Source organism: Haliotis rubra, unplaced genomic scaffold, assembly GCF_003918875.1.
Source record: "Haliotis rubra isolate DU_JTF1 unplaced genomic scaffold, ASM391887v1 Scf912, whole genome shotgun sequence".
Classification (NCBI taxonomy): domain Eukaryota; kingdom Metazoa; phylum Mollusca; class Gastropoda; order Lepetellida; family Haliotidae; genus Haliotis; species Haliotis rubra.
Window position 1 is genome coordinate 208,711 of NW_025767649.1, and position 144,179 is coordinate 352,889.

The 144,179-nt window shown below is 39.2% G+C and overlaps 5 protein-coding genes across 7 annotated transcripts; 3 read left to right on the forward strand and 2 right to left on the reverse strand.

Annotated features, from left to right (window-relative positions):
• Positions 1 to 14,888: 14,888 nt before the first annotated feature.
• On the reverse strand, positions 14,889 to 33,284 carry LOC124264203 (sodium-coupled monocarboxylate transporter 1-like). 2 transcript variants are annotated; one of them, XM_046698941.1, is made up of 15 exons: positions 32,485 to 33,284; positions 29,922 to 29,987; positions 28,964 to 29,015; positions 28,231 to 28,298; positions 27,688 to 27,842; positions 26,788 to 26,928; positions 26,064 to 26,193; positions 24,990 to 25,078; positions 24,622 to 24,746; positions 22,586 to 22,656; positions 21,643 to 21,729; positions 20,150 to 20,352; positions 17,837 to 17,937; positions 17,570 to 17,697; positions 14,889 to 15,991 (listed from the first exon to the last, which is right to left on the reverse strand). In XM_046698941.1, exons 1-15 carry the CDS (start codon positions 32,827 to 32,829, stop codon positions 15,833 to 15,835), a joined length of 1,920 nt encoding a protein of 639 aa, XP_046554897.1. In that variant the 5' UTR covers positions 32,830 to 33,284; the 3' UTR covers positions 14,889 to 15,832. The 2 variants fall into 2 exon arrangements, with proteins under 2 accessions (XP_046554897.1, XP_046554898.1); XM_046698942.1 differs by having other exon boundaries at positions 15,038 to 15,991; positions 17,582 to 17,697.
• Positions 33,285 to 39,137: 5,853 nt separating this feature from the next.
• LOC124264193 (neutrophil cytosol factor 2-like) lies at positions 39,138 to 53,295 on the forward strand. Of its 2 annotated transcripts, XM_046698933.1 has the most exons (8): positions 39,138 to 39,420; positions 44,605 to 44,687; positions 45,944 to 46,052; positions 47,213 to 47,350; positions 50,214 to 50,321; positions 50,873 to 50,929; positions 52,255 to 52,509; positions 52,696 to 53,295. In XM_046698933.1, exons 1-8 carry the CDS (start codon positions 39,241 to 39,243, stop codon positions 52,948 to 52,950), a joined length of 1,185 nt encoding a protein of 394 aa, XP_046554889.1. In that variant the 5' UTR covers positions 39,138 to 39,240; the 3' UTR covers positions 52,951 to 53,295. The 2 variants fall into 2 exon arrangements, with proteins under 2 accessions (XP_046554889.1, XP_046554888.1); XM_046698932.1 differs by having other exon boundaries at positions 52,255 to 53,295.
• A 9,332-nt stretch (positions 53,296 to 62,627) lies between these two features.
• On the forward strand, positions 62,628 to 68,753 carry LOC124264187. The gene is made up of 6 exons (XM_046698928.1): positions 62,628 to 62,756; positions 63,868 to 63,897; positions 64,173 to 64,316; positions 65,569 to 65,739; positions 67,335 to 67,561; positions 68,721 to 68,753. The coding sequence occupies exons 1-6, from the start codon at positions 62,708 to 62,710 to the stop codon at positions 68,751 to 68,753; spliced, it is 654 nt and encodes a 217-aa protein (XP_046554884.1). The 5' UTR covers positions 62,628 to 62,707.
• A 1,577-nt stretch (positions 68,754 to 70,330) lies between these two features.
• Positions 70,331 to 72,275, forward strand: LOC124264202. The gene is made up of 2 exons (XM_046698940.1): positions 70,331 to 71,333; positions 71,758 to 72,275. The coding sequence occupies exons 1-2, from the start codon at positions 70,340 to 70,342 to the stop codon at positions 71,781 to 71,783; spliced, it is 1,020 nt and encodes a 339-aa protein (XP_046554896.1). The 5' UTR covers positions 70,331 to 70,339; the 3' UTR covers positions 71,784 to 72,275.
• Positions 72,276 to 92,741: 20,466 nt separating this feature from the next.
• LOC124264189 (LIM/homeobox protein Awh-like) lies at positions 92,742 to 98,241 on the reverse strand. Its single transcript, XM_046698929.1, is given in 6 exon segments — positions 92,742 to 92,803; positions 93,522 to 93,749; positions 93,752 to 93,805; positions 95,137 to 95,348; positions 97,432 to 97,635; positions 98,225 to 98,241. Coding segments are annotated over 6 exon segments (777 nt in total).
• Positions 98,242 to 144,179: the final 45,938 nt, after the last annotated feature.

Here is a 144,179-nt window from a genome sequence, read left to right on the forward strand (position 1 = left end):
CCCGTGCACTTAATTCCGTTGGTATATGACCAGATGGTGGCCACATGAATACGTGCAAACACCTAGTTGCGGGTACAGCAACGTGCAGTGAACTTGGACAAAGTACTGTAACTATGTGTCCCAGTCCACCCAGCTGTGAATGGGTACCTCGTTAGGATGAGAAAGCCACAATAACTCGGTGCGCCTAGTGGCTGCAAGAGTTGCATACTCCCCAGGGAGTTGAGATTGATAATACGATGTGCCGTTGAGATTGACATCCAATGATCGAGTGAAAAAATACCAGCGCCTTGAGCAAGCACTATTTGCCTGAATATGTGCGCTATATAAATATCGTTTAATAATAATAATATAATAATATCTTCTAAGTCATATGACTTAAGTAACCTCTGTGGGAAGAGAAAGCTTCGGTCAATGAGTTGAGTTAAGTTGGGTTTTACGTGGCATCGGCATTATTTCAGCCATACAGCGACGAGACCAAGCCTTTATTCATACACTTTTATCGCCATATAGCAGGAACATTGCTGAGCACGGCGTCAAATTATACTCACTCACTCACTCACTCACTTATACACATTTAAGTACAAAGTTTAAATGAGATTTTTTTTGCTTTCAGTTTTTTGCTTTTTATTTTTATTTATTTACGTTTTTAATATATACATATTTTTTTAATCCGTCAAGATTGATATTCAAGACAATCACTGGTAACAGTAACCAGGTGGATTCATATATACCATTCTCGGACAGTGTTGTGACCGGTAGCACAGACATACAACATTACATATGTTTGACCATCACAGAAAATGTGAAGGATGGGAACTACGGGATATTAGTAAACTATGATATTTACAGGATTTGTTTTTATTTACACCACGTTAAAAATCTGAAGGAATTTTAGTGATTGAATATGGTTTTATGCCGTTTTAGCAACACTCCAGCAATAGCACGGCGGAGGACACGAATTTTAAAACTTAAAACCGTCTCCAATGATTCCTATGACGTCAGCTATGGGGTCGGACATGTTTTCGGTGTGCTCCCAAGAAGTCATGTAAAAGGATGTAAAAACCACCCTTAAACTGATTCCGGAGTAGTGATATCATGGAATACATATTAGAAAGTGACTTTTGATTCACAGGTGCTGGGTTTTGTGGGATTATGTATTCAAACTTTCTTGGATGGAGTTGGATTGTGTTTGGAACATTTTCAACGAGGTAAGGATAGTTGTCGCCATTGTGGATGTTCACCCAATCCCCGCTCGCATTCACTGAACTATGTGCTTTACACTATTGAAAAAGCACTTTTAAACTAACCGAGCGATATAAATGGTCCAAAAAATTGGTGAAAACTTCTACTCATGAAATTGCCTGCTTTATAACATTTTCTCGTCAGGCCTGTCCATATGTCTAAAACGGCTCAACAGAAAAGATCGAGATATTCATCCAATACATCTGGGTCGTCTATCAACAGTCACAGTGACAATTTACCCAAAAGGTTACGCAACGTCTCTGACGGCTCGGTGTTTTCGTGCGACACGACCTCTGATATTGACTTCCCTGGTTTACCTAGCCCAGGTGTGATCCGTGAGAACCTATCAAGAATGTCGCTGTCGGGAGACTGTGATATAGTTTCCAGTGTAATAACTGCAATGCTTTCACCTAATGTACTTATGAAAATTGCAAACGCTGTCTCTGAAGTTTTGCTACCGCAAATCAATGAAACGGTGAAAGAAAAACTGTTAACACATGACCAGAAAATTATTCAGCTGGAAAGTGAAATTCTGCATCAAAATGACAAAATTGACGAATTAGAGCAATACTCTAGGAAGAACAATATCCGGATATTTGGGTGGAAGGAAGAGCGCGACGAGACAACTTTTGATATCGTCCGTACTATTGGGGAGACGATCGGGGTTGATGTATCAAACAATGATATTGAAATTAGCCATAGGATCGGCAATCCAGCCAGTTATTCAGGCACTAAACCAAGACCTATTGTGGTGAAATTTCTACATTACCAGAAAAAAACAGGAATTCATAAACAACCGCCCAAAACTGAAGGGATCAAAGTTTTCAAATAAGATCTTCCTCAATGATGATCTGACCAAAGCTCGATCTAAAATTTCTGCCCGATGTAGGTCTCTCCTTAAAGATGGCAAGATCAATGGCACCTGGACTAAAGGTGGTGTGATCTTCGTCAAGAAGGACAACCAACTACTTCGAATATCCAAACTCAGCAGTTTTCCTCAACTTGAAGAATCTTTGAGGTTAAAAGTGGTGGTCAAATTGTCTCAAATTTCCGAGGATGTGGGTGACATGGGTGAAGATGATAAGATGTAACTGTGCGAACATCTGGAGAACTTGCAGCCAAATTATATGTTGTTATTTGATTCTCTTGTAACAACCGCGTTAGCACACGATTTGACGGTGCTGTGTTTCCATGTGACCTTTCGAGTACGATAATTGTAACACGCCTGATGCATAGTAAACTCTCATTGGATGACCTTTTGTTGTCACGTGGGGAAGTCGCGTGTTGAATTTTCATTCATGTCTACAGATCCAATCAAAATGTGTTTCTTCTTCGGGCTCCTCCCACTTCTCGATTTCATTTCACCGTGCTAGTGCACGAGCGTAGATGATTGTGTCAGATTTCTCCAGGCGTGAGAAACCAGCACTATGTTCATGGAATTGTTCTTATGCTTGGTTGACACAATCCTCAACATTATTATGTACCATACTCTTTTGTAGCAATAGTGCCAGCGTACAATATTGACGAAGTTATGTTTTGATGTGATCCATCGTGGACGATATTGTAACACGCATGGTGTGTAGTTGACTTTCCTTGGATGACCTTTTGTTGTCACGTGAGGAAGTCGCGTGTTGTCTTTTCATTCATGGCCACATATCCAAACATAACGTGGCTTATTTGCTTGTTTGTTTTGGGGGGCCTTTTTCTTGTTTTGTTTTTTGTTGTTGTTTTTATTGGGTCGCTCCCACCTACTGAGTTCATTCTTGGCCGCGCTCATGCACGAGTTTACCAGATTTCTCCATAGACCCAGGTACTACGTTTATGTGTGGATTGGATGATACAATTCGTAATAATATTTTGCATCATTCCCTCTTTTACTTAATACTATTCTCAAGATATATTCAAGGACTACTCGCTGAAACCCAGCGCCATTTATTTGTTTTTGGTGTAATGCAATTTATGTTATTTGACTTTTACACTGATACATTACACACTCAGAGTGACACTATATGACTTCTACATTGACACATTACACACTCAGAGTGACATTATATGACTTTTACACTGACACACTACACACTTAGATTAACAGTTTATTTGTTGTAATGTAATTTGTGTTATATGACTTTTACACTGACACATCACACACTCAGAGTGACATTTTATTTGCAACTTTGACTTTACTATTAATATTATATGATAGTTATGAATAATTCAATATACCGGAACCAGTTGTGTCTGTCTGTCCCAGGAGCATGCTAAACATGCCATTTGTTGTTTACTTTTACGTTTTATGTATTTGTCTACTGCAAGATACCATTTGCTTTAGAACATATGCTCTACAATCTATACAGTTTGAACATGGTTTTCTATCTTTTTGCTTACACATATATGAGATGAATATTGCACTGCCCACTGTCCCCCCACTTTGTATTGTTTGTACTGTTTATAAGTCAAGATAATGGGGGTTGATATATGCCAGTATCGAATGGCAGTTGGGCTATTTGCATCTACTCTTTACGTTAGAAACCGACGCCGTTTTGACAAGTTCTTGTGCTTTTGTATAGTTCTATACTTATGTCTAGGGGTTCGTTACTTTTTAACAATATCAATCCTCCTGCTATGCTCTGGGAATATCCACCCACACCCGGGACCTTTGTTCACTATCGTGCATTTGAACGTGAGGAGTTTAAAGGATAAGGTTGACTTAATAGTTGCAGAATATGGTAATAATGATATCATTTGTTTATGCGAAACTTGGTTACACCCTGACATCTCAAACGACGAAATTATGATACCGGGTTTCCACCCACCGATTCGTAAAGATAGGCCTACAAGGGGAGGAGGGGTAGCAGTATACGTAAAAGATAATCTGTTTTTCACTTATGTTGCCGATCTTGATCTTCCAAACTTAGAGGCGGTATGGATTGAAGTGATTGCAAACAATAATAAACTGCTGATTGGTACATTCTATAGAGCGGACCTCAGGAACTATTACTGGGATTTAATTGATGAATCATTCGCGAAAGCTGCGGATAAAAACACTAAAATGATTGTTGTAGGTGACTTTAACGCTAACATACTCAACAGACGCAATGACAAAATTGAATACTTACAATTGTTCTACAACCTAACACAACTTGTTGTTGAACCTACACGCGTAACAGATACCACAACTTCTTTGCTTGATCTTATCTTTACTTCTGCTTATAGCATTGTACATGAATCAGGTGTTCTCCCTCCAATATGCAGTGATCATAGTCCAGTATTTGTCTCCCTCAAGTTTGGAAAGCCACGTAAGGAATCTTATAAGCGAATTATATACGATTATATCCACGCAGATTATGATGGCTTGAGTGATTGCATTGCTGCTACTGATTGGGGAAATATTACTGACCACAGTGATATTGATACATCTGTTTCACTATTTACTTCAAAATTATTACATTTGATAGATCAGTACATACCCCATAAAGAGATTGTTGTTAGACCGGGGGATTGCTCTTGGATGAATGGCCACTTGCGTAAGCTAATGAGGAAAAGAAATCGTATGCATAAAAACGCTAAAAAGAGAAATTTACCGGTAGATTGGGAGCGCTTCAGAGTAGCACGAAACAAAGTCAACTCCGAAGTTAGGAAAGCTAAACGCGCGTATGATATGAAACTAGATGATAGTATTAATTCTGAATGTGGTTCTAAATCATGGTGGCGCCTAGTGAAAAAATATATACAGCACAATACAAATCCAAATAAACAGTCTCCTCCTATCTTGACTAACGGGAAGGTTCTTGATCACCCCAGTGATATTGCTGATGCATTTAATGATTACTTTACTCAACAAGCCCAAGTTGAAGAACCTGAGAAGGAAACTTGCAGTTTACATGAGCCTGCAAATAAACTTAATGAGTTGCTCTTGTCCAAAAAAGAGGTGCACGACATTTTATTAAACTTAAATACTACTAAAGCTAAAGGTCCAGATAATATTGGCAACATGCTTTTAAAAAAATTAGCTGTATCTCTGTGCGCTCCCATTACTACGTTGTTCAATTTATCCCTACGTCTTTCCTGTTTTCCTTGTCAATGGAAACAATCTATTGTTGTTCCAATTTATAAAAAGGGTAGCGTTCATGATTGCAATAATTATAGACCAGTTGCCTTGACATGTTCTCTTTCTAAGGTATTTGAAAAAATGTGTATTTAAGCATGTTTATAATTTTTTTCTTGGATAATGATATTATAACCACCTCACAATCGGGATTCAAACCTGGAGATTCAACTGTTTATCAGTTAACTGAATTATACCATGTGATTTCCAAAGCCTTGGATGATGGAAAGGAAGTTCGTGCTATATTCTGCGATATTAGCAAAGCATTTGATCGTGTTTGGCACGAGGGTTTACTAGCAAAATTAAAGTCAACAGGGATAAGCGGTTATCTTTTGGATTGGTTTGGGAGCTACCTTAGTAATAGGAAACAAGCCGTAGTAATTAATGGCTACATGTCAAATTATAGACCTGTTCTAGCTGGAGTTCCTCAGGGTTCAGTTTTAGGACCTCTGTTATTCCTCGTTTATATCAATGACTTGACTCACGGGATAACAAGTAATATTAAACTTTTTGCTGATGATACTTCCTTATATGTAATTATTGAAGACCCTGAATTCTCAACCGCTATACTGAATAGTGACTTAGAACGTATAACAGACTGGGCTGATAAATGGCAAGTGAAATTTAGTCCTACCAAAACTGAAGCCATGCTATTTTCGACTAAAATTAATTCTAGTCCTAAATTACCTCTTCGAATGAATGATGTTCTTATACCTGAAGTAAGTGATCATAAACACCTAGGGCTGGTTCTTCAGGAAGATGGAAAGTGGCACAAACATATTGATTATCTTGTCCGTAAAGTGAGCCCACTAATTAATTGCTTGCGTAGTCTAAAATACAGGTTAAATCGAAGAACGCTTGAAATTATGTACAAATCTTTTATCTTACCCATATTTGACTACTGCGATAACATTTGGGATAATTGTAACAAAGAACAAGTAAAAATGCTAGAAAACCTACACTTGGATGCTCTTCGAACAATATGTGGAGCAGTACGAGGAACTAGTCACGAAAAGCTTTACAGGGAAACGGGTTATTGCTCATTGTCTGACAGGCGACATTATCATAAATTATGTATATATTACAAAATGGTCAATGGGCTGACTCCTAAATACCTATCATTATGGGTCCCACCTAGTATCTCCAGCATAACAGGATATAACCTTCGTAACTCCAACGACTTCCAGACAAATGCTGGGCGCTTATCCCAGTATAACCGATCTTTCCTGCCTTCTGTTGTTAAAGCATGGAATGCACTTGATATCAATATCAGAAATGTAGATTCCCTATCTAGGTTCAAACAATTGATTTCCACAGATATTCAGATTTCTTCAAATTTTATATACATTGCTAGTTATGGCCAGCGACAATACCAAGTGATCCTATCCAGAATTAGGCTAGGTTGTAGTGATTTAAAAGCACACTTATTTGACAGATTCCTGATTGATGATCCCACTTGTTCATGTGGCCACAACAGAGAAGATGCTATCCATTTTTTTCTGTCATGTCCCCGCTATGCCCAGTTTAGACCCGACAAATACTTTGTCCTTAACCACCTCAGCATATATACCATACTTCACGGCAATGACGACTTATCTCCTCTAGACAATGAAAACCTAATAAAATCCGTACAGAATTATATAACTGAAACTAACCGCTTTACGGAATTCAAGTAACAACCTATAAACATAAAATGCACTTGGTATCTTGTTCTTTATTTTCTTTTCTTTATTTTTATTTTGTTTTGATTCATTCATTAATGTCCTAATGTCTGCTCCATAGAATTAAGTCAAGGTAATAATGAATTATATGCGGAGAAGCATTGACATAGGCCATATGGCCTGTTTGCTGATCCTATTTCCATTTTCTTATGTTGTGTACTATGAAAAATGTAAACATTATTGGAAATAAAATACTGTTTAAATCAAAGTTTAAATGAGACTTTTTTTGCTTTCAGTTTTTTGCTTTTTATTTTTATTTATTTACGTTTTTAATATATACATATTTTTTTTTAATCCGTCAAGATTGATATTCAAGACAATCACTGGTAAAAGTAACCAGGTGGATTCATATATACCATTCTCGGACAGTGTTGTGACCGGTAGCACAGACATACAACATTACATATGTTTGACCATCACAGAAAAAGTGAAGGATGGGAACTACGGGATATTAGTAAACTATGATATTTACAGGATTTGTTTTTATTTACACCACGTTAAAAATCTGAAGGAATTTTAGTGATTGAATATGGTTTTATGCCGTTTTAGCAACACTCCAGCAATAGCACGGCGGAGGACACGAATTTTAAAACTTAAAAACGTCTCCAATGATTTTGTTAGGAAAGAGGAGGGGGGATGATGTGTGTGTGTGTGGGGGGGGGGGGTGATTGGGCTCTCGCTGCATCATGTTTACTGTTCATACTTCCCTCTTGTTGATCTTGCCTCACTAATCACATTAAGTTCCATCCGTTTTTCAACAAGTACTTGACCACAGCTCGTTCACCTCCCATTTTTCACAGGTCACTGAGGGTGGGTGGAGTAGCCTAGCGGTTAACGTCACGCCACAGACCCGGGTTCGATTTCTCACATGTGTACAAAGTCCATTTCCGATATCCCCAGTTGTGATATTGCCGGAATATCGCTAAGGGCGTCTTAACAACATACTCACTCACTCTAGAGGTTACAGATCGCTGCATACGTTTTTTGTCAAAGCAAAACGATATACCTCTATTCAAATTGTATGATGTAATGTTCTCAACAAACAAATTCAGCCTTCTGTATGAGGCTCAGCCACAAGCCGCTTAGGTGTAATTGTGACCCGGATGATTTCCGTGTCGCCCCAGTATATCCGCAGGAGATTTGGTTTTGAATAGGTCCATACCAATTACACACAGACGTATAATGAAAGGGTGGTTTTATGATCTCTCACCTGGTTGACTTATCTGGTATCACGTGTGTCGGACGTGAGAATTATCCTCAACACCAATCATCAGATGAATTGTCTTCATCTATCAAGATCAATAATCAGTAGGTGAGGTGATACATATCCTGCAACACCCACGACACGTACAACACCTTCCCGCGACATCATGTGAAAAACAATTGTCACACCTCATGAAGGTGCATTTCAGTATTCTCAGAACATGCTCCACATGAATGCGCACGGTTTGTTAGACGGGTAGGCCCCTGACGAGGTCAGTGGTTTCATCACCAGGGTTGTGCAAACTGTAGAACTGGTTCAAATATCCCACGTTTGGATTGAACCAAATAACTCACGTTGACGTTATTTCGGAAATGTGGAATTTGTGAAGTAAGTAAAACTCCTTTTTATCCTAGAATATGCTGTGTAAGTCGTATGTCATTATATATGTCGATGTTCGTGATACTGCTACAGCGAAATTATCTTAACGCTAATTTAAATCTGAAGAATGACAGGAAATTGAATATTAATTAATATGGGTGCACATGGCGGTACATCGAAGGTTCATTCTCCTAACACCTAGTTTCATTATACCACTCAACCTGGAAGAGAGAGAGAGAGAGAGAGAGAGAGAGAGAGAGAGAGAGAGAGAGAGAGAGAGAGAGCGAGTAAAACATATAATCGCCAAGATACTGCAACAGCTAATATTTTTTAACGCTAATTTCAATCTGAAGAATGACAAGAAATTGAAAATTAATTAATATGGGTGGATTTCCAAATTGGTGCACATAGGGGTACATCGAAGGTACCATTCTCCTAACAACTACGTTTCTAAACAGTTTTGATAAATAACAGCTGGTTATACGTGTCTATCTAATAAAAAAAACCAATTATCGTCACACGTATTTCATTACTTCCTCGTCTATAAGGCCATGGCTTTGTCTCAGATGAATGGACGTCACATGACGCTTAGTACCTGGCAATATGACTCTAAGTAAAGGCGGGTGCTGCCTTTTTGCACCAGAAATTGACCACGTCTCGAGCGGACCAGGGGTCAGGGGAGAGTGTAATGACATTGTTCTGAGATATAAGGGGTTGTAGAGGTGCTTCATTATTCCTTGACAGGGTCGTGACTTTATATGATGGCTTCTGTTTTGTGTTAGATTGGACGGGCACGTTCAACTACTGTTCAGGGGAATGGGTGAGTGAGTGAGTTTAGTTTTACGTCACACTCAGCAATATTCCAGCTATATGGTGGCGGTCTGTAAATAATCGAGTCTGGACCAGACAGTCCAGGGATCAACAGCATGAACATCGATCTACGCAATTGGGATACGATGACATGTGTCAACGAAGTCAGCGAGCCTGACCACCTGATCCCGTTAGTCGCCTCTTACACAAGCATGGGTTACGAGAGGAAAGAGGTAACTAGATATGTATTTGTGTTGGTACAATTAGCCGTTGCGTTTGACCACCTGGTGTCAATTCGCTGTGATTGTGATACATTATAGTCGGGTATGTACACTGAATTGTGGAATCCATTATGGAAAAAGTTGGGTTACTTTTAATTATTGATGTTGGAGGGGGACATTAATTTGGATTTTGTCCATTTAAATGGGAGGATTCAATAGTCGGTCTGTTAGTCATGATGGTGTGAATTTAGCTGTTGTGGCACGTGATGCTGTATAGTGATTGAGTATGGTTTTACGCCGCTTTTAGCAATATTCCAGCAATATCACGGCGAGGGACACCAGATATGGGCTTCACACATTGTACCCATGTGGGGAATCGAACCCGGGTCTTCGGTGTGACGAGCGGACGCTTTAACCACTAGGCTACCCCACCGCCCCAGATCCTATATACACAACACACAAATCCCGCAAGGATAAGCAGCGTGTACTGTTTCCAGAGTGTTTCTGGTCTTCGGCCCTGCGCAGAATAAAGGGCATTTTACATGTGGTGTCTCCTTACGAAAATGATAGTTGGGAGATGCCAAAGTGACTGGGCCCTTATTCTCGAAACGTTCGTAGCCCTAAGAATTCTTAACTTTGATCGTAGCCAATGTGTTAAGAATGGGCTTAAGAAGTTCGTTGGGTTACGAACGTTTCGAGAATAGCTAGCCTTGTTGCGTTCGTGTCTCTTATAAGTAGGAGAATATTGTATTTCGAAATTTGGATGGGAACCGCATGCGTAGTAGTTATAGGATACCAATCATGGAAGCCAACCACTGTTGTGTCGAACTTGTATCTCTGTAATGCCTGTAATGCCTGTAATGTCCCTGCGTGTTTAGTTATTATTTTGCGACGTAGGTCCCTTGAACTTCGACACAAGGGTGTCTTCACTGTACATATGTGACGTTGATGTGTTTATCTTCATAGGCGGATCACCCCCTCACCCCCTTCTTCAAAAAGCTCTACCCGCTGAAGTCGCGGGTTCAATTCCCTACATGTTCAATTCCCTACTTCTGGTGTCCCCTGCCTTGCGTTTGCTGGGATATTGCTAAAAGCGGCGTAAAACCATACTCACTCACTCATCATAAGAAGGAGGAACAACGTCTGGAGGTTTAGGGACATGTAATAGTTTACATTATGTATCGTGACATTGCCTTGAATTTTGTTTCCAAACCCGAGGCCATTCATTAGTCAGTACATGTACTTTGGCAATGTGTTTTCGAATGCCGGATAGCCCTCTACCTAACCAAAGTACATGTACTAGATGGTGACCTACCTTCGGTGGCTGGCGATCTATAGCCCATGTTTATGTTGTAATGTCCTACATAGTATCTAATTTTAAGTTACATGCTAGTTTTAAATCTCTTACTGTGATATACTAGTTGTTTTACTGTCCTTTGGCGCCGGATTTTTATAAAATAAAATTCTAAAGTATTAACTGTTCTAGTCACGATATGGCTGAAATATTGCCAAAGTGACTTTAAATTTTAACTCACTCACTCACTCACGTGTACTAAAATCTGTACTTTGCTGACGAAACGTAATTCCCACTATAACATCTGTTACATTTGACCGCTTTCTAAATGCGTATTCATAAGCTGTTAAATGTTTGTCAAACAAGTCGTACCTTTTTGGATTTCATTAAATGTGCTGTCAACGTCTGTCTATTAACAATTTACTGACGCAAGCATGCAATTTATTAGTGCCAGAGGGGCGGTGGGGTAGCCTAATGGTTAAAGCGTTGGCTCGTCACGCCGAAGACCCGGGTTCGATTCCCCACATGGGTACAATGTGTGAAGCCCATTTCTGGTGTCCCCCGTCGTGATATTGCTGGAATATTGCTAAAAGCGGCGTAAAAACCCAACTCACTCACTCACTATTAGTGCCAGAACTTTCACATGACTCATATGTTTCTTGAAACATACATCCGTATCTTATAGCTAATGTACATTACAGAGCGCTGGAATAGCCAAGAGGGTGAAGTGTTCTGTCGAGACTCCGAAGACCTGGGTTCGATTCCCACGTTGGTAACACGTGTGAAGCTCATTTCTGGTGACCCCGAAGTGATATAGCTGGAATATTCCTAAAAGCGGTCTAATAACCATACTCAATCTGCACAATACCTTCCACAGTGTTCTTGAAAGGATTTTGCAAGGATTTCTTGTGGACATGGCACCGAAAATGAATGATCTACCAAACAAAGGTACACACATATGAATACTGAAGTGGCATATTGTCAGACTAGAAGAGCCGTACTTGCACAAGAGGCAACCATAGACGAGTGATGATTTGAGCCTGAAGTCTTGTTCTGCAAGTTAATTACCCACGTGACAAAAATCTGTTGAAATGATTGCACAAAATTAAGAAACGTCATTTTAAGAATTGAAAGTACGTATCCATGGTCACGGCCACCAGGAGGCGCACCCAAAGAGGCCAACAGCACTACAAGACCAAATGTGAAAGCTCAAGCAATTGTACTTTGGATAAACTTTGTGTTGAAGTGGATGCTCGTCAATCATGCTTTATTACTTGTATGGGCCGGTCGGGTAGCCTAGTGGTTAAAGCGTTCGCTCGTCACGCCGAAGAGCCGGGTTCGATTCCCCACATGGGTATAATGTGTGAAGCCCATTTCTAGTGTCCCAGATATTGCTGGAATATTGCTAAAAGCGGTGTAAAACAATAATCACTCACTTCTACATGCATGCATCAATGTGATTGAATTTGTTTGTTCTTATGATTGTTTGTACTTAATAATTATTCATACTTGACAATTATTCATACTTGACAATTATTTATACTTGATCGCTCAAAGGGCAAAAGAGCATAGCTAACTTGTTAAGGATTACGTTGCTGGTATTTGTCGCTTTGTACAATATTTGAAATGTTGAATTCGTTTCGTGCTTTAAGACAATAATAGACTCTTCAAACAGCTGATGGTCACAACTATGTCCAACTCAACTGAAGGTTGCGTCATCCCTGATCGTATATCCGGGGTTTGGCTTAACGTCGTCGTCAGTATTGGCGGCGTTGTGAGTCTCATCAGCGTGGTCGGTAACGGCATCATCCTGCTCGCCTTCATGAAAACAAAGTCGTTACATAAACCTTGCAACGTCTTTCTAACCAATCTTGCCTTGGGTGACTGTCTGTACGCCATGATAGGCTTTCCGATGTACTTCATCACAGACTTCGTACACGAGTGGTGGTGTAATTCTGTGTTTTCATACCTCAGAATATTCATCCTTGCTCTTTTGATAATGGTGTCTATTAACAACATTGCACTGATAGCCCTGGAGAGATTACTTGGGATTCGGTTTCCATTCTATTACACCGCAAATATCACAGTGAACAGGTGTTTTTTCCTAGTGGTCTGCAGTTGGGCGTTTGCGGTAGCCAGGGCGATGTTCTTTGCCGGGACCTATTTCGTTAATTTAACACCGGCGGTGTCCATGGAGGTGGTCATCATTGCCATTTTGCTCACTTTTACTGTCGTTATATACTCATATGTCTATGTAGTCAGTAGACGCCATTTGAAGAGAGATATACTTTACGGGATAACACAGGAAAGTAAATCTCAAACTGTTGTCTACATTGCTATAGTGAATGCCCTGTCCTGGATGCCAGTCATGGGGGTGAGGTTTATAGATACCGTTTTCATTGACACCCATTACTGGCGACAGGCAACATTTTTGTCACCCTTCGTGGGCACCTGTTTTAATTTGTTGATCTATACCTGGAGGCTGGGAGACTTTAGGCGGGCAGTCAGGAAATTGTTAATGTGCCCGGTACAGGTTCAAGTTGAAGATATGTATTAGTGTAACCCTACTCTCTCTCTCTCTCTCCCTGTCTCTCTCTCTCCCTCCCCCTCTCTCTGTCTCTCTCTCCCTGTCTCTCTCCTCCGTCTCTCTCTCTCTCCTCTCTCTCCCTCTCTCTCTCTCTCGTTTCTGTTTCTCTGTCTCTGTCTCTGTCTCTCTCTCTCGCTCTCTCTCTCTCTCTCTCTGTCTCTCTCTCCTCTCTCCCTGTCTCTCTCTCCCTCCCCCCTCTCTCTCTCTCTCTGTCTGTCTCTCTCTCTCTCTCTCTCTCTCTCTCTCTCTCTCTGTGTCTCTCTGTCTGTTTTGTGCGTAACAGCGTGGTTGTTACTTGTCGATTTCCAACTTAAAAGACCAAGTTAATGTAAAAGTAAATGGTTTGGTGGTGAGAGGCCTAGAAACAATTAAAAACTTACATACAAAGAACCATTGTACTGTACAATTAACCAAGCCTGCAAAGCAATGCAAATTACTACAAAGGAGGTTTCAACTTTAAAATAGATACAATACAAATCAAATGGTAGTACACTGACAATGGCAATATCATATACAAGAGTAGTAATACAATACATAATACAGTCACTAGGTAGGGCACTGGAGACAGTGATAACGTTATTCCCCAAGCAGTAATTGTAGTCAAGTTTACAAAACAGTTCCTGGCTCTATGTTCAGATTGAAAACGATTTTCACTCATTGCCAGTTTTGGTTAAAGTAATGTCTTGATATAGACATAACCTCCAGAAACTTCTATGCGAAGTTTGATTATTCCTGCTTTTCAAGAAGCTTGTGAAGTGCCATCTGTTTTTATATATTTCATTATTTTCTGAAACCCTTCAGGTGTTTGTTATACGTTTGAATGACTTATTGTATGATATATTTTATCATATTTTCAATGGAAACGTCCCTTCCGAAAGCTGCTCTCTATCTTGTCTCGCTGTACATTCCATTTTTGTTTATATTTATGAATTGCTGTATTTTTACTGTAAAACTGTGATGAATATCGAGTGCAGTATATCGTCATAGTTAAATACATGTATGTATCGAATGAATAAACAATCGGGTTGAAATATAACCTGAATGAAAATAACCTTTTTCTTCTTACCCTTTGCAAATAAACACGCGAAGATCCGGGTTAGAATTCATCTTCAGTAACCCATGCGACTAACGGGATCGGGTGGTCAGGCTCGCTGAATTAGTTGACACATGTTGTACCCAATTGCGTAGATCGATGCTGATGACATTGATCACTGGATTGTCTGATCCAGATTATTTACAGACCGCCGCCATATAGCCGGAATATTGCTGAGTGCGGCGTTAAACAACACACACACACACACACACGCGCACGCACACGCACACACACACACAACAATATCTATTTGCCTCTTGTGTCATCTCCCATTATTAAAGTCAGTTGAATTGGGGAGAAATTCGCAGACAGGCCGCCATGTAACACACACATATAATACAGAAAGGAGTTCAGTCGGAACAGACAACTGTTACACGAAGCAGAGAAATAGCGCATTGCTTTTAATTGAAACACATAAACCGTTTTGTTGCTTTACAATTTCGTCAGCCTCCAAGCGGGTATTGTAGGAATTGTGTACCGATTCCGAGGTAAAAATGGTCTCCAGCAACCGATGGTCGTACAGCAGAGACTGTTCATCACGTGTCATATTACATCCAACGGTGTGTTCACACTATCAATCACTGAATTATCTGACCAATACTAGATTTTTATCTAGTGGCTGCCGTCATATAATTGCTGGAATAGTGCAAAGTGGAGGTAAACATCAACAAATATAATCGTATTCTTTATGTAACCGAAATAACGTAGTGAACAAATTAAAAATGCTCATAGATTAAATTTTAAACAAGACGTTGACGAGGACACAAAATAAATTCCACTTGATGACATCATCTCCAAGGTCGACGGTGTCACTTTTCAGAATTCGACACTTTGCGTCAGTATTCGAGAATTAGGAAAAGGGCGAGGAATTTAACTCCCGGGTGAATGAAGTTTCAACAAGAACTTTCCCAACAAGTAGCTATGAAACGTCTGAGTTGTCGGGAACGACATTCGATCAAACGTATTTATAATGCGCTTTTGTCACTCATGTTGCCGTATCTCTGTGAGGGTTGGAGCGGAGAGTTTGTGCCGTGGCATACAAAGACCTGAATCCATGTCTCCAGCGATATTACAACTTCTCAAAGTCAGAATATCCACAGAACGAGGAACAAATACCTCCCATGACGCTATGACTCGAAAACGACTATGGCGAAAACGACCTTGGGGTTTTCTGCGACTAAAATGGGCTTTCCTCGCCTGAGTCCGTATTTCCCATACTTCGAATGTCCGACGGTATAAGTCTCGCATTTTCTCGTGAGGAGGTGGTGTTCCGGTGTGACGTCACTTCCTCTTCTTCATCGGAATGGCCAATCTCGTTGTCACCCAAACTGAATCCCTGAAACATTGTTTATTTACAGTTAAAATTATTTCAATTTCAATTTTCAATGGTATATTGTTTTCAAAGCCATTTTGACCAATGATAGGTTACGTTAAATATTTACATGTAAATACACACATGCGTATCAAAGGCATTCTTCTCGTACACGAAACACACTGTATAAGTATTTTCATAACATGAAATCATAATCATTACAATTCATTAAATATATTAAACCATTAATATTTCTACAGTATTTGAAAATAAGTGGTATATCATCACGAAGAATTTGATAAATTGGACAATAAAATATAATATGGATTTCATCTTCGGTTACCTGTAAATCAACAAACTAATGCGTGTATTAAATAATGCGAGTGCAAACCTCAAAACGAAAATGCGTGTATTTATTAATGCGAGGAGGCAAATCAGGAAATGGTTGATCAGAATGACTATACTCACTAATGACTACACTCACAACTTTGGGAAATACTATACTAGTATTTAATCCGACTCTAGTGTAAACATCTTAATTCCCCGAACACATGGGCGTTTGGATCAAAGACGGCTTTCCTTTCAACTGTTAGTATTAGTAATTGACAGTAGACAGGATGATCTCAGTTTGTAATCTCAACACAAAAGACGATGACAAACCTGTTGATTTGAGGATTAGCGTCACGAAACCTGTTCATGCTCGCTGGATGCAATTAAAAAGGTAGGCAGAAATCGTGAGGTAATATTACGTGGATGGCAGTTGGCATGTCTGCTGTACGTGGTCCAGTGAGTTCAAACCATGTAAACTAGACTCTTTTTTTAAATATTAATTTTATAAACTGTCAGTAATACCAGGAATACATCAGCTAAACGAGCAGGGCACGGTAGTTTGCATAACGGCTGTCAGACAGAGTGAGTGAGTGAGTTTGGTTATACGCCGCCTTTAGCAATATTTTAGCAATATCACGGCGGGGGACACCAGAAATGGGCTTCACACATTGTACCCACATGGGGAATCGAACCCGGGTCCTCGGCGTGACGTGCGAACGCTTTAACCACTAGGCTACACCACCGCCCCACTCTTAGACAGAGATAAGATAATTCCCGTACACAGTTCAGATGTTCCCGTCTTTTGTCTTACTTGAGAACCGAGAGAGCCTGGTTAGAATTGATCTTCAGTAACCCATGCTTGTCGAAAGAGGCCACTAACGGGATCGGGTGGTCAGGCTCACTGACTTGGTTGACACATGTCATAGTATCCCAATTGCGTAGATCGATGCCCATGCTGTTGATCACTGGATTGTCTGACCCAATTATTTAAAGACCGCCGCCATATAGCTGGAATATTGCTGAGTGAGGCGTTAAACAACAAACAAACAGACATTTGGACGGTGGTACCGCCCCGACAACCAAAATGTTTTCGAAAGGAATATTACAATCCCAACACTGCATTGGATGGGTCGTTCATACTGCTCTTAAAACGTATAAATGTAAACGTGTTTTCATTTTGCTCTCAATAGACGTAGATTTTTATGTCGTGGCCACCGTCATATATAATAGCTGGAATGGTGCTGAGTGCGGCTTAAAACTAAACTCACTCACTGTTTTACTTACAAGTACCCGCTGGTAGGATCCGTAGCACCTGTTGACGAGACACTTGGGAAGGCAGCAGCACAGGGTTCCACAGATGGGGTAGATGTAACGGGCGTCAACGTGGTGGCCATTCCAACCTAGGAGATAACGTGATAAAATTTAAAGGAAGCCATCGACCGTGACCTAAAGACTGCCAGACCTAAATTAACACGTGACCGAAACACGTGCCAAAGAAATTTTGCACAGGGCACAGTGTATGAGCGGATGAATACTTACAGGTAAACCAGCTGACGATGACGCCAGTGACAATCGACACTCCAACCGACACTGTTGGATACCAGAGGAAGGACAGCCGGTAGATGAGCTTTATTCCAGTCCTGCATGACATAATATCGTTATTCATGAGCAAAGACGGCTATTACAGAATATAATAGAGGTTAATGGGTTATATTAGAAAGTTTACGATTACGTTTTATGGTGGTTTAATGAACAGAACTTTTATTACGCTCAGGCCGTGATACTTGGCATAAGTGGTACAAATATACAGTTGAGGTGAGGTGAAATTGGGTTTAACGTCGAAATTGGGTTTATTTCGCTCATATGACGACGTGCATGCGTGTGTATGTGCGGCTGCTTGTACTAGCCCAGGCTAAAGCTGGTTTTATAGTGCTAGCCCACTGAGATGCCATGCCGCAGTGAAGCATGAATACCCCACTCAGACACATTATACTGACTCCGAGCCGACCAGTCCTTGTTGTACCCATTAATGCCGAGCGCCAGGCAGGGACCAACAGTACCATATTTTTACGTCTTTTGGTATGACGCGGTCGGGGATCGAACCCGCGACCTTCCGCTCTCCGGGCGGACGCTCTAACCACTACACCACGGAGGCGGTCTATATACCGTTGAGAATACATGGGGTAGCGGTCTGGTTTACAAGGAAGATTGTACACTTTACATGATATTATTACAAAAATATACAGTTTGTAAGACACTAATTCGTTTATAGTTAAACGATTCGTTAAATTTTACCACATTGGGTTGTTTAACATAATGGTTTGGGATGTACGTTTTCCGATGATGTTTGAAGAAAGGGCAGAGAAAAATGTAATGAAATTCATCGCCAACATCACACGTGTCGCAGAGGTTACACTTTGATTCTTCGGGTGGAATTTTGTGCCACCTACCTACTTCTATAGATGAACGATGGCAGGAAGTTCTAAACAAGAGAATTTTAAGGGCCAAGGAGAAAGGGATATATGTGAAATATTTTTCAAGGACAAGTTCAGTTTTGAAAACAAAGACGAAATGGTGTGATGTGTTCGGTACCGGTACCACCATCATCATCATCATCATCATCATCATCATCATCATCATCATCGATATATCTCCCGGGATTGTATTCAACCAATGTTTCCCAAATTACCCGGCCTTCATTTTCATTAACGGTTTACCGACCAATCAAACGTCCAGTTGTTGATATCGCCAACTCGACATTTGTTACTCGGACTCTGATTGGTCCGTTAGACTGAGTAGCCTTGAGACTGTGAATCAAAATAGCTCATGGTAATCAAAGGCTGTAAATGGAGAATCACAGGAATGGAACAGGCGTGATTATGGAGTTACAGAAATACGAGGCGTGCAGATACACAGAATGGTGCCATAATATTGTCTGTTTTGGTCCGACGTGAGTACAGTGATTAGGTAATCGATTTCGACCTCCTAGGGTGTCGATAACATTTGTCATGTTTTGGTCATTTGTCAGTTTACAGAGTTTATTATCATTTCATGGCAGGGTCTGGCTTATCCATATCTCCAGGGATGACCTAATTTACAGGCAAATAGAAAGATTTGATTCAAAATGATGCCCCATTAATAAGGAGTGAGTATTGTGTTACGCCGCTTTTAGCGTAGCGATATCAAGACGAAGCACACCAAGGACTGGCTTCATACAAAGTACCCACGACGGGAATCGAACCCGGGTTTTGGCGTGACGAGCGAACGCTCTTACCACTAGGCTACCCCACCGCCCCTGAAATACTCACTGTATATGATCCATTCGTACTGACGTTCATTTGGGTGGGGCAGCCTAGTGGTTAAAGGGTTCCCTCGTCAAGCCGAAGGTGAGTGAGTGAGTTTAGTTTTACTCCGCACTCAGCAATATTCCAGCTATATGGCGGGTCACGCCGAAGGCCCGAGTTCGCTTTTCCACATGGGTACAATGTGTGAAGCCCATTTCTGGTTTCCCCCACCGTGATATTGCTGGAATATTGCTAAAAGCGGCGTAAATCCATACTCCCTCACTCACCGTAGCCTACTGTCGACACAAGGACTCAAATCTAAGAGGGGGCGGTGGGGTAGCCTAGTGCTTAAAGCGTTGGCTCGTCACGCCGAAGACCCGGGTTCGAATCCCCACATAGGTACAATGTGTGAAGCCCATTTCTGGTGTCCCCCCGCCGTGATGTTGCTGGAATATTGCTAAAAGCGGCGTAAAACCAAACTCAGTCAGTCAGTAAAATCTAAGATTTGGTGCAAAAGTGTTTTGTACTCGTGTTAGCTGTAAAAATGGTTAATAACTTTCATCAGTACCAGTCTTCTTCAACAACGCCATGTTCATCAGCATGTGGAATGGCCATCGATAAGTTGAGTTGACTGTATGTGAGAGTCTCGTTGTGGACGGCACACCCTGACGTGGATAACGGAAGTACTGGCTGAGGCGCATGCGTCACAAAGGAGCCAATCGCAATCCAGAAAGTCGCCGCTGTACTAATTATCGTGGCAGTTATTGCTCCCTGAAAAGAAATCAAATCCATCCATCACCTTTAAAACTGTTCGTTACTTTAAAGGGAAGTAGGGGCTCAAGCGTCAAAGATACTGCAGTTCATTAAGCAGAACTTATTCCAGTAATCCAGATTCGTCTCGACCACGTTCCTAGTTTCGTCTGTCAGAACCATCTTATAATAATAATGATAATGATAAGTCATCTTCTATAGCGCACAGTCTCCAAACCCCCAAGTGATTGCTCGCGGCGCTTAATCAGAATCTGATTCTTATTACCCCGGATAACCCAAGCTGCCTGTTAGGCGCTAGAAGGTTATAGTCACAGGATTTTATCCCACCGGGTACCCATTTTCTGCTGGGTGAACAGAGGCAATTTGAACAAACTCACTTGCCTAAGGTGAGACCACATCCATCACAAGTGCTTCGTTGTGGGGCAGGACTGAAGTCCTAGAAACTCTCAGGAGTCAGGCTGCCAAACACGGTCACCCATCCAAGGATTGTCCGAGCTCGACGTTGCTTAACTTCAACTGATTTGTGACCTGAGCTCTGTGCACAGGACCACGCTCCTAGTTTCGTCTGTCAGAACCATCTTGGATTTCTCCAAACTGGTAAAAATCTGAGACCTATATCACTTCAGGCTTTAATTGTTTTCTTAAATTCGATTTTAGTATGCCGTCCAATCCAAATATGTAAAACATTACAGTCTGTTCGTGTTTATTCGCCATGTTGTCAGTCAGATGTACGTCAGCCCAGCAAAGCCACAGCTTTAGTTGTCTCTATAACGGCTAGGCATGATATAATTGAAAACAGGCCTCAAAACCATTCGAACCAGAGGTGATGGATCTATGCAAAGTCTAATCAAACTAGTCCAGGGTAACCGACATCAGGTTCATATGGAACCTGGCGACTCTCGTGCTGATTTTTGTCGCTTGCGAGGCTTGCAGACCATTTTACCGTCCACTGGGCATCCATTTACTCGTCACCCCCTTTTTTTACACTTGGCATCTACAAATATTTTCAAATGTTTTCATGATTTCAATCAAGTTTCTCAAGTGATTTGATGAAGTTCGAAAGTTTCATCACAGTAAAGATTGTGATTATCGATCAGAAATTCCAACTTTGTTCCGCAATGGTTGTAGCAGGACCTACAGTCAGTTAACTCCCTTGCGTCAAGAGGATGGACATAACCTTACTGCCCTAGCAGTGGTTCTTTGACTAAAAAGCAAACTTGCCATGAAAGCCAATGTCTAGGCTTTAGTACATCTTTAGGATTTTAATCAACACTCGTGTCTTTTGGTTACCTTGGAATTGCACCCTGGACAAAACATGCCAAGTAGAAACAGCCCCAACAGCGGGCCCCCAGCCATCCCCAACGCCGTGATCATAATCTGAAAAACATGGGAGACTGTGTCAGGGGATTGAACACCATCCTCGATGATGGAGGGTATTATATCTTCATTTCGTACTGGTACCCATTCGCAACCACGGCTTTGGGTCCATTTGTATAGCCAGTTTCCTGAGCGAGGAACATTTTGAGCTGAATGATGATGGTGGTCATCTCACTTCAAAACTAAACGGTGGTTGCGAATGGATCGAGGGTAATTATCATAATAGAAACGACACATAATTCCAGATATTGTCAGTGATGTGTTGAGAAAATTCATACATCTACATTGGTATACCTAATTTAAATAGTGAAATTAGATCATTAGAGTTAGTGAGTTTGGTTTTCCGCAGCTTTTAGCAGCATTCAAGCAATATCACGGCGCGGGACACCAGAAATGGGGTTCACACATTGTAACCACGTGGGGAACCGAAGTCGTGTATCTGAGCAGTAGAACTACGGTATGACAAACACCAAGTGATATGAACGGGCCATCTGGACCCTCCCGGGATGTCTGAGTCCCTTCTGCTACAAGGTCTATTTGAACAGGGCCCCGATCCACAAAGCGTTCGTAGCGCTACGCCATTCGCAATCCTATGATAAACTATAGAGTTACGACAGGTCGCAACGTTACGAACGCTTTGCGGATCGGGACTCGAGACCCCGTCACAAGAGGATAAATAAATTCCATGCCGTGCTGCAGATGGTTATATAATTATTTACACAGAAAGAAAATCTATTATACTTATTTTTTAAAGAAAAAATACACGGAAAGGTATACACGATCATGAAACTGTATCATGTTTGCAAATGTTGTTAATACACGTGATGTAATGAGATAATGAATAGAAGAGTCTCACCTGTAAAACTGTGTTCCCAAGAATTGATGACAAAAATGCCAATCCGATGACAATCCCGCCTCCAATTACCCCTGTTCAAGTATACACAATGCAAATGTATGAACGACCCTCTTTGTAGAACATTTCTAATATTCTGACGTGTGTGAGCGAGCCTCAAACCAACCTGGATTCGAACCCGCGATACGTCTCTGGGATGCGTAAGGGAAGCAGCTCCCCCGTGCCTCTGGTGAATAGTGAGTGAGTTTAGTTTTACGCCGCACTCAGCAATATTCCAGCTATATGGCGGCGGTCTGTAAATAATCGAGTCTGGACTAGACAATCCAGTGATCAACAGCATGAGCATCGATCTACGCAATTGGGAACCGATGACATGTGTCAACCAAGTCAGCAAGCCTGACCACCCGATCCCGTTAGTCGCCTCTTACGACAAGCATTGGTTACTGAAGATCAATATTCTAACCTGGATCTTCACGGGTCTACTGCTGAATATATTACATTCAGGTCAGCACTACTGTTTTAATATACTCGTGCCAATAATGGTAACTTTACACATTTAAATAAAATACTGGAAATTCAAACCATCCCATGTTTACACACCTCTGTGAATAGCTGGAACATTGCTCTTGAGGTCTAAACAAACATTACTGTTCAAAGCATCGCTGTATTCCAAATGCCGACACGTTATATTACGGATTACACTTTCTCAGTATAAAGTACAGATTCTTTGGCTTAGCCACAACCCAGTTTTGTAAAGGCGACTAAGGTTGGGTCCTACTCGTGATAATCAAACCCGTACTCTCAGAGTCAGACACCAAATCGCCAGCACACACAGCCAGCGATCAAACCCCACTCAGCCACTGTGGCCTTTGCACTGAGAAACTGAGAACGTGTAATCCAAAATATAACATACATTCACATTTGACCACTTTCTTAATGACAGTGTGTATTTATCCTGTAGTAATAAATCCACGGCATTTTCATGCTGAGCGCAGCGTTTAAAATTCCCGCCTGCCCGACCGTCCGGAACGGTCTATTTTCATCTCGGACGGTCAAATTTCAAAAGTAGCCTGTCCAGTGGTCTGGTAGATATTTTTACCCCAAACAGTAAATATTTCACAACATCAGACAGGTTCTCTTGTCGTCAGTTTGGGGTGTTTACGGTATTATGATGATTATGTTAAACTACTTACGATTGGACAGTTCATGTTACGATAACCAATCACAACACGTGTACTTTCAGTTTACCTAAACTCGGTGCATTGCCTGTTAGTGCTATGTTGTTCATTGCGATGCCTACAAACAGTAAACTGACTAACCTGATTTTGTTTGTTTTTTATTGTCGAAAACCGGACAGGCAAGTTTGTATCCGGACTGGTAATTTTTTTAAGTTACCAGTGCGGCTGTCTAGCTTGGAATTTTGGTAGTTTTAAACACTGCTGAGCGACGAATTTAGATCACATGGACAGATGGCGACTTTGTTGACGGTTCGTTACAGGATCCGCTGCTTTTCATTTGTTTTCACAAATTCACTTACTGATATGTCTAGTCCAGATTATTAATAGCTGAGAGACTGCGGCGTAAAACAGGACTCGCGCTAGAATAACGCTAAGTCTCTGAATATATATAGTGTTGATAGTTAAAACTAAACCCACTTAAATTGAAAAGGGACCCCAGTCAAAACTAGAGTTGCTTCATTTGCGTCTTTAGCATTGCGGGCAGGGGTAGGCAGTAGGGAAAATAATGAGCATCGGTGACTGTGAGACAGACTAAACTGACGTTCAAAAGAAAGTACACACCTGATTCTTTGGTAAAATATTTTCTTTAAAACAGCATTAATATTTTTAAAAATGTTTTGATTCTGCTTGTCACAAACATTGTGCAAGTGTTTCCAAAACACCACAGATATTGTACCCAATTACAACATTGCTAGCAACATATTTATGGATATAATGGGAATACAGTAGTCCCAAAACACTAGGTGTGTACTTTCTAATGTACCTCAGTATATATTCTCCCATCACCCGGTCCTAGTCTACCTAGTAGTTTTGCCAGCCAGGCCTCTGTTGGTGGCGACATGGACTTCTTGCACGTCTCCAGACACGGCTTGATGATATCCTCCAACAACGTGATGGACGTTGCGTTCAGGCAGGACGAGATGGAGCTGACGGTAAGCGACAGAAAAACATTCATGAAACATATGATAATGGGGGTCATTTGAGTGAAGGCGGGTTTTTTTCGTTTGCCGAAAGTGTTGAATTATTTTACTTTATTATACATTACGTTATTGAGTTGGTGTGGTGACAGGGTAAACAAAAATTTTTTGAATCTTTATTACATCCGTTCATCAGCTGATGGGATTACCGTTAAAAGATTAATTGTTCTGGGAGAAAGTGTTGCTACACACCTGAGAGCTGCTGCGAATATACAGGCCACAAACAGCCCGGGAACACCTTTAATCTGACCCAGGGTGTCCATTGCCAGGAAGGGAAGTAACTGAGGAGAAAAGAGACTGATGAGAGAGGGAGATCAATGAAACGCCGTAAGTCAGTCAGTAAAACGCCGTAAGTCAGTCAGTAAAACGCCGTAAGTCAGTCAGTTAAACGCCGTAAGTCAGTCAGTAAAACGCCGTCAGTCAGTGAAACGCCGTAAGTCAGTCAGTAAAACGCCGTAAGTCAGTCAGTAAAACGCTTTAAGTCAGTCAGTGAAACGCCGTAAGTCAGTCAGTGAAACGCCGTAAGTCAGTCAGTAAAACGCCGTAAGTCAGTCAGTGAAACGCCGTAAGTCAGTCAGTGAAACGCCGAGAATACATCAGTCGCTGAAAAACCGTATGTCGGCTAGTAAGTCGGTGAAACCGCCAGTAATTAAGCCCATTGCCTGGTGTCCCCCGCCGTGATATTGCTGGGATATTGCTTAAAGCGGCGTAAAATTACTCACTCACTCACTCACTCACTCAAGACAACGAGCCTTGCCATCTGGGTAACGTTGTACAAAAAAAAACAGCCCTAGCGCTACGACTGTCGTAAGTCTATGTTAAGGTGTGGGGGTTACGATCCCTTTAGCGCTGAGATCGCTTTGTACAACGACGCATTTATCAATTAAACCCCATTTTGTGTTAGTCTGAGGTTTCTAGTTCCGAGTTCAGTGATGCTGATACTGATGTTGGTGAGTGAGTGAGTGAGTTTAGTTTTACGCCGCACTCAGCAATATCCCAGCTATATGGCGGCGGTCTGTAAATAATCGAGTCTGGACCAGACAATCCAGTGATCAACAGCATGATCATCGATCTGCGCAATTGGGAACCGATGACATGTGCTAACCAAGTCAGCGAAACTGACCACCCGATCCCGTTAGCATAGTCGCCTTTTATGGCAAGCACATGGGTTGCTGAAGACCTATTCTACCCCGGATCTTCACGGGTCTGATGTTGGTAAGATAACGGTATTGGTGACTCTGTGATTCGAGTAATTAAAAAAAGTACCTGATCGTTTGAGATTATCTGCCCATTTAACAAGGGGTCACAGCTCCGGTAGGTGGCGTAAATCACAAGGCCGGTCAAGCATACAAGGGAGATAAGCAGGAAAGTGGCAGGAAGGCTGATATAGAGGGCGCTGTCAAAAACAAAACATATCATATAAGAATCATGTCCTTAAATCTATCCTCGGACACATAAATATAAATTTGAAATCAGAAACGAGGTATTATTTATACTAAAATCCGTCCGTTAATACAGCCAGTGAGATTCGAAAACGCGACCAATGACAATGACGCGTTCAATTATCTCATGCCTAATTACACAGAACTTCATTAATTTCTTTAACCATTTCGCGCGAATTATTACTAAAATTGATCATACGTATTTAAATGACCTCGGTGCAATACAAATGATCAAATAAAATAGCAAAATATACTTTTCATAAGAAAGCTAGTTTATCCAGTTTGTCTGAATATGAAGTATCTCCTAAATACCGAATCACAAAGAAAATGATGAGTCTACACTATAAGGTGGAATTGAATATTGAACAGAATGTGTGTTTCCACACGAACATTTTTTAAAAAGGTCGAAATATTTCATTTGCCTTCCCGTCAACTCTAAGAACACAGTTATACTTAATGAAATAAGACGTATGTTGGAAAGTATTTTGCCCTTTTAAAATAAATATAATAAACAAAACAATTAACCTTCCAGCTCAACTCAAACTTACATCTGGGAGTTCCTGACGTTCTTGATAGACATGTATCTCTGTAACATCGTCTGATTGGCTCCATAGATCGTCAGCTGACCAATGAAACTGCCGAACACAGCTCCCCACACCGTCAGTCTCGTGAAAGGACTCGGGTCAAAACTGGCAAGGAGCAAGGAAAGTTATCGTGACATCAGCTAAAAGGTTTGATAGGTCCATACGCGAGAGTGTGGTTGGAGTTGTCGCTGTATTTAACATATTTCAGTTTCATTACGACGAGTCAGCACAATGTGGATGGCAATTCCGGGTTAGGTGTTGATAAACCTGGAAACAAAGTCGGGTCACAAAGGGATTTACAACTCAAGATCACTTGGTTACTATCTTATCATATAAACTCTGTCATCGATTAGGAGCTGGATACTCGAGGACACTGTCTAGTGTTAGATCAGTTCCTGAATTGTCGCCAGGAGTAGCAAAGATACTCATCCAGCAATACTACAAGGTTGACGACCTAAAATAGCACGAGACCAAAAGCAAACAAGGAGAAATCCTTTTTGTCATACACTAGTACATTTTGATTGAACATATCAAGCAGGATATTCAAAACCGAAAACAAATCATTGTGGTCTAGTTTTGTTGTTGTTGCTATTGTTGTTGCTGCTGTCGTTGTTGCTGCTGTTGTTGTTGTTGTTGTTGAAGGAAAACTACACAGAACCCATTTATTAAACGGCCGTTTGATTGTACGCTGTTTAACTTCCTCTCAGCGAGTTTATTTTTAAGAATTTGAAACGTCATGTAGGTCAACGACAGAGAATAACCAGTCTCGATTATACGACTATATTCCATTGGGTTTATAACACAAATGAATGGCTAAACGATGACACCAGATGTTTGCACACTTTTCAGAACATAGGCTCTTACTTCAAAAAGTTTATCCGCTCTCCAAGTTCAGCAACCTGCCAAACGTGAGCGAGACCTCCCACTTTCTGGCATCCGATGACGATGAGAGCGATAAGTCCGCCAATGACAATGAATGTCTGGAAAGTGTCTGTCCACAATACTGCGCGGAGACCTCCCTGGAAACGTTGTGAGTCAGTGTTAATAATGCTGTTTCTAATATTGAATACTAACAGAGGTCGGGAACACCAAATAGGGCGTCAGTGGTAGCCATGTGGAGAATGAAACACGAGTTTCATGCGGAGAAAGTTCTTTCCAAACTGAAACAATGGTTTAAGCGTTCGCTTGTCCCGTTCGGGTTTAATTCAGTTCATCACGTGAGAACAGTGTGAGAAACCGATTTCTGGCATTCAGAAACATTTCAAAGCCTCACATTTTAAAACTGCTACCAAATAAGCGAATGAGACGAGAATACATAAGAGAAATGAAAATATATTTATGTTTATCCCGTCACGTAATTTTAAAACAATAATAGAAGCATTATATTTGATATGGATTATACTTTACCATTGATGTGTAGAAGGTAACTACACTACCCACGGTGACAATTGACACCCATAGGGGCAGTCCCGTCACTGAAAACAAGATGAAGAATTAACTTTCCAAATTCACACGGCGTTAAATCAATTTCAGGAAACGGAAACGTCAATAATTCTGGATTCACACGTCGATCCTCAGTGCCTCGTTATTGTTGATTAATGATGGGCCTGCTTTGCAATTGGAAGACATGAAAATGATAACAGATTTTAGTACACACAGAGTTACAAACATCGCATTTGCACCAGAGCAAACATCACTTCCGGTCTCGTGTACTGCTGTACATCAACTGGGCGACATTACTGATGTCATTTGCACCGTTGGCGGGATGATACAAAACGACGACAAACATGTTTTTCCTTTTTCAAAGACTCTGAAGAGGTGTAAGATTTTGAAGGAAAGATGGGCCTCATATTTGGGGCGTTGTAGTTAATGGGCTATATTTCTCGATATTTCATTTAATTATAATGTTCAATAAACATCCGCAGACTTCTTGCATATGGAAGTAAGGCTAGGCCTCGAACATGATTCGAATCCGAAGTTAACAGCTGTCTAGAGGACCTAAGCTTTCAGGTTGATCGGTGTGAATCGCTGCAATATTGGTTACGTGGATTTAGGGGTACAACAGGGAGGCGTGCTATTCCCTATTTCTTTTTCCAAAAAGGGAAAATTATCACATTACCGTGATGGGACGGTGGCTTACCTTGATTAAGAGCAAGTGAGGGTGCATACAAAACCACAGCCATATACAGTAACTGAAAGTGAAAAGAGAAATAATACACTGATATCTCAGCAATTAGAATTTAAATCAGTCAAAAAGGATAGTTTTGGCACTGGCAGAACACACACTCACAAATATGTAACGGTTGAGTAAAAATTAGTGAAGGTCTACGTTAAAAATAATGGTCTTTAACTCACTTCTTTGCAATCTCTTGAAAGACAGAGACGCCTGAGAAACGTAAATGTTGATGACAATATATGTGACCCTTATGTGAACCTTCCCATGCATTCTCACACATGATATTGCACGCACCAACACTTTAAACTGTAAGAACTTTCATTATCAAAAATTACCATTCATACTCAAACATCAAATGTATCCAAAGACAATCACACGTGTTGAATATGCTGTTTTCAAGGCGTGGTTTAATGGGGCAGAGTCAACTGTACAAAGTTTAAAGTTTTTCACTGTATGTCTTATTTGGAAATAATTAAACATATTTTGAGATTTAAAGTGACGTCGAGATATCACAGAAATATATTGACGTACACACACAAGTACATTATGTACACACCTAGTTATTATGGATTATTTTTTAAATAAAACAAAACAAAAACAACACAGTTTTAGTGATTTGATTTTCAAGTAGAACACATTGTGTACAATTTTTAAAATACATGTACTGTTGTGTACTTTATTTTGCACGTCAGTGTATTTCCTTGTATGCGAGGGGCGGTGGGGTAGCCTAGTGGTTAAAGCGTTGGCTCGTCACGCCGAAGATCCGGGTTCGATTCCCCACATGGGCACAATGTGTGAAGCCCATTTCTGGTGTCCCCCGCCGTGATATTGCTGGAATATTGCTAAAAGCGGCGTAAAACTAAACTCAGTCAGTCAGTCCTTGTATGCGCTTGAAGAGAAATATTGCTCGAAATGCACTTACCATTTCTATTGTAAATATGACCGAGGCGAGATATCTCGCCGTTCGGCAGAATCTCAGTTCTAAATACTGAAACAAGAAAATAATGACATATCAACCAGGTTTGTGAGTACGGTTCGGTTACATTGCTACATGTATGCTTCGTGTGGTAAGAAAGTTCATGCCATTGACGTTTCCATTTTGGTGAAAGTCAAGATCATGACATCCTCGATAATCTCCAGGGTATACGTTACGATCACTCTCCACTATACCCTGGATGCATCCACGGCTTGGGGCGATGATTTTATTACCTCCCTTTGCTGGCTTTTTATCCAGTCAGGTGCCTACGCTGGGAAGTTGAGCGTACCAATCACTACTCACTTTCGCGTCTTAAATTATCTAACCGTTTAAACTTGGCAACACAATTGATGCAGAGGTACTCTGAAAGAGGTAGAAGGAGTTCTTTCATATATTCTTTTTAAAGTTTCAGATCTGTGAATTTGTCTTTATTATTTCCCCAAAAATCTGAGTGGCACTGCGAACAAACCTTTGCAACTGCGACTGCAATCTTTGTTGACACGGCAAGCTCGGTTGTAACGGCGGCTTAGCTGATTGGCTACTGTGAGAATGCGGAGCCAGCCAAGGGAGGTAATAAAATCATCGCCCGCAAGCCGGGGATGCATCCAGGGTATAGTGGAGAGTGATCGTAACGTATACCCTGGAGATTATCGAGGATGAGATCATGAGTGCTGACAGATTAAGTCTCATAAATGATATTGTGTATACTGGCGAGATTAAAGGACTTAACTTTGCAAAGAGAGTAAAAATAGTAAAAGCAATCTTATATTATATCGGTCATATCTGTATAACAGAATAAATAGACTATCATATGCTCCTTGAAATAGAGTAAATAACACATATACTATAAACGTAAGCATGGTAAGATAAGAAAATAATGCAGGTCTATGAGAGCCACTCATTTGTGGTCGTTTCAAGGGAGACAACTTCATTTAGATTGACTCATCAAGCGTACAGGCCACTAAATATACGACAGATTACCTCCCTTTAGTGTTTGATATACATTTCAGTTGTTGGTTCATTTACATAAAATGTGTGATGGTTATTTTAGTGAGGAGCGGGGATTCAGATCGGTTTTTTTTTTTTTTTAAATCTTCTCAGAAAAATCCAAAATGCCCTAATATGATACAAGAGAATGTCCCATTAAAAGTTGATAGATTCATCAAAATATCTTGCCATTTGTCAAGAGTAAAACAATTGGATACAGTCTAGAATAAAGTATACTTTTGAAATCTGATTTGGTCCAACAAAATACACAAGTTACTCGACAGGAAACCTAATTGTGACATAATCACGGATACGGGGGCGATGACGAAGCTTTGTGGTTAAAGCGTTTCCTGGTCACGAAAAAAATCCGGGTTCGACTCCCACATGGGTACAACGTGTAAATATTATTTCTGGTTACCCCGCCGTGATATTGCTGGAATATTGCTTAACGCGGGATAAGACTCAACTCACTCACTCACGCGGTTCATGTCTATGATATACCATACCAGTATAAACAAGGGAACAGGTCAAAATGGCCACACTACCAAAATGGCCACACTGACCCTTGTCAAAATGGCCACACAGAAAAGTCAAAATGGCCACAACCCCTAGTCAAAATGGCCATACAAAAAAGGCAAAATGGCCATACAAAAAGTCAGAATGGACATACATTATATTTTTTTTCATGTTAATGAGAATTGTTCTTGAAATGATTTCTTACTTTGTGATTGTTACTTATTCAATATTTTGAGATGTTTTTTTGTTCTGTACTTTGAGAGGTTTTCTTATGTAATACTTTGAGCTATTTAGTTACTCTCGCAATGTTTTTTTAGTTTCTTTACTAAGGGCTCTTCACCACACTCCCATCTCATAGAGCCTGGTAAACGTCAGGAGGCACAAGGGGCGATGGGGTAGCCTAGTGGTTAAGGCGTTCGCTCGTCATGCCGAACACCCGGGTTCGATTCCCCACATGGGTACAATGTGTTAAGCCCATTTCTGGTGTCCCCCGCCGTGATATTGCTGGAATATTGCTAAAAGCGGCGTAAAACCAAACTACATACTTTTTTTGTTGTATAAATGTAAATAATATGTATGTACCTCTTATGCTGCAGTTTGCAGCCTGAGTGAATAAAACAAAGTTCAGTATAGTTCTATTTGAGCCCTGTGGAACTTCTCCTCTTGTGTGCCCAGCTGACTGTGGAATGAACTGTATCTGACTTAATGTAACTGATCTGCATGGATGTCATGTAGTAGTAAATAGTACCAAAGTGCAGGTACATGAAGAAAGAACCTACATATATATGTTTTGTTATTTGTTGAAAATATGATTTGTTGATGTGTAATAACAATTTCGTGTTCTTTTCATCCAACAAAGAAGGCTGCATATTTTCTTACCGCGGTTATGTATATTATATGTAAGGTACCTTATGTATTAGATACATCTCCATCATTTGTCGTTTTCTATCATATCTAAATTTTATTACCTGTAATTTTCTAATCAAATAAAATGTAGGTACATTACCTGGTAGGCGCTCGACAACCCCATGTCGTGAAAAAATGGAAGGAAAATATGACACGTAACAGGGTAGGTGAGAATGCCGGCCAGAGCAACCATCCAATACCCGGTCCCAAACAGGTATATCTCCGTGGGTATCCCTAGCACAGTGATGGCAGACATATAGCTAGCGATGAGCGACATCGCAACAGGGAATATCCCCATTTCCCGACCTCCCATCAAAATGTCGTCTGCTGTCGCCTTTCTCGCCTGCCATTTTTCTTTGAGCACATAATACACACCAATGAGAGCCGATGCTGCTAAAAGTCCGATGAAGATGCAGTAATCAAGGATGCTGAAGGTAGCTGCCATGGCTGTGGAAGGTGAAAATTGTATAAAACAAGAACTTCACCGATTTCGTGTTAGGCAAAAGTGTCCATGAATATCTGGGGCTCCTGATCGTTCACAACGAAGCCATTATTCTAGTTCATACCGCCAGCTTCTTCATATCCGTATATTTAAAATAGAGAATTATCAGGTCCCAGTCAGATGTGACGATATCCATGGGGCTGACGTCATAAACGATCGCAATCCGTCCCAAATGAATAAGAATATCCGTACAGTTTGCTTCCTATATGTCTCTATATACGCCGCCGGTTCCTCGATATAACGCAAAGGACGCACGAGGGGTCACGTGGTTCGGGTACATCCCTGGTGTCATAGAATTTACACGTACTTGTAGTGTTACGACTGCTTGTGTTCATAAATACAAATCACAACATCGACTGTAAACAATAGCAGTGACTGTAGTCACAGAAGCATGCGATTGTGTGCATGTTATCCAGGACCACCTTCACCTCGAGTTCACGGCTCTATTAAAAGGCGTGTTATTGGTATACAAACGGCCTTGATGTTAATGGCTGCGTACGAAAACAATGAAACACCTTTCAACCCTTCTATCTGAAGTTCTTTTAAGGATTGAACTTTATCTACGACAGGAGGGATTAATATTTGCGGGTGCTTTTGTTTGATGCTGTCCAATTGAACCCACGAAGATAACAGGTAGAGTACGCCGACACTTGGGGGATTAACGCGAGATTAGTGTCACAGCATCGGTCGACCGATCAGTCGAGTCTGTAGCATTAATCCTGCCAAACAATTAACTGCAAATTATTACTTAATCTGGCATGTCTTATGACAACACATACCTTAAGTATTGCGGTTAGCTATTTGGTCGCCTGTTTGGCCGATACGTACCCTGTATGGAAGCGCACGTAAAATGTAAGAAGTCATCATCCTCATATGGTTTAAACATATTTTTATTCCAAAAGAATCTGGTTTGGTAAACAAGTAGAACTTTGCTTATATCAATACGTCACCAGTACATATATCATTTAAACAAAAATACACGAACTGGATACACAAGACGACAGATTAATCATATATGTGTGTTGTAGGTGCTGATAAACATTGAGCTTGCAGTTACATTTCTTTAATTGTTTACATATATTTGTCAAATCGTTTAGATGTGCATGTATTGATGCAGGGACTCTATTATGTTCTTATTGACATCGTTGTTAACTGGAGGTATTCCATATAACACAGCTTGGAGATTGTGGCCATTTACATAGAAGTAGGTATTATTTCTAATAGCAGTGTATAACTTACATGTAAAAAGATAATGAACAGCATCTCCATTGTGGTATCCACAAGCGCATCCAGGGTTGTTAGAAATGTGTATATTTACTTTATCCGTATTCAAATCACTACAGCCGAGCTTAAGTCGACAGTGTACGATCTGACAGAATCGACTGCCATAATTCAGATCTAGATAATTATTGGATTCATCATTTTTAAGCAGAGATTTGAATTCACCGATTGGCAATGAATTCCAAATTTTAATTGTGACAGTTAGGAACGATTCTTCATATATCATAGTCCTACATTTATTGTTTGTAGCTTAGATTTATTACGGAGATTACATTGACTGTTTTCAGAGACAAATTTAGGAACAAGGTCACAGAGGTAGTCAGGTGGGAGATCGTTATTCATCTTGTAAAAATGTACGAGTTTAATGTCGCGCCCACTTTTTTTAATGGTTTAGACTTTGTTTCTATATATAACCTATGATGACTAGTGCCACGAACTGCGCCGCATGTTGTACGCATGTTGTTAATATTTAATTTGTTCGTTATCATCATTATCATAATCTTATTTGGTCATCATCAAATTGACAAATGCATACTGTGATTATCACAATGTCAACCGCGTCCCTCTAGTCCGTAGAACCATCGACTTGTTCCTGTTGAAGACGCGTCACTCAGCCCCAACGTTGAAACCTCCATGGTACGTCATCACCTACTGGGTTGAGGGTCCCCATGATGTCCGTGACACGTGGAACCACAACACCACCGATGGACCAGAACCACAGACCACGCAAAAGTCTGGCTTCGTAAGATTGTAGTGTGAGTTTAGTTTTACGCCGCACTCAACAATATTCCAGCTATATGGCGGCGGTATGTAAATAATCGAGTCTGGACCAGACAATCCAGTGATCAACAGCATGAGCATCGATCTAGCAATTGGGAACCAATGACATGTGTCAACCAAGTCAGCGAGCCTCACCACCCGATCCCGTTAGTCGCCTCTTACGACAAGCATGGGTTACTGAAGACCAATTCTAACCCGGATCTTCACGGGTCCAGCGTGACGTCGACGTGCCGTCAGTGAACCACACTGAGACTATTCCTGGCGGCCTGTGTAGACACGTAGACACTTGATCTCCTTTGGGTTTAGTCCATTCAAGGATTCGAACCCACGCAGTCGGAAAAACGTACTAATTTGTACTTTACCTAGAACTGTTATCCCAAATATAAGATGACGGTGACGACGTAATTATCATAAACATCATCATCAACAACAGAGCATCCCACATTGTGGCAAGATGTTTTTTAATGTAACCTGGTTAAAGTCCTCACGTCGAAGATCCGGGTACGATTCGATTGTGCATGGGAACAATGACTGATGTCTTTTTCAGGGTCGCTGACTTGGTTAACACATGTCATCGTATCCGAATTTCGTAGATCGATGCTCATGCTGTTGATCACTGGATTGTCTGACCCAGACTCGATTATTTAAAGACCGCAGCCATCTATCTGGTATATTGAATGTTGTTGTTTAACAAACAAACAAACAAACAAACAAAAAGAACACTCATTCGCCCTCCCATCCATCCACCGTCCGACTCACCCAAGATGGTCAGACGATAGTAGATTGCATTGGTGATATAAATAAGATGACAGTGTTTTGTTCTCTAAACGGTTGGATAGAGAATGATACGTTTATTCTAAACAGAGGCTGCTATGAATCTGACGCTCCTGGATGCGAGCTTCTCTCTGTACGGTTATCTATACATCAGAGTTGGCACACCGAATACAGCCCTTCACTGTGACGGTGAGAGATTATCGGACATACCAACTGTTGTTTCCGAATATCCTTAAGGTGTTGCTACTTAAGATAAGAGAGTGGGTCTGCCTATCAACTACACGAATACGGGCGCTGGGAGATCCTGTGTCCTAAATCCCGATAGATTTGGAATGTTCTTGTCTCATCAGGACAGTGTATATATACTTACTGTGTCCTTGTTGTCATAGCAACGGAAATACATAGCTGACATAGGTGACTGCGGAGAATGTCGCTTTCATAGTTGTAACGTTAACTTACAGGAGTAAGCAAGTCGGTTCTGTTTAAACGTCCATTTGAATAAAATCAGGGATCGATCGCGAGAACCCTGATTTATGAACTAATAAATTATTAAATAAACTAATTATAGTTCCGGGTTTCACGTAGTCTGAAAAGTGATTTCGGTTTTACGCCGCTTTTAGTATTTATTCCACGGCGGGGGACCCCAGGAAAGGGCTTCACACATTATTATATGATATGTTTTTTTTATTATATGATATTTATATAGCGCACAAATCCAGGCAACTAGTGCTTGCTCAAGGCGCTGGTATATTTTACCTCGATCATTGGATGTCAGTCTCAACGGCACATCGTGTTATCAATCTCAACTCCCTTGGGATCATACAACTCTTGCAGCCACTAGGCGCACCGAGTTATTATGGCCTTCTCATCCTAACAAGGTACCCATTCACAGCTGGGTGGACTGGGACACATAGTCACAGTACTTTGTCCAAGTTCACTGCACGTTGCTGTACCCGCAACTTGGTGTTTGCACGTATTCATGTGGCCACCATCTGGTCATATACCAACGGATTCGTGGGTTCTTTGAAGTGCACAGGGGTGTGTACTGTACACTAGGGGTTGTGACAACACTGAAAGAGTCTGCACACAAAGTTGACTCCGAGGTTTTTACACCTGGTCACAGGTGGGCTCGATCCCGACACATTGTACCCATGTGGGGAATCGAACCCACATCTTCAGCGTGATGAGCAAACGGTTTAACCACTAAACTACCCCTACACGTGTGTTCAAACCTGAAAACAATATTGTAACGAACCTTGATTCGAACCCACAACCACGCTGAGGCTCCTGGTGTACCAATGGGACACAACTCTGCATAGAGCAATTGCGGCGTCTTATTTGACTACACATATAAGAAAAGGAACAAAATAATTATCACAAAATGAAAAAATAGATTAAACAGTATTATTTTGTGCAAGTTACAAATTCGGGTTCTTGGAATAACATGGTCATAAAAATAATTTTCTCCTATTGTATAACGACAAATTCGAAATCCATGCTTTATCATATATACAAGGTATATCTCGACAAGGATTTGGTATAAATCTCATCTTAATCTCAATTGTTTCTAAAGTGACGCTGTCATATTGTTTCCCCCGTTATTTTAAAGTGTCAAAGTAGTAAGAAAACCATTGATTGGTGTTTGAAAAATTTAAAATACTAGTAATCGAAAATAATCATGAAAAAAATGGACAGAGATTCTCCGATGAAATATTAAATTCATCGGTTTGGTCAAAACTTTGCGTTGCTATGTTGCATGTAAAGTCCTGTTTAAATGATTGACCTTTACATCAGTGAACACATACATTTGAAGATACATGGGCATGTTGAAAAACTATATTTGCCGTGTGTCCACGTGGAGATATCTGACATTTTGTCGGAGGATGTAATCCAGGAATAAACTTTATTTCCGAGTTACCATGGTTACCTTGATGTGTAATTATCCAGGCCTCCCACACCAGCTGAAAGGAACACGCTCCGTGGTTTACAGGGCAATGCTGTTGCCTATATAGTTGAGAAATAGTTTCCAAATTTTGCTAGCCAGTCGCGGTAGCTATGCCTGAAAGTTACTAGCCCACAAAATAATTCACTAGCCCGAAATTTGAATGTAGAAACTAAGCAAAATATTACACATATAGATGAGAATAAGATATGGTCGCCATGACACATGTTTCATCATTAAGTTGCTAATATGATGAACATTTTTATAAGACCATAATCTTGCAGGATTTAAAAGTGTATTATAACTGCGGAGACAGAGAGATATTTGCAAAATGACCAAATGAAAATTCACTAGCCAGTCGGGCCAGAGACTGTGGAGATTTACTGACCTGACAGGACTTTTACTAGCCACGGGCTAGCGGGCCAGTGGCTATTTCGCACACTGCCTATAACAGTGATTTAAAGGGAAATTAACTTCCAAGTTTTATGTTAATGATATATGGATCGTTGGGTTTTTTTTTCTTCGCTGAAATTTTATTTTCCCATACAACAGCCTATATCACAAACTTTCCTGATACAGGGGGCGAGGTTCAGCCTGAGTCGAATATATGTTATGTAATGGAGATAGGGACGCGTGCGTGTGCTGTATTAAACTAATGTTTAACAAGAACTTAGTTTTTAGATTAATATTTTTCAAAATTGTTACTTTTTAGTAATCTAACAATAACTTTCTTAATTTGTACCAATTGGCAACCTGTAGTTTCACTTTCAGTTGTCCATTTGAGGAACCGTTTAAGTTTGTTTACATGTATGTCGATCAGTCTGTCGATTTGCGCTCTAACCAGATACCATATAGTATATAGATGGGCTCCGCTCTAACATATATATATATATATGTATATATGTGTGTGTGTGTGTATGTGTGTGTATGTATGTATGTATATATGTATATATGTCTATATATATATATATATATATATACAGGGATACTCTACAACAGGGCCTTATATAGTCTCCCTGATCTATCATTAGTAACTTCCCAATGTAGTTACACAATCAGATTATTTGTTTGTTACTCACATTTTGGTTTCAGAACGGAATTAATGTGAACAATTCAGGGTTTATTTTCCTGTTAGGTTGCATTTATAACACAATTACACTTTCCACTATGAGACGACCACATTCACAGGATATCCTCAGCCTCGTTGTCGTTCACAGCGTCATAAATGTAGAGTGTACTATTTGGTCAACAACTATTATTGATAATGTGGTAACAATATTCGTGCTGTCGTATAGACACCGACATTCTTTAACTCAATTTATGTCTTTTTCAAATTGCAATTTTTCTTATTTCGATTTCTATGTATGTAATATTTTCACGGTATTCCATAATCTTAGTAAGCGTTGTGTGTGTTTATATGATAGTAGTTGTTTTACAAATAGTTGTAACTAGCTTCCGGTATTCCTGGGGAATTCCCACACGCCCTTTCCAAACTGATGTTTCACGAATTCACACCTTCCTGAGTCAACAATATAGTATGTCTGGTAAATGTCGACAGGGAGGGAAGAGCGGTGGAGATGTCTCTGAAAGAAATATTAACGACTTGGAATGAAGCAATAATTCATTTTGAAAGTGGAAGATATGAAGAAGCCATTGATAGATTTCGACAAATCACCGACCCATCGGCTAAAATCCTTTTCAACATTGGTGTGGCATATCTGACCGGGGCAATACCTCGTCACGACCAGGCTTTGAAGGTGAGGGCAACTGAAACTATTTTTTTAATTTGATTCGTCTAAGGTTAGCGGCTGACAACAGTGTCGTTGGTCTGAATTTTACATTGATCACAGTGAAATATGAAGTCCTGGGCGGTGGGGTAGCCTAGTGGTTAAAGCGTTGGCTCGTCACGGCGAAGACCCGGGTTCGAATCCCCAGATGGGTACAATGTGCGAAGCCCATTTGTGGTGTCCCCCGCCGTAATGTTGCTGGAATATTGCTAAAAGCGGCGTAAAAACCAAACTCAGTAAGGCAGTGAAATATGTGGAGAATTCGGTGTTTTAGAATGTTCCCTTTTTACCTACCTCTTAAAAAGACTGCTGACTAAACATCAATAGTCTTACACCAAAAACTGTAAAGTGGGGGTAAAGTAAATAATTTTCTAAGATCTCAAATTGGCTATTTGATACGAAAATAGTTGGATCTGTGTTACATGGGAGCAAATTAATATTCAACATCATATGCTTTTGTCAGAAACAGTATAAGGACCGCAGTAACAAATATACTAATGCCACAATATATCGCAGCCTGCAGCATTGGATAAAATATTACTTGCACAATGTTAAAGATAAGGTGATTGCATTGTGGATGGTTATAACTTTGCTTTTTAAATCAGTGTATGACTTCTTAAGTGTAGAGCTGAAATTGTCGACCTTGCTGATATTAGTGAAACAATTGGCATACTGTAAAATATGGAGTGGAGTCTTGGAGTGGAGTCTGGAGTATAAGTGCACTTGTCACTTCTGTAAACACTGGTTACTGTCTAGAATATGCCATTAATAGTTCTTCCCAGGTGTCGTTTATACCCCCGGAATCACCGGTTTCAAAAGTAAATATCTTATCTTACTCATCTTAGAGATTAGTCTTTCTTGTTTACAGCTCTCGTAGAAATGTTTGTTAATGCTTGTCAGTTTACTCCAAACTTATTAATAAATCGTCACAAATTCCAACTCTGTGCAATTATACTTTCATTTGTAGACAGCAACGTAATCGAGATTGTAAAAATGTTTACATGGCAATCCTCTGCAGCATTCCTTTAGCTCTCTGCCATTCTGAGGGCAGATTGTATCAGTGATGTGTTTCCTCTAATCTGTACATTCCAGTGGACTGCCCATACATAACCTGACAGAAAGTCAAGATTTCCGAAGCCATAGAGAGCTGATGAAACTCACTAACAATCAGCTTGCAAAATATTCTGCTGCAGTTATTTTACGGATGTAGAGAGATGGCTATTTCTGAACTAAAAGCAAAACAATTATGACTTTGGAACAGTTACTTTTGCCATCACTGACAATAAATCCAGTTCTTGAATAATATAGTGCTATGTATCTTATGTAATCAATTTCTTTGTTTAGTAAGAAATAAATAATTCATGTAATAATAACTGTTATATTCCCTGATGATTAGTATGTCTTAGCATAGACCCAATTTATGTACATTTTCCCTTACTATGGCTTCCTCTACACAAATTTGAATTTACATGTGACAATGTTATATATGTCGTTTTTTGGCTAATATATAATGCCATTATCAATATTTTGTTTACAGTTTGTAAATAATTTACATGCTTCTCCATCCATTCATCCATCCTTCCATCTATTCATATACATTTTTCTTCTTGATGGTAGCGTGATACTGTTACAGAATGAATAATTGATATGTGTATACAAAATGCCTCCTGCCGTCTGATAAAACTGATAACACCAACCAGCTACAGATGTAAAATGAATGTGCTTGTATAGCTACCCTTATGATCAAAACAAAACAAACTTGGTCACCTAAATATTTACATTAAGACTCCACTCCACTCCAAGACTCCACTCCATGTTTTACAGTATGCCGAAACAATTACCGCCCGATACTATAGAACTATCGGGTAGACCACAGTTTATAACAGACCCGTTAAAGACCCGTGAAGGTCCGGGTTAGAATACTGATCTTCAGTAACCCATGCTTGTCGTAAGAGGCGACTAACGGGATCGGGTGGTCAGGCTCGCTGACTTGGTTGACACATGTCATCGGTTCCCAATTGCTTAGATCGATGCTCATGCTGTTGATCACTGGATTGTCTGGTCCAGACCGATTATATAAAGACCACCGCCATATAGCTGGAATAAATGCTGAATGTTGTTGTTTAACAAACAAAGAAAAAGAACACTCATTCGCCCTCTCGTCCATCCAACGTCCGACTCACCCAAGATGGTCAGACGATAGTAGATTGCATTGGTGATATAAATAAGATGACTGTGTTTTGTTCTCTAAAACGGTTGGATAGAGAATGAAACAGAGGCTGCTATGAATCTGGCAGCTCCTGGGTATGAGCTTCTCTCTGTACGGTTATCTATATGTCAGAGTTGGCATACAGAATACAGCCTTTCACTGTGACGGTGAGAGATTATCGGACATACCCACTGTTGTTTCTGAATATCCTTATGGTGTTGCTACTTAAAGATAAGAGAGCGGGTCTCCTATGCTGTGTAAAACTCACTCACTCACTCGATCTCACTTCAACCTTAGGTCGTAAATGTTGTAGATGTTGTGACATTTAGTGAAGGGTCCAGTGTTTAAGCACTTATATTCTAGTTGTATTATACAAACGTTATGTTCAGCTCGATTGAAGCTATTTATATATGGGTTGGTCTCCTGGTGCAGTTGATTGCTCTCATTATGAAGTTGTATGCCAATAATCACTCAGTGCATGTTGATGAAAGATTAATGAGCTGTCCAGCTGTAGTGACAACCTGATTTATTGGCTCGGGACATAACTAATGCTTATGTTTGATATAATGCACATGCGCATAAAACCAGAATTACCTCCCTTACCTTAATATGTTAATGGCTGAAGTTCAAAACAGACATATTTGTTTAGGCTGAAAAGTAAGGCTGTAACGATTCACTCACATATTTGGTGAATCGAACCGTAGCCCTACATGAATTCAATTCTTTATTCGTGGTCACCAGAACCGAATATTCATGAATATTTACAATTTTTAAGGGAGTGTGTTTTGCTTGAACCCTTATGTCCTTTTTCAAAATGAGATATGCAAGAATGCATTATGTACTAGCCTTGTAGTAGCGCAAATCATGTTAGTTTGCCAAGGCTGCACATGGTACTGTCATCTATAACTATTACATACAAAATTTGAGTGTCATGAGATGACTGGTTATTGCTGTGACAAATTAACACTGTCAACATGGGCATTCAATATTGTGCATCAGTCACTTAACTACGATATTGTATTCGTGAATAATTATTCACATTCGTTACCCAATATTCGTCATACGTATCATATTCACAACATAGTGAATTCGTTACAGCCCTACTGAAAAGTATGACATATCATTCTGATTTGTAAGAACAAAAAACAACATGGAGATCAATCTCTGAAAATAAAATTTATTTAATTCCAATTAGATTAATTTAAACATCATGCATAGTGATCTTCTCTATGTCATGAACTTGAATAAACAATAATTCACAGGAGATAATGAAGTTCTGTTTAACCTGTTAACATCTGACAAGCATAGATGGCTAGTGCAGTTTTTTGGCAGATTGGAAAATAGTAAAATTGCAAACATGATACTGATAGCAGAGATTATTCATTTGACAGTTCTGATGGATACTTTGTGATGTGATGTGAAACTATTTGTGGTACCTACATTACATTGTAGAAATGGGGTTTTCAGAATTATAGGGATTTGGTTGATATTCAGATCCCTGTCTTAAGCAAATGGCAGCATATATTCCAAAATTGGAATTATATTGTTCCATATTCAGTGAATCAAAGCGTATGATATCCATCAATGAATCTTGCTTGTATTCATGATCTCTAAAATCGACTCATTCATCATGTTCATAATTATTTTTAAAAGGAGTGTTTATTTCCTTGAATTATGGTGTTATTTATCAAAACGAGATATGTTATATAGAATATATCCAAGACAGACAGGATAATAGCCAACACTTTTATATATTTAATTTGACGTAAATGGATTATTGGTAATTTTCATGATAAATTTACACTGTCAACATGGTCAAACCTTGTCAAATAATTATTTTACTGGCATGGCAAAGGTAATTAGTTTCATTTACTGATTCAATTATGGATACGAGCATTTTATAGTATTCACTGTATACATGTATTGTAATATTCTTCGGGGAATTTAACTTTCGATTGTTGATATAAATACTGTAGAATAAAAATTGTATTCTTTTACTGAATTTATTGAATAATACATCAACGGCTGACATGTTCTTGCATTCATTATAAGGGTAATGCTATTTTTGAGGGCATTATCATTTGCAGAAACCAGGGTCTTCCATTAACTGCCCGACGAAGGAGGGCAGTTGAAAAACCGAGGTCTTCTGCAAATGATAATGCCCTCAAATATAGCGATTAATATGCTAAAATAGATGGAATTTTGTTGAAAGAAAAAGCCAAGCCAATAGCTATTTAAAGCGGGGTCGAGGTTGCTATGACTATTGCCCCAGAATATCTGCCAGTCAAAAGCCAAGCTTCGAATGAACCGGCTTCCACTATGGCGTCACTTGACAACAAGTGCTGATAGTGGCCCGTCGTTACGGTTGAGTGGTCCAATATCATTTGCAGCGGCTCGCAAATTTCTGATAATAGGAGGTCCGTTTCATGATAATTCCATGTGTTTTAGCTATAATATCCATTATTCATATATTGATGTATTCAATATATAGTTAAAGTATTCACCTCCAGGTGGATTTGTTACAGCACAAGTAAATTATATTTTTGTTATATCAGGGCCAATAAAGAGAATGAAGAAGAAGATACATTAACGAATATTTTTGCCTGTTGAGTGTGTTATACAATGTTAATGAGGGAAATAAAAGCTTTAAAAATACCCAATTTTGAACAAAATAACAGATTTCCAAGTTGCCTACAATGGACCTTAGTCTGGAATCCTAAATAATTTTTTTCCCTTTATTCAGAGATGTTTTTGGGCAGTATGCATTCATTGCATCATAATTATAAGGTGAATAAACACAATCTTCTCTCAATCTATTTTTAGCCAATACCCACGTTGGGAGTTTCATTTTGGATTACTATAAGCCAAATGTGCATTTAGTTTTTACATACTTTTCCATTGCAGTTTCTATTTGTATTTTTAATCCATTTTGTCTTGTTTTTCAGTGGTTCTCTGATGCCATTACCAAAGATCCATTTTTGGCGGTGGCCTATTTTCAAAGAGGATGCACGTATCTGAAACTGAAAAGGTGAATTTTATAGCCCAACAAAGTTGGTTCACTTTTTGAAAGTGGTGTGTGGTCAGTTATCCACCCATTGCCAGTATATTTTCGGTATCTCCTTTGAAACCACAAAGTCTGCAAGGGATGGCCAAAGAGTTCTGGGATCCACCAGAGTTGAACATATATCACTTGCTTTGCTGACAGTAGAATTGGTCTCCAGCAACCCATGCTTTATCTCAGGTTGACAGGTTTCGATTATGTACCTCATCATATGCCGTAACTGTCTAGTTCAAAATTGTAAATTGCTGAGTGTGGGATGAAACAATAAACAAATTTGTGTTTTCATATATGCAAAACACCTGGTCACTTTGATGCCTGAAGAAACATGGAGACTGGTTATGTATTTGGTTCAAATTCTGCCTGTAAGAAAAGTTGAATTGGTGCGGATAGTTGGCCTAATGATTAAAAGAGTATAAGCTAGGTCATGCTGAAGCCCAGTTTGATTCCCACATGATTTCCAATGATGACATTTCTGGTGTTCCAAGCCATTGATATTGCTAAGTGTATTGCAAAGGGTGCGTAGCCCCCCAACTCACTTGCTCACTCATTGCAAGTTAGTATGATGGAGCTCCATTGAATCCCCACAAAAGCTGTGCATAGTCTGTCCTCTCTAAGTTAGTGTACTCCACTCGTTTGAGCTCCAGTGGAACAGGACCGATTTCTGGTGTCCCCCGTTGTGATATTGCTGAAATATTGCTAAAAACCTTTTAAGTGTGCAATATGCATCCTTCATAGTTAGGCTCAGAATTTGTCTTATAGGTTAGCCGTATCTTGCATTGTGTACCAACAGTGCAGTGTTTCAAGGACAAGGGACACAACTCTAGATTGATTATCGTGATTTTGCAAGAAATTTTACTACGCCTCGTTGACTGAATGTTTTTGTGATGTAGTACTGTCATATTGACCCACATGAGTTTTTAAGATTATTTATTTTCAAACATTGTGTAGTCTCAAAATAATTTTGTGTGTATTATATTTGTAATATTTGTAAATTTGTATTATTTCTTTTTCTAATTTTAAAGAAAATAGGGCCAGTGGATCCATGATCAAAGAAACAAACAGGGATAAAAAACAATGGCCATATTACATGTATATTTTTTAAGTATACACAGAATAAACATATATTTTTGTTTTTTTCTTCTTTTCTTTTTCATGGCAAAGAGGGAATTTGTAAATCAGTTGAAAAAGATTTGTCTCATCACAAGTGACAATGATTGTTTCAGGTACAGGGAGGCGGAGGCCGACTTTCGGAGTACATTGGACAAAATGAGAGGCAGCAATCTGATTGACTACAGGCAGCTTGGACTTCCCATCAAACTGTACACAAGCCAGGTGACCGCTTGAGCGCTTGTTAGACGACAGCCATTTTGTTTGTGACTTTGTCTCTGTGATGATATCGAAATTTCTCCCTCTTTAACCCCTGACAGAATTGTCTACCTGATGCCTGTTGGGAAAGGCCACCAGACTGGATATGGTTGTCAGATGTGACGTGGGTGATTGCATGTCCCTGTAACCAGATTGTTGGATGGTGCTCATTACGGCTGCGCAAATAACGGTTATTGTATGAAACAATACATATTGCGATACGCTGACCGAAAACTGGTATTTTGACTTGTTTTCGGAAAACTTCGTAACACTCGGAAATCTTTGGATATTTTCTTGTTTCATTTGTGCCAAATATTGTTTACATTTTTATTTTGTCATGATTAAAGGTTGTTATTAAAGCTTAATCAAACATTGATTTTGTTGTGGTTTTGCTCTATAGATCAAGCATTATCTTGATTATAAGTAGTTTTTTTGTTTAGAAATCTTCATGTATTACAATGTATATTGCAATACATATCACAATATATGCTTTCGCATCGCAACATATCGCAATATGAAAATTCTCTGAAATACCCAACCCTAGTGCTCATGATATTGACCATTGGTTTTGTTTGGTCTAGGACAGGATACTTTCGAGCAGTTCTGCCCTGGATACTGAGGGTGATCCTAGGTGGCCGAGATAACTAGTGGCAAATCTTGACTCACATAAGATGTTGCCATCAGTTGAATTCTGAAACCAGTCGTCCGTTTTTGAAATTTTAGAATGTTCAGTGAAATTTTTGGGGCTGTGGGGTAGCCTAATGGTTAAAGCGTTGGCTCGTCACGCCGAAGACCCGGGTTCGAATCCCCACATGGGTACAATGTGTGAAGCCCATTTCTGGTGTCCCCCGTCATGATGTTGCAGGAATATTGCTAAAAGTGGCGTAAAACCAAACTCAGTCAGTCAGTGAAATTTTCAATGCTAATGATGTGTTTCTGCGTCCAAGCTTGTTCATGAAGATACCATGTCGCTATTTAGTTTAAACAACCATTGACTTGCATGCTGAAAATACCTGGAGTATAGAGCTCATTGTCTTCTCTTCTGATATCCACGGTAATGTTTATACATGTTTTCGCTCCGTTACTGTCCTACTTCTCTGTAGTGTGTTTCTGTTCCTCTGTTACAGGTGCTGATGAACCTGGCTGTGGCGTTACAGAGCCAGTCTGACACACAGGGAGTGTGTGAATGTGTTCAGAATGCATCTCGACTCGTGAAGGATCCACAACATGAACGTGCCGTCATCGCTGCCTTGTCCTCCTTGCCGGTGGGTGTTTGCAGAAATACATGCAAACTGACGGGGTAGTAACAGTAGTAGTATCAGAGGTACAGAATGAGGTAGTAACAGTAGTAGCTTCAGAGGTAGAGAATGGGATAGTAACAGAAGGAACAGGAGGAGTAGCAGCAGTGGTAGTAACAGTGGTAGTAACAGTAGTGGTAGCAGCAGTGGTAGTAACAGTAGTAGTAGCAGTGGTAGTAACAGCAGTGGTAGTAACAGTAGTGGTAGCAGCAGTGGTAGTAACAGTAGTGGTAGTAACAGTGGTGGTAGCAGCAGTGGTAGCAGGGTAGTAGCAGTGGTAGTAGCAGCAGTAGTAGCAGTGGTAGTAACAGTAGTGGTAGCAGCAGTGGTAGTAACAGTAGTGGTAGCAGCAGTGGTAGTAACAGTAGTGGTAGTAACAGTAGTGGTAGTAACAGTAGTGGTAGTAACAGTAGTGGTAGTAACAGTAGTGGTAGCAGCAGTGGTAGTAACAGTAGTGGTAGTAGCAGCAGTGGTAGTAACAGTAGTGGTAGCAGCAGTGGTAGTAACAGTGGTGGTAGCAGTGGTAGTAACAGTAGTGGTAGTAGCAGTGGTAGTAACAGTAGTGGTAGCAGCAGTGGTAGTAACAGTAGTGGTAGTAGCAGTGGTAGTAACAGTAGTGGTAGCAGCAGTGGTAGTAACAGTAGTGGTAGTGGTAGTAACAGCAGTGGTAGTAACAGTAGTGGTAGCAGCAGTGGTAGTAACGGTGGTGGTAGTAGCGGCCAGTGGTGGCAGCAGTGGTAGTAAGCAGCGGTGGTAGTAACAGTAGTGGTTAGCAGTAACAGTAGTGGTAGTAACAGTAGTGGCAGCAGTGTAATGGTAGCAGCAGTGGTGGTAACAGTAGTGGTAGTAACAGCGGTGGTAGTACACGGTGGTAGTAACAGTAGTAGGTGGTAACAGTAGTGGTGGTAGCAGTGGTAGCAGTGGTGGTAGTAACAGTAGTGGTGGCAGCGGTGGTAGTAACAGTGAGCGTGGTAGCAAGTGGTAACAGTAGTGGTAGCAGCAGTAACGGTGGTAGCAGCAGTGGTAGTAACAGTAGTGGTAGCAGCGGTGGTAGTAACAGTGGTGGTAGCAGTGGTAGTGGTAGCAGGTTGGTGTAAGTGGTGGTAGCAGTGGTGGTGGCAGCGGTGGTGGTAGCGGCGGTAGTGGTGGCAGCGGTGGTGGTAGTAACGGTGGTGGTGGCAAGCGGCGGTGGTGGTAGCAACGTAGTGGTGGTAACGGTGGTGGTGGTAACGGTGGTGGCAGTAACGGTGGTGGTGGCAGTGGTGGTAACAGTGGTGGCGGCAGTGGTAGTAACAGTAGTGGTAGCAACAGTGGTAGTAACAGTAGTGGTAGCAGCGGTGGTGGTAACAGTAGTGGTAGTAGCAGCAGGTAGTAACGAGTGAGTGGTGGCAGCAGTGGTAGTAACGGTAGTGGTGGTAACAGAAGTGGTAGCAGCAGTAGTAGTAACAGTAGTGGTGGCGGTGGTAGTAGTAGCAGTAAGTGGCAGGTAGTAACAGTGGTAGCAGCAGTAAGTGTAGCAGTAACAGTGGTAGTAACAGCAGTGGTAGTAACAGCAGGTGGTAGCAGTAGTGGTAGTAGCAGTGGTGGTAACAGTAGTGGCAGTAGCAGTGGTAGCAATTGGTAGTAGTAACAGTAGTGGTAGCGGTAGTGGTAGTAGCAGTTGTGGTAGTAGCAGTAGTAGTAACAGTAGTAGTAGTAGTAGTAGTAGTAGCATAGTGGTAGTAGCAGTAGTAGTAGCAACAGCAGGTAGTTGCAGCAGTAGTAGTAGTACCGGTAGTAGTGGTAGTAGTAGTAGTAGCAGCAGCAGTACGGTAAGTAGCAGCGAAAGAGTGGTAGTAGCAGTGAGTAGTATTACCAGTAGTAGTAGTAGTAGCAGTACTAGTAGCAGTTGTGGTAGTAGTAGTAGTAACAGTAGTAGCAGCAGTAGTAGTAGTAGCAGCAGTAGTAGTAGCAGTTGTGGTAGTAGTAGTACCAGTAGTAGTAGTAGTAGTACTTGTAGTACTAGTAGCAGTTGTGGCAGTGGTATTAGCAGTAGCAAGTAGTAGTAGTAGTAGTAGTAGTACCAGTAGCAGCAGCAGTAGTTAAAATCTGAAGTTACTCTTCTGTAGTGAATATGCACAAACAGAAACAACAGTTTAATCTGAATTATTTCCATAACTTGATTAATATGATTTAACAAAATCTCATCAGCCCAAAATTGTGTATGTGAGTACATACTTTATGAATAAAAAAATTATCAGGAGTTTTGAAGACATGACCATGTTCAGAGCTCCAGATATATACGATTTAGCTCATGTGGGTACTGTACCCACTGTATTTTTTTGGAGTGGGTAATGTGAATGTTGAGTGGGTATTTCATTTTCCGTTACCCACTGCTTTCAAATATGTGCCTATTTCAGTCATATTTCACTAACATAAGTATTATGTCATTGAGTAAGTTTACTAAGCAGGTATGTTCTGCCTTATGTCATACCTAATCAAAACCAAGTTAAATATAATGGAAATGCTTTCATAAAAAATCACTCATCCTATACTGACAGTACAACACTTGTCCTATACTAACAGTACAACTTGATAGCAATCAATGTCTTTTTCATTACGCAAGCGATTATTATAAATATATTCTGTATGCATTTGTTTTAAACTTTTTGCGTATCTAACATTTTAAATGCGTAATTGGTTAAGCAACAATTATTTTTCAATGCGTAATTGGAAATTGTCTATGCGTATTTTACCCGGATACGCAGCTTATCTGGTCCTCTGATGTTTTAGTTATTTTTAATGGGCTAAAAAGTTACAAAGTGCTGACTCACAAAATATTCTGTTGCAGACCCCTAATCTGTCACTGCTGGAACTCACGGTAAAGGAGTCGGTTTTCCGTCCGTCAAAGTCACTTGTTGCCAACCTACAGAAGAAAGATTTCCTGGGCAAGGCAAAGGTAGGACTGTTTGGTCAGATTCGACTAAATATGCTGAATTAATAAACGAACATCTTGTAGTCGGCTTAAGAATACAAAACATTCCATAATAAATCTGGTTTAAAGGACAACTTCATCAACTCCGAGGGCAGAGGGTACCCTGATTAAGATGATCCTTTGACTGTAAAGCTCTTAAATTAATTAAAACAAATGAATCAGATTCTTCGCCTACCTTACTTCAGTATTTGAAATTTACGGCCACCAATCAATACACAAAATGGCGCCATGTTCTGAAGATTACGGAAGACAGCCATGTTTTTATTGCACATGTTCAGATCGTGTACGTGTTGGTAATTTGTGTCTTTCACAATTGCTTTATAGGCAAGTATAAATAAGCATCGATTTCGAGGGTTTTTACAGGGGGTTGCATTGCACTTGAGTTCACTTTAAAGACATCAATATACACTTTTTGATGCCAAATTTCTGTGTTCTCTGCAGTAGCATGGATGGAATAATATTTAACAGTGGCGTAAAACAAGACTCATTCACAATGTGTTTTGTATGACTGACAGGTGGTGTCGTCGATATCCCCACATGACAAGTTTGTTGGATTTGAAGGTGCCAGGAAGGTGAGAAAACTTCATGTACATTGATAAGTACTTTCCACTGAAATCATACCATCTTTAATACCTCTGTCTTTGACAAAATGCCTACTCAAAGTATGCTGAACTGCTATAGAAACGCAACTTACTTTTGTTTAAAACATGCGCTTCAAATAAATATATTTTAGGTTTCCCATGAACAAAAAAAAAGTTTCCCATGATTAAACCCATCACACAAAAATCCAAGATGGTTTTGCCGTTGTTTCCTAGTTATTCTTGACCATATTGCCTGAATGCCATCATTTTCATGCTTTTGGTCACATGTTTTGTGCATGATTTTTCCCCGATTCACACAAAAATGCGTGCATTTCCCTTCAGTTAAATCCTTTAAAAGGCAGGTCATTCAGAAAACACCACTGCCACTACAAAATCGACTTGAAGAACGCTGAAAAAATGTCACGTCTGAAACGCGATACCAACCAGCAATGAGAGTTGGATGCGGCGCTTATTGGAATGATGCTGACCGGATCAACAGCAAAACTTTAGAGATTTTGCGGTGGACAGGTCCGCCGGATGTCTCGTGACATCAGTCACCTGAGCGTCTCTGCAAGGTATCATCAAACTGAAATGTTCAAGACTGGCCATGCTCAGGACACTGTTCATCCATCTGCATATTTGGCTTTTATATACTGAACAGCAGAAGTGATCATGAATGCTTTTTTAAAATTGTGTGCTCAACTTTCATTACAGATAAGTATTTCCCCCAAATATTTCTGATTCTTGAAGCTTTCAGTATATTTGCCAGATTTTTCTCCAAGGGCAGGTAACTCTCACCTGCTCCTACACAACTGCTAATAATGCATGTCTTGTCATTACAGGTTCTCTGAGTGTTGAATATGACGGGGATATTAAGCTCTAGATCATTTTACTGATGTGTAGAGATTGAGGAATTGCTTCATTTCTGTCCAAACCTGTAGCTTATTTCATTTATCGTCCTATATTGTTTGTGAAATGTTTGATTTGTAAACTGACAGCGGCAAATTCGGCAAGTTTAACAAATCACCTGATGATGGTGACAGAATACACTCCAAAACCTCATTTTCCTCAAAGTAAAGAGGTTGACATCCATTAACACTTACACATTGATAGAAAGTATATATCTGTGTTTGAAATAGAATGTGAAAGTTAAGTGAACATGTTAGTGATAAGATTAAGAGTTCAAACACATGGCAGAAGACCTCAAGGGCACCTCAATCGGTTAGTTTCCAAATTCTATGTATGCTGTTCTTAGATGGTTTTATATATAGAAACCGGCATATATTAATTTCAGTCTTTTGCATTTTTTCATACAGTGCCATTCCACCCCAGCGTCTCCAAATCCATCCAGAAAAGGTGACCATCTAAGTGTCGACAAAATCAAGGCCATGAAGGGGTCCTTGACCCCTCCACCTCCGACCCGACCTGCTCCAAATCCATCAAGAAACAGCGACCCTCTAAGTGTCAACAGTGTCAAGGCTATGAAGGGGTCCTTGACCCCTCCACCTCCAACCCGACCTGCTCCAAATCCATCCAGTAAAAGTGACCATCTAAGTGTCGACAATATCAAAGCCATGAAGGGGTCCTTGACCGCTCCACCTCCGACCCGACCTCCTCCAGATCCATCCACTAAAAGTGACTGTCTTAGTGTCAACAATGTCAAGGCCATGAAGGGGTCCCTGACCCCACCACCTCCGACCCGACCTGCTCCAGGTCCGTCCACTAAAAGTGACCATCTTAGTGTCGACAATGTCCAGGCCATGAAGGAGTCAACCCCTCCACCCCCGACCCGACCTCCCCCTGCACTGCCACCTGATGCTATCAAGGACTTCAACAGTAAATATCTCAAAACAAGTTCGGGAATAAATGGCCATGTAAGGTCAAGTTCAGGTGAAAGGTCAAGGCCAATTCCACCAAGTCGTACTCCACCCGTTTTGAAAAATGAAACGGCTTCAGTGAAGAGAGACAAACCGCCACGGCCACCCCCACCAGTGCTAAAGCGGAGAGTTTAGCTGTGTTTATATTCTTGTTTCAACAGTCATAACTGTAGATGATCATCCATGGTTTGTTTTTACTCGTAGGCATGAATCAGTTGATTTATTGCTTATAGCTAGTCAGAAATATACTTACTGTGATGCTATTGCCTTGAAGCAGGTCAAGATTTTCCTCAGTAGGAAATAGATTTACAGGTTCTAGCCTCTGTAATGAAATGGCTATAATTCAGCCATGTTTTATCCACTGAATTCAGTTTTAAGGTATCACCTCAAAAGTGTGAATTTGAAGTTAATGGTTAATGGGGATGGTTAGCCGGGTGGTTAAAGCGTTCACCAATCATGCCGAAGACCCTGGTTCGATTCCCCATACCATGTGTGAAGCCCATGTCTGGAATCCCCTGCCATGATATTGCTGGAATATTGCTGGAATATTGCTGAAAGAGGCATAAAACCATACTCACTATAAATTCTGATATATGCGCTACGTAAAGTTGCGTCCCTTGTGCATGCCAAAAAACTTTGATTTTGGTTTCGAATCTCAGTTGACTTGATAATGTTTCTATGTTTGTCACAAGATACCAGTGTTTGAAGTGGTGAACATTTGCAAGACTCTGATATATCACTTCAGTCTTACCTCTAGAGCTGACTTGGTTGACACGTCATCGTATCCCAATTGCGTAGATCAATGCTCATGCTGTTGATCACCGGGTTAGCTGGGTCAGACTTGATTATTAACAGACCGCTGCCATATAGCGGGAATATTTCAGAGTGGGACGTTAAGCAACAATCAATCAATCAATCAATCAATCAATGTTTTCTCGGGAAGTAGGCTGATACAGGGTGGTATAATTAGCAAACTATTTCAAGCTCCATTCATTAGGGCGGTGGGGTAGCCTAGTGGTTAAAGCGTTGGCTCGTCACACCGAAGACCCAGGTTCGAATCCCCACGTGGTTACAATGTGTGAAGCCCATTTCTGGTGTCCCCGGCCGTGATGTTGCTGGAATATTTGCTAAAAGTGGCGTAAAACCAAACTCAGTCAGTCAGTCAAGCTCCATTCAGACCAGCTACCTCACTCATTGTTTATATGATCTCCACTCAATTCTTACTTGGTTGACAGGTTGATGCTCATGCTGTTGATCACTGGATTGTCTGGTCCAGCCTTGATCACTTACAGACCGCCGCCATATAGCTGGAATATTGCTGACTGTGACAGTAAACAACTAGCAAACTAACAATTGTGAACATTAAACCCTACCATGAAAACCCCATTTACCTTAACATCATTGGGTTTATTCAAATGTAATGGATCAGTACAAATTTTAACCAGTGCAGGGCCTGTGATTTAAGAAGCAATTATTTTTTCCGTTGTGGTTTAATATTTATCGTTATTGCTCAAGTTGACAACAGTCCCACATACATGTAGACAAGAACCTAGTCTTGATTGTAATACTCAGAGCTAATCATTCAATAATAGTTTTGAAATGTGTTTTGTACCCACTGCTACATTTGCATGTCAGCAGGTTGTTACCTTGTCGTGCAGGGTTGTTTCCCTTTGTTGTAGAGTTATGTCCCTTTGTTGTAGAGTTATGTCCCTTTGTTGTAGAGTTATGTCCCTTTTATGTAGGATTGAGGTGTCATGCCTAATTATATATTTTAAGAGTGAGTGTTTGTTCTTATTCAGTGGTTCTTATTCAGAGGCGACTAACAGGATTGTGATCGGTCTCAGTGACTTTGTTGATGTATGTCATCGTATCTCAGTTGCTCATGAAGCCAATCATTAGATTATCTGGTTCAGACCCGAAAATCATATAGGCGGGAAAAATTGCTTGTGCCACATCACAACAAACGAAAAAAACATCCAAACATTTATTTCAGGGACAGGTTTCTGAGACCTTGTTAGACATTCAACCCAAATATACGTTTTACCATATAGGACATTTTTTTCGGTTGTTCATAAACCTTTTTTGCTTATTTTGATGTTTCAGTTTTACCCATAGTTGTCAGTGTCTAATGGGTTTGGTTTTTTAATAGTTTTTGTGGTCTGTAATCATCAGATTAAAAACAAACTGTGCTATAAGGTTTTCACATTATGCAAATGTATGTATGCATATATCAGTGATTTAAAATGCCCCTTGTTTCTATGGCGATACATGGTAACCAAGGGTGATTGTACCACAGATGTTTACCACAGATGTTCATTTCATAAGACCTACTGTATCAGTGGTGACGGACAGAAATACACAATCATATCACAATTTAATGTTGCTGTGAATAGCTGCAAAATTGCTGATACGGCTTAAAGCAACATTCACTCACTCACTCATTCGTAGTTTAATGGCCTGGGTAGTTTGGCTTTGTAACCTAATTGTCAGCATGATGTCATACTCTAATTGTCAGCATGATGTCATACTCTAATTGTAAGCATGATGTCATGCTCTAATTGTCAGCATGATGTCATACTCTAATTGTCAGCATGATGTCATACTCTAATTGTCAGCATGATGTCATACTCTAATTGTAAGCATGATGTCATGCTCTAATTGTCAGCATGATGTCATACTCTAATTGTCAGCATGACGTCATACTCTAATTGTCAGCATGATGTCATACTCTAATTGTCAGCATGATGTCATACTCTAATTGTCAGCATGATGTCATACTCTAATTGTCAGCATGATGCATATGATGTCAGCATGATGTCTACTCTTGTTGCTGGCATCATGCTCTAATTGTCAGCAGGATGTCATACTCTAATTGTCAGCATGACGTCATACTCTAATTGTTGCTCATCATCTCAATCACTCTCACCATATTTACATGCTGCCTTCTCTGAAATATTGCAGCATTATACAGCAGAATAATCTTGCAATACTGGTATCTAAATGGTTCTGTATGGTTCATTGAAAATATTTGAAGATTATGGCTTATGTTCAAAGATAGGAGGTGGGCTTGACCAGTGGTTAAAGTATTCACTTGTCAAGCTTAGACCTGGGTTTGATCCCCCTCAATGTACAAACCCATTCTGGCATCCCCTGCAATGATACTGCAATATTTATAAAAGAAGTGTCAAACAATTCTCACTAACTTAAAACATTTGAGAGAATGTAGATTCTTGCTGAAAGATGTATTTCATGATCGAGTTATGGATGCAGTGTTTGATTTTGTTAACGAGATAGGATGTGGAAGAATTTATACGTTATTTATAATTGTGAATTTATAATCTGCCTTTTCCATGTAGAAAGTACATGCTGAACACATAATCTTATCATTATTACCAGGATAACCTAAGCTGCCTGTAAAGGCAGGAAGGTTAATAGTCACATGACTTATCCCACCCCAGTTCTCATTTTCTGCTGATTGAAAAGAGGCAATTATGAACAAACTCGTCTAAGGTGAGACCACATGTATAACATGTGCTTTGTTGTGAGGACTGAAGTGATAGAAACTCTCAGGAGTCAAGCTGCCAAACATGTCACCCATCCAATAGGGGTGGGTATTGCAGGGAATTTTCATATTGCGATACGAAAGCATGTATTGCCATATGTATTGCAATATATTGCAAGAAGGTTTTTTAAACAAAAAACTACTTATAGTCGAGTTAATACTTGATTTATAAAGCAAAAACACAATAAAATCACAATGCTTGCTTAGGCTTTAATATCAACTTTTAATTATGGCAAAATAAAAATGTAAATAATGTTTGGCACAAATGAAACAAGGAAAGGAACAATTTAAAAACGGAAATATCCGAAGATTTCTGAGTGTTACGAAGGTTTCCGATTGCATGTCAAAATACCGGTTTTCGATCAGCGTATCGCAATACGTATCGTTTTCATGTCTGAACCGGTAAATACCGGTAAACCGGTTATATTGCGCAGCCCTACCATCCAATGAGTCTCCTCACCCAACGTTGCTCTACTTCAACTGATTTGTGACCTGAGCTCTACGCACAGGACCATGTGTTATTTTAACCTTCACTCAATATTTCTGAACTGGTTTTGGAAGAATTTTGTTATATGGGTATATTTAACATAATTTATTGTGCTGGTCACATGATATTTATTATTATTACTCATGTTATTCACGTAATTATACTGTTGAAATATGCCAAACGTCATTCCATTGTTGCCATTTTTTTATCTCACTCAATCTTTGTTTATTCAGTTAAATTATTAAAACATAATCACACACGTGTACATTTTGTTGTTTGTTTTAATGGCACTTCTGTATACTAACACAGATGGGATACTGAAGTTGGTTGTCTCCCTTCACTGTGTCAGGATCACTGTGTTCATGGCTTTGAATCGTAGATTACTCATGAAAAGTGTACTGGTTAATAATGAAGAGCACACAGCTGATACAGATGATAAGAAACACTGCTGAAAACAAACCTATCAACTCACTCACTTATACGTGGATTTACCTCATGATCCTGGCCTGTAGAAGTTAAAACAAACCTATCAACTCACTCACTTATACGTGGATTTACCTCATGATCCTGGCCTGTAGAAGTTAAAACAAACCTATCAACTCACTCACTTATACATGGATTTACCTCATGATCCTGGCCTGTAGAAGTTAAAACAAACCTATCAACTCACTCACTTATACATGGATTTACCTCATGATCCTGGCCTGTAGAAGTTAAAACAAACCTATCAACTCACTCACTTATACGTGGATTTACCTCATGATCCTGGCCTGTAGAAGTTAAAACAAACCTATCAACTCACTCACTTATACGTGGATTTACCTCATGATCCTGGCCTGTAGAAGTTAAAACAAACCTATCAACTCACTCACTTATACGTGGATTTACCTCATGATCCTGGCCTGTAGAAGTTAAAACAAACCTATCAACTCACTCACTTATACCTCATGATCCTGGCCTGGAATAAAACAAACCTTCAACCTCACTTATACATGGATTTACCTCATGATCCTGGCCTGTAGAAGTTAAAACAAACCTATCAACTCACTCACTTATACGTGGATTTACCTCATGATCCTGGCCTGTAGAAGTTAAAACAAACCTATCAACTCACTCACTTATACGTGGATTTACCTCATGATCCTGGCCTGTAGAAGTTAAAACAAACCTATCAACTCACTCACTTATACGTGGATTTACCTCATGATCCTGGCCTGTAGAAGTTAAAACAAACCTATCAACTCAACTTATCACCTCATGATCTGGCCTGTAGAAGTTAAAACAAACCTATCAACTCACTATACATGGATTTACCTCATGATCCTGGCCTGTAGAAGTTAAAACAAACCTATCAACTCACTCACTTATACATGGATTTACCTCTCATGATCCTGGCCTGTAGAAGTTAAAACAAGCCTATCAACTCACTCACTTATACGTGGATTTACCTCATGATCCTGGCCTGTAGAAGTTCAAAATACAATGATCCCTATCAACTCACTCACTTCACTTATACGTGGATTTACCTCATGATCCTGGCCTGTAGAAGTTAAAACAAGCCTATCAACCTCACTCACTTAACGTGGATTTTAATGATCCTGGCCTTAGAAGTTAAAGCACTTATACATGGCATTACCTCATGATCCTGGCCTGTAGAAGTTAAAACAAACCAAACCAAAATTGTGCAAAATGACTTGCTTGTTCATAAATTACCATAGTGCCACTGCTTGTAACAACCGTACACACACGCCACACACACACAACCACACACGTCACACACCAACCCACACAATCACGTCACAGACACACACCACGCACACGTCACACACACCAACCCACACAATCACGTCACAGACACACACCACACACACGTCACACACACCAACCCACACAATCACGTCACATACACACACCACACACACACGTCACACACACAACCACACACCAACCAACACAATCACGTTTCAGACACACACGTCACACACTAACCCTTCACACACCAACCACAACCCACACAATCACGTCACAGACACACACCACACACACACACAACAACACGTCACACACCAACCCACACAATCACGTCACAGACACACACCACACACACACAACCACACACCAACCCTTCACACACCAACCCACACCATCACGTCACAGACACACACCAAACAATCACGTCACACACAGCAACCCACACAATCGAGTCGCAGACACACCACATACACGTCACACACACGCACCAACCCGTCACACACCAACCTACACAATCACGTCACAGACACACACCACACACACACGTCACACACCACACACACAATCACGTCACAGACACACGTCACACACACACCAACCCACACAATCTCGTCACAGACACACACCACACACACAATCACGTCACAGACACACCACACACACCAACCCTTCACACACCAACCCACACAATCGCGGACACACCACATACACGTCACACACACCAACCCTTCACACATCAACCCACACAATCACGTCAGACACACACCACACACGTCACACACACACCAACCCTCCACACGTCACACACACCACCACCCACCACACACACACACACACACACGTCACACCACATCTGGGTTTTTTAAGGGGATGGGGGTTCGTTGGTGTGTTTGTTTTCTTATTGATTTTCCCATTTAATTCAGGTGTGGACACGAATATCTATATACTATAGAATATCTGTATATGTTGACTTTGGTCTCATCATGGTCTATAAAAATGTCAGGATATGTTTTAGCAATATTTTCGCTATCTGGTCTGTTTGCATACAATGCAAACTGGTTGGGTTTCTTCCCCTCTTGAAAACATCATTCATCTGATGAAGGAGCAAGAATTAGCTCTGTAAAATCGTGATTTAGAATAAAAAGTTGTTATTCAGAAAACGTGTCATTAATTCACATACTGAATCGGCTAAAATATAAATTTAGATAATGTTTTTGTAGGTCAGTATCTTTACGTCAGAGAAGGTATTCTCTTCTTCAGACTGGGGCGGTGGGGTAGCCTAGTGGTTAAAGCGTTCGCCCCCGAAGACCCGAGTTCAATTCCAACGTTGTGTACAATGTGTGAAGCCTATTTCTGGTGTCCCCGCGTGATATTGCGGGGATTTTGCTTAAAGCGACTTAAAACCTATATACTCACTCACTGTTTCAGACTACATGGAACCAGGCACTATGATTAGTTTGATTTATTATTTATTCATAAATGAGGTTTCTCCCTGATTTTGTTTGCATGCTTGTCAGCATTACACATGAGCTCGTTGGTTTTAGGAACGTCTACAATCTGTATCATTTCACGTTTTCCACGAACATAAAACTGACTCGCCGAACTGATATAGAACTGAAATACTGTTCAAAATACTGTTAACCAAACTCACTCATTCAATCAAGTTTACTCGTACCTGTTTGAAAATGCCTGTCCTCGAAGATTAAATATTGTAAAATAAATTGAAAATAATAATTAAAGTACATTAATAATTTCCCGTGGTTTAATGTTGAATGGGATAGCCTTGTGGTTAAAGCGTTTGCTCGTCACGCCGAAGACCCGGGTTCGATTCCCATGCAACATGGGTACAATGTGTGAAGCCCATGTCTGGTGTCCCCCGCCCCCGCCGTGATATTAATTGCTGGAATATTGCTAAAAGCGGCGTAAAGTTAAACTCAATCATTCAATGTTAAACTTGGTCGTCACAATCCAGAAGAAATTGAGTGTGGGTGAGTTTAGATTTACGCCACTTTTAGCAATATTCTGGCAATATCATGGCAGGTACAACAAAAATGGGCTCCCCGCATTGTACCCATGTCGAACCGGGTCTTCGGCGTGACGAGCGAACTCTCTAACCACCGGGCTACGTACCCTACCGCCCTCAGGAGATATAGAGTTTGCCTTATAAAGTTTCAACAGAAATATATCCGGCTGTTTCCCATTCAGACAGTGAACACTATAACAAAACGTAACTGGGCCAGAAGTGACATCGTTCTGGTTTGTACCGTCGGTACTGGCACAATGTACGACAGTATTGAGCCAGTACTAGACCAATGCTTGTTTTCCGTTAGTGGCCCGTTACAAGCAAAACTGTACTGGACCACATATGGGTGCTTGTACCGTTAATACTGCACCGCAATACTGTAGCGGCCCAGTACTGGCCCAGTACAGACAGCTGTGCTTCCTGTCTGGTGAATTGTGGGGGATTATCTCAGGACCATGTTGTCTGCTCATGAGATGTGGCCAAAAGGTAGAGTGTGACATTTTCCACTTTTCTGAATGTAAATTGACTTATAAATGTGACATGAAAACGTAACAGTTTTTGTTGTATATCACTTATAGAGACTACTTTTTTCAACGAAGGTCAAGTGTTGAGCTAAATTTTGAACATTAACATGCAATATGAATTTCGCTGGAAGAAGGGTATTTTGAAACATTCAGTATGTATGTCATGTTGTTAGATCATGGAAAACCTGTTGACATGAATCATTCAAGAACAGAAATTCAATATATGGCTTAGATTATACTATTGTTTGATAACCATGTCATGCTGGACGAAACGTCTAAAGATTGAATAGTAAATTAAAATTTGAAAATACTTCAAAAAGAGACAGTATCGGGTGAATTGAAATTTGAAACTTCTGTTGAACAAGCTCATCCAGAAGGACATGCAATGAACTCTGAATCAATGAAACAGTGACGCATCATGTTTTCATCTTGTTTCATGAATTAAAACCATATGGATAAACTTGTGTTTTCTTGTTTTTGTTTTTTTTTCTTGTTCAGAGTTTGTTTTGGTATCAGCCTGTTTTAAATAGTAGAAACTGTATCAAACTGTGCCGGCAAAACTGTGAAGGGCCAGTTTGCAACCGTTACGGCTGTGTACTGGGCCATACTACTTTGCCTGTACTGGTCGAGGACAGTTCAACGCCAATGTGCAAATTAGTACAGGCCCAGTTCCGGTATACCTTAAATGGGCCTGATTTTCTTATTTTTCTGGCCCAGTTACATGATGGTCATAGGCGGATCCAGGAATTTTGAAAGTGTGTGTGTGTGTGTGTGTTTGTTTCAGTGGGTTCGAACCCCGCATTGGCTCCGCCAACGCAAAAAACATATCGTCAATGGGATCCTAAGTCATTTTCAAGGGGGAGGGGGGTTCCGAACCGCCTGAAATCACCCACCCCACCCCCACCCCTCTGGATCCGCCAATGATGTTAGCTGGGTTATAATTTGACTCTGTAATAAAAATGTAATCAATAGACACGTTGGAAAATATGACAATATTTCTATTAAACTGTATTCAGGTTGTTACATATCATTTCAATGTTTATGACAGGATAATGATATTTATTACAGTAACTTCGCAAAATTATTTTCGGTTCCCAGATTTTTGGCTTTAGAGCTAAATCTCGAACTTTTGTTCTGTCAGTTCTTCGAGAAGGTTGATCGAGTCTAACGAGACAATTTCCAACATTTTCTTTCTTGTGGCAATAGCTTTGGTACTGACCAAATTAGTGCAAAGCCAAGAACAGAAAGAACGTGGGCAAATAAATGTCTTCATCGTGACCGGATAATGTGATAATTGTGACAATATTTAGTCTAGTAGCTTAGCTATATAAGAATGCTGAAATGACATTGACCTAAGACATTAAAAGGGAGGTAAGTCTCAAAGGGGCCTCTCATGTCACGTGATCGAAACGCGGCGTTCTCATTGGTGTATAATGCTATGACCTCTCACTGTGTAAGGTCAAGTCGTTACTGCGGGAGCAACGCTGCTTTTGGGCAGACGTACATTTTCAATAGGATCGCTAGAATTTGGACCAGTCGCTAATATGCCGAAGAAGAAACGTAAAAAGCTTTGTCTACCAGTTTGCTGTAGCGGTAAGTATTTAATGGGGACAAAACGGTATGTAATTTCATGACATGGAGATAAATATGATAGTTTTACGAGTTAGTGATGGCTGCTCTTTGAATGCAGTACGAAGGCCTTGGTGGAACCTCATCTTTTTCACTCAAAGACAGATATGTAACATTCGTTATAGAATATGATGTTGAATACGCGAACTCTTGGGACTGATAGGCGTAATTAGCATAAGAAAATGTGATATGTCATAAGAATGCAGATAAACAACGCAATTTTACTGATAAAAACGGGCCTCTTGCACAGTAGATAATATTTACTGGACCAGCAGTTCGAACACCATAAATCTGTTTCCACTAGTAAAATATTGTCCTGCTTGTAGTATTTGTGTTGTAGTCAAACGATATGAATTCGAATATTCATTCAAAGATGAACGAAGTCCACCAAAATGTCACCTCTTTATCAAGTCGTTCAAACGATTATGTCTGTCGGCTTTCTGTATTTCAGACATTTAGCCGACTATCTGAATCACCAGATTACAAAAGCACAGGAACTTAAATTGAGTAACTTGAAGTGACGCAGGCTATTGCAGTAGACTCTCATTCTATATCTCAAACAGCATCTTGACAACATTGTTGGAGGGAGCTATGGTCAGGGAAATTTGGCAAATTAACATTTTTAGGTACTTTGCATTAGTGAGGTAAACAAACAACACTTATGTTGTCTGCTAATGTTTGATTAATAAATAATGATATTAATTATCCATTTTATTTTATGAAATAGGTAATGTATCACATTATGATGTTGAATATTGCTGAAGTTGTGCATACTATTTCCTGTTTTCCATCTCCAGCAGACATGAAATAATAAAAGAAGCTTTATTATCACAATACTTCCAGCCACTTAAGAAATTTATGCTCTGATCAGTGATGTGATAAAACAACACATTTACATTTGTTTTTGTTGTCTTTTTTGCCCCATCTGGATGCTCTCTGTCTCAATGCTGGTTGAAGTTGAAGATGAGAAAGGCATAAAAAAAACATGGATGCCCCAAGTGTAAAACTATGCCACATTAAAATGGTCATTACTCCATGCATTTGTTCATTCATATTGTCCATCATATTTTTCCAGGAGCAGTTTCTCCTCTTGGTGACTTTAATGGTAAGTCGACTCATTTTTCTGGGTAAAATATTGTTATTTAGAGGAGGCAGTTAAACAGATTGGTTGGTAAGGTCTTGTGCCTTTATTGCTTGTATATCTTGGGGCTTCAACTGAATGGTTATTGCAAATAAGATCAGTGGTTTATCTGTTGTGTCATAATACAACTAGAATGTCTTGCTTTCATCAGCACTAACTCTAAAAATCTTCCTAAACTTGATATTGTATGAGTAGAGGTTGGTGTTGCTTTGAATTCTGTCTTCTGTTTACCCACACAGCACAACCAACCAACCAACCTGATGATCTCCAAACAAGGGAGGTAACTGAAGTTAAATTAGGGAACTCAGAGGATCAGCCAGCCTGTCCCAGATCTCCAAACGTATCATTTTCTGGACTAGATGTTTCTGCTTTAGATCAGATTGGTAAGTAATACACATAGTTTATCTCCATTTATGTTATTTCTTCCAGTCATGGTCCTGAGAAGATCAGGGTGTCATTGCACAAGGTTGTATCCTACAATGGCAACCAGGTCATCAGTGCCTCATGCTTGTCTGAAATGGGGATTGAATGGTTTGATTGTGTGACATGACTCATTGGATATGTCATTGTACCCTTATGGTTTACTTTCATGGTCAGCTACTGGTTCGGTCTGGGGTTTAATGCTGTCATTTATACTTGGCCAAGCCAGTAGGGCATACAATATTTCCATTAGAATTATGTTTTCAAGAAGGAAACCCTGTTACTGGGATTGCACATTATCCTTGCCAAACCACATGAAGCCTCATAAAATCATTGTCTGTGAGTTGGCTGATAATGGTGCTGAGGTCAGGATTTCCTCCAGGTGTTAAAATAATGACATGAAGCAATGCCCTTTGAAAAGTGATATGTTACAGCCTCTGCATTGACAAAGTGGTCAGTCTCATTGATTGTTGAATGTGTTTCAATGGACTTTATTGGTGTAGAGGGTAGTTGCTCACAGAATGCATCACTTGTTTGTCTGGCCCACACATTATTATATACATGTTGTCATCATGCTGGAATATTGCTGAGCTTAGCATTAGAAACCAAGCAAACCAACCAGACCTGGACAAGTCTTCACTGAATGATTGTTTGTTTGTTTGTTTGTTTACTCAAACAATCAGCAATATTGCTGCTATATGGTGGTGGTCTGCAAATAATCGAGTCTGGAAAACAATCCAGTAAAATGAGCATGGATCTATGCTGTTTCGACATGTGTCAACCAAGTCAGTGAGCCTGATGACCCGATCCCCTTACTGGTCTCTTACAACATGTATGGGCAGGGGTGGAAATAACTTTAAAATTGCTAGTGTACTCCGGTACAGTGACAGATGTAAAATCACTTGCCCTGATCATTTTTCCACTGTACAGGACGTTTTCTTGTTGATTTTTTAAATAAACAACATTATTAACATTGGAAAGTCAACTGGACACCGGTACAGCGTGATATACAAATTTACTTGCCCAACAGATAAAAACACTGGTCTCGGATATCGGGCAATGGGTTATTTTCACCCCTGATGTTGTTGGTAAAGACCAATTCTTACCCAGATCTTCATGAGCTCCTTCACTGAATGACAGTTCTGGAGTTCTGACTTTGAAACAACATTCACTTACAAACAAACATATGAATACCATCCATTATTTACTCCACAGCCATAGACAGTGAAGATCAAGAAAAAGACCACCATCTTTCACTGCCTGAACTTGGAGGGTCAAGCTCTGAAACTGCTGATGAAGGACAGGACACAAAGCTGACATCTGCATCAGCAGAGTTGGACAACAGTGAGACTCCCAGCAGACATGCACAGTCTCAGCTGTCCACAGGTAATTTCTAGACTTTGTCAGTTGACTGACTGACTCAGTTTGGTTTTATGCCGTTTTTAGCAATATTCCAGCAACATCACGGCAGGGAACACCAGAAATGGGCTTCACACGTTGTACCCATGTGGGGATTCGAACCCGGGTCTTCGGCGTGACGAGCCAACGCTTTAACCATTAGGCTACCCCACCGCCCCTTGTCAGATGAAATTATTTTAAAACAGTCATTATGTGTTGCTCTTGTTACTTGAACAGAGACTTTTCAGGACTTGATTTAAGCATTTAGAACTTGCACTGGTGCAACCTGAAACTGCAAAATGCAACCTCATATTTAAAACCAACTCAGATGATTACGTGGACAGTGACTGATGACTGCAATTGTTCATGTCATGAAATATTTCGAAGTAAGATAAAATGATCTCATCAGACTCAGAACAATCTTGTTGTAACAATGTTATGAATCATCAAAAAATACCAAAACTCAAGCATTATAAATAATTTGAATTGAGCATTAGGTGCAACCTTTTTTTCTGATGCAACAAGGTTATTACCTAAGGTTGTGCTGGTTGCAAGTAGGTTTCAATTCCTTAAATCGAGCCCTACTACTAGAATGATGGTTTAATTCCCATGGTCCCTGAAGATGGCCTACTTTGGTTCCTCTCTATTTCTACGAATGCTTCAAATACAAATTTGTGATGTTACCAGCCATTTCAGTGTCTTTGAATGGCAGGGTTTCAGGAAATGTTGGCGTATTACTCTTGTTTAGTCAAGATGTGCCTGAAATATATCTGTCATGACTGACAATTTCAACTGAGCCACCTAATAACATTTCTGTTGGAGTGAGTTGAGTTTTGCCCCACTTATAGCAATATTCCAGCAATATCACGGTTGGGAACAGCAGAAATGGGCTTCACACATTGTACCCATGTGGGGAATTGAACCCAGGGCTTTGGCGTGAAGAGTGAATGCTTTAACCACTAAGCTACCCCACCCCACCCTCATTGTTAGAGAAATGTACAATGATGAATAATTCCCAATGTGTGCCTGTTGATCCTTGAAAAATATACTGACTTCATCGTTTACAAATTGCTGGCTTGAAACAATATTTCCAGTAACAGGGCTCGATTTAGTGCTTTGTTACTTGCACTGGTGCAACCCAATATTACAAAATACAACCTAACTATGAGTCTATCTTGCACAAGGTGTAAGTGAATTGTTGAGAAATAAATCAACAATAAATCTAACATATGCATAAATATGCCAGCCCATGTTTCTTCTAAACTTTGAATAGCTATGGCAATGAAACATTGCTATTCATAAACATGTCTCGGCTATGACAGCTCTAAATGTAAACAGGGATCAGCTGTGTCTGAGTGTTGCTATGGTTTCATGGGTACTACATCACTGATTAAGGTTTATGTGCACTGAAACATTTAAACACACTACGTTGCAACTGGAATTTGGCTGGTGCAACTAGGTCTTTATCTTAGGTTGCACCTGGTGCAAGTAGGTTAACATCTCTTAAATCAAGCCCTGAGTAAAGAAGATGGCTTCCTTTCTATATGATTTTAACCAGTTATTACCACTTTGTTTTTCTTCAGGATTACCACCTGTCAATGAGGTCGAGAGGATGCCACTTGATTCTGATCTTGATGTCTCAGCTGCAACAGCACCTCACCCTCCCCCAGCACCTCACCCTCCTGCCTCAAGGTCGTCTGAATCTGACTTCACCGACCAGGACCGTCCTGCATCATCAGCCAGTGACAGCTCATCAGAAGCAAAGACTCACAAAAGTACTGGCTACAACCTGACATCAGGACTGAAAGAGGTAAGTGTTGAGCCATTAAATTCTTTTTAACATGTGATACCCAGTGATGTTTCTAAGGCAGAATAACTCCACAGTGACTAATATAAATTGAAAGTTGACCCTGGATTGGATGGTCAGGCTTGGAAACTTGGTTGATTTTGTGTCATTAAACCTTTGAAGCATGGATCTGTCATTTGATTGTGTTCTCCAGACTTGGATTTCTAAGCATGTGAGTGATTGAGTGAATGAATGTCTAGGTTTTCAGATTTTGTCCCTTGAAGTCTGACCCTACAAGCTAACTAACATGGAAATTTGGTTGCCAAGCGCTCAGTCTGCAACCTGAGACAATATTCTGAGCTCTGACTTGTATTGTTCTTTTCGGTCTTGTAAGCTCGGCTATTAACAGTCCACAGTAAACGGTAAATTCTTTTGAAAATTATGCATAGAGCCAATTACAACTGCATAGTCTTAAAACATTTTGGCACATACTGAGATCTAGCATTTGTCTGATTGAATGACATCATTCCCTTTTGAAGTGGACGCCTGCTTGTGAATGTTTTTAAAACATTTATTTGTTTGGTGAGAACTTGGTTACTGAAATAGATAGCTATATCATATTATACCTCTCACTCAGTAAAGCTGACGTGTAGTTTGATAGGTCAGTATCTGCTTTATCTGATGGTCTTCAAACTGATCAGATTATCATTTACATACTCCTTGATATTACATCTGACATTTCTTTGAAAATTTAGATAAGAATGTTGTTTTTTGTAGCCCCAAATTGTGTGTAGTGTGAATCACTGGATCAGTGTTTGATTTGAAAGCAAGAATAGGCAATTGCAGTTTTACCCATCTCTCCTCATCAGAGTCAAATCTATCTCTCACCTCTAATTGTTATACTTCACCGATCATGATTAACCACTTCCACCAGATTTTCAGTCATATATTATGAAGAGTGCCAGTAATAGATATAGGGATATCATATAGTACAGTTGCAAAAAAAAGGGCGATAACGTTTTGTCACAAGCCCCCTGTCTGCCTTAGAGCTAAGTGAAAAAAACACTTAACACATTTTGTCCATGACCTGAGATCCAAGTGTCAAAATGCAGAATGTGCAGCATCTGTATATTAAGTGTAAGGTTGGGAGTACTCTACTAGCATATTATTGTTCTATGCCCAGAGGAACGGACAGGTTTTACCTCAGAGCCTTTAGCTCTACTTGTAGGTCTATTATGGTTTTTTTGTGCACAAGTCTCAAGTACATGTAGGTATGAATGTTGAACATTGAGGTTGGGACAAGGATGCTTTTTCTTTGTTTCCTAATATTGATAATGATAATAATAACAACTGATGTACCCATCACAGAAAGAAGTTCAACACCACGTCGTGTGAATAGAGTTCTTGCCATGGCACGTGAGAGCCGCCGTACTGGACTAAAACGGGAACTGTTCCCAAGTCCTCCACCTATGAAGAAGGCTGTGAGAAACCAGTAGAGAAGTCCACAGCAGACACCTCCTGCAGTGAACTGTCCTCAGATGCAGAACTGTACAGACTTCTTGGATTGGAGAAACCAAAAGCTGTCAAATACAAGATAGGTAAGATTAAAGTGTCCATTTACATAGCATGTCAACATGTTTTGACACAATAATGTTCCAAATTCTTCCTGCTGTTTTAGATAATAACTGAATTCCAGAGACTTTTTCTGAACATTTTTCTGTGTGACAAGAACAGCTATCAGTTCCTCCTGGAATCCGCGGCATTAATAAAAAAAAAAATATTCTGCCAAAAGATTCTGCAGTTAAATATTGAAAAAAACAACCCAAAAAATTATAAAGAATTTCAAACTTTAATTCTTAAACACAAAGATGTAACTGTTTTAGAGCATCAAAATATTGTTTCGTTTGATAGTCAGTCTTGATTTACCTTTCAAAATAAGTAATTTATGTGCCAGTAAAATGGGAAATTATGCAGGTATTCTGCATGAAAATGCTTTTTCGGACCAGACGTTTGTCTGTATTAAAAGGTAATTTCCATGATTAATTCTGCAACCATGGAATCACCGAATCCAGGAAGGACTGAGCTGTTCATGGCCTATACCGTAACATTAAAATGTACAGATATGGCTAACAAATGTTTTGGCACAGGCTGTATGTAAAGTCAGGACAATGTATGACCAAGCATGACAATTGCTCATACTGGCACCCACTGTTATTTTATTGCAAAGCCTTGATTTTGTACTGACTGTATTATTTCTGTAATATTGCTGACGGGCATAAGACAGCATCGACTTCACTTACTAGTACACAATGCAAAAGTAAACTGTTAGTCTATTTGCATTGTGTATGTCTTAGATCCTGTTGTAATAGCTGACCAGATGTGATTACTTTGTCATTCACAGATGGCATCATTAGCTTGAGGCGAGCTTCTGCCAAAACCGATTTGCCCTCAGTTTTTGTCAACAACTCTGATTCTCTTGTGGATTCACTCACATCAAATTCAGGCAGTTCTACTGATCCTGAGCTCCGTAAACTCCTCGGCATGAGCAAAAGCACTGATGAAGATGATTCAGAACCTTTTGATGCATTTAAGAAAAGGAAGCCACTTCCCCCTGTGAAACGCATGTCAGATGTGGATAGTCCTACTGAAGTTCTGACTGATAATTCTCCCAAGGACACCAAATTTCTGAAAGAAGTCATCAATGGGTCATATAGAGCCAAATCCCCTCTTGCACCAATTCCTACAATGCGTAAAGAGCAAGAAGTTCCTCGTGATGTATCAGAATCACTTTCCTCCAAAAGCATGTCCTCACGTGGAGCCTTCGCTTCTGCAGGTTCAGCTATTTTTCATGAGGAGCAGAACATTCGTTCTTTGAGAACCAACGGGAAACCAGATGTTAAAGTTAGGTCCGTTAAGGCTCTTGATCCAAGGAAATCAAGAGTACCTGATCCAGTAAATACTGATGGATCTAACAGGAAGATGGAATCTCCACCAACACCAAACCCTATGTCATCCTTACGTCCTTCTCCACCTGACTCAAAGGCACCAGAAATAGGGACAAGGTCTCTCTCAAGGTTTCCACACTCAAGGACACCAGGCAATAAGGTGTTGGACAAGAATATTGAAGCCCCAAATCAGCCAGTGGATTCACAGAAATCTGGTTACACCAAATCAGGACTACAGCGTCCAAAAGAGCATCAGTTTATGTCCTTTGGTAAGATGTCCGCTTCAGTCAAACCAGAGGAGACATCAGTGGAATCTGTAATGGTCCCGAATCCTAGATTTGGTCTTGGTCCATCAACAGTACAGGATCATCGGTCCAGCAACAGATCAAGCTTTAGCACATATGCACCATGTCCACCAGTAGGGAAGGTAGCAGACAGACATATGTCATTCAACAGTGTGGCTCCATTGCCTTCAACATCCACCTTAGTGGATAAGCCACCTACAGCAAGAAGACAGACAGGCTATGAGCAGAGTCAGTCACCCAGTGGACCAAAATGCACACCTGAAATGCTCACTAGAAGCAGCACAAAGGCTGGATTGTCACACTTTGTTGGATCCAAGAGAATTATCCCAAGACCACCTAGCACCAGTAGGTTAGAGAGTGTGCACAGCTCTAGTTCAAGCTCCTCTGAGGGCATAGATATCTCTCCTAGACCAGCATGGGACATGTTGAAAGCTGGTTTAAAACCACATGCTGAAGTATCTTCCTCTTCCTCTTTTGAAAACAGAAACACAAGTCTTCCTTTCAAGCCATCCTTATCAAGTTATTCAGCTTACCCCACTTCAACATGTAAGTATTCACTATTTACTGTACTGTTTATAACTGCCATCAAAGCAACACACCACTGATCTGTGAAAATTGTACAAATTCCAGCTATGTATTTTAACACTGTACCATAATCCTGGCTGTGGTAAATCTTTGAGTAAAATCTATTGACAAATGCTGCTTGATTATTAATAAAATGTCTGGCAAGACTAGATGATAATGCTACTCTCAGCAATAGTCCAGCTATGTTGCCGCTACTGTGTTTTGAAATTAGAGGTTGTATAACAGATTTTTAACAGCTGTAAATTTATTTCTTAAAACCTTTGTCAATGGTCAGTATGCTGACACTAAATTGACAAGACAACTGGTGGATTTCATAAATAAATCACTATGCTTGTCCCGGTTAGATGCGATTTCTATGACAACATTTGTTCTGTCTTTTTTTCAGTTTCACACAACAGACAACATCAGTAAGACTAATGGGGACAGGTAAGTATGATGTGCCTTGATCTAAATAGAAAGTCAGAAACATCACTAGGCTTTTTGTGTTTTCATTCTCATTCTTGTCAATTGTGTGTATACCTGAAGCTGTGAATCTGTATCCACCATACATGCTCAGGCTATTGCCTGTTTAACATCAGCACAATTATTAGTAATCACCATCTCCACCTGAGTGTCCATTGACATACTGCCACGGTTGTGTTGACTCTTGAAGTTGGAAAACCTTGAGCACTTACTAGTTTTGAGGGTGGGTAAGCATGCTGATGTTAATGGTGATGTGACTCTTTTGGACAGTTCAATACCTTGGTTGTTTTACATTGGGTAAGTTTTGAATTTATCTTTCCAAGGCAATTCTTTGCTTGTGAGTTTTGGGGCTACAACCTTAATAGAAACTCAAGAAGCAATTTTTGTATAAGTGTCCTTCATCAACTGTCCTATTCCTTCATCACTTCTAAACTGGTATGACCCGTGAAGATCCAGGTTAGAATTGATCTTCAGTAACCCATGCTTGTCTTAAGAGGCGACTGGATGTTTTGTCCAGACTCGATTATTTATAGTCCGCCACTCTATAGCTGGAATATTGCAGTGTGGTGTAAAACTCACTCACTCACTCACTCACTCACATGTCACAGATACCCATCATAAACATATGCTAAGTCTAGTCAGTTGTTCCACTGAAATAATTTGAGAATGTATGGTATAACTATAAGTCAAAATAGGGAATTGCATCAGACATCATTTTTGTCACTGATGCATCAAATTTTCACACCTTTCAGTGTTTGATTGTATTAAAGTCAAAGACATCTGCGTTCACAGTGGAAATGACTGATGCTAACATTAAATTTAACAAACATTTTGTTTGTTACCGGTTAGTTCCCATGAAGCAGAATTGTTAAAACACAGAAGTGAGCTTGGAAGGATTACCTTCACGGCCTGGTGATCTTGAACAAAGGCCATCCTTCGTTTTACAGGCAAAAGGTTGATACGAAAAGTTGAAGTTGTAAAGAAATGAAGTAAGCCTAATCTGATATTTGACATTTCATGACATGATGTATTTGGTGTCACCACAGTTAATCACAAGTTGAAACATATCATATGAAATATATCAAACATTATGCACCAAACATTACAAAGTACAAATATATATTCTGTTATATGTACAACTGAATTATGACATTGTTACTTTGTAACAATATAATTATTTTATCAATATCACTATAAAGTAAAAAAATCGATGGATCAACCATTAAAGATCAAGAAGAAATACTAAAAGAAACCCAAAGCTTTTATAAAAAACTATATAAAAATGAAAACTGCACACAAATTAATCTTGATTATTTGTTAAACAAATACAATATACCAAAACTAAATGAAGACAGTGCTGCAACTTTAGAGGGAGAACTAACATATGAGGAAACCCTAGAAGCATTGAAAAAAATGAAAAATGAAAAAAGTCCCGGACCAGACGGGTTTACAACAGAATTTCTAAAATTCTTCTGGATAGACATGAACAAATTTTTGATAAACTTGTTAAATTATGCATATCAAAACGAAAATCTATCAGTTACCCAGAAACAAGGATTAATTACATGCTTACCAAAAGAAAACAAACCAAAACTATTTTTAAAAACTTGGCGGCCAATTTCTCTTCTTAACACATCATATAAAATTGCATCAGCGGTTATAGCTAATAGAATGAAGAAAGTATTACCACTAATAATAAATGATGATCAAAAAGGCTTTGTACCAGGAAGATATATTGGTGAGATCACAAGGCTGATAAACGATCTAATGGAGTACACAGAATCTTACCAAATACCAGTACTCTTAGTTCTAATAGATTTTGAAAAGGCTTTTGATTCAGTTGACAGAAACTTTATACTAAATGTGTTAAGATTCTTTAATTTGGGACCTAGTTTTCAGAAGTGGATCAGAACTTTCTTTAATGATATGCAATCAAGTGTACTTGTAAATGGATTTGCTAGCACCTTTTTTCCTATAGCCAGAGGTTGTCGCCAAGGAGATCCGGTATCGCCATATATTTTTGTTTTATGCCCAGAAATTTTAGCTATACTTATCAGAAATAATAACAATATAAAAGGTATTAAAAAGGGAAGTATTGAATATGTTCTTGCACAATTTGCTGACGATACCTCTTTATCTTTAGATGGCACTGAGAGTAGTCTATATGCCTTGTTGAACATTTTATCCTTTTTTGCAAGGTTTTCTGGCTTGAAAGTTAATGCTGACAAGACAAGACTGATCTGGATAGGTTCAAAGAAAAGATGTACCGGTAGATATAAACTCTGTAAAGACTGGAACTTAGATTGGACTCAAAGTGACTTCAAGCTACTGGGTATTATGTTTGATGTAGACCTTGACAAAATGGTGAAACTGAACTATGATGATAAGTTCAAAAAGATAGAGAAGGAAATGAAATTATGGTAAATAAGAACACTTACTCCAATCGGTAGAAATGTTGTTTTGAAATCACTACTGCTTGCAAAATTAAACCATTTATTTTCCTCACTTCCATCACCCCCTGATGAAATAATAAATCAATTTCAACAAGCCTGCTTCAAATTTGTATGGAAAAACAAACCGGACAAAATTAAAAGAGACATTTTGGCTATGCCACCTGATTACGGAGGAATTAGTGTCCCACTCATTAAGAATAATATTTATGCACATAAAATAGCATGGATAAAAAAATTATATTCCAGTAACTGCAAATGGAAAGCATTAGTGGATAACTGTATACCTAACTACGGAAGACTTTGGTTAGCTGATCCTGAATATTTGGAAAAACATATAAAACCATACATAAGAAATCCATTTTGGAGAGATGTAATTTCTGCATGGGGATCATATTTACAAAAGCATTATAAGATAATAAGTTCAAATGACATGTTAAACCAATGTATTTGGTTTAATTATATGTTTAGCATAGGTAACGAAACAAATTTTATAAACAATTGGTACAATGCAGGAATACACTTTATATATGATCTAATGAACCCAACCACAAGGGAATTCTATACTTATGAAGAACTACAAAAAATATATCAAGTTAAAACAAATATTTTAAGATACCACAGGATTAAATCTTCCATAATTGCCTGCTTAAAGAGAAGACAAATCATTCTACCTAAAACATTCCCATTCTCACCAATACTACCATTTAATATATCCAAACTTAATCTAAAGGTCAAAGGCACCAAAACCTTCTACCTTTCTTTACTGGACTCCAATTACAATATGAATAAGTCATATGCACATAAAAAGTGGGAAAGAGTCTTTGAAACACAGTATGATAACACAATGCTACGAAACATGTATATGATGGCAAAACGATCCACAAAATGGTTACAGATGAAGATATTGTATGATATTATACCCACAAATATTTTCTTAAATAGGATCGTCCTAAAGGACACACCTTTGTGTACATTCTGTTCAAAGGAACTAGAAACAATTGTCCACCTACTCTGTAATTGTTGTCATGTAAAATAGATTTGGGAGAGTTTGACCAGATGGCTAATGACCGTAACTGAAGGTAACATTGACTTTACACCAGAAAACATCTTACTTGGATTTAAAGGGAAAAACAATAATTCTTTAAATGCAATATGTCTTGTTGTGAAACAGGTAATATACACAAAAAAAAATAAAAGAACAAGTTCCAAGTTTCAAACATGTAGTAAGCGAGGTATCAAAATACTATGAAATTACAAAATATAATGCGTACTCTACATGCAGTGAGTTTTTTTACCTTCTGGTCATCTTTCCACAATCTATTTACAGAAAATACTAGGTCAGAAAACATATAATAAATGTATTTAATTACTATTATTAGTATTGGAATCACCGAGATAAGATATTCAAAGACGTTTATTCATTGTATGAAGGGGATTTGTGAGGGTGTATTGAATATACTTTATATATTGTATATGAATATTTGTATGAATATACTTATGTGAATGCATTCTTCATGTACTATGTCAAATGTGGAAATAAAGATAATAAAAAAAATAAAATAAAATAAATATCACTATAAAGCACCCAGTAGTCACAATTTACACAATTCATATTAAACATATTGCATTACTTCAAGCTAGTTTCATTCCATGAGATACTGTATCTAAGTAGTACAACGCATCAATGTCTCCACGCGCAAGTCTATGTTTCAGTCTATGTTCTTTAGGGGCAGTCTCTGGCTTTTGCATCCCTTGTTTGTCTTGAATCGGGTAAGCTGAATAGTGGGATGATAATGTGACTATTTTCTTGGCAGTTGCAATCCTTGAGTGTTTTTAAGTTGCATAAGCTGAACAGTGTGATGATGATGGGACAGATTTTCTTGGCAGTTAAAACTGTTGGTTGCCATAAAGTTGGATAAAAAGTTAATGATGCAATGATGATGTGACTTTTCTTCTTGGCTGTTGCATCCCTTGATGTCATGAAGTTGGGTAAGCTGTACAGTTGGGTGATGATGGGACAGCTTTTCTTGGCAGTAAGAACTGCTGATTTCTTGAAGCTGGGTAAGCTGAATAATTAGATCATGATGTGACTCATATTCTTGGCAGTGAGAACTGTTGATTTTCTTGAAGTTGGGTAAGTTGAATAGTTTGATGATGATGTCACTTATATTCTTGGCAGTGAGAACTGTTGATTTTCTTGAAGTTGGGTAAGCTGAATGATTCGATGATGATGTCACTTATATTCTTGGCAGTGAGAACTGTTGATTTTCTTGAAGTTGGGTAAGCTGAATAGTTTGATGATGATGTCACTTATATTCTTGGTAGTGAGAACTGTTGATTTTCTTGAAGTTGGGTAAGCTGAATGATTCGATGATGATGTCACTTATATTCTTGGCAGTGAGAACTGTTGATTTTCTTGAAGTTGGGTAAGTTGAATAGTTTGATGATGATGTGACTATATATTCTTGAAGCAGTGAGAACTGTTGATTTTCTTGAAGTTGGGTAAGCTGAATGATAAGCTGATGATGATGTCACTTATATTCTTGGCAGTGAGAACTGTTGATTTTCTTGAAGTGGAGTAAGCTGAATGATTGATGATGATGTCACTTATATTCTTGGCAGTGAGAACTGTTGATTTTCTTGAAGTTGGGTAAGCTGAATAGTTTGATGATGATGTCACTTATATTCTTGGCAGTGAGAACTGTTGATTTTCTTGAAGTTGGGTAAGCTGAATGATTCGATGATGATGCCACTTATATTCTTGGCAGTGAGAACTGTTGATTTTCTTGAAGTTGGGTAAGCTGAATGATTCGATGATGATGCCACTTATATTCTTGGCAGTAAGAACTGTTGATTTTCTTGAAGTTGGGTAAGTTGAATGATTCGATGATGATGCCACTTATATTCTTGGCAGTGAGAACTGTTGATTTTCCTGAAGTTGGGTAAGCTGAATGATTCGATGATGATGCCACTTATATTCTTGGCAGTGAGAACTGTTGATTTTCTTGAAGTTGGGTAAGCTGAATAGTTTGATGATGATGTCACTTATATTCTTGGCAGTGAGAACTGTTGATTTTCTTGAAGTTGGGTAAGCTGAATGATTCGATGATGATGTCACTTATATTCTTGGCAGTGAGAACTGTTGATTTTCTTGAAGTTGGGTAAGCTGAATAGTTTGATGATGATGTCACTTATATTCTTGGCAGTGAGAACTGTTGATTTTCTTGAAGTTGGGTAAGCTGAATGATTCGATGATGATGTCACTTATATTCTTGGCAGTGAGAACTGTTGATTTTCTTGAAGTTGGGTAAGTTGAATAGTTTGATGATGATGTGACTTATATTCTTGGCAGTGAGAACTGTTGATTTTCTTGAAGTTGGGTAAGCTGAATGATTCGATGATGATGTGACTTATATTCTTGGCAGTGAGAACTGTTGATTTTCTTGAAGTTGGGTAAGCTGAATGATTCGATGATGATGCCACTTATATTCTTGGCAGTGAGAACTGTTGATTTTCTTGAAGTTGGGTAAGCTGAATGATTCGATGATGATGCCACTTATATTCTTGGCAGTAAGAACTGTTGATTTTCTTGAAGTTGGGTAAGCTGAATGATTCGATGATGATGCCACTTATATTCTTGGCAGTGAGAACTGTTGATTTTCTTGAAGTTGGGTAAGCTGAATGATTCGATGATGATGCCACTTATATTCTTGGCAGTAAGAACTGTTGATTTTCTTGAAGTTGGGTAAGTTGAATGATTCGATGATGATGCCACTTATATTCTTGGCAGTGAGAACTGTTGATTTTCCTGAAGTTGGGTAAGCTGAATGATTCGATGATGATATCACTCATATTCTTGGCAGTGAGAACTGTTGATTTTCTTGAAGTTGGGTAAGCTGAATGATTCGATGATGATGTGACTCATATTCTTGGCAGTAAGAACTGTTGATTTTCTTGAAGTTGGGTAAGCTGAATGATTCGATGATGATGTCACTCATATTCTTGGCAGTGAGAACTGTTGATTTTCTTGAAGTTGGGTAAGCTGAATAGTTTGATGATGATGTCACTCATATATTCTTGGCAGTGAGAACTGTTGATTTTCTTGAAGTTGGGTAAGCTGAATAGTTTGATGATGATGTGACTCATATTCTTGGCAGTGAGAACTGTTGATTTTCTTGAAGTTGGGTAAGCTGAATGATCAGATGACGATGTGACTTATATTCTTGGCAGTGAGAACTGTTGATTTTCTTGAAGTTGGGTAAGCTGAATGATTCGATGATGATGTCACTCATATTCTTGGCAATGAGAACTGTTGATTTCTTGAAGCTGGGTAAGCTGAATATTTTGATGATGATGTGACTCATTTTCTTGCCGTAAAAGGTCTTGGGTGTCTTGAAGTTTGGTGTGCAGTATTGTGAGATAAGTATCCAACTCTTTCCTTGCCAGTTCAAACCGTCCAAGGTTTTCGCTCTTCTCTTTCGCAGTTGGTACTCTTGCTAATGTCTGTACAAACATTTTCGGGTGAAGTTAAATATGAAGCTGTGTTATGTGTTGAGGTGTCTAATCAGACTTAGACCTCCTTTTTTGACATTTGTGGTGTTACTTTGGCATAAAAAGTGAGGTCTGGGGCTGGCAACATGTGGCTAAGTTAAGTCAGTGATCATAATCAACTCCTACTAGCAATAATGGACCAATTACAAAGCTCTGGGTTTCATGGCATTACATTGTGTATTAATATTGCTCATACAATATGTATAGTACAAAGCTCCAGACAAAGCCACTTCGTACACAGTAACACCCATGAATATACTGTCTTCAACAGTGCGTGAGTTTAGTTTTACGCCGCTTTTCGCAATATTCCAGTGATATCACGGCAGGGGACACCAGAAATGGGCTTCACACATTATGCCCAAGTGGGGAATCGTACCCGGGTCTTCGGCGTGACGAGCAAACACCTTAACCACAAGGCTACTCCACCACCGCTGGTCTGCAACAACCCATGCTTGTTGTAAGAGGCGACTAACGGTATGGGTTGGCCACCCACGCTGACTCGGTTGATGTCTGTCATCATTGCCCAATTCTTTAGATCAGTGTCAACTACTAGATTGTCTGGACCAGACTCAATTATTTACAGATTGTTGTCATGTAGCTTGAATGTTGGTCAGTGAGAGTTAAACAGCCAACAAACAAAAACAGAAAACACTTTGGGAGAGCTCTAACCATGTTAAATGTATTGAAGTTTTTGTGAGTTCTCCCAGTCAGAACAAACTCACATTGTTTGGATGTCGGGATAATTTATTTTTTTATTCAAAGATGGTGGTTAAACATAGTGTGACCCGATACAATAGAAAGGAAATGTGTGCCATTTGAAAATAGAATGGCCCAGTGTCATTGCCTAGAATATGTACTTTACAGTTTGATAGGTCTGGGTGATTCAAGCAGCCAGATTTGCATCTCCCTATGTTACGATTTAACATCCAGCAATGGTGAATGGTGAATAATTGTGCAGAAAACATGCCATAACTAGAGTATGTGTGTGGATACAGATGCAGACAGGAATTTTTCTGTAAAATTTTAAAATTTGATTGCTACAATGTTTTGTTTTTTTAACATTTTGGATCTGAATTTCTAAATGTCCATTGTTTTGTGATTTTTTTTCTCTGAAGGATAAGGCACTGACTGAAATTATACTTCAAAAAGGTTGTTTGCTGAAACAGGTTTAAATTATCTTTCTTACCGATTACAATTATCCCAACTTCTGGCTGATAATTATGTTGTGGAGTTGAAGATGTTGATAGTGGGGTTACTGCTGCTACTGATGATGATGATGATGATGATGATGGCTTTGAAGATGATGGCAAAATGGGGAAGAGGAAGACTCCTTTTGCCTTTGATATATTTAGTTCCATGTATTAATTCTATGTAATATATGAAACAGTTTGTGTATGTGTGTCCCATATGAAACTGTTCCTTCTTTGAATGCAATATTTGCATCAGCAAATTAGTTCATCTATTTTGCTTTTGTTATGATGCAATGGTGAGATGTAAAAGCATCAGTGCTAAATTTTATCATAAGTTTTGAATTACTTCTTTCAGTTTTGAACTTCAGGATACTGTACATGCAACATGTGGACTAATTAGATCATATATATATAATCACATTGTGTTGGGTCTATGAGAAGTGCTGAAGTGAAAGGTTAATGAAACTGCCACCCCGAAAGTAAAGTCCCTGATGATGCTTTAATTTCATACACTTTATGGCGATACATTTTGATCAGTGTTAATTTTAAAAAGTTCATACTCCCTGTGAACCCATGAAAATCTGGGTTAGAATTGGTCTGCAGTAACCCATGCTTGTCGTAAGAGGCGAACCAGATGGGTGGTCAGGCTCGCTGACTTGGTTTGACACATGTCATCGTATACCAACTGAGTAGATCGATGCTCATGCTGTTGATCACTGGATTGTCTGTTTAGACTCAATTATTTACAGACCGCTGCCTTATAGCTGGAATATTGCTGAGTGCAGCGTAAAACTCACTCACTCCCACTCCCTGTAACGGTCAAGTACTTGCAACCCTTGAATGTTTACCAGGCAGGGTCATAATTTACTGGTCAAAGCCTTAATCTACCAGTCACAGTAAGAGATTTACCAGTCAGTAACCTGTATATATGCTTGTACATAAACACAGAGTTTGGTTCTTATGATTGTTATTACATTTGGATGTTCACTTGCTCAATAAATCTTTGTTATGTGTGCTATTTTCTTGTTTGGTGTCTTGTTTGATTTAATCTTGACAACAGCTTTCATTTATAGTAACGAGCAGACAAAATGCTACAAAAAGCTTTATTCTGTAGACTCGATCCTACTATCAAAAAAGTCGAAATGCATTGTTTCTAGCCGGCAGTAGCTTGTCTCGTTGGTATGGAATTATCTCCCTTGGGTTCGGGATGGCTTGATCACGTGACCTCGTTGCTAGCAGACGGTACCGAAGCTTTGCCATGACGTTACAAAACAACAGAAATCGACTCTTAGCATATTATGAAGCAGGTATTACATCCGTAACTAGACTTGTGAAACTGACGGGACTGCATCGGGCCTCTGTTTACCGAAATTTGAAAAAAATTGACGCAGGGTTAGGGACATAGCGACAGGCTGGATCGAGACGTCGTGCCACTCTTGGGGCAAATGACAGACGAGGTATCGCGCGTCTCACGGCGGCGTACCCGAACTGGTCTGCAAAATAGCTTGCCGTGAAGGCGTCAAGTCAAGAACCCTAAGGTATCAGAATGGACAATCAGAAGATCTTTAAAGCAGGGAAATGTGATGCAGGGAAATGCAGGGTACAGACTTTTCAAATGTGATTTTTACGGACGAATCAAAGTTTCAGTTTAATAGGATCACAAGAAGGAGGTGGTCAAGAGGTGGACGCAGCTGCAAAATGGTTCCGAAGTTCTTACCAAGTGTCATGGTTTGGGGTGGTATAGGCAAACTCGGGGTAAAGCCGCTGCTAACTATTACAGGAAGGATGGATTCACGCAAGTACTGTCAACTTATACAGTACAACCAGAAATTATTGAGAATTTAAAGATTGTAATTTTTTATAGTTTTTTCACTCATTACTCACGTATTAAATGTGAATATTAGCAGGACATAACTCCAGATTCAAAGACAGGTGAACAGTTAGTATTTTGTCAAGTCACCATGGGCAACAATGCAGGCTTCAATGCGGCGGGGCATACTACTGATCAAAGAAGTTAGAAAGTCGTGGTCCATGCTGCCCCAATATCAGACGACCTCTTCTTTCATTTCAGCAATATTTGTCAGATTTTTCTTATTGACACTTTCCTTTATAAGTCCCCAAACATTTTCTATTGGATTTAGGTCAGGGCTATAGCTTGGCCGATCTAATAATGTCATATTTTGGGTCCGAAACCAGGCCTGTGAATGCTTTGAACGATGTTTTGGGTCGTTGGCCTGCTGGAAAATCCAAAAATTGCCATAGAACACGTGAGCAGATGGAAGTAAATGTCCCTCGAGAATATCTGTGTACCGCTCACTGTTCATATTCCCTTCAAACACACATAGGGGCGTTGCCCCTAACACAGATATGCCACCCCACATGTTAAATTTCGGACTACTTTGGGCGCAGATACAAAGGGTTTTCAGTTTGTTTGGTCCAGAATTTCAGTGTATTAGGAAACAGCCACACAGAACTTTCATCTGAGAAAATCACATTGTCCCAGTTAAAATTTCTATGCTGTAAGCACCAGTTCAACCTTCGCTCCTTTTGTTCAGGTTTCATGATCGGTGATGAAATTCCTCGAATTTTCTGGCAACCCTTTGCATGCAGCTCAGTCCTAATTGTCTCTTTACAGACATCCACAGTTCCTCTATCAATCATATCCAGCCTTAAGATTTCTGAACTCCTTCGTTTGTTTTTTGAAACAAGAATACCAAGCCGCCTCCTGTCACCGACAGTCAATTTTCTGGGCCTACCTGCGCCTCCCTGGTGCTCAATGCCATATCCATTTGCAATATTTTTCAAAACACGATAAACAGTGGACAAAGGGATGCCTGTTCTTGTTCTACTTGAAATCACATTAGCTGAGCTGATGTCCTTGTTAAAATACTCTAAAATCAACTTCCTCTTCTCTAAATCATCCATACTGAGGATCACTGAAAATGTCGTCTGCTAGCAAGTAAACAAAGGGGGATAACTCTTCACAAACTAATGAAAAAGGATTAACGGAGTTGTCTCTCTTGAATGAAACCAAGCACTTGATAGCTGGTCAAGGTTGTTTATACTAGAATTCCAATTAAACATATTCCTAAAATTCTCAATAATTTCTGGTCATACTATACAAGAAGGCAAAGTGGAATCCCATATAGGACAGAGGGGAATACCTTTCAAACTTTTACAGGACAATGCACCTGTACACAAGTCAAGACACACCTGTAACTGGTTTGAAACGAGTCACGTGACCTTACAGAAATTTCCAGCGGCATCACCACACCTGAACCCAATTGAAAATGTGTGGCAGATTATGAAGGACAAATTAGAAAAGTTGGAACCGAAGAGTGTCGTTGAGTGGTGTAATCTCATCAGTCAAATATGGGTGGGCCTACCCCAGGACTACATAGACAGTTTGATTGATAGCATGGGACGCCGTATTCAGCAGTGCATCGAGAGAAACGGTGGACTAGCAGACTATTGACTTGCATGAATGTAAACTTCAGTATCCAGAGTGGATGTATGAAAAATATAACTGAATTTATCAGTACATAAATTTTGAAACTACGTCTGTGAAAAGCCGCATTTTTTCTGCTGGTTACTGTATTTACAGCTTTAAGCTCATGTGAAAGTCAAGTTAGCTTGGACTTTAGTGCTTTGTCTGACATCTGGTTGCCCTCTTAACCTGGGCATTTTCAACACCACCTCTACACCAGCAATACATATAAAGATGTACCATTGCATTCACGGTCTCAGCTGGCCGTTCCATAAATGTGCTCACAGAACTCACCTATAAGTAAGTCCAACGTGGCTGCAGTGAAATACTGAAAAAAAACCCATTAATGACCACGACTTAACAGTGTATTGAAGTGTGTGGTTTGTAGTGGGGTCTAATGCATGTTTTGCCTATATCAAGAATATTTGGGTTGGTGAGACCTTTACCCTTTACCCTTTACCACACAATTATGTTCTCAGAAAAGGTAATTGTGACACTGTTGACCTGTGAAACTGTTGAACTGAAGGAGCTATACCAGTGTCAGTTATAAAAGCTATAATTAGATTGAAGTTTGTTCAAATTTGTCTGCCAGATGTGTTGCAAAAATATTTCATTTGTTTTTAATCTTTTTCACAGAATGTAATGAACCAAAATGTCTTTATTGTTCTCGACTGTATAGCAGTACGATGAAAACCATGGTTGATAATTCATGTTATTTCAGAAAAAGGGAATATAAACCTCTTTGAATGACCCAAAACCGATTTTTCAATAGATCTATTGTAAAGGTCGCTACTCGCTAGATACATTGAAGAATCTTATCACTGGATTCAGGTGTGACAGTCACAGTGCAATGTAAATGACGCTATAGCCAACGCATATACCATACAAAATGGGAAAAAACATGCAGTAGATGTCACTACAAACTATAGCCCCACTTGACGTTACATTGAAGGATCTACTGTATGTACATAAAAGCGCAATGACAAACAGTGTTCAAAAGTTATTTTGCTTCCGCTTATGTGATGTGAGACAACCAGTGTGCGGAATAGCCACTGCTCCGCTAGCCCGTGGCTAGCAAAAATCCAGTCGGTCAGTAAATCTCCAGTCACTGGTCCGACTTGTTAAGTTTTAATATACTTTTAAATCATGCAAGATTATGGCCTGATGGAAATGTTCATCATATTAGCAGCTTAATGATGAAACCTGTGTCATGCCGACAATATCTTATTCTCATCAATTTTTGTAATCTTTTGCTTAGTTCCTACATTCACATTTCGGGCTAGTGAAATATATTGTGGGCTAGTAACTTTCAGGCATAGCTGGCTCGACTGGCTTGCAAAATTTGGGAACTATTTCGCACACTGCCGACAACTGGTAGTCTAAACCACTGACTTTGTGTACCCCTCTGGCAAGGGTGAATTGGCCCGGCTACCGCGGCCAGAAGAAATGAATACACAGTGACATTTGGAAAGTGGTCAAATGGAACGTATGTTATATTTGGGATAACACGTTCTCAGTGAAGGACAGATTCTAGCTAATACTCTTGTTGGGCTGAGTCCCATCCGGGACTCGAACCCACACCCGCAGAGTCAGGGCCCGGGAGGTGCATGTTTTTATCATATCAGGGCGTATAAATTGCCACAGTGGTGGGGGAAATTAGGATAAAAAGTTCACATTGTATTTCACTTTTGAAGGTAAATTCAGGGCGGCCGGAAGATGGGAAACACTGACGAACGTACAGACAGTGTTAATGTCAACGCAAGTCGGAGCGTCAACGATTATGCGATTTTCACGTTCAAAATATGGTAACGATTGCAAGTTTACGCTCTTTTGAAGAAATTCTGCAAATCGTTTTTCTGGGTTGAAGATGTATATGTCAACACTTTATGGAGATAAATACGAATTTCAAATACTCTCAAAATCACGAACACCCTAAGCACCCGGGTTCGAACCTCACAATGGGAATTGATGCAAAGCCCGTAATTTGTGTTACGCAATGCTCGCTAAATTGCTATCTGAAGAAAGCGCCATTAAAATCCCTTCTCTCCCGTACTCTGCGTGAACGTGTCATTAAAGGGACACAACTCAAGATGCCCCCAGCTGCCAGTCCCATCAAATTTTATTATAAAGCTATGCGCTTTCCATACAGAAACTGCTCAGTATTACTGTCAGCGTTTGTAAATACTGATCAGAAGTAATTTGGTTCTGAAGGATATGAAAGCGGGGTATCATAATTATGGTTCTTAAACTAACTCGTCACGCCGTTTTCAGTCATTTTGGAATGAAAATATTGTTCAACTACAATTTCGAGTATTAGTAACGTCGTTGAAGCTACATATTTCACGCTTTAAAAAAACCCTAAAATCTAATCAAAACAACAGGAAGTTAACAAACACAAATATAAGTGAGTGTGGTTTTACGCCGCTTTTAGCAATATTCCAGCAATATCACGGCGGGGGACACCAGAAATTGGCTTCACACATTGTACCCATGTGGGGAATCGAACCCGATTTTTCGGCGTGACGAGCGAACGCTTTAACCCCTAGGCTGTCCCACCGCCCTTCAGCAACCCATGCTTGTCGTAAGAGGCGACTAACGGGATCGAGTGGTCAGGCCCGCTGACTTGGTTGACACATATCATCGTATCCCAATTGCGTAGATCAGTGCTCATGCTGTTGACCACTGGATTGTGTGGTCCAGACTCGATTATTGACAGACCGCCGCCATATAGCTGGAATATTACTGAGTGCGGCATAAAACTAAACTCACTCACTCACTGTTAAACCGAACGTTACTTCAGGAAGTCAACACACGACAAGGTACATGACTCGGTAACCCAGTTACTTCGGAAGGATAATACGGACAGATTGGGGTACGTTATTTCAAATATCAACCACAGATTGGCCCAAACGAGCTAGCGTTATCGACAGGTTCTCATCCCGTCGTAGGCGTCATTCCTCTCATCCCAGAATGTTCTATGAGAGAACAGGTCTGGAGAAACAGCAGTGTTTATGCTGTCTGAATAGTGTTACAACACGTGGAAAACGGGGGCGGGCATTATTCTGCTTCAACGAGACGTTGTATCCCTGTATTTGTATAAAAGGTAGAACACCATCTCCAAGGATGTCGTCCTGCCATTCAAATTGACATTAAGAGTTCTGTTATCCCTTCATCTGTCATGTAGCCCCACACCATTACACTTCCACACCAAACTGACAACGCTGATTAACACAGCGGTTTGTTGCACGCCCGTAGACCCTTGCTATCCAGTAAACCTGGACTCATCGGCAAACAGTATACTGCCTCGTCTTGTCTCCAGAACCTCAGCTCACGTCTACACTAGGCAGGGTGTCCTTGCAAGAGTTGTGTAAGCAAAAATGGTTGTACAGACGTCAGGTATTGTGCTCCCTCACAGATTGCATATACGGTTGTGTCACCGATTGGTCTCGACCAAGGAATCGTCCGAGCTTTTAATTTAGCAGCAGTCTAGTATCGATTCCTTATAGGTGAACTAACCGAACATGATTGTCTTTTTGACGTCACGTCATCCGTGCACGACCGACCAATGGCAAGTCATTTGCTGTAGCTAATGCCCAAATTGATGAAAGTGTGTTGTATTGTACATTCGTAAATCCGGCAAGTGTATTTTGCGTCACTTCAGTTCTGGTGTCCAGGCTCGCTGTCTTGTTTGACATGTGTCATCGTATCCCAGTTGCTTAGATCGATGTTCATGCTTTTAATCACTGGATTGTCTGGTCCAGAGTTGATTATGTACAGACCGCGACATATAGCTGGAATATTGCTGAGTGCGACGTTAAACAACCAACAAACATTCACTAATGAAATCATTTCTGTAGTAGGACGATGACGTTGACAAAGCCGTAGTTTTGTTTCTGCGTTATTCACAGTTTCACAAAAGGGTTATATCAATGCAAAGATACAGACAATGCGTCATTGTTCAACATACACGTGCACACTGAATCACAATCTGTGATGACGTCTCCGTGAATACGTATTTAGTGAATTTGTGAATACGTATTTAGTGAATTTGTGAGTGAGTTTCTATGCTGGCACGAATTATATGTGTATTATACGGAAAATATCCCCAGGAAGAATTCGGATGGAGACAAGTGGTGGTCATTGCTGGTGGCATCAGAGCAGACACATGCTGGACGTGTTTGTGTTTTTCTACATTGTATTGCCAAACACTTAATGACTACTTCGTAACAGTTTGACCTCAATGTATGTAACGTGAGTCATATAAAGTTTTGATTGTTTTTGTACGGAAAAATGTAGCGTTCATACAAACAAACCTCATTATTCCGGACGGCAACCGTCCGTATTATCCTTCCGAATTAATAGGGTTACCGAGTCATGTACTTAGTCATGTGTTGATTTACTGAAGTAACGTTCCGTTTAAGATTGAGTGAGTAAGTTTAGTTTTACGCCGCACTCAGCAATATTCCATCTATATGGCTGAGGCCTGTAAATATCGAGTCTGGACCAGATAATCCAGTGATCAACGGCATGGGCATCGATCTACCCAATTGGGATGCGATGACATGTGTCAACCAAGTCAGCGAGCCAGACCACCTGATCCCGTTAGATGCCTGTTACGACAAGCATGGGTTACTGAAGATCAATTCTAATCCGGATTTTCACGGATGAAATACGTATTGAAAATTGTATTATTTAATTTCAGAATGAACGCAGTTTAATTTTACTTTAATTACTTTAGTTATTTATTCCATTAGCATATATCATCAAAGATGTATCTGTAGCGGAAAGAAACTGATTCTCTAGCCTTTGCTTTATCATAGATTTGATCAAATTCCTATTGACAAAACACATTCAGCAAACAATTGTGTGAGATGCTAAAAACATGTTTGTCAGTCTGTGTTAACACATGTTGATTTACCGCATATCTGTTCAGAGATATATATTCATGCTTCAAGCCTCTTAGGTTTCGTGATGTCAACTCAACCTGCACAAGATATTGATCGATCTCACGGCTTCAGAGGCTGGAATGAAGATGCTTCTGTTCACGGCATGCCGACATGTCTCCGCATCTTAGAACCAAAAATCACGTTGTTTTAACTCAGGCGTGTTTCTACTGACGGGATTTTAGAACACGTTTTGAAATTTAAACACCCGACGTTCTTTTAAGATATATTTGATAGTTATTGTCCTGTCTTACGCTCGGGGATTAAAACAAGGACTGGTGGACTCGACCTATATATAAGACCAACATTATTTTGTACGACTACAAGCAGCCAGACACTCATGCGTCCACGGCGCTGTAGGGTCGGAATAATCTTGACCGCGACGAAAAATACAACCTCACCTCACCTCATTTGAAATCCTATCTTGAACGCTGATGAAAAGTGCGACATTTTCTCATTTTTAATTTCAAAATCTTTAACAGTGAATTGAAATTGTTTGTAATTATTCGTAATTTATTTGAATATTGGTGAAAATTGACAAGCCACTACAGTAAGTACTGTTTGTATTTCTTTTTTTACAACTTGAGAGAAAGATATACTGAAACATGTCATTCATCTTACAAATGTTGCAGTGAGCCCCAAGAAATCAAGTAAAACCTCTCTTGTTAATGGGGCTTCAAATCTCTTAGTTCAAAAAATGGAAATGAAATGCTAGTGTGTGTGTACAAAAGTAGCACACACACACACACACACACACACACACACACACACACACACACACACACACTATAACACAATACATAAATAACTGGCGCTTTCCCTATACACAATGTTTCTTGCTACTGTAGATGAATGTAATCTTTTAGCTTTACAGTGTGCCTATATTTCGGAAAGAAATGTTTCAAACAGTAGAATCTAATCGCCTAATCAATTTCGCAAAGTTCAGATATTCACGAGTGTCCATGCATGGATCTGATACAAACCTGTGATCGATATCATGAACATCTAAACAATATCAGGTCGAATCCCTTATTTGTTGTTGCTAACAAACCAGTGAATGTTGGTTTCAGCAATGTTGTACACGTTCATGTTCACGCTCACGGCGTTATTCAACGTATAGCAATAACAATAATCATATACAGATATCAGGGGACATTCGCATGGGAACAGCGTGACCATATATGGATAGCATTTGAGAAAACTTATCTAAGGATACAATCTTGGGATGATCATATTATCATCTGAAAAGGATAATCATGTGATCATCTAAAGATAATCTAATGATTTCCAATCATAAATATATCATTTCGTTATAAATAGATTGAAATAAACGTCAACATATTTTTTAAATTGGGAGACAAAATGCAACGTAAACATGACGGAAATCAGCATTGCTCCATGATGAAATTTATGATAATGCACAAATAACTCAGATAAATCAATTTACTTTTTGACGATGTGGTTTTGAACCTTTAGGCAACAAAATGTTCCTTATTGTTCAACATGTCATGATGTAGGATTAACTTGATTGTAAAGTGTAAACTTATCTCAAAGTATCAATTTCACGTGTATCATTACTAAGATATTGCACGAACATCTTCATCAGCTGCAGAGTAGTTTATTTTTATATCTAAAACTCTATTTTCATTATCGTCCTACATATTCTATGAAGTGTCTTGTGGTTTCTGACTAGATTCATAAAGATTTGCCCCATTTCTGGTATTCCCCCGCTGTGATATTGCTGGAATATTGCTTAAAACGGCGTAAAACCCAACTCACTCACTCACTCATAAAGATTTACGCACTTTAAATATGAACATAACTGAATTCATTTTGCTGCAGTTTATGCCAATGCTTCTCATTCCTAAACATGTATATTTGGCAGGATATTCATTCTTAGAATATCAGAAATAATTTATCATTGCCAAATGTCATTGTTCCGCCCCGTATGAGTCGAATAGAATGGAACGGAATGGAATAGAATGGAATAGAATGGAACGGAATGGAAAAGAATGGAACGGAATGGAATAGAATGGAACGGAATAGAATAGAATGGAACGGAATAGAATGGACTAGAATAGAAAGGAACGGAATGGAATGGAATAGAATGGAACGGAATGGAATAGAATGAAACGTTCCCTGATGACGTAATTCTTAGGACTGTGTATTGGCAAATACACATATTGCGATATGTATTGGGAACTCAGGTGTTTGACAGTAAGTGACACTAATTGTACATGTTGATCCTAATTTCTACATTAAAAGTCCCTAAAAATATATGTCATGGTTCTGATCACAGCAATCTCAAAATTAGGATGCATAGTCAGGGATTCTAGTGTGGTTTTTTATACAATTCATAGTCTTACACTGTGCCGTTTTGTTATTGAATAACAAAGGAAAACAGCTGTTGTGAATGAAAGTCTCTGTAGATTTTAATCCAAACCATAAAGATAATCACAAAAAACTTCATAGATGTTCTTTACTCAATATACCGGTTCTCAGAAAAAATACGTATCGTTTGAAAAGCGTATTGCAGTATACCGGTAATACTGTGCACTAGTGTTGGGAATTGGTTGAAATCTCACAATTGATGATTGCTTCATAACCAACGAACAATCATCGAAAAAAATTGGTTAGCGTCATTTTTCAGATTTTCCTATCCAAGTTGTTATTGCTGATATGTATAACATGATGCAACTTGCTACTTTAAAGTGATGACTAATATATCATGGACATAAACTTCCTGGAGTCTTAGAGAAATATTCAGTCATGACTTTTCAGTTAGTGAAGTCAGTTTTCTAAGAATTAAACACGTTTTCAGGCCTGACAACTTCTAAGATATGTTCATTTTCAAGTGTTGCAAAGACTAAAACAGTAGTTCCAAAATCGTTTAATATCGATTATGAGAAAATGTGATCGATTGCTTGGTCGTTTGGTCACTGCGACCAATCTTCGATTATTTCAATTAATCGGAACACCACTAGTGTGCAGTCCTAGTAATTCTACCTTATATGTGGATCTTGGGGAGCTGAAACTAGATCCTGAAACTAGAGTGACATATAGCCCAAAGGGATCTTATTTCAAAATGTATATCCAAAATATAGCAAATAAATAACATCCCAAAAGAGCCGAGAACAATTCTGCTTTTCAGAGATACGGAAATCCAGGTTTTCACCATCATTCTAGACTTGAACTGGACTCCTTCATAGATATATTCTGTTGGTCTGGGAGACAGATTAACGATATACTGGGCAGTTGTTACTGTAATTTTACTAAAAGAATAAACCTTTCGCTCAAAAATACATTGGAAATGTTGCATCTATTGGGTTTCCCAATATACCCATGCGTTCACGCATGTACCAGTGGCGGTGACGTAGCCTAATGGTTAAAGCGTTCGCTCGTCACGCCAAAGACTCGGGTTCGATTCCCCTAAAGGGTACTATCGGTGAAGCCTATTTCCTCCCTTTGTGATATTGCTGGAACAGTGAGTGTTAACTTACTCCGCATTTATCGACATCCCAGCAATTTCCAATCATATGGTTTCACAAAAAATACGGTTCCATGTTCCAATGAGGCAAATCGTAACAAGGCCTTCTGTGTTGCGAGCGATCCCTTTACCCACTAAGCTACCCAACGATACCTTTCAGAGACTAGAAAACACAACAGAAACCGTTATATTTGATAAAGAATGACGTGTAATTCTTGTAACTTTTAGTTTCATGTTCACAAAGCGACTTGGCAAACAGAACTCAGTAAATACACACCCGCCATCTCAACTGATCGATTTTTAATCGAACCAGAGCGACGGTATTGTAACACAATCGATCACGACAAACTACGATCTTGCAGGAGTTATAATAAATATCTATCTTATATACATATGGCTGTTATGTACAAATATACATTGGACACGATAACTAACATTAACAAATACAGCATTGAGATAATTAACAAGCACCAGAAATAACAGACATGTTCAAAAGTCCATGAAACTCCTCTTTTGAATATTTTCATGTGATATTTCAATTAGTTTAACATGGCAGAAAAAGGTCCCGTTGGTTGTCTTCAGCAGGTCAAGAAAGGTCATGGTGACCTTCAGGGCAAAGCACGTGCATACATTTGTTGTCCAAATTTCAACTTCAGTTAGAACCCGGTTCATGTCTCTTACTGATCACAGAGCACTTATAACTCAGCACATCCCTCCCGTTGCCATGGCAGCACTTTGTGTAGGTAGATCTACATATTGCACGTATACCCATAAGTCATTTTAGGTGACGATGACATCACTCCATGAAGGAAAGACCGCTGCTGGATCCACACTCTTCGCCGCTGGACCATTGTGGACCTGGAGGAAGTGGAGAAGAAAAACATTAGTTGATGCATATGGATGATTTGAAGACAGGTAAAATCAAACATCGTTGTGTCGAACTCTGATGTATCGAACATACATTTGTCTCGAAGTAATACTTCCATCTGTATTCTGAAGTCAATTTGCGGTTATGTCTAAGCAATAACTTCCCTCTGTATTCTTAAGGCATATTGTGGTTGGGTCGAACATCGGATAACTCGAAGTATTTACTTTGGCCTCGACACAACTTCGACACAAGGGTGTTTGACTTATTTGGATGTCAACGAACGAGAGTGAGAACAAAGGATAGTGAAATTCAAATACAAAAGAAAGTGGACACTATTGATAGAAATGGATTAGATGGTAGAAGGACAAATAGTTGACGCAAAAAGTAGAAATGAAAAAGAAAGCAATCAATGGGCGCGACGGCTTCATTTTACCAATCCATATCTCACTTAATTTTGAAGCATTTATGAAGAACAAAAGGGAAGAAGGTTGGGGGAGTTTGTTCGAGACGGATATTTTTCGGTCAAGATTTCAAAGCTGGAAGCGTCACAAGTTTGTTTACATCTATGATATGATCACCATCTAACAACCACTTTCTTGAATCATTTTAAAGACAATCAAGTATGGATGTAAACTTTCTTTTGTCCGTCAGTATAACTGATAATTAGAAAATTAGTGAAAACCACATCCTAACGTCAAAATTACTTACTATGCTGGCCCGTTATGATCGTCAGCGTGTCACGTGGACTGATACTTCCGGAAGAGTTATCTCCCTTCTGTTGTTGCTGTTGATACTTCTTCTGCCTCGCTCTGGAATTTTGAAACCACACTTGCGTCACACGTTTACTGAGTCCTGTGATTTGTGCGATTCTCTCGAGATCTTGACCATCAGGGTTGCTGTCCAGTTGGAAATTGGCCTGAAGGACTTGGACCTGTTCTCGGTGAATGTGGTCCGCACTCGCTTCGTCTTTGTTTTTTGGCTGCTGTCTGAATCTGTGAAAATATGACGAAAATGTAAAATCTGAGAAAATATGGCGAAAATGTAAAATCTGTAAAAGATTGGTATTAAAATGTGAGTGAGTTGAAATTTAACGTGGAATCGGCATTTATTCAGCCATAAACCAATTTGTCTGAAAATGTACGTTACATCCAGCTGAAGGCGTCTTTTAACGCCTTGCTGCATACTACGTTTGCTATCTTTTTTATATTCTTTTTCTACAAATTGAAATCAACTGTTCGAACAAAAACGCTTAATAACGATTTTAGAAGGATTTGAGTGAGTCAGGTTTTACGCCGCTTTTAGCAATATTCCATCAATATCACGGTGGGGGGCGCCAGGAATGGGCTTCACACATTGTACCCGTTTGGAGAATCGAACATTAAAAAAAAAATATCAAATATCACGAGGAGGGCACCAGGAATGGGTTGGGCCTTCGAGAGAAAGCTTGAACTGCTTGGCCACCCCGCCTTCCCATAAAGGACTAGAATATGTATCCCGCTTCAAACTGTTTATTTGTTATCGGTTATCGGCGTGTCCCCTAAATATGAATTGGATGCTCGAAATGATTCAGGGCATTCACGATTAATTGGTTACTAAATCAGTTTTTCTTGACAAACAGATAATCATGTTCAGGATTCGAACCAACGATCAAGGATCCTGACACATGCTTTTGGCGAGTAAATCACCCGTTCTCCAGCACTGAATAGAACGCCAACTCTGTCAATAGTCACTTTGTCAAAGGACATTGTTACCCGTGAAGATCCGGGTTGAAATTATTCTTCAGCAACCCTCGTCAAGAGGCGACTAACGGGATCGGGTGGTCAGGCTCACTGACTTGGTTGACTCATGTCATCGGTTCCCAATTGCGTATTTCGATGTTCATGAAGTATCAGGTCACTGAACTATCAGCTCTAGACTTAGCGCCTCCGTGGTGTAGTGGTTAGAGCGTCCGCCCGGAGAGCGGAAGGTCGCGGGTTCGATCTCCGGCCGCGTCATACCAAAAGACGTTAAAATATGGTACTTGTTGGTCCCTGCCTGGCGCTCGGCATTAATGGGTACAACAAGGACTGGTCGGCTCGAAGTTAGTATAATGTGTCTGAGTGGGGTATTCATGCTTAACTGCGGTATGGTATCTCAGTGGGCTAGCACTATAAAACCAGCTGAAGTCTGGGCTAGTACAAGCAGCCGCACACATACACATACACACGCATGCACGTCGTCATATGAGCGAAATATTCTAAAGCACGACGTTAAACCCAATTTCACCTCACCTCTCCTCAGGTCTAGACTTTACAAACCTGTGATATTGTAATCATTTTCTCACCTTTAGACGGACCTCCTTCCAGCATCTCCACGTAATGTGTCTTACAGAGGACTCGGTTGTCCTGGAGGGCGAATTCCTCTCCCGTAGACAGTTGACGTTTACAGCTGTCACAGGCAAAACATGCCAGGTGATAGACATGTGAACGAGCTCTTCGTACCCAGTCATTGGGCTGTATATGACGCAGACATTTTGCACACTTGGCGCCGAACTCTCTGAAAAACAAAACAATTTTGCAATGGTTTCGTACATAGATAATGATTTTGTAAACTTATTTCGTCCTTTATTTTTTATTATAAAAAATCAGCAAGGCAGATTCAAGTATATGTATTTTAACATTCACCCAAAATATACAAGACAGATTATTTGATTATAATATCAATTTAATTCTAATATCTACATAAAATATACAAGACAGGGTGAATTTACAATAGCATGTACACGATGGAAATAGATCAATGGTTTTTTTTTTTTAATTTATTTATAGTTTTTGTTATTTTAATTCTTTTATTTTTTATTATTTATTTTATTTATTTATTTATCGTTTTTAATTATTTCCATACACGCTGGAAAATAAACTTCATATGCTTCACGTTCACATGTCCTGTAAACCTGCAATGATCGGACAAGTCAATAAAACTTCACCCGCGACATTAACCATTAGCATTTGCAGGCAGCGAGAGCGTTTGTTATTCATGTGAAATTACGGTCAAATTAGTGTCCCCTAGTGCTAGAATAACACCGCTGTGTGTTCTTTATTGAATCGTCGTCTTTGTATTGCGACTACATAACAATTTAGTGAAGACTTGACCTCTCTGTCGGAGGTCTGAAGGAACGCCACTTCGAATTTCATGGAAGCTCCTCATTGGGATCTAGCTAACCCATTTATTTATAGACTATTAGTAACGAATGAAAGAAAATGACAATTTGACAACACCTTTGACCGACAAATTTGTAACATTACCCAAAAGCCCTCAAAACTCCAGGCGAATTATTGCAAAAATGCAACAATAGTAGAACAAGCCGTTGAGCACTTTGGTCTCTGTGAGGAGTTCTTTTGAGGGTACGCTCACACCCTCGTTCACCTTCTATGGGGCAATAAAAGATCGTAATCCTATTCCTACCACGTGATGCGATATTTGAACCCCTAATTGAAAAGGACGACGAAGTATCAAAGAACGTTCCTCCAATTTTCTTCAAGATCTTCTCCGATCAAAAATGTCGTCTGTAACCTTGCTAATTTTCCCGCGCAATTAGTTCTCGATCGATCGTCCGGTTTCGGTATTCATAGAACCCGCTTCGGGCGATCGACATGCTAACAAAGTCAATTGCGTCTAATTTGAGGAATAAATGAAATTCATAACTACAATCTGTGCTGACTGCACGATTTTCTGTACGATTAGATAATGCTTGACCTGCCACAAGGGGTCGCTTCTCACATGCACGTGCATCTCAGGATAGCCGTAACGAATTTCGTGAACCTATATCACTTTCAACTGATGTTCGCGTCGCACTTAAAACGTTGTTTATCTCCAGAACACTTCCTCATCGAAATAGAATTCGGGATAAATGAATCCCTATATAATAAAATATTACAATCTGTTTCTTATATATTTACATCCCAATTGCTTACTATGACGCCGCATGACAATCTCTGAGAGATGAGTTTAAAAACGTAATGTTAAACTTCACATTTCACCATGTTCTATACAAATCTTTTTTTTTTTTTTGGTATTGTCAATTTTATTTCATGGAGGAAATAAATAACAGGAAATAAAATGTTTAAAAACACTTCATGTAGAAAGTAATTTTAATATAAGTAACTCAAATAGGTTAAGAATAACTCAGGTTTAAGCAACCACGTATCTTTTCACTCACGGTATATTTAAATATATATGACTATTCTACACTCATACAAATTGATAAATTAGACTTACATTCCACAACGTGCAACGATACATATTACGAATATTGGGACGGATCTAGAGCATTTTATCCTAACCAATGGACTTCAAGATTTATGTGCACCTCAACCCATACCTCGTACACACACACACACACACACACACACACACACACACACACACACACACACACACACACACACACACACACACACACACACACACACAAACAAAAATAAAAAATAAAATAAATAAATAAATAAATAAAAAATGCTGCATCTGCACTTGTATTGCCAGTGTCATGTTGCAACTTGTGTCTCCCCGTTTTACCGTATGCCACACGTTAGAATATCTTTTAAGAAAGTATAGTGTATCCAAGATAAGATGTATTTACCTTGTGTAATCAACTCGGCAGTAGATGTTATCCTCTTTGATAAAACACGTCGATTGTCTCTCCAGCTGTGTTTGACACACACAACATCTGAGACACTGCACGTGCCACGATCTCCCGCTCACGCGCAACAGATACCTATCTGCTATTACGTCGCCACAGCCAAAGCAGATATCCCCTTCAGTCTGCAACAAAAAAGAAGTAAAACTGAAGAATTAAAAATGCGTATTTATACAATCAATTAATCATATTTTATTCCAACTTTAACATCAGAGAAAGCATACATATGTAATTTACGTACTGATGGACGTGTAAGGTTGTTATATATATGTTGCTTCAAATTGTATTTCATTGGAAAGACTAGCTAAATATATGAAACGTACATGATTTTTAAATATTGCTGACAGGTCCGAAATGGATTTAGACGTACGATTATAGATTCAAGAGCGTATCAAATGAAATTTCAAATTTAAGAAATTGTCAATTAAATCTACACCATCCTCAAAGAATGTTTCCGATGTACAGATCCTCAAAAAATGGAAATAAAAACATGGTCTTTTTTTCAAAACAATGTACTGTTTACATTTGAAATAGAAACACCATATCAAAACACTGAAAATAATAAAATATATAGCGGACATATGTTTTTCACAATTGATCCATAATTCAATTTTAAATGAAAATAAGTTTTTGAAAATATTATAGAAAATGAAGAAATCGTGTAACAAACACCCTTATGCCATTTTCACATGATGATAAAAAATGTTTAGATTGATTGTCTCAATCCTGTGTTTACAACAAGCAGAATACCATTCTCGCTTTCTAAATAGGAACTCCGTAGCGAAAGCCTATGTTATGAGAACCCCGCTGGGTGGGGTAGAGGGTGGGAGGATTCCGGTAGGGTCCCCCAAATCTGGCAGTCTCCGGGCACAGTGGGGCAGCGAACATCGAACGCTTGTAGTTCATTATCAGCGAGATCGCGTGGAAGTAGTGGAGTGTTTTCGTAGCCCGTTCCGATTCCCAGAACCGTTGTTTTATGAGGCAGTGTCGGTGTGATGTTCTTATTCATAAGATTTGTTGTCTTACAGGTAGATGTGACGTTGTCGACGTCACCGTTTAGCACCAGCGTGTGATGTTCTAACTTACAATTGACACGAAACGGTATTGGGCGACACAAACACCGGATGGATAATTCTTTTGGTGACACAAACACTATGTGGAAAGTTCTTTGACTTATATTGATTGACATGACTGAAATCTTGGAACACTTGCTTTATCTAGTAATAGTAATATTATTTGTGTTTTACCGAATGGAATATAAAGTTGGAATGAATGAACTTGAAACGAAAAGCATCACCTCAAAATATGGGAGTCTATGAGTGGGGGTATCTGCACGGTATCAAGAGAAATAGACACGGTATCTATAGCAATAGACACGGTATCAAGAGAAATAGACACGGTATCTAGAGCAATAGACGCGGTAGAGAAATAGATACAGTATCTAGAGAAATGGACACTATATCTGGAGACATAGACATGGTATCTGGAGAAAGAGAGGCGGTATCTACAGAAATAGATACGGTATCGACAGAATTACGCTCGGTATCTAGAGAAATAGACACGGTATCTGGAAAAACAGACAAGGTATCTAGAGAAATAGACAAGGTATCTAGAGACATAGACATGGTATCTATAGAAATAGACAAGGTGTCTTGAGAAATAGACACAGTGTCTAGAGAAATAGACAAGTATCTAGAGAAATAGACACGGTATCTAGAGAAATACACAGGTATCTAGAGAAATACACAGGTATCTAGAGAAATAGACACGGTATCTAGAGAAATAGACAAGATAGTTGGAGAAATAGACAAGGTTGAGAAATGGACACGGTATCTGGAGAAACAGACAAGGTATCTAGAGAAATACACAGGTATCTAGAGAAATAGACACGGTATCTAGAGCAATAGACAAGGTATCTAGAGAAATAGACAAGATAGTTGGAGAAATAGACAGGGTTGAGAAATGGACACGGTATCTGTATGGAAGAAATAGACACGGTATCTACAGACATAGACACAGTATCTACAAAAATAAACTCGATATCTGGAGAAATAGACATTGTATCTGGAAAAATGGATGCCACCACATGTGAAATGGACATGAACATTACACCATGGTTGATTGACATGTCGAAAGTCATGTTATAGAAACTCGCCGACTACACCATGTCACATGCTCTCACGGCTCAAGGGTCGTCTTCCTTTTATCTTGAAATCAATTAACACTCGTAGTGTGTTTTGTCAGATTAGAAGAAAAGAATCATTCGATTTGCGCAAGGGTGGGCTTTCAGAGTCGCGCAGGTCTAAAAGAAAATCTTTTACTCTTTTTCCTCTCAATGGGTCGTACCTTTCTCAAGCCCTAAATGTACGAACTAAGTCCAATGAATAGATTGACAGTAATGTGTTTCCGGGCGAGGCCGTTTTCTTCTCATGGCATATTGTCGTCTTTAATGGAAGCAGAGAGGACTTGGACTCTACGAATAGCAAAACGACAGGGGTTATGTGCATTTCATTTAAGAAGGAAATAACCTAAGTGAAAACGAAATGCACCCAGTAAGGTTACACGCGCGCTCAGAAGTCGCGCTGTATACCCTGCTTCCGGTGAGTCGGGCCAAGAAAGAGAACTTCCGTATTGCTTGAAATTACTTCCTAGTCTTAGAAGACGAGTAAGAAAATCACGTTAAGACGGTCTTTGAGATTCGAGCATGCGCTGAATGCTTGGAAAGCTGAGCTACGTAAAATTGTGAAAATTCGTTTTCCCAAGACAAGTTCGACACGAAAATTCCGCGCGGTTGGGCGTGAAAGTTCTCTATGGCGAACATAGCAGCCCTTTTATTAGATTTTCCCTGCGTCGTTCTAACGGAAGTCTTGTAAAACTAGGAAATGGGGTCCACTCGAACACCGTGATCTTTATTTCTATGATTCTAGAAAAAGAAGCCAGGTTTGTATTGAAGGTTTGCGATATCACTTAACCACAGGATAGAGAGGACATAAAAACTCGACGTCGAGACTCCACAGTCGTGAAGTACGTGTCGACTATACTTGGACAGAATTTATTTTCAGTCAGGCTGTCAGTTCGACTAAACATAACAATACCGGAAAATGTCGGGAAAATGGTAAACTTTAAACACGCGATTTGTACATATTGTATATGACTGTTATTATAGCGAGATTTCATATTTACTATTCAATATGTTGCCGAACTGTTCAGACATTTTAATAAGTGTTCAATGCCCGCGATAATGGTTTGTATGTTTGTATTGTACGAAATAAGGATATCAACTTTATATGAATATTAAAATTATGAATGATATTTCATCATTTAATTTACATCAAATAAATTTCCTGCGCTACAGCTATTGCGTATTAATTTTAAAAAACTATATTTCATATAAGGTCGTAATATTTAGTACATTGGTAGGAAAGTTGATATATTTCATGTCTCATTCTAAACTGACAAAAATGTATTTTACGGGATATTTTTCGGCTGATAAAATTTGTATTTTTCCAAAGCACAAGCGGAAAATGTGAGATGAAAGCTTTAATTCTCGTCACGGGTGACATCCTGTAGTCAAGAGCGAATGTCATCAAGATTCACCGAAGCGTGTTTAATGGACACTTCACGTGCTCGCAACAGAGGGACTTAATTCAATCAGTTCTATCCAGTTAACTGTAAAAACATTTCACAACGACAGGGAATAAAACCAATTGCGCGTTCTTTAAACCTCGTTGACAAATTTTCATTAATGTGCAATGGGCCTTGAAAATTGACACGTGTTTGTTAAAAATCAACACTCGTCACAAGTGATTTCTTTCATGTACATTTCAGAATTGTTGTCTTTGACGGTGCAATATACCGATGCTCATTTCAATAGACGCAAATTATGCGTTGTGTTAGGTATACCGCGTTTTACAGAATTCTTTATCTCTGAAGGACCCTAAAAAGAGGAAAACACCACGAACTTTACATTGTCATATACAAGTGTTTTATCTCTCACAGTGTACTTGACAGCAGAACGCTTATAATTATTTTAATTGGCAGTTTGGAGTACTTTCTGACAGATTGTCAACTAAAATCAAACCTTTTAAACAAAACACCTGGCCATACCTGCACCCTGTCTGCTTAATATAATGTTTAAAAATGTGGGTGAAATTTATTTTAATTTTGTTCTATTACTTGGTAACATGAAATTCGAGGGCGTATACATTTTTCGGATACTACTCTTTTCAATGCGCCTTTGCGTGAGAAAATTCTAAATATAGATTTTTAAGTAAAAGTAGATTACTATCGTTGGGACACCCCCTTTTTAGTGAAATATAATGATGAAATATAAGTTCTATGTTAAACTATTGGTAATATACATCATTCTCCAGATACCTTTTACATCCGCCATCCGAAATATACTTACATATGCGAAAGGTGATCATCTGAAACAAATATGAAAACATGAAATTGAAAAAGGATAACTTACCTTCATTAGTTTTACGTGTAAGTGTTTTTCATGGGAACTTGGTGAAAACGAATCATCTTCATAATCAGATGACATCATATCCATGGACATGTCCGACATTGTCACGATGTGAAATCCACAAAATATTATTTCTGATGACACAACTGTCCGACCCTCCTGTTTAGATGTATGTTCCGATAAAACTCCACGTGCTGTTGTCTATTTCAGACTCATCACTTTTGATCTGCGAGCTTCACGTGCAATGCTTTATACACCCGATGTGACAAGTGTTCACTCAGTTACCAAAACATCGCTACATTCTTTGACAGATGGTTCCAGCCAATCAGATTGTACAAGAACGAAGAGCACCCCGCTGATTCGTCGCCGGTTGTCCAGGTTGACCAATGAGAGCGCCCGCTGTGAATTACGTCATCCAACCGACCAGTATCGATTAATTTAGCTCGTGCCGTAGACCCTGTTAACGCATCTTAGAGAATAGTGTTTTCACAATAAATGATATGTATTTTTAGGATCTTTCATTCAGTCCTTTCATCTTGATAAGGATTAGTGCTAATTTCGCCGTTGAAACTAATTAGTGACATATATCTATTTAGTGATGACAGCAAGTTTATTTAGATGCCCTAATTGTGTTTGTTTAATGTTTTGTGTGTTGAATCTTCTATCTAACATGAAGAATATAATTATTTAGCGCTTTTGAATCGCTTTGAAAACAGATATCAAAATAATTTTACCTTCCCAGTGTTTTATACTCTTTGTGAGGTATATGTTTTCTTCATTTCTAAGTGTTTAACTTGCAAATTTATTTTGGAGTGTGTTATTAACCTGGATTACAACTAAATTAAACATATAATTACATATTATTGGATACATTTTCCGTCAAAGTTTGTGCATCGATAAAATTCTACCCTGCATTTTTAACAACAAACATGTTCCTCTGAAAATTTTCAGCAACGTATGAAAAATATACTGTGTGCATACTTTGAAAAACGAAAAGTGGTCCTAAACGCTTGTGCTATTTCGGAACGTTGTTCCTAATCACAAACTCATATAATCTGTTTCTTTCTGAACCGTAACAAGTCACAACGAGTCGCTAATCCCATGCCGAGTTAATTTCAACGTCAATATCAAAGCCGTTGAAATTGATCTCATGCTCTAAAACAATCTCTATGCCATAAAGCTGCGATGAGTGCCAGTAAACCGGTGTCTATTTCCCGCAGAGCAGGGCGAAAAGTCCTTGTCTTTAGTCCCCGGTCTGGTTTCTTACATAACCCACAACAAAAGAAAATGGTTTCGGGAGCAAGTTTTTCGACTGGTAATAGTTTTAAGACTTGCCGTTAATCGTATTTCCGTACTTAGCGCTTGCAGAACCAGACCGAGGGTTTTGTTAAGTATGCGATTAAAGATTTGGAAGATAATGTTTGCTTTACCTCCGATCCGGGCATGTTGGAACATATTGTGCAAGTTTACGTGGGTAAGGAGACCGTTCTGCATGCTTTTCATGTTGAGGACAAGCCTTGTATATTTCAGGTGACCGTGAAATAGGTCACAAACGTAAGCTTTCACGGATAATTCGTGCACATGGCCTTGGCAGTCTACTTCATCTCAGCGAAACACGAACGATATGAATTTTTCATTTGGTTCAATATCTTTGAGATTTTATTCATGTCTACATATATTGATACATATTATATGCAAAGTAAAGTGTGTAATTTGTTTAACTAAAAACTCATTTACTCATTTTATACCTTTAAATTAAATTTTTCATGCAGATTATTTTCAGCAACCATTGTGCCTGTATGTAGATCATCATCATCATCATCATCATCATCATCATCATCATCATCATCACCGTCATCATCATCGTCGTCGTCGTCGTCGTCGTCAGTATTGAAACAACCATCCCCTTCCAGTCAACCCTCCATTTCGTTCTGAGCTACGTTACTTCGGGTTTTTCCCGCACATTAAGCAGGCACGTTATGAAATGACTGAATAGAATACTCTTCAAAGTGACAAACCGGTCACAGCTCCATGAGCAAATGGGGCGGTGGGGTAGCCAAGTGGTTAAAGCGTTCGTTCGTCATGCTGAAGACCCGGGTTCGATTCCCCACCAGGGTGAAGCACATTTCTGGTATCCCCCGCCGTGATATTGCTGGAATATTGCTAAAAGCGGCGTAAACCCAACTCACTCACTCACTCGATCAGCAAATACAATTATACTTGATAGTTCCTATAATACTTGAGATTTCCTCGATTGAATAACTTTTATATACTAGTAACTGCACCATCTTTTAGCCTAAGAGAGTCCGGGACAGCATGGGTTTCAGTATCATATGTCTATTTTAAGAGCTGATGAAGAGGAATGTGCGTCTCAGTGACGAGTTTCTGCGCTCATACTTACAGTCACTGGTTTATAAGGTCCAGACACGAATAATTCTGGTTGCCATGACAACAGCTGGTAAAAGAATGACTGCAGCTTTAAAAGTCATTCACCTCACACCGATACACACCTTTATCAAATATGATCGGAATTGTCAGTATTGATATGTTCCTGGGTACTCTGGGGGCGGTGGGGTAGCCTAGTGGTTAAAGCGTTCGCTCGTCACGCCGAAGGCCCGGGTTCGATTCCCCACACGGGTACAATGTGTGAAGCCCATTTCTGGTGTTCCCCGCCGTGATATTGCTGGAATATTGCTAAAAATGGTGTAAAACCATACCTAGTCCGTCAGTCCTGGGTACTCTGTATACAGAGATGAATCATTACATTCATGTTGAACTAAGCATGGTATATCTATTTTAGTTGAGTGAAACAGAATATTTGTATTTCCTTGTCATAATAACAGATCTGTTTTAACTCGTGGCTTAAAGAGGTTCACGTTTAATATTTGTCAGTTCTCTGGATTAGGTGAACACGGTATTTGACAAGAAAGTCCTTTATCCTCTATCTATATTTATTACTGATATACACACTATCCAAAACGGTGTTAAGACGAGGAAGAAAACTGAAAGGAACCCGTAGCGACATTTACACACACACATTGAGATTATATACTGAAGGAAACAAATAAGGGAACATCACTTCATCGCAGTGTTCCTACATATTTCCCCAGACTTTCATCCACAATGCAACACAACGCTTGCAATGAAACCTTGAAAAGAATAAAGGAACGCTTGTACTATCACGTGTTCCCTTATTTATTTCCCTCAGTATATAATCAGTCCACATTACCCCGATACCATCAAAACTATGATCGCTCAAATTGAATAAATGCATAACTTATGACAGTTTGACCAAGTGTACATCTTTTAAATACTGTAATGCGCCACTGGGATCATAATTATATGATGATAACTGACTTCATCCGATGAGTATATTGTTGCTGATAATTTTTTTAGAAAGCATCTGAATGTTCAAACCATGAAAAAAAGAACGCCTCATCAACAAAACTATCAGCAAAATTTAAATATATTCATAAATTGATTTTTTTTCTGTTTATGGTGTACTTTTCGTTCGAAATGGCATCTTGCTCTACGCGTCATACCAAAAGACGTTAAAATATGGTACTTGTTGGTCCCTGCCTGGCGCTCGGCATTAATGGGTACAACAAGGACTGGTCGGCTCGAAGTCAGTATAATGTGTCTGAGTGGGGTATTCATGCTTCACTGCGGCACTTCTCAGTGAGCTAGCACTATAAAACCAGCTTAAGTCTGGGTTAGTACAAGCAGCAGCACATACACATACACATACACATACACACGCATGCACGTCGTCATATGAGCGAAATATTCTCCAGCACGACGTTAAACCTAATTCCACCACCACCACCACCACCACCACGTGTTTGAAGAGACATAGAATAGCCATTCAAAAGTACAGGAGATTTGAATGAAACTAGATTCCATGTTATGAATACACAGTGCCACACTTGTCAGAGGGGAACACAAAGTACGTGATCTACCCTGCCAGTTGTCCCACTTCCAGTTTTGTAAAAGCTGCGATGGCTGAGTGGGTTAGATCGCTATATTTGTGTGTTGACTTTGATCGCTGGCGATGAGGTGCCTCACTCATCCCGACTGGGACTCAACCTCAGTACTACAATCTGTACTTTACCGTGAAAGTGTAATCCCAAATAGAACATATCTTACGTTCCCTTTGAGTAGCAGGAGAGTTCGATGGGTTAAGAACTTAATCCCAGCATGTTTGAACACCCGTTCTCCTGAAAGACGCGCTATTCCCAACACCGGCTCAACCGGTAGGGCTTAGAGAAATACTTTGAAGCAGAACATTTGGAATACATTCTTAATAATACGTTTGTATTCAAAACTTTGGCTATTCGTTTTTTAAGCGAATCGATGATTAAAAATTATGATGTGTGATCAGTCATTTAACTGTTAGCACAGAACGTTTCAAGAGATAAACAACAAGTGAGTGAGTTCAGTTTTACGCCGCACTCAGTAATATTCCAGCTATATGGCGGCGGTCTGTAAATAATCGAGTCTGGACCAGACAACCCAGTGATCAACAGCATGGGCATCGATCTACGCAATTGGGATGTAACGTGAGTCATATAAAGTTGAATTGTTTTTGTACGGAAAAATGTAGCGTTCATACAAACAAACCTCATTATTCCGGACGGCAGCTGTCCGTATTATCCTTCCGAATTAATAGGGTTACCGAGTCATGTACTTAGTCATGTGTTGACTTACTGAAGTAACGTTCCGTTTAAGATTGAGTGAGTGAGTTTAGTTTTACGCCGCACTCAGCAATATTCCAGCTATATGGCGGAGGCCTGTAAATAATCGAGTCTGGACCAGATAATCCAGTGATCAACAACATGAGCATCGATCTACCCAATTGGGATGCGATGACATGTGTCAACCAAGTCAGCGAGCCTGACCACCCGACCCCGTTAGTCGCCTCTTCCGACAACCATGGGTTGCTGAAGATCAATTCTATCACGGGTCAGATAAACAACAACAGCTTATTGTTTCAGTGCGTTGAAGAATCAAAGATGAAATCACAACTCAATTTTTCTTTCCCTTTCATACTACTGTTCACCTTCAGCTGGTAGTGATACAAAGAAAAAAGACCCAAAGATTTCAATGTAACTCCTGTAAGTAGCACAAAGTTGCGTAAATTGTAAAGGTTTAGAAAGGGGTCCATTTTTAGTTCAGTTTAACACCTGTACGCTGTGAATCTTTAAGTACAAACAAGAGATGACTTTGTGTTTTTAAGGTTTATAATGTGATCACAGTTATTTTTCCGTCTGAGAAAAAATTCTCAGGTGGTCCAAATATGGAGATACACAATGGACAATAAAGTACTCACCCTGATTACTACTTTCAGGTTGATTAAACACCAATTATACGTTATCAAAATGGCCATCTCGGACATCCCATGTAGCAGTCGAATAATTGAAATAGACCGAGAGGAAAACATGAAAACATCAAGGCCAGACAATAGCCAGTCTCGCTTATCCGCCGAAAATTGAGTGAGTTTAGTTTTACGCCACTTTTAGCAATATTCCAGCAACATCACAGCAGGAGACACCAGAAATGGGCTTCACACATTGTACCCATGTGGGGAATCGAACCTGGGTCTTCGGCGTGACGAGCGAACGCTTTAACCACTAGGCTACCCAACCGCCCCTCCCGTGTTCGCGAAAAGTGGAAGCGTGTCATGCCCTACCGGTAGCACAGCCATTCACGCAAAAGAGAAATTGTTTTTTCTGATGCCATTACGGTATTCATGTTAAACGATATATCGAGAGAAAGGCGGTCGAATAATTGATATTTCACTGATGCAGTAATAGTTTAATAGCACAAAACTGCATTTTGAGGTGTATTTGTCTTTGTTAATTGTGTTTCCGCACTGCACTGTACTGTACTGTACTTCTACACTGTACTGTACGTCTACACTGTACTGTACGTCTACACTGTACGCTAGTCCGTCATACAAACCCTGAAACAAATATATCCAGGAAGCCCATGCAAGTCTAAACTATATGGCAAGTCTAGATTTCCACAGTTTCAGGAATGAAAAAAGTTTCTCGGCTCCTTTTTATCATATTTTATTATTATAATTTATGAACAGTTTTTTTTTTCAAATATGTTCATTTCAGAGACTAGATGTTAGTCTGACTGTACGCACTGTACGTGTTAGTGTGTTGCGAAGATATTTACTATAGCATAGTTAAACGAGTATCTACGGGTTCCAGTCGATTATACAGGTTTGGGCCTCATTGCTGGGGAACAAATGGATTGACATAACAAGCAATCGTTTGTAAACGGAAAAAAACGTTTTCACAACTTGAGAGGAGTGTTAATTTGACAGACAGACAGACAGACAGTTTATTTGCGTAACATCGGCCTAGTGGCCTATAATACAGTTATACAGTTGTATAAATCGATGTACAGTGGTCAACTGGATCCAGCTCTTGTTTGGAATACATAATGCAGAAATAAAGCAGTGAAATATATTACCTGACTGTTTCTTGATTTGAAAATAGATTCTAAAGTTAGTGGACCTGTTGAAGTTGTACCAAATATTTTTCTCGCCAACATTCGTAATATTTACAATAAAAAAAGACTTACAAGACCGACCATTCAGCTATATCATTAACCCTCTCAAACACTGTTAATCAGAATAGAGGCAAGGGCTATTGGAAATTTAATACGTCGTTATTGCTTCATCCCGAATACAGTAATTTGGTTAAGGAAATTCTAAAAGAAACAATTGAAGAATATTCTGAAAATGATACTTCTGAGATTAAGAATATTGATCAGAACTGCGATAAGGTTAAACTTAAAATAAGTGATAGTTTATTCATGGAAACTTTTCTTATGAAAGTTAGAGGCAAATCTATCTCTTTCGCATCTTTTTTGAAAAAGCAAAAAAATAATAGGACTACTGAATTGGAAATGAAAATAAGAGACTGTGAAGACAGTATCAGGAAAGATTTCCAAAATATAGATGAGGCCATGCTGTCAGAACTTTCTAAACATAAGATGGAACTAGAACAAATAAAGGAAGAAGAAGTAAAAAGTATTCAGATTAGAAATAGAATTTTGTGGTATGAAGAAGGAGAAAACCAACCAAATACTTTTGTAATCTAGAAAAAGAACTTTGTCAGCAAATCTATAAATAAAATTGTTACTAACAATAATGAGGAGATTACAGATAGCATCTCTATCTTAAAGCAACTGAGAACTTTTACAAGACTCTCTATTCAGCAAACAGCAACTTGGAAGAAAATGTTAATTTACAGAACGTTGAAGCACCTACACTGAATGATGAATTAAAAAGAAGAACTCGAAAAAGATATTGATATGGATGAAATCACCTTTGCAGTGAAAAATATGAAAAACAATAAAAGTCCTGGTATTGATGGTTTCCCTGTTGATTTCTTTAAATTTTTCTGGAATAGCCTTAAAACATGGATTTTCCGATTTGTTAATGATGTTTCTGTTAAGAATGAATTATCTTTGACAATGAAGAGAGGGGTTATAACATGCATACCCAAAGCAAATAAAGATAGAACTCAATTAAAGAATTGGAGACCAATCACTCTTTTAAATGCCCTGTATAAAATACTTAGTGCATGTATAACAAACCGTTTAAAAAAGACTTTAGATTTCCTTATACATGAAAACCAAACAGGTTTTATTCCAGGTAGAACTATTAGTGAAAATACAAGATTATTATATGACATCATGTTTGAAACGAAAAAAAGAAATATGCCAGGATTACTTATTCTAATTGATTTTGAAAAAGCTTTTGACACAGTTTCAAAAGATTTCATCAATTCTGTCCTTAAGAAGTTTGGATTTGGTCCACAAATAATACGCTGGATTAATCTACTAACATATCACACAACTTCTTGCGTGATACAAAACGGCCACTTATCTGACTTTTTTTGTAAATGAAAGGGGTTGTAGACAGGGGGGATCCCTTATCACCATATTTATTCCTCTTTGTAGCTGAAATCTTGGGATGTATGATAAGAAATAATGATAAAATTAAAGGCATTGTTATTGATGATAAAGAATACAAGTTAGGCCAATATGCTGATGATACCGAATTATTTCTTGATGGTATAGATGAGAGACTTTATGCAGCTATTGAAACAATCAATACTTTTTATAAGATGTCAGGTCTGAAAATAAATATAGATAAGACTAAAGCTATCTGGATTGGCTCAAAGGCAGGCAGTGAAGAAATATTATGTAAAAGTTTGAAAATTGAATGGTATAATGGAGAGTTTGATGTTCTGGGAATCAAATTTACCCCAAACCTTGCTGATCTATGGGTGATTAATACACGAAAAAGACTGGAAGAAATAAACAGATTATTAGCAGTATGGAGAAAAAAGACATTTGACATTGATCGGAAAAATCACTGTCATAAAAACATTAGCCCTTTCAAAATTAGTACATATTTTCAGTTCATTGCCCAATCCTCCAGATGACTTTATTAAATCCCTTGAAAAGATATTTTTCAAATTCATTTGGAATGATAAAAATGATAAAATAAAAAGAACCACAATGAAAAGATTAAAGACTGAAGGGGGACTGGGTATGGTAGATATAAAAATATTTATTGAAGCTCTAAAATTATCCACTCTTAGGCTCTACTGTAAAAAAATCATCCGACAATAATCCTTGTAATATACCTTATAATGATATCTTCAAGTACGGAGCAAATATTGACAAAATACTCAACATTGAAAACCCTTATTGGAAAGATGTTTTAAAAGCATGGAATAATTATTGCAAAAAGTTCAATGCTGATTCTGACAATATTGATTACATTCTTGCAGAACCATTATGGCTCAATCACTATTATAAAAACCCTTGCCATGTTATTATTCACTGGGCGGATAAGGGCTTATTGACAGTAAAGGATTTATGTGATGAACATGGATTTATGCCATTTGATAAGTTAAAGATAAAATACAAAATAAGAGGGACACTATTAGACTATAAATATCTACTTCACATCTTACCTGATATTTGGAAAAATGTTATTAAAAGGACAAGAATCATTCCTTCCTACAATTTATACATCAATGTTTACCAAAGAAATATGTTAAAGCTCTCCAAAGGTTCAAGAATATTTTATGACAAGCTGATTTCTAAAAATGATAAACTTGAAATTTGTACTAAATGGGAAACTATATTCAATGATTCCGAGTTTGATTGGTACAAAATCTTTAACTCTTATAGACATGGATTGAAAGACGTTAAACTTCTTGATTTTCAATACAGATTTTGCAAAGGGTTATTTATACTAAAAAGAATTATCGAGAATGAACCTGATTGACAATGATTTGTGTAGTTTTTGCAATAATGTTTCTGAGAGCATTTGTCATGTTTATTGGGAATGCTGTGAAAGCATGAAATTCTGGAATGATCTCGAACTCTGGATTAATAACTATCTTCCACGAAAAATAAACATCACAAAATATTTGATTTGGTTTGGTTCATTGCATAATGATGTATTACTAAATCAAATCATGATCTCTGCCAAAAAACATATCAATTTATGTAATATAAAAAAATCAATTCCAAAATTCAGTAATTATAAAGAGGTATTAAAAGAGATATTTTCTGTAGAAAAATTTATTTCAAAGAGAAACAATGAAATTGAGAAATTCAATCTTAAATGGAATTCGCTCATCCCAGCATTCAGCAACTAATTACCATTATATCTCTACAGCAATGTATCTTCACCTTTTCTGTGCTTGTTGCTACCATATACCCTTGTTATTGACTTTGTAACCATGGGAACAAATAAAAAAAAAAAAAAAAAAAGACATGATTCTCGTCTTCAACTTCCAATGCATTACATACAGTGCACAAATATCCTGTTATGGGGATATCTTTTTTTTACATCTAAATTTGTTTATCTTAAGATTGTTATGGGAAATTCGAAAATTGCAGTACGCATGTATTACGTATTTGTTTTTCAATTCAGTGATGTACGGTTCCAAGGCCTTAGCGAAAGCCCATTTTCAGACATGATATTAAGGCTATAATATATGTATATAGCGTCAACATGCATTGATGTAAAAACATTTATTTAAATACTGACGCTATTTCGTTTATAAAAAACCCCATATGCTTGCAACATAAGAATATATAAAATGTTCTTTACTTGAATTAAAATTGTCGAGGTGACACGTTGCATACATTTCAGCATTATAAAAAACGTATTTGAAATCATGAAATATAATGCGGAATTTGCATATGGACATGAAAAATGCTTCATTTTATGTAGTAAAAGAGAAATTGTATACACTGTACAAGGTGTGAAGCCAATTTCTGGTCTCTCGTAACAGTGTTGAAGTATAGCTAAACTCTGCGTGAACCTCACTCACTCACTCGCCTGTGAGCACCCGACATGAGCTCTTCGATCATGTTTCTTTTCTGCTCTTTTGTGTAAAATCATATCTAACACTTCAGCAACATCCATCATGTTTTTATCCCCAAAACCATGAGCTTAAATGCAGACATACCAACAATTATAGCGTACCTGGAATTAGTCTACAGACTTAGACCTAAACTCTGAATTATTATTTTCTATTAAATAAACTAAACTGAAATATAACACAGTCTCTGTCAGACTTTGCTAACATTGACCATATGTCGCTATTTCCCTTGTCGGTCTCAAATCAAACGTTTGTAGATCGATATACAATCTCTATAACATTTATTGGGCGTCACATTACACAGGGATTTAAATTCAATGATCACCGGCGTGACTCCCGTGTAGGTTGCACGTGTAAGGTTTTAAAGAAACCCTACCGAGAAACATGAAATATTATAGCCGTGTATTGTCTTAAGAGGTGAACTGTTTGTATAGGTGATAATCGTATCACCTGTTAACGCGGCGGAGATGAAAGGATTAAGGTAATCCACTTGAGCCCTCCCGCGACGGATCGGGCTCGAGGGGTAGCACCTCCGCGCGTGTAGCAACACCGTGTCGATTCGACCTGTCAATCATGCCAAGCACATCTGTCTTGTAAATTTCAAAGAAATCACTTTCTTTAAGTGGCTAATGTACGAATGAAGAGCTATAGCTCCCCGTAGATGTTAACAGCTTAACACGTGGTTAATCATTTGAATGAGGATAGGTGTCGAATGTATCACCTGTGAAACTGACAAGTTGTTTTTGTTTAAAGATCTGCGTGAAGAGATCAGTTTTTAACAGGGTAGAGTGATCATTGTGTTAAAAAAAATACACAAATGGGTCAGAAACTGATCGGCCACAATCACATCTTTTTAAAAATTGTTATTTATTTTATCAAGAGTTATTTTAAATCTTACAGTTGAAATGCTTTTTTAAATGTGTATGAATTTTAAACTAAGTATAAAAATATCATGATACTTCACAGAAAGTTCTGGAAACATACCCCCAATCTTTGTTCAGTGACAATCCAAACTGAAACATACATCTTGCAACATCTTGCCTACAGATAAAATGCACCCAATCTGGATAAAACGAAAACCATCTTGGATAACCAATCAAATGTTCAATAAATTCTTCTCGTTAGAAAGTTGACCATATTTGAGAATTTATCTCGATGGGAACTACAGCTCTGTTTTATGAGAGTTGAATTGAAATTGCTCTGGTTTCATTTGTCCCATCAAGATCGGTGCAGGTGTAGGGTGATGCGAGTTTTATTTCCAATCGTAAAGCTTGATACATGAGGCTAATTTCTTTGACCGAAAATGCTGTAAAACAGTCAACACAGGCCTTTCATGAGTACAGAACGCTTTGTCGGTGAACACAAGACTACTTCATGTCAGTCGTAATGAGCAAATGCTTTATTTACAACTGGATTTCCCAAACACGGAGAGAATCTTCAAGATCTGTGCAGAAACAAATAAAAAAAAACATTTTAAGTTTTGGGAGAGTAAAAATGGCTGTTGACTCAAACAGTGTTATCCGATTCCCACTATATCTTCCTACTATTTTATTGGTTTAATTGTAGATTTCTCAATAATATTTTTTCTGTATTTTTATTTTTATCAGTTGATTAAGTACGTGCTTGTTCAACAAACATATGATTCTTAGAAATATATGTAAGAATTTTATTTGAAATGTATATTTTCTCCATGAACAAAATTCTGCTGGATGATAACATTTTGGTACGACTATCATTTTGTGGGACAATGCAGTGAACATATGTGACCGCCTGAATTACGTCAAAATCTGTGAGTGAGGAGTTTGTGAGTGTAGCGCCATATTAAACAGTGCCTCATTCATTCATTCATTCGTTCGTTCATTCATTCATTCATTCATTCAGCTTGGTCAAACTCTGCCACGGCAGTCCATCTGAACTTGGAATTAAGCATAGGCGGATCCAGTGGGAGGCGGAGGGGTGGGTGGGTGAGTTGTGTGTTAAAGGGTGCACCCCTTTTGTCCCTGAAAGTTTATTAAATGACCATTGAAATTCTCGTGGTTAAGGGTGAAAAAGAACTGTGCCCCCTCCCACCCCCTCCTCTAAAAAGCTGTATCCGCCCCTGCTCAGCGATTATTAACAACAGCATGACCTATATAGGAGCTCATGTGTTTCCTGTTTGCAATTTCATGCTATATACAACACTAAGTCTTGTATATGTCACTAGCGCATGACCTGAATCAGCTTTGTCACGTGGAATATACATGTATGTGTACATTTCACAACCGACACACTGCACGAGTGATTCCAAGCAGCATTGTGAACGAGCGCCCCTCAATGTAAAGTGACACATTTTTACAAAATAAATCATATAAAAGCGAAATATTGTCATTACATCTTAAATGATCTAACATTATCCCAAAACGAAAGTTGGGATAGACAGGGAAATCCATAGGTATGTATCCGACGTATCCCGAAAGTGCATATTCGATCGGGCCTGGTCTAAACAAAAAATCAATTCTCGTGGAAATGTCTTGCAAGACATCCGGGGTCTTACACTGACGCCGGAAATCACCGATCGGATGTTGCTATCGCCCTTCGTAATTTCTCGGCCGGTTCGTCACAAAATTGCTGATCAAATTATGGAAATTAATTGGGAGGGGAGAAGTCTGAGTCAATCAAATGCCAAAATTACGAGAGGGGGGGTGGGACAGGCTGAAGACGGGGTGGGGACGTGGAACGGGGGAGGGGGGAGAGAGAGGCGAGTTAGATTTGGTGATCTTACATCTGTCTGTAACAGCCGAATGATAAGCATTGTGTCCTATTGCTTACCTTATAGGTCCAAACAATTGTTTGAGTTAAATATATGTCAATCAACGTTTTCAATGTTCTGTATTACTTACGAGTGTAGGAAATTTCCCATCAGGACAATTCCCCACCAGGACAAAAATTATTTCCCACATGGCATTTCCCCATCTTGACATTTCCCCACACCTGTTTAGTAACCAGTAGGACATTTCCCCGCACCCATCGCAAATAATGGACAAACACACGCTGAGATTGTATATATATATTGTATTAAGATAGTTAAGAAGTTATAGATATATAATTATATAATCAGTTCACTCAGTTTATGAAGTCCAAACCAGCTGGTAGGACATTTCCCCACTCATCATAGAATGTAGAGTAATAGATGCGATGGGACTGACTACTCTTGAGAGCATCTGCATCAGTGTTTGGTGGTCACGTTTCTCTGAAAGGATGTTACTATCATCTGACCTAGAACACTTGGAGAAAAGTTCAGAATCTTGGGTTCTCTGAATTCTACAAAGCAGATGAAAACATTAGAACCTACTGTTCGATGTTGGATGCTCTTGCTTTCCTGCCTGTCGATGACGTACCAGCTGGTTTGGACTTCATAAACTGAGTGAATTGATTATATAATTATATATATATAACTTCTTAACTATATTAATACAATATATATACAATCTCAGCTTGTGTTTGTTCATTATTTGTGATGGGTGTGGGGAATTGTTACTGGTTACAAAACAGGTGTGGGGAAATGTCAAGATGGGGAATTGTCATGTGGGGAATTGTCCTGATGGGGAATTGTCCTGATGGGGAATTGTCTGTACACCATTCAGAGCTACCCTCGAAGATGAAGATTGTGATGTAGTGTCTGCGTGACTGTTTTTTCTTCCTTTCATTTAAACTTGACATTATTTGTGAATTACATAATTAAACGTTGTATGAGGCCATTTAATGGAATATGAACTTTTAAAAATCTAATTATTGTGGAACCACGCTACATTTTAATTTGTATAAGAGTGACATATCATATCTGTGCAACTGCAACCTGTAATATATAGAATATATATCACGTGTCTCATGAAATATGATTGATCTGTCATCGAGTGATGTGAAAAACGATAAATTTTATTTTCATTCTTCACATCACGAGATGATAGAACTGACTGACTGAGTTTGGTTTTACGCCGCTTTTAGCAATATTCCAGCAACATCACGGCGGGGGACACCAGAAATGGGCTTCACACATACTACCCATGTGGGGATTCGAACCCGGGTCTTCGGCGTGACGAGCCTACGCTTTAACCATTAGGCTACCCCACCGCCCCCGAGATGATAGATACATTATACATGTATTTCACTAGCCTCATGAAATATTCTGTTTATTATACGCTTCCTCCTTTTGTTTATGTTATTTAAACATAATTAATCCATTTACGAAATCCAAGGAAAGACTGTTCGTTTCTTTGTTCAGGTACACATTATAAGACATAGTTCGGTATTTGAAAAGAAATAAAATCGGGACAAAACACATCTTTATCAATTTTAACTTATTATTTTATTTGTTGTCATTGAATGAGACACATATAGCCATATGCATGAAACTTTCCTTTTGGTTTTACCGTAAACGCCAAAACTAGAGACCCGTGAAGATCCGGGTTAGAATTGATCTTCAGCAACCCATGCTTGTCGTAAGAGGGAACTAACGGGGTGGGGTGGTCAGACTCGCTGACTTGGTTGACACATGTCATTGTATCCCAATTACGTACGTCGATGTTCATGCTGTTGATAACTGGATTGCCTGGTCCAGGTTTGATTATTTACAGACCACAGAAATATGTCCGACATAGGACAAAGAGTGAGTCAGTTGGGTTTTCCGCCACTTTTAGCAATATTCCAGCAATATCACAGCGTAGGACACCAGAAATGGGCTTCACACATTGTACCCACGAGAGGAATAGAACCCAGGTTTTCGCCGTAACGAGCAAACGCTTTAACCACTGGGCTACCCCATCGCCTCTAGAAACCAAGATGAAGTTAAGGATGCAATATTCTTTATTCTTTCAATGTGATGTTTCGGTCCGTTTCAGTTCGATATCATGGTAGATTATTGTATTTACATGAATTGGAGACAATGAATAACATATTGAGATTTCAGAAGTTGGAGAGAACGATTTTAGACAAATTATAGCCTGTTAAGAAAGTATGGGTAAATGGATTTCGACTTAACACGGGTTATCTGTCATATTTGTATAAGATTTGTGAATTATTCGACTTAAACAGAATAAAGAGAAAGCATAATGGTATGGATTATATATTCTCTCGATTTGATTTATTGCAAAGACAATATGTATTGTTCCTGTTAACGGCATCATTGAAACGAGGAAACTCAAAAACGCCTGGAAATAAATTAACACGGAAGCTGTGCATGCAAAAAGATGAGGATGTTTTTCGAGTGTAAAATGAAATAGCTACAATCTTCAACAAGGTTCAACAATACATAATTATGTATGTTTTACAGATGAAAAATGCATTCTAAAAATTAATGTGAACTCGTAACATGCACTCTTCGAGAATGCGGACATTAAATATTCGGGTATGTTAAGTTCGAGACAGCGAATTTGTTAGGATACCAGCAAATCTTTAACCGCCAGCCCCGACGTCCTCCGTCGCTGTGTCATTATGGCGATCAACACCGCTGTTTAACCAAATCACAGTCTCCAACGTGGTTACCTAGGAAACGAAAATTGGGAAAAATTAGATTGTGCTTCCTATTCATACAAATCAATTGTTATCCTTGGCCCTTTCGTTTGAGGAGAAACTATGTAGCTCTTTTTCTCGTACAAGAAAGCGAGGAACTAGCTGTCAGCTTTGTTCGCAGGGTTCACAACGGGACGGGGTTTAAGGAAGGGCTCTTGACGGCGAATTCCATTCACCCGGGGCTATAGGGAAGATTCACAAAGGACCCTACCCCACTGCCCCCACGATAGCGGTATAAGAGTCCTTGACTCAGCCCGATCGTAGAAACGTCGAGCAAATGAGAAATCCATTGAGCCCAAACATAGGGCAAGCGCCACGCGAGTTTTGCTAGAGAGCGATGTCCTTCCGTTTCGAACAAATGAACACGATCTGCTATAGAACGTTTACTAGACTAGCCTCCCGCCAAGCATTCGCCGACAATACTCGTAATGAACAAACACACACACCATTGAAAGAATGGAACAAATTGCCATCAATTGGGCCAATTTTCCTCTTATTTGTGACGGCTCGAGGGGGAAATCGCTCTCTTTTCTATCTACTTGTTCATTGCATAACGAGGATGAAATCCACATCGGCTTGTCTATTTCAAGTCGTTAAATCAATTCTGCAATAAGCGACCCCCGTTTCGTGGTCGGATCTGTCCCCGAGTTGTGTATCGCCAGCGAGATGTGCCCCAATCTGTTTCCCCCTGTCAAATAAACAGTGATTGAAATTGCGGTTGTGAAATATGTGCCTGATCGAGATGTTTTGAAATGGACAGTCACGTGCTTGCGCTAGATCAACATGGGGCGCGGGATGCAATTGACAACGCAATGACATGTATTAGACTCTCAAAGATTATATCGCGATTTGGGCGGAACTCTCTGCCCGAAGACATCAGACGCTGAAAGGAATGGGTGAAACAAAATTAAATCATTGTTGAAATTAACAACGTATGAACGCGATTTTATATTTCCTCGTCATTGGATTAACTACCACCCGCCACTTAGAACCTCAGTTCGTTACAGTAAGGAGAAGATAACTCACTCTATATAGAATTAATCATAAGAGAGCATATTTACTTCGTGATCATTTCAAAAGCAGGATTGGAAATTTCGATTTCACCAATATAAAGTGATATATGGTTATTGGACTTTGACAAATAAGAAGTTATATGTAGTCAGAAATGTTATGTTTAAATAAAACGAATATTAAATAACTTTATGCTTCATGCGGAATTTGTAAATTGGAAAATAGGTTAAACCTTGAAACACTTGGATAGACTTGTGTGCAATAATTCTGAGTTTTACATGTTACTCTTGTTTTATGTCTTTGAGTTGTGGCATTATTAGTGTGTTGTTATTCACTAACAAATTGGATAAGATAGTGTTGTTTTATGTAATTAACAACTAATAGCTATAAATTCACAACGAATAATTCCTCTAGTCACGAAAGTCGGTTCATTCTCATTGTGTTTGACTGATTGATTGATTGATTGATTGATTGATAGGAACAGATTGTTTGCTATAAAAGCGATACCGGCTTACCAGGAAATTCGACTTCCGGGTCCTGCAGTCTGTCAAATAAAATTTAGTGGTGGAAGCTGTGGTAGTAAAAATAGCAGTAGTGGGAGAGGAAGTAGTAGTTGTAGTAGTAGTAGTAGTAGTAGTAGTAGTAGTAGTAGTAGTAGTAGTAGTAGTAGTAGTAGTAGTAGTAGTAGTAGTAGTAGTAGCGTGTCATTGTGACCTATTGTCACCCGTCGTCACTGTAACGTGGTGTTCTTGTAGGTTTATCATAAACGACAATTTTTAGTCCAACACAATTCCTGTTTCTTGAGAAGCTGCGACACCTCTGTAGAAGGTCGACCCGTGAAGGTCCGTGTTAGAATATTGATCTTCAGTAACCCATGCTTGTCGTAGGAGGTGACTATAGCGGGATCGGGTGGTCAGGCTCGCTGACTTGGTTGTCACATGTCATCGGTTCCCAATTGCGCAGATCGATGCTCATGACGCGATTATTTACAGACCGCCGCTATATAGCTGGAATATTGCTGAGTGCGGCGTAAAACTTAACCCACTCACTGTAGAAGGTCGAACCAGGTGAACACTAAGCGAATTTGACATCCAATTCAAAACGTGTTCTTGAGTCAATAAGATATAAGCTTTCCAACACATTACGGCTATATTCCGTTACCCACTCAATTCGGACATTTCGAACCCAGAAAGGAAAACCACCACAGTAGACGTCCACAGTACACTTTCCATCTTCCATAGTACACCCCTTTGGCTCCGCCACAATATATTGATCTAGTTTTAATAAAACCTTCAAATGTTTAATTCCAGACAAGTATCGGACATTCCGAAATTAGACAAAAATGATGATGCAATTCCCTTTTTTCCTTGTACAAGAGAGTCGGTGGGGTAGCCTAGTGGTTAAAGCGTTCGCTCCTCACGTCGAAGACCCGGGTTCGGTTCCCTACATAGGTACAATGTGTGAAGCCCATTTCTGGTGTCCCCCGCCGTGATATTGCTGGAATATTGTTAAAAGCGGCGTAAAACTAAACTCACTCACGGTTTCGGCGTATAAGCGAGGCTGGTTATTGTCTGGACTTGATGTTTTATGTTTTCGTCTCGGTCTATTTCATTTTTTCTATTGCTACATGGGATCTCCGAGATATAGATTCATTGACCATTTTGACTCACTCACTCACTCCTTGTTCACATGTTTTTTCCCAGGTAAACGACAGACAGGCATGTGTTTAGAGGAGGGACAGGTAAAACCATTTTTCGAATGTTCAAAAATTGTTCATCCTTCTAAAATTAACCAAACTCCGTCCAAAAGCATAAAAACGGACCCAACCCAATATCTAGACACAAACAAATTTTTTGTTTGGCTGATCTTGCTTGTGGTGGCTCGTGACAATAACGGTGATGAAAAAATGCACGGCGGGAGCGTGTCACAAATTATTTCGCTAATATTAACACAAAGTTCAATCAGTTAGCTTTAACACCCCAGGCTCATTCAGACTGTTCTTAAAAAGACAATGACCTTATTTGTTGTTTTACGCCTCAGCCAGAATCGAACTACGCAATTGGGAACCGATGACATGTCAACCAAGTCAGCGAGCCTGACCACCCGACCCCGGTAGCCGCCTCTTACGACAAGCATGGGTTACTGAAGGCCAATATTCTAACCCTGATCTTCACCAGTTTCATCAACTCGTAAAACAAACAGGAGTTTTTGATGACCACAATCTTCCTGCAACAAATATTTCGCAATACAACGGTGTAGTCTGCTGCTTCTTTTATTGTAGAAAACTGTAATGGCTGTTTTAAAAATATTTCTTGGTGCGTGGTGACGTATTACGGAAGCCATGAAAGGACGTAGCTGTGACATGTAGTTTGAAGAATATTTTGTTTTTACGACAATAGGACAATATATATTTTACGACAATAGGACAACATATATTTTACGACAATAGGACAATATATATTTTACGACAATAGGACAACATATATTTCACGACAATAGGAAAACATGTATTTCACGACAATATATATATTACGACAACAGGACAATATACATTTTACGACAACAGGACAATATATATTTTACGACAATAGGACAATTACGACAATAGGACAATATATATTTTACGACAATAGGACAATATATATGACAATATATATTTTACGACAATAGAACTATATATATTTTACGACAATATGTCAATGTGTGAACAATTGATCGACAAAAAGATAACGTATTTAATTATGTAACGGTATTACACTTTCCTGTTACTAATATTCTGTACTTCTATTGCTATCTTAGGACGCAGGCGACGTAAGTGAAGTACATGAAACTATGCATGCCTGCAAATAACTGTACACCTTTCCAGCTCCAAACGTTCTACAACAATTACAGCACCTATGGCAATATCCCTTTTCTCAAAATGGACACACATCTTTGATCGTTTCTTTTCATATCGCTATTGCCGGTCTTGTTCTCATAACCAAACGATTTTTACATAAGAACACTGTTTTGTACTTGTATTTTATTTAATTCTGGCAGCCAACAACTTTCCAAATCGTAACAGGGTTGGCCTTATCGTCAGGTGACACGTGAGTATTACCTCCCTTAGCCGGCACAGGAACCTGTGATACGCTTTATCGTCCATACACTTCATAAATAGCATTCAAAACCAAAAATACAAAACATTATGGAATGGCGGTACAAAATAAGTTGTTGGGTTTTTATAGCTTTTGAGTTTAATCAACATGAGTCTTGCGATATCTTCACGTTCTACAACCTCAAACCACCACGAAACTCCAAAATATAGGGAACAAATTATAATCTTGTCAGTAAAAACACTGAATGAAACAATCAGATAACAAGATTTAAAAAAAACAGAACTTCAAGATGTCGGATCTCATTTTTCCAAGTTTGAGTCAGAGAGTCGACAGCGAAATAATTAGCAGTGGGTTACGGTATTATGCTGCGTTCTCGGTCGGGACATTCCTGGTAATGAAGTTGGCCTCCGCTAGCCGTCTTCAATTTAGCCCGAATTAACAAAGTTGGAGTTTCCTAATCAAATGTGTCTTTTCTAACCATATTTAATGCATCAGTGCCCTGCCGATCAACTTTGTTAAGTTGCTTGATGAAATGTGACGTTTAGTTGTAATAAGGTTGTTGTCAAAGACCTATGACCGTTGGTGCCAACGCTGCTGAATGAAAAAGAGCAGAGTGACATATATCGTCACGGCACTGCGTGTTAACCACCAAGGCTTGGACAAATATATTCTTGAACACAGTTTAGACGTAGATGTTAAAATGACATCTTGACAAAGCTAAACATTGTTAGTACTTATATATTTTTGTGTTTCTGTACATGTTGCTGTAGATGTTGCTGTAGATGTTGCTGTAGATGTTGCTGTAGATGTTGCTGTAGATATTGCTGTAGATGTTGCTGTAGATGTTGCTGTAGATGTTGCTGTAGATGTTGCTGTAGATGTTGCTGTAGATGTTGCTGTAGATGTTGCTGTAGATGTTGCTGTAGATGTTGCTGTAGATGTTGCTGTAGATGTTGCTGTAGATGTTGCTGTAGATGTTGCTGTAGATGTTGCTGTAGATGTTGCTGTAGATGTTGCTGTAGATGTTGCTGTAGATGTTGCTGTAGATGTTGCTGTAGATGTTGCTGTAGATGTTGCTGTAGATGTTGCTGTAGATGTTGCTGTAGATGTTGCTGTAGATGATGCTGCAGAAACCTCAACAGCCCTGAACAAGTAACTGTCAAGGTTCGTCCGTATACATGTATATTCTTTGACACATGTCATCGTATCCCAGTTGAGTAGATTGATGCTCACTGGATTGTCTGGTTCAGACTCCCTTATTTACAGACCGCCGCCATATAGCTGGAATATTGCTGAGTGCGGCGTTACACAATAAGCAATAAACCAACCGTGTTTTTTTCTTGACAAGAATTTTCACGGAAACTTTAAAATAGTATTAAATTATTCGTGGAATTTTGATATTTTTTAAAAGGCAATTAACAAGTGTCTGGCAAAATCATGCTTTCAGAACAGCATCAGTGTATGTTCTTGAACATAATTTAGATGGAGAGTTTGAAATATAACGCAAATACTGTCAACTGTGAATGGTTATTCGTTGAATGTGTTATGTTTACATATACAATACACGAAATATGCTTTAAAAATAAAACAAAGCCGTCGAGGCTCGTACGTGCGTTTCCTTTAACAGAGACCCATGACGATCCGGGTTAAAATTGACACTCACTCGCTCCCTCCCTCCCTCCTCACTCACTCACTCACTCACTCACTCAGGACCGCCTACGTGGTGTAGTGGTTAGAGCGTCCACTTCCGGAGTGCGGAAGGTCGCAGGTTCGATCCCCGACCGCGTCATACCAAAACACGTTAAAATATGGTACTTGTTGGTCCCTGCCTGGCGCTCGGTATTAATGGGTACAACAAGGACTGGTCGGCTGGGAGTCAGTATAATGTGTCTGAGTGGGGTATTCATGCTTCACTGCGGCATGGAATCTCAGTGGGCTAGCACCATAAAACCAGCTTAAGTCTGGGCTAGTACATGCAGCCGCACATACACATACACACGCATGCACGTCGTCATATGAGCGAAATATTCTCCAGCACGACGTTAAACCCAATTCCACCACCACCACTCACTCACTCACTCACTCACTCCTTTAACAGAATTTAGCTGGTGAATTTTGTTAATACATCTAAGCATTGTCAAACAAAGAATGTCACTCATGAAATGTTTTGATGGTATAAATAATTTGTATGCAGTATTACAGGCGTCTTGTAATATCATGCTGCAAAACACCAGAAGGGATAACCGTTTAGGCTCGTCCTTGTATATTCCTGATCCGAATTAAGGTGGAGAAATAGTATAGAAACACAAGAAAAATGCCAATTCATGAATGTTTTCAAACAATGATGCACAAAATTGCAATCGTGTCAGCATGAAATGAAGAGTTTATACCATCGATGAATGGCGGTGAAATCTTTTGTAGATTAACGAAAATGTGTCGACTTCCTCGTATTTTTACCAAAATCGAGAGTCGATATTACATCAAAATGTTACCGACCTGTCTTTCATAATTATGACGTGGCATGGTCTGTAACGAAGCATCGAGATCATACAATTTGAATTGTTGAACTAAACTTTTACAGTCAAACACCATCGTCTGGCAGTTGAAGGGGCCTAACTTGGAGTTTCGACACAAACGTCCAAGGACGACACATTTGAGTTAGCCACAAAGGTATTTGACTGTAAAATTAGCTGCCTTACAGATTTGTATTCTTAAAACCTTATGTGGCCAAAACAGTTGGACATTAAATTCTGTTTTATTTAAAAAGTACTTTCGGTATACAAGATAATAATTTTATCAAAATTATGAGTCATGAGTATGTGTTGTGCTCTGTGTGGCCTCATAGGGTCATTTCCAGAAGCCATGTTGTTTTCCCTACGTGTGTAAGCATTAGGATCAGTGTGAATAAAATCGTTAAAACTGTTACGTCACACAGTTACGATCCATTTACGCTAATGACAGGTGAGAACAAAATGAAATACAGAACGCAGCTGTTTAAATTTGCAACGTGATGCGTTTTATTCAATCGGAGCTTCAATTTCTTGTCACGGGCATTGTCCAGATTGTGTTGTCAGGGTTGGGGTATATACGTTGTATTGTCATGGGTTTGGATATAAACGTTGTATTGTCATAGTTTGGATATAAACGTTGTATTGTCATGGTTTGGGTATAAACGTTGTATTGTCATGGTTTGGGTATAAACGTTGTATTGCCATGGTTTGGGTATAAACGTTGTATTGTCAGGGTTTGGGTATAGGGGTTGTATTGTCAGGATTTGGGTATAAACGTTGTATTGTCAGGGTTTGGGTATAGACGTTGTATTGTCAGGATTTGGATATAAACGTTGTATTGCCAGGATTTGGGTATAAACGTTGTATTGCCATGGTTTGGGTATAAATGTTGTATTGTCATAGTTTGGATATAAACGTTGTATTGTCAGGATTTGGATATAAACGTTGTATTGCCATGGTTTGGGTATAAATGTTGTATTGTCATAGTTTGGGTATAGATGTTGTATTGTCAGGATTTGGATATAAACGTTGTATTGTCATGGTTTGGATATAAACGCTGTATTGTCATGGTTTGGGTATAAACGTTGTATTATCATGGTTTGGATATAAACGCTGTATTGTCAGGGTTTGGATATAAACGTTGTATTGTCATGGTTTGGATATAAACGCTGTATTGTCAGGGTTTGGGATATAAACGATATAAACGCTGTATTGTCATGGTTTGGATATGTACTGTATTGTCATGGTTTTGATATAAACGCTGTATTGTCATGGTTTGGATATAAACGTTGTATTGTCATGGTTTGGGTATATAAACGTTTGTATTGTCATGGTTTGGATATGGATATAAACGTTGTATTGTCATGGTTTTGCTGTATTTGTCATGGTTTGGATATAAACGCTGTATTGTCATGGTTTGGATATAAACGCTGTATTGTCATGGGTTTGGATATAAACGTTGTATTGTCATGGTTTGGATATAAACGCTGTATTGTCATGGTTTGGATATAAACGTTGTATTGTCATGGTTTGGATATAAACGCTGTATTGTCATGGTTTGGATATAAACGTTGTATTGTCATGGTTTGGATATAAACGTTGTATTGTCATGGTTTGGATATAAACGTTGTATTGTCATGGGATATTTGTTGTTGTCATATTGGATATAAACGCTGTATTGTCATGGTTTGGATATAAACGCTGTATTGTCAGGGTTTGGATATAAACGCTGTATTGTCATGGTTTGGATATAAACGTCTTACTGACCTTATTTGGATATAAACGTCATACTGTCATGGTTTGGATATAAATATTGTACTGTCATAAACGTCGTACTGTTATGTGTTGGACATTAACGAACATTAAAGAGTACATGAAATTCATCTTTAATAACATTTTGGTCATTCAATTTACAAAATAAACATAATCTCTCATTGTAATTAACTTTATTGTATCTTCCAGTTTCAACTTCTAAATTAAAATCACCACATCTAAATTCGGACAGTACAGATCTGAGATGCAAAGGAATATCAGAATTTAGATATCTTTCCACATTTAAAAGTGTCTTTAATTGGGAGTAATACATACATTTATTCGAATTTTGAATTGAAATGAACCAATATTGTTTGAATACAAACATTCTGACACAAGTTGTCCAAGTAGTGCGGTCAGCATCATCTAAGGACTTGAGTGAGTGAGTTTAGTGTTACGCCGCACTCAGCAATATTCCAGCTATATTGCGGCGGTCTGTAACAGCATGAGCATCAATCTGCGCAATTGGGAACCGATAACATGTGTCAACCAAGCCATCGAGCCTGACCACCCGATCCCGTTAGTCGCCTCTTACGACAAGCAAGGGTGACTTAAAGTTCATTCTAACCCGGACTTTCACGGGTTTCTAAGGACTTGAGCATAATATAACAATGTTGGCACTCTGTTATAAGGCATATACAATAGGTGACACCAGTATTTCATTACTTTAGTCACATAACAACTTTGTAGAGGAAGTCTGTCACAATCACCAAGAGCCATATTATTACAGGTAGATATTCCAACTTTCAAGAAATATTTACAAAATTTTACCTGAACAGACTCAATGGTGTTACAACCGAAATCCCAGAACCATAACACAAAATAGGTAAAACCATACAGTCAAAAATCTTAAACAAGTCTTTACAATTTACTCTTCCCATCTTTTCTTGAAAACCATGTATAGAAAATATTGCCTTGTTAGCCTGAGATACCAGAGAGCCTTGAGCTTTACTCCATACAGCATTCTGTGTAAATACAAGTCCTAGATATTTATAAAATGATACAGTGTTGATACAAACCTACAATGAACCCTCGTAACTCCAAACCCTGCCCATTCCGGACGATTCTCTATGAGCATACATACAGCGTAAAACCAAATCTGTGTATAGTGGAATTATATTATACTCGGGGCGGTGGGGTAGCCTAGTGGTTAAAGCGTTCGCTCGTCACGCCGAAGACCCGGGTTCGATTCCCCACATGGGCACAATGTGTGAAGCCCATTTCTGGTGTCCCCCGCCGTGATATTGCTGGAATATTGCTAAAAGCGGGGTAAAACTAAACTCAGTCAGTCAGTCAGTCTATTATACTCATTTCTTAATTCAATTCTTAAGTTTGGACGATTTTACTTTGAAAAGTTTCCTTCCGATTTACCAGGTTTGAGTCTAACAACTCAGAATATATTAGCGGACAAGCTGCAACAGCAGCAGCAACATGTGAACGTGGTGGGCGGGAATCTCACGACACTACATTGAGGCATCAATCTTGAAATCAATTCACAAGCAAGAATAGGTTTCTCGCCTTCTTCAGCAGCATTTTGTAAATCGGAAATTAGAAAATAAAATTACGGAGAACAACTAAAATCACCCTACAAGAGGAATCTCCCGACCAAATCAAACACATTCTAAGCTAATCAAGTCATACTTTGTTTAAGCATTCTTCACACTGAAGCGTGAAAGCAACGGAAAACTTCTTCACGCGATTACTAATAGAGCAAGATGGAGCTTCCTGAGTAAGCCAATCGGAGCCTTCGTAAGTAAACATCGTCACGTGATCGCTGGAGGCGAAGTCGCTTGCAATCACGAAAAGCTGTATTCAGTTTATTTTTCGACCGGAATTGAGAACTTTTCGGCATGGAAGTGTCTTTTACATGTGCGGTTTGGAAACCGAATTGTCTATATGAGTAGTGCATAGCATTCTGTCTTTGACGATAAAGGAGTTTTGTGGTTCATGGTCACGTGTTTGAAACAAGGGAGGCTATTGGCTGAAACAAAAGGGTCCCAAATGAGCCCCCAGTTATTTGTCTTGTGACGTGTGATCTTTCAAGAAAATGAGGCATTTATGGACACAGTTTGAAATGAGCTCGGCGAAGCTATGAAGTAATTGGCTTAAATATTTTGGTTGTGAATTTGAAGGAAATTGGATACTTTTTTAATTTTTTAAAATCCGATTGGGTCTAAATAGTTCATTTGAAACACATCAAACGATTAAGGCGGCTGAAAAGTTTCTTCTAATCATTCCGGAGGAATAGGACCGTTTGAGTCCACTAATACGTGATTACATCATAAAAATAGTACAGGAAAACTAAAAGCTTTAAAAATATTTTTTCACGCTTATAGATGTTTTACTAACAAGATTTAACAACAACAGCAAAGAGTTTTACAAATATTTGAAAACTGTTCTCGTTCTGCACAAAACAACGCGTGACGATCCAGGTTAGAATTTGTCTTCAGCAACCCATGATAACTCACTCACACAATAACCCAGGGAGAGTAGTGACGTATGGTGATGGTGGTGGAATTAACGTCGTGCTTGAGAATATTTGGCTCATATGACGACGTGCATGCGTGTGTATGTGTGGATGCTTGTACTAGCCCAGACTTAAGCTGGTTTTATAGTGCTAGCCCACTGAGATACCATGCCGCAGTGAAGCATGAATACCCCACTCAGACACATTATACTGACTCCCAGCCGACCAGTCCTTGTTGTACCCATTAATGCCGAGCGCCAGGCAGGGACCAACAAGTACCATATTTTAACGTGTTTTGGTATGACGCGGTCGGGGATCGAACCCGCGACCTTCCGCTCTCCGGGCGGACGCTCTAACCACTACACCACGGAGGCGGTCAGTGACGTATGGTAAGAGTGGGTGTAATTCGTTAAAGTTAAAGTTTCATAATTATTCAGCTATATCGGTGACCTGCTCTCGTTCGATAACGATCAAATAGCTATAGTCAATTCCTGTCAGAGATGTGGCTATCTGAGCGAGATATAAATCAAAACAGCGAAACCGCTAACTTAGAGCTAGTGAGTGAGTTTAGTTTTACTCCACTTGTAGCAATATTCCAGAAATATCACAGCGGGGAACACCAGAAATGGGTTTCACACATTGTACCCGTGTGGGGAATCGAACTCGGGTCTTCACTGTGACGAGCAAACGTTTTAACCACTAGGCTACCTCGCCGCCCCTATATGACTTAATCTGTATATGAAAGTTCAACGTCCGAAATCCTTTCCACGAGGCTACATGGCAAGATGACTTTCCAACTTTCTTTATGTCCAATAGTCCAGGAGCTACACAGGGGCGGTGGGGTAGCCTTGTGGTTAAAGCGTTGGCTCGTCATGCCGAAGACCCGGGTTCCATTCCCCACATGGGCACAATGTGTTAAGCCCATTTCTGGTGTCCCCCCCGCCGTGATATTGCTGGAATATTGCTAAAAGCGGCGTAAATCTAAACTCAGTCAGTCAGTCAGTCCAGGAGCTACTGACTTTGGTATCTACATTTTACAACTTTTGATGCACAATCAACCATTCTCTTTCTGTACAGACTTCACAGAGTGTTATACGACTGAGAGACTGTTTGTTCAAGATTAGATCATTCTCGATCTTGATAAAGCTTTCAAAAGTTTTTGGCAAATATCGGGTGGAAATATATAAATTTCATCATCGCATCAGTGACAAAAGTAATGGTGAGAGTAATTCCTGGTTTTATAATAGAGATCCTCGTATATACTCAGGTGAACAATTGCCCTGCCTTCGCAAGTATTTATATATCTGGGAAATAGATATCGACCTATGTCGTACGACTGTTTGCTAAGCAAAAAGGGTAGCAGTATGCACAAGATTTGGTTCTTTTCTTGTTTAACACCGCACTCGGTAATATTTCAGCTATATGTCCCTGTCTGTAAATATTCGAGTCTGGACCAGACAGTCCAGTGATCAACAGCATGAGCATCGATCTACGCAACTGGGAACCGATGACATGTGTCAACCAAGTCAGCGAGCCTGACCACCCGATCCCGTTAGTCGCCTCTTACGACAAGCATGGGTTACTGAAGATCAATTCGAAGAAGGGCCTTCGGCGTGACGACCGAACGCTTGAACCACTAAGCTACAACACGCTTGATTTTCGACAGACACTATTTCAACAGAACCACAGTTAATGCCTGGTAGGATTTACTTGCGCAGACACGAGCTGTCATAAAATTTTTGACATCACAAATTTACACGTTCAATTTCAGATGTAGGCCTAAACGTGAAGATCTGGGTTAGAACTGATCTTCAGCAACCCTTGTCGTAGGAAATCGGGTGATCAGGCTCATGGACTTGGATGATGTATACATGTATCAACACTGTGTGGACAGATGCTCATGCTATCAATCACTGGATTATCTTACTCTGTTATTTTCAGACCGCCGTCATATAGTTGGAATATTGCTGAGTGTGGCGTTAGGGTTATCAAAGTTGTGTTTTGTTCCGTCTGTAATGTTTCGGGACTGTTGTAAGCTTGGCAAGGACAAACTTTATGAATGAACAACTTTTTTGTTGAAGTGATGCGACGTCTCGATTCAGATTCTTGTATCGCTGGTATGGTACAAGAATCTGCATCGGAACGCCACATCACTTCAATAAAACAGTTGTTCATCCATAAAGTTTGTTCTTATCTGGCTCTCCAACTTCTTCCAAAATGCCACTCAAAGATGTAAGACTAGTGACACGTTCTTAACGTTTCCATTTGTTTTTCTAAGTACAGTATTCAAGTGTATTCATTCCTTGGACAGGTTAATTTGTTTAGCAAACTAGAAACGTTAACAAACATTGAACCATAACTAAATATAGGGAAAAGAATACAATGCTAAAATAGCAATAACCTTGGGTTATTGACCTGACTTGCATATGCCCATACTAATTGTTGTTATGATTTCCCTTATGTCAGCCAGATCGATCATATTCCGTTTTTTATATTTCATATTTTCGTTAAAGTGGCAGCGGTTGTCTTCTTTAACTATAGAACTAAAGGATAACACTGCTTCTAAACTACCTTGTAGACAAAACTCATCATGTTGTGAATATCTAATTTCCCGTGTCAATATCAAGAGGTGTGCATTTCAATAGGTCAGTTTGACCAAGCACGTGTCCCATTGCTAGACAAACCAGTGCGGGATTGAGTGTCCTTTCTTGAAAAATAGAGTTATTAACACTGTAGCCGAGCTGACATCCCCTTGCAATACAATAACTTTGTAAATACTCCCCTCGAGTTGAGGTCAATGACAAACGCGCGGCGTGTCAATTTCACGCCAATTTCACTTGACCCAGGTATTAGGGGGTCACACTTTGTGACTAACTGGGCTAAACGAGTTATTGTCGCGTGTATTTATGCTACACATAATACAAAGCTGATGTGTCGGATATTTTCAAATATTAGACCTTCTTGAAACCTTTGAAGACGATGTCTATAACATGTCTATTTCATTGGCACGTGACCTGTCAAACGGAACTCGTGTGCCTCAACCCTCGTGGCACGTGCTGGTGATATGGACGCGATCCGAATGAAAGAAAATATCTTTCTACTTTTAAAACAAACACGACCTTTATATAGGAAATATGATAGTGTGATGGTAGAGTAAATGTACATTCTATTTTGACCTCATTTGTGCCATAATGTTAGATTATTCCACGCACGTGACTAAACAATTTTAGTCACAAAACACACTTTTCGCTCTTCAGTGGTATATTTTTTCCCATAATATTTAAGTTTTGGTTTTAACGTTTGTTTATAACCAACCCATTGTCAATGACAGTCACGCCACGTGTCAATTTCATGTCAATTTCGCATGACTTAGAAATATATAAGAACATATAATAATACAATATTCCAACATATTTTTATTATCTTAATTTGATATGGAATTAATAGAACAGCCCCGAAAAGGCACACAAACAAGTACGATCTCTGCGGAAAGAGTAAGTTGTACTTTGTATTCAGGAAAGTAATTTGTCAATATAATATTACCCGAAAATAGTTTTATCTTATCACCGGTTTTACTTTTTGGTGAATATTATAGTCTGTTTGCAGTGAAAACGTACCGATGAATTTAACTCTAAACAAAAAAGTAAATCGAATAAAGTGAAATCAAGATTGTGAATCCTCATAATTTTACCTTGCCAATTGAACATTTAAATCTCAGAATTTTATTCAACTTAGGATAAAAAGTGTTAAACAAACTATCATAGTTTCAAATCGCTATTATTGGTTTGTATTACAAGGGGGTATCTACTTTAAATGAAACACCGAGAACAAGTAGGGTTGGTCTAAGTTAACTCTCATTACGTACCGCACATGCATTTGTTTCACTGTTCCATCTACTGCTCTTACTCCCTTGTAATACAAACCAATAATAGCGATTTGAATCTATGATCGTTTGTTAAACTACTTTTACCCTAAGTTGAATAAAAATATGAGATTTAAATGTTCATTTGGCAAGGTAAGCTTATGAGGATTCGCAATCTTAATTTCACTTAATTTGATTTACTTTTAAAGTGATATTCATCGGTACGTTTTCACTGCAAACAGACTATACTTGTTTCACGAATACTATGTTTCACACAGTCCGATGAAGATTATGAACTTAAACTATTAAGTGTTTTCCTCAATAACGGTGATTAGAACATCACCCCTACCACATATCCCCCATCCTTGCCCCCCACACACCCACATTACACGACCTAGAATAGACCCCCAGTACTCCATGTGTTTCGTAAGAGCCGACTAAATGATTCACATTGTTACTATATGTAACTGGCTTATTGTGTGTGCTCATGCCCCTGACGGCGTATTTCGTCGCCCGTGACATCAGCTATCGATTTGCCTGGTCCCAATTCGATCATTTGGAATATCACTGACTGTGACGTAAAACACTATTCACTCACTCACTATTATATATGATCACAGCTAGCGAAGAGTAGCATCTACATATGCTTGGACATATATGCTCAGATATATATGCTCGTTGATTTGATTGGCATATTGGCATTGGCATTTTTCCCAGGTTTGTCAGCTCTGTCCTAACCTGTCTCACCCTCCCTGAAGCGCATGATTTCCCCTTCTTCCTAGCCCTCTCTGCAATGCTAAAGTCTAGATTTCCATCGGTTCAGGTCTGAATCTCCACCTCACTTGGGGCTAGTTTTCAATTTTAAAGGAATTGTTTGTTTCTTTTAAAAATTATACATATTCAGAGACTAAGCGTAAGTCTACTCTGTGTCCATGTTCGTGGGTTTCATCACATTACTTGGGGCTGTCTTCAAACGTTAAGATGATATCTCGCATAGTGTTCAACGCATAGTTGAAGAGATGACAAAGATTGTTAAGCCTGTCTTTTCCAACAGGTAGCAGCGCTAACAGTCAAGCACAATGCAATCGTCTTTAAATAATTAGAATAATGAGAATATTTATAACGCGCCTTTTCCAGGCTAGATATCCTGATCAAAGCGCACAATCTGATCATTATTACCCCGGATAGCCAAGCTGCCTGTTAGGCGCTAGAAGGTTAATAGTCTCATGACGTATTTCACCGGGTACCCATTTTCTGCTTGGTGAACAGAGGCAGTTTTTAACAAACTCACTTGCCTAAGATTGAAACCACATGCATCACGTTGTGGGGCAGGATTGAAGTCCTAGAAACTCTCAGGAGTCACATATGTTATATTTGGGATTACACTTTCTTAGTAAAGTACAAATTCTAGTACTTTTTGGATTGAGTCCCATCCGGGATTCGAACCCACACCCTCAGAGTCAGGCACCCAATCGCCAGCACACAAACTCAACCGCCTAACCCGCTCAGCCAGCGCGAGTTCCACTCAGGAGTCAAGCTGTCACACACGGTCACCCATCCAACAACTCTCTGCAAACAACGTTGCTTAACTTCATCTGATTTGTAACCTGAGCTGAATGCACAGCACCACCACCCACCACGGTAATATTTTATTAATCGGTTATATTTTCGGTAATAAATCTAGTGGAGTAGAAACGAAAATCACCCAGTGTTACCAAAGTGCCTGGAGAATATTCTTATAATTATTAAAACTGTCATTAATTTTCAAAGAGACTTTGACGTGATGTTGCTTAAATGGTACAGTATTGTATCACACACGGGATTTGAGTTGACAGTTATGAATGCCTCTGTAACCATGGCTATTCAAAGTATCGTAATTTTCAATAACGTTGGTTCTGAAAAAATAGAATATTTTGAAACTGTAGAATGTTTCTCTTTTTCTCTAGGATAGGACCGTAACTGTATTACAAACTGGAACTACAGATGTTATGACAGTGTAATGTTTACTTCATTTTGTGATATTTCCCTGAGCTGTAAACGCTTGCAAGCTGCATTGTTTAAAAAAGAATTATAATATTAACGGGAGTTAATATACAAAATAAACCAATCGAAAAATAAACACTATCCTATCTAGCCCCCAAAATAAAAAAGATAAAAAATAAACAACAAAAAACAGCAGATGTTGTTGTTTTAGACCACGCGACTGAGTCACATTTAATAACAAGTCGTCAATTTCGTCTTACATATCATTTGGTGTGAAGAAAACACCTCGCTTCATTAAACCCAGCGCTGGCATTTTTCCAATTGGAACAATTTTATGCAGATATGGACCCAATATTTTCCGTCAGATGTATTCGGAAGCCCCACGCTGTCTTCGTGCCATATGGGACTCGTCAATTTCAATGGTTTGATTGACAGGTAAACCTTGTCAACTCCGCTGGGAGTGCGCTTGTCGCTTGGCGATTATGCCACCCTCACCTTAGTGCGGCCTTTGATGACGCTTGATTGCAGGTGTGGAAGATGGAGGTAGAGGATGTTACATTAGTTGTGAACAAATCGACGTGTATGTTAGACATCAATTCTCTTTCCGTCATTGGACCGAAGTGTGAAAAATGAAAATATTCCATTTTCTTTGCTTGAATGGGTGAGCTGGTTTTAACGCCAGTGAATGGAAAGCTTTAACGCCACGCAATGGGAGATAAAATGGAAAAGGGTATAGGTGTGCGCATTATCGTTTACTGTTAGTTGTCCGTACAGGAATTATGTGTCTTGTGAGGGAAAAAAGAAACACACTTTCGCTTTCAACAGTGATGTGATAGTATCGTGCGTACAATAAAATACCTAAAATTTTAACAAATTACAAATTTCACATCATGCTACGCAAATTATTCTGTGTTCATTTTCACCAGCTGTCATAATGTGCTTGTCTATTTCATTTCCCAGTTAGTGAGTGAATGAGTTTAGTTTTACGCCGTACTCAGCAATATTGCAGCTGTATGGCGTCAGTCTGTAAATAATCGAGTCTGGACCACACAATCCAGTGATCAACAGCATGAGCATCGACCTATGCAATTGGGATACGATGACATGTGCCAACCAAGTCAGCGAGCCTGACCACCCGATCCTGTTAGTCGCCTCTTATGACAAGCATGGGTTACTGAAGATCAATTTTAACCCGGATCTTCACGGGTCGTCCCAATTAGAGGTGTATGCGGAAGTGACTGACTGACTGAGTTTGGTTTCACGCTGCTTACAGCAATATTCCAGCAACATCACGGCGGGGGACACCAGAAATGGGCTTCACACATTGTACCCATGTGGGGATTCGAACCCGGGTCTTCGGCGTGACGAGCCAACGCTTTAACCACTAGACTACCCCACCGCCCCTATGCGGAAGTGAGAACAAGTGTAGATATTACTCTCTGTACGACTGTTCTATTTACAATAAAGTCCTGAAATGATACAAGTCTTGAGGTGTTTTTTACTGGGATGCACGAGTATAAGTGTAGACAAACCTACAAATATATAAACAGTACGAACATGGGATTCGAACACAGAACCACAGGATAATAACACGCGAAGGGACATAACTCTCCAGCGGAGGGATACATGCTGGGAAGTGGTGGGAACATTTATGTAGGTAGACACATAACAACAATTAGATTTAACATATTTCTATACACATAGGCATTTCAGCCCTGGACGTACCGCATTGTCATACCGCTTAAACATTGACGTAAAAATTGTATGCAACTAACTGCATATGTACAGTCAATAGAAAACAGCTACTATTTATGGAGATGATGACAATCGACCCTTGGCAACTCATATTCATATTGAATATTCTAAAGGATGGTTCTAAAGGAAACACTGCAATGTATACACTCTTTACGATTGTTTTTAAAGTAGAAATTAATTTTGTTAGTACAAAAATGTTATTTATGTAATAGAGGTGGGGATGAAATAAACTTGTCGTTGTCGATTTCACATTTGTAGTTCACGCCAAACAGGCATTTCGTTGTCGATTTCACATCAGTAGTGCAAGCCAAATAGGCATTTCGTTGTCGATTTCACATTTCCTGAGAGGACAATTGTACCCTGTACTTTAAAGCCTCGAATTCTCTTTAGGTTGATATATTAGCATAAAAACAAAAAAATGAAACGAAGCCTTAAAGGTACAACGGCGTGGTAAAGAAAAGGAAAAGATGTCAATCCGGAGCGTCGCGATGTCAATTTCACCGCTAACGTGGTCAATAGCATAATGTCAATAGCTAACCAGTATTTATAATTACACGCTCGGTGATGCCGTTTTCTCTCTCATATGAAATAACAGGTATCTGCTATTGATCGTAAGGCACATTTGCCCTGTAGGAAAATTAAAGACACGAAATGACAAGCTTTGATCACATTATGCTCTTCAGAGATTTCGACCGCCGCTGATGATAATAATTTTTCCGTATTTTGAACTTGGTACTCGTCTCGTGTCGATTTCACCTTGCTCGCTTGACGAGGTATGACCCTAACTGTATGATTTCCGAGGTTAAAATATTGCTCAAATCTCTCCTGCTGGGAATTATTGACGTAGCATAAACACCATGTGGTTGAATCTAGACTTTGTGCATTAGGCAAGTACAGAAATGAAATTCCGGACGTGGGCATTGATTCATTTTCGACGTGGTCCCTTTGATCAATTCATGACTTGGAAACAGATGATGGCTTTGCGATCGCCCCTGCTGGCTTCTCGTAGTCTTTCGTGATATCAAATGATATCAGATATTCAATGATATCACCGTCGCGAATTTGAGAATCTTGCTATTATGAACACACCGAATGTGTTCCAGATATTTTGAACGCGATTTTATCCCCACTGTTGAGTTAAATTACTTTCCTTCCTGATATCATTATCAAATGATATCATCTTCCTGAATTCAAGCTGTTGAGACATTCCTACTATTATGAGCACACGGAATGTGTTCCGTATTTTCTTATAACACGTTTTTGTATTTTAACCATATGGTCTCTTCTCTTTTGGTAATGACATTGTTCAAATGACATTAAACCACTAAGACATTAAATGTCATGTATTCTGAAATGGTATCACAAATCACCACTTCAAGGGAATACCGAAGTTCGATCAATCGAACATCTGCTATTACGAAGTCACTACCTCAGTTTCTTTCAAATTGCTTGGTTGGCTGATTCAAACCACATCATAAAGGTAGGATGTAAAGTAATCGAGGCTGAACCAGACAGACAAGTGATTGACATCATGAGCACCGGTTTACACAATTGAGATAGGATGACATGCAACCATTCAAAGTCACCAAGCTTGACCACCTACAGTAATCTACGGTTATAACGAACTAATTTTAGTTCGTGTTAAAAGTAGATCGTTATGCGAATTTTGACAAAGATATATATGTACGACATCTGTAAAATCAGATCTGTTTAGAAAACAATACCTATCTTTGTACCTTTTATATTTCAAACGCATTGAAAATCTATATTTTATTGCAAAACACATTATTTAAAACGAACTCGTCCCCGATTTTTTACCCTTTGTACAAATATTGGGAGCGGAGATGCGATCGAAAATGAAATTGGTGTTCATTAGCGGTGAATCGATCGTAAACATTGTTTTAAGTCAACACTGATTGAGAAGACTGGCATGTATTTTAACCATTGTTTTAGATTCTTATTTGTTGTTGGTTTGTTTACCTTTTTTGGTCAAATATGTGAAAAAATGTTTGTTTCGTTGATACAGATACGTTTGGTGTTTTTCACATGAGTGGAGCGATATTTCTTTTTTGACAAGGCAGCCTGATGAACTGTATGTTTAACACGAGTTTAAGTGTGTCGTTATTTCCGCCTGAAAACACAAACAGTGTTTGTGAGAGATAAACAGCTTCCATTAAAAACACGTCGATAATATAGATGGTTAGCAAAACAAATATCATTGCCCCTCTTCTATGGTGTGTGGTTCATTGCTCAGGTTACAAATCAGTTGAAGTTAAACAGCGTTGGGATGGCGTTTGGCAGCGTGACTCCTGAGAGTTTCTAGGACTTCAGTCCTGTCCCACAACGAAGCATATGTGATACATGTGGTCTCACCTTAGACAAATGGGCTTGTTCAAAACAGCCTCTGTTCACCAGCAGAAAATGGGTACCCGGTGGGATAAGGCATGTGACTATTAACCTTCAAGGTAGCTTGGGTTATCAGGGATAATAATCATAAGATTATATTTGTTAGCGCTATGAGCATTCGCCTTGTGAATGAAGTTTAGCGAATTATAAATGTGCTTATTATTATTATTTTTTATTATTATCTGGTTTGGTATCACAGTGTCAGCTCGCAATGGCAAATGCATGGGTTCTATTCTAACTTCCTTCTCTTGAGTCCATTCTCGGTGTCGTTATTCTTCGAATGGGTGGATATATTGCCAAAGGCGATCTAAAAATCGAGCTGATACACGATTCTGTATGTTAACGGCAGCTGAAATCTTTGTGTTCTGTTGATCCGTGAACGAGTGGGTGTATTGGGTTCGACTCCGCTTTGATAATGCTTCTGATTAAAGTTGAAGAAAAGCCTGAAGTGATGCAAAGGTTCACATACTTCCCATCTCCATGAGCAGGGGTATGGAATGAGTGAGTGCGTTGGGTTTTACCCCACTTTTGCACTATTCCAGCAATATCACGGCGGGAGAAACGGGCTTCACACATTGTACCCATGCGGGGAATCGAATCCGGGTCTTCGGCATGACGAGCAAACGCTTTAACCACTAGACTACCGTACCTCACCGCCCCGCACCGGTATGGACAAACCAGGAATCATGATATTGCAAGACAGTTTGAACATTTCGCTATTTCATTTAGTTATTGAAAACTAAATAGTCCTGATAATTTTGCTGATAATTCGAAAATGTTGGTCGGAATTAAGTCGAATTAAGTTAAGAGGAGAGAAGTGTTGAATGATGTGGTTAAAACGTTCCCTGCTTGATCATAAGGGCCACAATTACGGGAACATTCGCTTTTAACAATTAGCGGGTTCGATTCCCAACATGGGTACAATATGTGAAGCCCATTTCGGGTGTCCCCGTCGTGATATTGCTGGAATATTGCTAAAAGCGGTGTAAAACTCAAATCACTCACTCACTTTAACAATTAGTTTGTTCCATATGTACTATAAGATGTGTGTTGAGTCGGTGAAGCCTTGGTTTCTGAGTGTTTCATGTACCAGACATTAGTGTTAATTGATAGATTCTACTTTACAGATAATGGTCACTTTACAGATATCACTTGTCACTTTACAGATAACTGTAACTTTCCAGATAACTGTCCTTTTACAGATATCATTTGTTACCTTACAGATAACTGTAACTTCAAAGATTACTGTCACTTTACAGAAAAACTGACACTTTACAGATAACGGTCATTTTACAGATAACTGTAACTTTACAGATAACTGTCACTTTACAGATATCACTTGTTACTTTACAGATAACTGTCACTTTACAGATATCACTTGTTACTTTACAGATAACTGTCACTTTACAGATATCACTTGTTACTTTACAGATAACTGTAACTTTACAGATAACTGTCACTTTACAGATATCACTTGTTACTTTACAGATAACTGTAACTTTACAGATAACTGTCACTTTACAGATATCACTTGTTACTTTACAGATAACTGTAACTTTACAGATAACTGTCACTTTACAGATAACTGTCACTTTACAGATATCACTTGTTACTTTACAGATAACTGTCACTTTACAGATATCACTTGTTACTTTACAGATAACTGTAACTTTACAGATAACTGTCACTTTACAGATATCACTTGTTACTTTACAGATAACTGTAACTTTAGAGATAACTGTCACTTTACAGATATCACTTGTTACTTTACAGATAACTGTAACTTTACAGATAACTGTCAATTTACAGATAACTGTCACTTTACAGATATCACTTGTTACTTTACAGATAACTGTAACTTTACAGATAACTGTCACTTTACAGATATCACTTGTTACTTTACAGATAACTGTAACTTTACAGATAACTGTCACTCTACAGATATCACTTGTTACTTTACAGATAGCTGTCACTTTACAGATAGCTGTCACTTTACAGATAACTGTCACTTTACAGATATCACTTGTTACCTTACAGATATCACTTGTTACCTTACAGATATTACATTTCAAATACTTGCCACTTGTGCCATGGGCCGAAAGCCACAGGACCTCTCTAAAATAGCAAGGGGTCCAGGTTTTAGGTGAACAGAAAAACAAATTATCAAATTATTCCATCTGGTATACTTGAAAATATTTGTTTGCTATGGAGCAACATGGTGTTGAATTATAAAGATAAAATCCTAACGTTTTGCTCGGTGCATGTATATTGAGTGTGAATGCACTCTGTAAATACTTCATATTTTTAACAGTAAAGGATTTTGAGAAATTGACTGCATCTCATGCAATGCATATTTGGTTACAAATCAGTCAGTTAAATCAATAGTGAGTAAGTGAGTTTAGTTTTACGCCGCACTCAGCAATATTCCAGATGTATGGCGGCCGTCTGTAAATAATCGAGTCTGGACAAGACATTCCAGTGATCAACAGCATGAGCATCGATCTGCGCCACTGGGAACCAATGACATGTGTCAACCAATCCAGCGATCACCCTATCCCGTTAGTCGCCTATCACGACAAGCATGGGTTACTGAAGATCAATATTCTAACCCGGACCTTCACGGGTAGTCAAATCAATAAAGTCAGCATTCTTTGCATAGAAAGTGTAATATACTCACTGTAAAAAGTAACTGTACATAACATAAAAATGCATAAAATAAAAGATATTTGAAAAAAGCCCAAAATAAACATATAGCAAAAGAACTTTGAAGAAATTTTATGTCATGTGGCACGTGCACTTTGTGTACAATGAACTTACTCATTTTTGTATGCCTTTTGACACATGAAGTTCACATACCTGATAATGAAAAAAATAAGAACGGTTGATTATTCTCCAGGCTCTGAATGTCGTGGAAAACTCGCTAATTTCAACCTAAACTGCGTGCACGTCATGCCACGGCTTACATAAAATCAGCGTTTCCACGCCGTAGCTATGCTGGAGACTGGAATGGCCCAAAATAAAGTCGCCAGACATTTTGGTGTCCATCGAAATACGATCTTATCTCTGAGATTTACCTCAGAGACACGACAGATTTGGCTCGGACCAGCCACCCGCTCGTCACTACATCAGCAAGACAACCACATTCGGCTGACCCATCTAAGGAATCGATTCCAGACTGCAAGTTTGACTGCTCGGACCATTCCTGGCTAACGTGCAATCAGTTCCATGACTACGGTACTGACTAAGGGGCGGTGGGGTAGCCTAGCGGTTAAAGCGTTGGCTCGTCACGCTGAAGACCCGGGTTCGATTCCCCACATGGGTACATTGCGTGAAGCCCATTTCTGGTGTCCCCCGCCGTGATGTTGCTGGAATATTGCTAAAAGCGGCGTAAAATCATACTCATTCACTACTGACTGAGGGAGCACAATATCCGGCCCTGACGGCCTGCAATACGTCAAATTTGCTCAAACGTCACCGACAGGCATCTACGGTACAGGAGACAAGATTGGGATGGTGCTTTGTTCACTGACGAGTGGAGATTTCATTCGGACATCTCAGATAGCAGGGCAAGGGTGTACAGACGGTGAGGTGAACGGAATGCTGACGCGCGCGTTGTTTAACGTCGACAGTTTGGTGGCATAGCGTTAAGATATGGGGAGACATCACATCACATGGTCGGAGACATCTTGTCAATGTCACTGGCAATCTGGCAGGTCTGCTATACAGGGATGAGATCTGTGGACCTCATTCAAGGACGAGACCCCGGAAGTGGTCACACTTCGGAAGGAATGAGTAAAACCTAAAATGAGGACAACATGGGAATACACCGAAATGTCGCTCACATTGATAATAAAGAAGTTGTATATCCATAGAACTCTCCCATTGTTCAGTACAGTGTTTACTGATGAAAACGAAGATAAATAAATTTTACACAAGTACTAAATTTTTAGTCCCAGTCTCACACATGATTCACTGATAAAATATCCAAATGTCAGCAAGATTATATACAAACTGCATACATTCGAAAATTATATTTCACAAACAAACATGAAACACGCTTGACTGTAAGCAGTCGTCAAGGCGGCATTTACTTATGATTAAGGCTATAATTACAACAATACCTATTAAACAACTTTTTTGTTTTTTTAGCAATATTCCAGCAACATCACGGCGGAGCACCAGAAATGCACTTCACACATTGTACCCATGTGGGGAATCGAACCCGGGTCTTCGGGTGACGAGCGAACGCTTTTTCCACTTTGCCAGCCCACCGCGGACGTGACAGTGAAATTCCACAGTACACCCCATTTCAGATGATGGTTGAGGATGAGATTGGCGTGTTTTATCAAGCGGTTTATATTAAAAACTGGATTGATCGAGTAGTTAGTCTTGGTGGATCGGGTGGTCAGACTATGTGGATTGGTTAGACAGGCTTGGTGGGTCGGGTGGTTTAGAGAGTTTGGATCGGGTGGTCAGGCTATGTGGATAGGTTGGACAGGCTTGGTGGTTCGGGTGGTTTAGAGAGTTTGGATCGGATGGTCAGACTATGTGAATTGGTTGGACAGGCTTGGTGGGTCGGGTGGTTTAGAGAGTTTTGATCGGGTGGTCAGACTAGGTGAATTGGTTGGACAGGCTTGGTGGGTCGGGTGGTTTAGAGAGTTTGAATTGGTTGTTCAGACTATGTGGATTAGTTGGACAGGCTTGGTGGGTCGGGTGGTTTAGAGAGTTTGGATCGGGTGGTCAGACTGTGAATTGGTTGGACAGGCTTGGTTGATTGCGACTCAACAATCTGGACGGTTGCTCTTAATATTAATCACTATTTTGTCGGACTTGACTCGATTATACACAGGTCCTTTATTTTTCTTGAATATATCAGTACACGGAGTTCAAAAACAAACTAACAAAACGGAGGGTCGGTATCATGCTCCTACAGTATTGGAGAAAACAGCTCTGTGGCTACGATGCATATTTTATGTCCGCTTCTGTTACAAATACGAGAATTTGACCAGGAAGTCTTTGACGATCGGATGTTCAGTAACTGTCAAACATCCATTTTCCGCTCCACCTATTTACCTTCCTGAACTCATAATAAAAGAGGACGTGCAACTGCTGCAACTGCGGGATTTCAGACCATTACATAAAACGTCACTGTGACGTTATTCCCTTGGCTGATCAACGTTAGATGACGTTAACACGAAGACATGTTGCTTGTTGTTTTACGCCGCACTCGAAATGGTCCAACTATATAAACAAAATGTAACAGAGCATCCAGTGATTGATATAATGAGCATTGATCTACGCACGACACAACAGTGTTTGACTGCAGCCAACTGTCGAGTAAT

What these genes read in the sequence shown, in the direction of transcription:
- LOC124264193 (XM_046698932.1), top strand. Translation starts at nt 39,241, where the DNA reads ATGTCTCTGAAAGAAATATTAACGACTTGGAATGAAGCAATAATTCAT. An exon ending in ACGTATCTGAAACTGAAAAG is followed by an intron (nt 44,688 to 45,943) that starts GTGAATTTTATA and finishes TGATTGTTTCAG; the next exon opens with GTACAGGGAGGCGGAGGCCG. An exon ending in GATTTGAAGGTGCCAGGAAG is followed by an intron (nt 50,930 to 52,254) that starts GTGAGAAAACTT and finishes TTTTTCATACAG; the next exon opens with TGCCATTCCACCCCAGCGTC.
- LOC124264203 (XM_046698941.1), bottom strand. Translation starts at nt 32,829, where the DNA reads ATGGCAGCTACCTTCAGCATCCTTGATTACTGCATCTTCATCGGACTT. An exon ending in GGTTGTCGAGCGCCTACCAG is followed by an intron (nt 29,988 to 32,484) that starts GTAATGTACCTA and finishes TTCTTGTTTCAG; the next exon opens with TATTTAGAACTGAGATTCTG. An exon ending in TCATATTTACAATAGAAATG is followed by an intron (nt 29,016 to 29,921) that starts GTAAGTGCATTT and finishes TTTCACTTTCAG; the next exon opens with TTACTGTATATGGCTGTGGT.
- LOC124264187 (XM_046698928.1), top strand. Translation starts at nt 62,708, where the DNA reads ATGCCGAAGAAGAAACGTAAAAAGCTTTGTCTACCAGTTTGCTGTAGC. An exon ending in TTCTGCTTTAGATCAGATTG is followed by an intron (nt 64,317 to 65,568) that starts GTAAGTAATACA and finishes TTTACTCCACAG; the next exon opens with CCATAGACAGTGAAGATCAA. An exon ending in TGACATCAGGACTGAAAGAG is followed by an intron (nt 67,562 to 68,720) that starts GTAAGTGTTGAG and finishes TTCTATGCCCAG; the next exon opens with AGGAACGGACAGGTTTTACC.
- LOC124264202 (XM_046698940.1), top strand. Translation starts at nt 70,340, where the DNA reads ATGTCCTCACGTGGAGCCTTCGCTTCTGCAGGTTCAGCTATTTTTCAT. An exon ending in AGCTTACCCCACTTCAACAT is followed by an intron (nt 71,334 to 71,757) that starts GTAAGTATTCAC and finishes TCTTTTTTTCAG; the next exon opens with TTTCACACAACAGACAACAT.